At 43.4% G+C, this 144,179-nt stretch overlaps 2 protein-coding genes across 4 annotated transcripts; one reads left to right on the top strand and one right to left on the bottom strand.

Annotated features, from left to right (window-relative positions):
* Positions 1 to 18,805: 18,805 nt before the first annotated feature.
* Positions 18,806 to 35,735, top strand: LOC142748430 (uncharacterized). The gene is made up of 7 exons (XM_075855528.1): positions 18,806 to 19,131; positions 22,340 to 22,729; positions 24,349 to 24,480; positions 26,339 to 26,360; positions 33,193 to 33,239; positions 33,490 to 33,533; positions 35,456 to 35,735. The coding sequence occupies exons 1-7, from the start codon at positions 18,810 to 18,812 to the stop codon at positions 35,564 to 35,566; spliced, it is 1,068 nt and encodes a 355-aa protein (XP_075711643.1). The 5' UTR covers positions 18,806 to 18,809; the 3' UTR covers positions 35,567 to 35,735.
* Positions 35,736 to 39,142: 3,407 nt separating this feature from the next.
* LOC142748429 (protein turtle-like) lies at positions 39,143 to 123,707 on the bottom strand. 3 transcript variants are annotated; one of them, XM_075855525.1, is made up of 9 exons: positions 123,633 to 123,707; positions 84,136 to 84,531; positions 78,401 to 78,751; positions 72,670 to 73,035; positions 60,336 to 60,437; positions 41,835 to 41,862; positions 41,116 to 41,171; positions 40,978 to 41,024; positions 39,143 to 40,373 (listed from the first exon to the last, which is right to left on the bottom strand). In XM_075855525.1, exons 1-9 carry the CDS (start codon positions 123,673 to 123,675, stop codon positions 40,215 to 40,217), a joined length of 1,548 nt encoding a protein of 515 aa, XP_075711640.1. In that variant the 5' UTR covers positions 123,676 to 123,707; the 3' UTR covers positions 39,143 to 40,214. The 3 variants fall into 3 exon arrangements, with proteins under 3 accessions (XP_075711640.1, XP_075711641.1, XP_075711642.1); XM_075855526.1 differs by lacking the exon at positions 123,633 to 123,707 and adding an exon at positions 89,429 to 89,718; XM_075855527.1 differs by lacking the exons at positions 39,143 to 40,373; positions 40,978 to 41,024; positions 41,116 to 41,171; positions 41,835 to 41,862 and adding an exon at positions 60,087 to 60,226.
* Between the last annotated feature and the right edge of the window lie 20,472 nt (positions 123,708 to 144,179).

Genomic DNA, 144,179 nt, shown 5'->3' with positions numbered 1-144,179 from the left:
AATGCTTATTCATCCCCTTCATTCATTCATTCATTCATTCATTCATTCATTCACTTTTCCTTGAGTAGAGAAGGACAATGTAACCACCGGACCTGTTTCTCCATCTTTCTTCTGTGGAGAGTGGAAGACATGGCATTAGGAGGTTAGGCTTATCTAAAAAGTATCCCGTTTTACCGGGTCACATTGCGGTTGCCTTATCTGCTTATATTTTGTGGGTCCTTGATGCCACCCTGTTATTATAACTTGGTCCCGAGTCTTGGTGCACATGTTATATAGGGACTCTTCTTATAACCTCCATGCCTTCACATGCCACTGGATCTAATGATGACTTTCTGTGAAGAATCTATATACATTATTAAATATATTCCTATGTGTGGGAGTCAACGCACCACTGAAAAGAGCTTCACAGTCCATGTTCCGTTGGCTCACTGCAGATGTCACAGATCTTCCATGAAATGAAGTAAAACAGGCAAGACATGGAAAGTGAGGTCACCCACTGAGGAAGTCCAAAGACCATATGGAATGGACAACTACTGGTTGGTCTTTTCTGCTGCCGCATACAGGGTACATGAGCTGTACTCCTCTACAGGCCCGGATGATGTTTGCTGATACAGAAGCAACTAGTAATTTCTAGAATATCTCCATAATTTTTGTTCTGAACCACTTTTTTGATTCATCTTTGTCTTTCGACCCTTATACTAACCTAGTGACGCTCAACCTCAGCTTGTGTTTACTCCAGTACTATTTACACCATCAGCACTCTCATACACTGTCATCGAACTCCAACTTACTGATACTCACACTCATTCTCACTTTTCCACGAACATTCGGTCACACTCATACCCATGCAAACTCATACCAGCACTTAGGCCTCAGGCAAATGTCTTTATTATGGCTCTGTGTTCTACGGATCTGTAATATGGCACCCATAGAAATTAATAAGCCCATACTGTACCCCTATGTACATGAAGACAAAGTAGTTTTCCTCTCATGGATTCATATGATACATGTTCTATCACATCCTTTGAAGGTTTTCTCAACTAAAAGCATTGCTGCCGGGGAGAATATGGCGCATCACCAAGGCACAATATGGCAGCACATGGAGTGCCTGTGGCTCCGTAATACAGACTATTAATAGTAAAGACTCTGTATGTTGATGTGCGATGTTCATGCACACAGTTTTGTCCTTAGACCTTTCTCTCCCACTCATCCATGCGAGCTCATACTCATTCTCTCGCCCATTTATGCTTAGTCACAATCATATTACTGCATAAAAATTTTCCTTCCTCATTTCTAAGTATGATATTAGTTCTCACGTCATTCCTCAAGCATGATGATCCTTCTCTCCCTCTAATGTAGGCTATTCTCCCCAAATATTCCCCAAAATTGTTTTTGCTTCGTTCATACAAGTTTTGGTGCAATTTTCTTTTGTGACTTAGATCCGTAAGTAGAAGAGTATGACTTAAAGATTTCTGGTCTATTTTGGACCTTATTCTAGTCGCAGCTGAATAAAGGCTACCATTAAGATGATTTCATGATGTCCTGCTGCAGGGATTGCCCACTCGATCAGCTGTAATCTATGTGGGGAACCCAGCAGCAAGAGTTACATTTCCCTGCAGTGCCACCACAGGAGAAATTAAAGAGGCTCTGTCACCAGATTTTGCAACCCCTATCTGCTATTGCAGCAGATCGGCGCTGCAATGTAGATTACAGTAACGTTTTTATTTTTAAAAAACGAGCATTTTTGGCCAAGTTATGACCATTTTTGTATTTATGCAAATGAGGCTTGCAAAAGTACAACTGGGCGTGTTGAAAAGTAAAAGTACAACTGGGCGTGTATTATGTGCGTACATCGGGGCGTGTTTACTACTTTTACTAGCTGGGCGTTGTGTATAGAAGTGTCATCCACTTCTCTTCACAACGCCCAGCTTCTGGCAGTGCAGATCTGTGACGTCACTCACAGGTCCTGCATCGTGTCGGCACCAGAGGCTACAGTTGATTCTGCAGCAGCATCAGCATTTGCAGGTAAGTAGCTACATCGACTTACCTGCAAACGCCGATGCTGCTGCAGAATCATCTGTAGCCTCTGGTGCCGACACGATGCAGGACCTGTGAGTGACGTCACAGATCTGCACTGCCAGAAGCTGGGCGTTGTGAAGAGAAGTGGATGACACTTCTATACACAACGCCCAGCTAGTAAAAGTAGTAAACACGCCCCGATGTACGCACATAATACACGCCCAGTTGTACTTTTACTTTTCAACACGCCCAGTTGTACTTTTGCAAGCCTCATTTGCATAAATACGAAAATGGTCATAACTTGGCCAAAAATGCTCGTTTTTTAAAAATAAAAACGTTACTGTAATCTACATTGCAGCGCCGATCTGCTGCAATAGCAGATAGGGGTTGCAAAATCTGGTGACAGAGCCTCTTTAAGCATGACACAGTTCATATAAATCAATAGGCTGGACTTGTATTTATTGCTCCTCAAGAGCAATAGATCCTCTCTTTGTAGCCGCTCTCCAATCTGGATCATAGATGAAGGTCCAAAGTGGGAAACTCCCCCTCTATCAAATAACAATATTCTAAAAAAGCATTTCAACCCGTTAGTGACCGCCAATACGCCCTTTCACAGATGCCACTAACAGGCTTTATTCTGAATAAATCTGCGGCGCCAGGAGCAGTCAAAACTCCCTGTTCTCAGCTACAGAGCTGAAAGTAAAGAAGTTACACATATTTGGTATTGCCGCGCCCGTAACGACCCCAACTATAAAGCTATTATGTTATTTAACCGGCTCTGCGAACTCTGACAAAAATAAAATAAAAAATGATTCCAGAATTGCTGTTTTCTGTTCATCCTGCCTACAATTTTTTTTTTAAAAAGTGATCAAAAAGTCGCATGTACTCCAAAATAATACTGATAGAAACTACAAGTTGTCCCGCAAAAAAACAAGCCCTCATACAGCTGTATCGGCGGAATAATAAAAAAAGTTATGGCTCTTCAAATATGGAGACATAAAAACACATAATTATGAAAAAAAAGTGTTTTTACTATGTAAATTTAGTAAAACATAAGAAAATATATACATTTGGTATCATCGCAATCGTAACGACCTGCTGAATAAAGTTATTATGTTATTTATACCACACGGTAAACAGCGTAAATTAAAACCCACAAAAAAAGTTGTTTTTTTTTTTATTTTACGCCCCAAAAATTTTAATAAAAGTTAATCAATAAATGATATGTAGCCCAAAGTGGTGCTTTTACAAAATCCAACTCTTCCCACAAAAAAACAAGTCCTTATATAGCTTTGTCGACGCAAAAATAAAAAAGTTAGAGCTCTTGGAATGCGACGAGGGAAAAACTTAAAAAATAGTTTGGTCATCAAGGTTTAAAATAGGCTGGTCATTAAGGGGTTAAAATGGTTTTGTAAACCAGACAACCACTCCAAAGCACTACTCGATCACAGTTGTATGTTCCTGAAGGTGTTTAGACATTTATGGCATAGTCATAGCTTCTTTGGCTGAATGCGGCCACCACCACCCACTGCAGTTTGGGGACAGATGAACCCCATTTTTATGATAAGTGGAGGTGCCAGAGATGGAATATCGTATACCATTAATGTCTAATTTGTAGAAACAACCTTAGAGTTTCTCCTCCATGCAGCCCATAAACATGTTTCCTCCTGAATGCACACCATGTGGTATGCAACTTTCTGAACTTTCTAGCAGCTTCATTAATCCCAATGTGTAATTTTTTCCAGACGCCACCACCCAAGAAACTATGTTTATTCCTCATAGTTATGAAACTTCTACCGCTAAACCAGGAAGAAGTTGTAAAGCTCTGGATGACCAAGAGTTCTGGACTGCATGAAGTTTATTAGATAGAGCATAATTGTCCTCCATAGCGAGAGATGCTTTCTTTGTAGCTGCTTTCTAATCTGGGTAAAGGTGGAGGGTCACAACGGAAGTCTTCCCCTCCCTTAATGAAGAATATTCTAACAGAGTATTTGAGAATGGTTTTGTTAACTAGCCAACCACTTTAAAGCACTACTTGATCACACCTGTATGTTCTTAAAGGGGCTTAGACATTTATGGCATGTCCATAGTTTCTTAAGCTGGATGCGGACAGTGCCAACCACCTCAGTTTCCAGATGGCACTAATTTTCCCAATAGCTGGTGATGCCAGAGTTGGAATATATCATATATCATAATTGTCTATGGCAGAGAAACATCCTGAGAGTTTTTCCTCCTTGTTGCTCAGACATGTTTCCTCTGAATAGCACACCATGTGGGTAGACATAGTATTGCAAGTAAAAAAAATTATGTTTGACATGTCTATAATTTAGACCAGGGGTCTCAAACTCGGCAGGGTAAGTGGGCCGCATATAGAAAAAATGGGAAGTTGACGGGGCGCATTACTTTCAGATTTGAAACAACACAAAATTATTGTTAATAAATTACTTATTTGAACTACTATAACACTATGTTACTAAATTAATAATAATACTACATTACTATAAAATGAATACTACATTACTATAATAATACCGCTAGGTTTAAAATTTGAGATATTTCTCCACGTGCTTATTTCAACAATCCAGTTTTCCTGTTTAAGTGTCGCTAAATGCAGTCCGGCGGCTCAGTTGGCAGCATTTGGCAGACACACATGTCAAGATTGGGCAGCCCCTTTCTAGATAGTACCACTGTGCCCTCTGTAGATGCTGCCGCAGTGCCCTCTGTGTATGCTGCCGCAGTGCCCTCTGTAGATGCTGCCGCAGTGCCCTCCGTAGATGCTGCTGCAGTGCCTTCCGTAGATGCTTCCGCAGTGCCCTCCGTAGATGCTGCCGCAGTGCCCTCCGTAGATGCTGCCGCAGTGCCCTCCGTAGATGCTGCCGCAGTGCCCTCCGTAGATGCTGCCCCAGTGCCCTCCGTAGATGCTGCCACAGTGCCCTCCGTAGATGCTGCCACAGTGCCCTCCGTAGATGCTGCCACAGTGCCCTCCGTAGATGCTGCCCCAGTGCCCTCCGTAGATGCTGCCACAGTGCCCTCCGTAGATGCTGCCACAGTGCCCTCTGTAGATGCTGCCGCAGTGCCCTCCGTAGATGCTGCTGCAGTGCCTTCCGTAGATGCTGCAGCAGTGCCCTCCGTAGATGCTGCCGCAGTGCCCTCCGTAGATGCTGCCGCAGTGCCCTCCGTAGATGCTGCCCCAGTGCCCTCCGTAGATGCTGCCCCAGTGCCCTCCGTAGATGCTGCCACAGTGCCCTCCGTAGATGCTGCCACAGTGCCCTCTGTAGATGCTGCCACAGTGCCCTCCGCAGATGCTGCCACAGTGTCCTCCGCTCTGCTCGGGACTAATCTCTGGGGAAGACCTTGACACACTGTCCATATATGGACAGCGATGTCAGGGATTTCCACAGAGTCCCGGAGCAGAGCCGATACTAGCGCTCTGCATGGGACTCCGGCTCTGGGGAAGCCCCAGACATCGCTGTTCATATGTGGACACCGATGTCAGGGAATTCCAGAGTCTGCCACAGTGCCCTCCGTAGATGCTGCCACAGTGCCCTCCGTAGATGCTGCCACAGTGCCCTCCGTAGATGCTGCCACAGTGCCCTCCACAGATGCTGCCACAGTGCCCTCCGCTCTGCTCGGGACTCATCTCTGGGGAAGACCCTGACACACTGTCCATATATGGACAGCGATGTCAGGGATTTCCACAGAGTCCCGGAGCAGAGCCTGTACTAGAGCTCTGCACTGGACTCCGGCTCAGGGGAAGCCCCAGACATCGCGTGTCCAAACATGGACACCGATGTCAGGGAATTCCACAGAGTCCCGGAGCAGAGCCTGCACTAGCGCTCTGCTCGGGACTCCGCTCTGGGGAAGACCATGACACACTGGCCATATATGGACAGCGATTTCAGGGAATTCCACAGAGTCCCGGAGCAGAGCTTGTACTAGCGCTCTGCTCGGGACTCCACTCTAGGGAAGACCCTGACACACTGTCCATATATGGACAACGATGTCAGGGAATTCCACAGAGTCCCGGAGCAGAGCCTGTACTAGCGCTCTGCTCGGGACTCCGCTCTGGGGAAGACCCTGACACACTGTCCATATATGCACAGCGATGTCAGGCAATTGCACAGAGTTCCGGAGCAGAGCCGATACTAGCGCTCTGCACGGGACTCCGGCTCTGGGGAAGCCCCAGACATCGCTGTTCATATGTGGATAGCGATGTCAGGGAATTCCAGAGTCTAGCGGCTCTGTGTCGCGCGGGCCCCAGATGACAGCCCCAGGGGCCACATGCGTCCCGCGGGCCGCGTGCTTTAGATCCCTGATTTAGACGATAACCAATTACATGCTGCTGGCAAGACTGCAATATATTTCCTGCTAAGGGCAAAAAGAGCTTGACCTGAATTATGAATTAGAAACAAACCCTTTTGTACTTGGCCCATGAAATTAAAGGCATTGTGTATGATTAGAAACTACAGACTATTCTTTTCATAAATACCTCTATTCTTGTCCATGGTGAATGTGGTTCTATTTATGAAAAAATAATTTCATGCAACCCATTTAATAAATTGGCCCATTTATTGCTGGATTTCATCTATCGTACGTAGTTGATTTAGGTTCCTGAGATACTATAATTTTAAGTGTTTTCGTCTTTCAGAGTTGAACTTTTTCCTCCCTTTCAAAAAGAGGAACCATATGTAAACATCTTTAGGTTATTGTACATTTTAAGTTCCTCTTCCTCTTTTTCACTTTTGGAGAAGACTACAGGGAGTCATTCCTCACTATGTCCTGTGCACTGCTTCTCGGCTTAATATGGGGTAGGTAGCATACATTCTGTATCTTGACTCTGCCTTGTATGGCGTAAGTTGTGATATTGGGGTAGAGTATATAATTTACTTAGAGCTGTTTTCACCATCTAGGCTTGTACCACAGACAGCACAATATATATGGGTTAATGATGATTCATTTTTTTTGAGGGACCAGCATTTTTTTGTCATCACAACGTCACATTTTTGTGTTTTTATGTTGAATATTTAAATTATATTGTTTTCTGATATCACTAAATATTTGATTTTACTCCATAAGATAATGCATGTGGCGGCATATAAGTAACTCCATATTAAAGACCATTATAGGCTTCTTATTAGGTGCCGGGTTCTGCCAACCAGGACAGAAGGGTCTGGTGCTTGTTTCCATCTTTATGTCCTTTTCATGACTTTTGGGCCAATTCCCCATTCAAATTCTCTGGAGAGGAGGAGAACTTCATTTCACCACTTAGTATCAAAGAGGATTGGACTATGTCTATAAAAGCCTTATAGCAGCTGCATAGCCTTTCTCTACTGTTTGTGTGTCCCTTATCTTAATGTCAGATTATCAGTAAATGCTCTGATGATTCAGAAGAAATTATGGAGTCCATGATGGACCATCTTACCAGTAATGACCACAAATGATATTCCTGGATAGATCTTTCTGCTATTACTGGCTTTATGTGGACTGATACTTTTCTTTTATTTCATGATTTATTTCCTAATTGTAGGCATTCTATTTTATTTTTTTCCTCAACTTCCAACCAGCTGACTGTTGCTAATCTCTTAAAAAATGGCCTACATGTAATTCATCTTAACAATTTTGTCTCTCCGCCTTTCATCCGCAGTATACCCTTCAGCGCTTCAGGAGACATTAAACATTAGGCCACAGTTTCAATGGTAAACTCATTTGATTACAGGATGGTGGGCTGGGTGCAACCCTTACATACAAGCCGTCCGAACCACCAGGTGTGGATCTCATCGTGGCTGACTGAGTTTACCCTTGAAATACTGTTTTATGTCTCCTGAAGTGCCCGAGTGATATTCTACGAGGTAAATGACTCGAGACAAAATTATTAAGAAGAATTTCATGCGTGGCAATTGTTCGGAAATTGGCAAAGTCAGCTGTTTATAAATTGAGGGTGGGATACAAACATATATTTAGATTTACCGCTAGCTCTGCTCCATCAGCCTTGGATTCGTTTTCCAACCACATGCAGCAGGGCCGTCGCTAGCACCGAATCTTCGGGGCCCAAGTCTCTGATCTTTAACCCGGTGCCCTGGATCCCCAGGCGACTGCCGCTACGATTGTGGCGGGCCAGCGGTCGCGATTATGACAGGGGCATGGCACCCGCACCGCTGTTGAGATTTACTATAGTAACTGGGGCCTATGTCAGAAAATTACATGGGCCCCTGTTACTATAGTAGCCACACATACTTACCCTCCTTCCCGAGCGCAGGGGAAGTCCTGACGTCTTACCGCGTCATGGCTCTGCTGCTATGTTGTATCTGGCTGGTTATCAAAAATAGGGGGGACCCTACGTAGTTTTTTGTTTTTTTTTAATGGAATAAACGTCGTGCGGTCCCTCCATTTTTCATAACTAGCCAGATACAACACAACAGCCACTGTTTTTGGCCTTTCCCAGCCTAATAATACCAGCCTGTGGCCGCACCAGTGCCTGACCTACACTACAGATGGTTGGGTACTGGATCGTACCCGACTCTTCCCGGTACCACTGGTGGCGGTGGGTACCAGGGCAATAATGGGGGTTTGTGTTAGCCTCTGCACCGGGTAACATTAAGCCCCGCCTTAGTAATGGATGTTGTCATTCAGCCAGCGGCCATTTCTAAGGCGGTAGTAATAAAGTTTCAAAAATACAAAGACATAGAAAAAATATTTTATTGAAATTAAAAATAAACACACAACCCTCATTAACCATTTTATTGAAAATTAAAAAAAGCCGTCATCGAATTAGTTCTCAAATCCGATGTAGTCCAATGACCGAACCTGTAAAAAAACACACAAATATGCAAAAAAATTAGTAACACATAAAAAACCAAAAACAATTATTTTTACCTTTCCTGGGTCCAGCGCTAGAGCCGCAATGTCAGCGAGCTGGGCCTTATATATAATCCTATCATGAGTGATACTGTCTGATGAGCCACTGTATCTAATCCCATGATGTGTGATGCTGTCTGCTGAGCCACTGTATCTAATCTTATCCATAGCTAAAGAGTCAGAGTGCTATAGATATGCTGTCTCCTATACACATATGCACACACGCACACACATACAGGGGCACTGTATTTAAGTATCATGTGTGATACTGTCTGCTGGACCATGTATCTAAGCCTATCATGTGTGATACTGTCTGCTGGGGCACTGTATCTAAATCTATCATGTGTGATACTGTCTGCTGGGACAAGGAGGTTATGTGGGACTTCTTACAGGGGACTGCATGGTACTGTCTACAAGGGGGATGTATAGCAGGGGGTTGTGACACTATATACAGGGGGCATTGTGTGTGCCACTCTCTACAGGTGTCTTTGATTAAAGCCCCGAGACATAACTTTGCTTGGGGCCCCAGAAATGCCAAATTTGGAGGCTTAGTACAAGGATACTTACTGCTGGGCCTGTATCTAAGGCTAAATTCACACGAGTTTGACAGATTTACGTGTGTGTAAAAAATGCGCGTAAATCTGGTCGTGTGTGTTGCGTTTTGCATCGGTGTGCTTCGCATGTGGGATGTGTTTTTCACGCACTCGTAAGTTTTTCAGTGTAATTGATGCGTGAAAAACGGACAGCACACGGATGTCGTCTGTGTGCTGTCCGTGGTTTTCACGCATTCATTGACTTCAGTGCGCAGCTCGGCGCATGAAATACACCAATATAGGACATGCAGTGAGTTTCACGCAACGGACACTCGCTGTGTGAAAACTCACGCATGTGTGAATAGCCCTATTGAAATCAATGGATCCGTGTGCTGTGCGTTGTTCACTCCTCATAGTGATAACACTTCTTACAGGTAAATACTGACCAGCTGATAGATTCCTGTCATTTCAAGTTGAAGCAGAATTCGCACACCCTTAATCTGGACGGGCGAGCATCAGTGAGACGGTCGCAATCCCATTACAATACGTCTATATTTAATGAGAAAATTACATATTCTTGAAAATGAAGGACACTGTAAATTTTTGCCTACCAAATTATTTAGTCTTAGATAGTACTGCCTCCCCCTTTCTCCCTGTAAATAATGTAGGCACAGATAGTACTGCCTCCCCCTCCCTCCCTGTAAATTATGAAGGCACCTATAGTACTGCCTCCCCCTCTCCCCCTGTATATGATGTAGGCCCTGATAGTACTGTTTCCCCCTCTCTCCTTGTATATGATGTAGGTACAGATAGTACTGCCTCCCTGTGTCCCCCAGTAAATGATGTAGGCACATATAGTACTGCCTCCCCCTCTCTCCCTGTAAAGTATGTAGGCACAGATAGTACTGCCTCCCTCTCTCTTTCAGTAATTGATGTAGGCATGGATACATAATTATTTTGCGGATTTAGGAAGCTGAAAGATGACCTGTCAAAGGGTAATATAAATTAATATGATTTACTAATCATAAATAGCACTGTAGTTAGCCAAAAGACGGGAACTACCCTGAAGCTGCCTCACGCTTATTGGTCAGCATCAGAGGCAAGGAAGCTAGCTCCACCCCGTTGGCTAACTACAGCAAATTAGCATATAGGGAGCCAACAGGATAGTGGGTCATATCTCTGAAACAAGGGAGTCCAGGGGAAAAAAAACAGCGCTGGAATCAGGGAGACAGCGCTATTCAGGTTTGTTAACCAGTCCAACTTATATGACCTAGTGACAGGTCCTCTTTAAGAGTTTACTGCATACTGTTATACATTGAACTCAATTAAAACACAGCACCCAGTAAGCTCCCCCTAGTGATGACTGCAGGCAGCCAGAATTATAAAATGTCATGTTACAGTATGTCTATGCAAGGGATTCTGTATAAGAAATATGGAGCCCTGACCCCTATAAAGATATTTTAAGAAATTAATCAGGACAGCATTTTTAAAATTATATATCAAAATGTGAACATGCCCTGTAATACTGCTTCTGTATAAACCACTTGTGTGCACTGAATTCTATGTAAATTATTTCAATCTATTACTTAAAGATTATGAAAACCATTGCACAGATATATATATATATATATATATATATATATATATACATATTTTTTTTATTTTTTTATGATTGTTCATTTGCTTCCTGAATGTAAAATCGAGCAACTTTCTAAATAGTCTTCATAAAAAAATTCATACCATTTTGCTGCTTAAGGGTATGTGCACACGCAAACTCAAAAACGTCTGAAAATACGGAGCTGTTTTCAAGGGAAAACAGCTCCTGATTTTCAGATGTTTTTAAGCCACTCGCGTTTTTCGTTGCGCTTTTTACGGCCATTTTTTGGAGCTGTTTTCAATAGTCTATGAAAAACGACTCAACAAATGTCCCAAAAAGCGACCTGCACTTCTTTTTTGTGGCCGTTCTTTTTAAAAAATGGCACGCCGGAACAGAACGCCTTTTTTCCCATTGAAATCAATGGGCAGATGTTTGGAGGCGTTCTGCTTCCGATTTCTTTACTGTTTTGCTCGAAAAACGGCCGAAAATAAGCCGTGTGAACATACCCTTAGAGTCTGTGTAATTCCTGTATATAGCTGGCAGTGCTGCTGCTTCTGACATATATCCGACAACACACTGCTCCTGGATGTGACGACTCTCCTTGCTCTCCCCCTCTATTCTCTCAGTGTTAGAGATAGCAGAAGGGAGGTGGAGCTGGTACATGACAGATAAGAGGGGGGAATGCATGGCAGTATGAAAGTGAGGATAGGGAGGAGAGCACAACAGTCTGCAGGGGGAGGTGGGGAGAGATTAGTCAGGCTGTGAAGCACCCACGGCAGACTCTGCAGGGCGAGGGGGAAATCACACTCTCCTAAGCATCAGTGTCAGCACAAGGGAGAACAGATCCCTCATGGGCTGTAGATGAAAGATGCACAGGCAGACAGCAGCATCCTGGACACACATACCTCACATCCAGCATGTATCACTGGGGGGTACATACATATCCACATGAGAAAACTCTGAAGCCAGGGGCAGGTTATAAATTGCATATCAGGGGTCTGAGAATGAATAAAGGAATGACGATTGCAGCCTGAAACTTTTTTACTTTCAGGTAACCAATGACAAATGTACAAATATTTTTTTCCCATATCATAGATGTCCATACCCTATAACTAAAATGGAGGAACTAGCGATTATAGGTAGCCTCACAAACACTACTTTGTGCTTAGGTTACAGAATCTGTGCTTTGTTGCCCGTTTTCTGCACTAAGTAACACTGAACGTTTTGTTTTCGTGAGAAATCAGAGCTTGGTATCTTGCGGCTGTTGTCCTATGAAACATATCTGCTAAGATGGCAAAGTAGTAATTATTACAAAGTGGCTTAAAGTGCATGTTTACCTATAAACGCCATTTCAACTTACTTATAGAATTTATCTACACAATTTTCACCAGGGGTGGATTGGGCATTGGTTCCTCTGGGAAAAATCTTGATTGGCTGTTCGGGTCATGAGGTTGGGAAGGCCGTTTTTTGTATTTAGTGACTGCTGTTTCAGATGCAGTAGCATGCGGCTCTCTGCGGCATTGCTGAGCCTTCAGTTGTCACTGTTTCCCCGGTGGCCAGGTTGGGTGGAGGAGCCCAGCATCTGCGTAGCAGCAATTTGCCATCAGTTCTGATTGACGGGAAGCCAAGTCGATGGAGGGAAGGTATATCGGATCAGGAGATTGCATGTAAAATACAGGACCTTGCTGCGGATTGTGCTTAGTGGCCTGAGCAGTCGCCACCTCTGGAGCTCCTTGAAACTGGACAATCTTTCCCTTAGAGAATATTAGGGCAAGGTGAGGTGGTGCCAGTTAAGAGACAGATATTGAGAGGACATATCTTTACAAGCTTCTGATACAAAGAGAGTTCAGTAAATTAAATGGAATTTATGTGACTACTCTTGAAAGCATGGTTAAAATGGGCAAGCGTATCTGAGCGACTTTGAGAAGGGCGAAATTGTGATGTCTAGATGACTGGGGAGAGCAAATCCAAAATGACAGGACTTGTGGGGTGTTCCCGTTACGCAGTAGTTAGTACCGACAAAAAGTGTTCCAAGGAACGACATTCGGTGGACTGGTGACTGGGTGCCAAGGGTTCATTGATATGAGTGAGGAGCAAAGGCTAGCCCGTCTGCTCCAATCCCATAGAAGAGCTACTTTAGCACAAGTTGCTGAAAAAGTTACTGCTGGCTATGATAGAAAGGTGTCATAACAAACAGGGCATTGCAGCTTTCTGTATATAGATATTGTGCATAGCCGCAGAGTGCCCAAGCTGACCCCTGTCCACCACCAAAAGCACCTACATTGGGCACGTGAGCTTCAGAACTAGACAATGGAGCAATGAAAGAAAGACGTGGCCTGTTCAGATGAATGACATTTTTTCTTACATCATGTGGACGTCCGGGTGCATGTGTGTCGCTTACCTGGGAAAGAGATGGCACCAGGATGCATTATGGGAAGAAGATAAGCCGGCGGAAGCAGTGGGATTATCTGGGCAATGTTCTGCTGCCCAACCTTGGTCTTGGCCTACATGTGGGTATTTCTTTTACACGTACCACCTGCCTAAACATTGATACAAACCAGGTATACAACCTTCGTGGTAATGGTATTCCCTAATGGCAGTGCCCTCTTTCAGCAGGATAATGTGCCCACCATACTGCAAACATTGTTCAGTAGCGATCTGAGGAACATGACAAAAAGTTCACGGCATTGACTAGGTTTACAAATTCCCCAGATCTCAATCCGATCGATCATCTGTGGCATGTGCTGGAGAAACAAGTCCGATCTATGGAGGCCGCACCGTACAACTTACAGGACCTAAAGGATAAGTTGCTATCTTCTTGGTGGCGGATACCACAGAAACTTTCAGAGATTTTATCCATGCCTCAATGTGTCAGAGATGTTTTGACGATACAATGCGGACCTACACAAAATCAGATCGGGGATTTTATTGTTATGGCTAGACGGTGTATAACATTTTTCAGATTTAAACCATTTCAATCAAGTACTTCCTCTAATGTGTAATGTGGCTCAACACCTGTGATATTTGAATGTGGGCAGAAAGCTAAAACTGGTTGTTGATCTCGTTTCAAGAGCATTTTAAACTCAGTTCTGTTCCAAAACAGATGAATTCCCCTTTAACAATATTTGCGGCTTTATGGGATGTCCCATGACTAATTAATTCCATGTGATTAAGGTACAAATTTTGTTGCGGACTAAGTTCACAATATATCTTCATAGAGATCAGTGCTCTATTGTTCCTTCAGTATAGAGAGTGCCAAATCCCCTGCATCACCTTCAAACAGCCATAGGGTGACATGATAAAATACTGGGGAGCCCACTGTCTCCACTTGGGGGAGCTATAGAGCTTACTGAAGACAGATTATTCTTGACTTCATGGCTTTATAAAGCAAAGCAGGGAATTAGGAGCTCTGAAACCTGAAAACCGAGGTTTGACCCGATAAAGATATATGATGAAGTAAATAAGAAGGGGGCCTGACAGTGATAAAGGGTATTGAAATCTGATGACTAGAGACCACTGATAGACCAGGTGGTCAAGTAGCTTCTACTAGCAGCTCTATGACTTAGGCTAAGACTCCAATATGGTTGCATGATGGTCACAATAATATCATGCAACCTTAATGTTTTCCTATGGCTAAAGAAGTCACAGACTAACGTATCGGAATTCTTGCTTTTGTTGTCCAACTTTCCAATAGGGAAATATTGATGGCTGTGGTGACCCCTGCAGCTACTGTCGCATGACCAAAAGTGTCCATGGAGTCCTGGCCTTAGTACTGTCAGGTAACAATGGGAGGCCATATGGCTGATCATTCTATGGGACGCTCATTAACTGCATCACAAACCCAGGTGTTCACCTTAATAGATTCATAAAGGCCACTGACATGATCAACAGCTGTTCAGACCAAAGTACCAAAGGGGGGAAATATGTGGTGGGAGTTAGTTTTACAGTTATATGTCTGCTGATGTCTGACAAGGGTGTTTGTGTATCTCCGGAACTAGCAGATCTCCTGGGATGTTCACGTCTCTAGAGTTTACAAAAGTGATGCAAAAAACAAAAACACCCAGAAGACAACACCGACTTCTACTCTTGTCAGTCCATAGCAGGACATTGAGGTTACAGTGGGCACGGGTTCACTAAAACTGGACAATTGAAGCTTGAAGAAAAACATCTGGTCTGGTGGATGATGTTTTCCTCTGCACCATGGATGGTGCTATGCCTTGGCTTCATCCTGATGGTTTAATGTTTTCTTGGATATTTATTAGGTCGCTTGAAGAGTTTACTCATGAAGACAACCACTTTATATATGCTCTATTAGGGCACATAGACATCTAATTGAAGCTTGTCCACTACTACTCTGGCAGATCCAGCCCCTCATTATATTATATGGAGAGCCATTCTTTTATATGGTTGGCATGTAATACTAAATTTCTCCTGTAGTGGCCACTGTTGGGAAAATGTATGGATGTTCAATGAAACATCTTATTAATAGGGGACTAGTGAGGATTCTCAATAGGCAACCAGGCAATGTTGATCGCCGCGCCAGCTTTAATCAGAAAAGGAGTTGTTTTCATGAGATAACCCCCTTTAATAGTGAGGGTGTCATAGGGAGGGAGGGAATTTTTAATAAACATACTCTTAATAACTCTTGTTCTTCAAGAAATAAATAAATCATAATAATAAAAAAAATAGATACATCCCAAATAACTTCTTTAAGACCACATATCATTTGTAGGTACAAAACTCTGAGCTGATTAATATCTTAGTATACATTTATAGGGCTCGGAGCTTTGTTTTTCTGATAGAAGGCTCTAAATCCTCTGCAGAAACATAGAGAGCAATGGTAAAATCTCATCCTCCTGTAGCTGCCACTAGAGGTAGCTTAGGAGCTTACTGAATCCTATCAATTCATTGAACACCATAGTTAAGCAGTAAGCTCCTAAGCTCCACCTAGTGGTGACTGAAGGCAGCTAGAATATTGTCATTTACCGCTATGCAGAAGAAATGCAGCTCTCTATCAGAAAATGGAGCTTTAAGCCCTACAAAGATATACTACGAATTAAATCAACACCAAATTTTGAACCTAAAAATTACGTGGTCTTAAAAGGTGGATATTCACGTTAGGAATAACCAAAGGTATCCTTGGTCCTTCTTCTGCTTCTGGTATCCCTGAACAACGTGGTTTATGACTGGGTTGACCCATGACTCCAAGTAAATCATTGGTTCCCTTCATCTGTTGCCTACCTAAAGTTGTTGCTTATTAGCATTATTTGCATAAAGTAAAGGAACCCCTTCTCTTGTTGACAGGTAGAACTTTCTCCATCATTTTGATTACTAGACAGAGTTCTCATAGGTCCTGGTGTCCTTACGAACCTTGTTTTTGACAAACTTTTATTATTCTTTTAAAGGTCTTTTCCATGAATCTATGGCGCAATACTGTGTAGATCAACCGCGCAGAAGAGAGTCATTTACGGGAGAGTCCATCACAATTCCTTGCAATTTCACCTACCTGGAGACTGTACGCCCTGTGTCATCAGTGAATTTCATTGTGAAAGCGGCTCGTGAACATTTTTGTGGACAAGATGTAAATGAAATTTACAACGATTCCAAAAATGTCACATCCCCCCAATATACAGGAAGACTTTCTGTCAAGCTGGATCTAGAAACCAGGACCTCATCACTTACTATAAAGGATTTAAAGAGCGAGGATGAGCAGATGTACTGCTGTCGTCTTAGAATCGAACACTCTGATGGCAAACCTATTCTATGGCAGCACCCTGTGGGCACCAGTATAACGGTGAAAGGTAAGTTATGACATTGGGTGGTCAGGTCATGTGAAGAACATCAGAAATGTCCTTTAGTCACAGATTATTTTCTATAAAGACAACATCTAGTGGGTTATTCGATTTCCCTCTATGTGTCAAAATTGTAGATAAACCTGCTTCGATATCTGTGCCAAAATTATGATGTGCTTTAGGCAGTTTTTATGACAATCTTGACAGTTTTGAAATGCCCAATCTAATTTGAACATGCGCTACTTTTCTTGGTGCTTTAGTGTAAATGTCCACCAGCCTTGAGGTGGTGTACAGAAGAGAAATGTGTCTCATGTGCCTGGCCAGTTGCACAAAATTTATTATAACATGGACATCTCTTTGATAAATTTGTCAAAATTTGCACAATTTTCTGCCTCTTAAATCGATGTATCCTATCTCCCCAATGTTTGTCACTTGGATGGTACCACCATGGATGAGATTTCCTAAGAAAAGTGTGTGATGCCAAATATGACAGGGAAATAAATCCATAGAAAACAATATAAACAATTTAAGCGACTGCAAAAAAAAAAAAACGCAAATTGAGGCAAATATATATATATATATATATATATATATATATATATATATATATTTTTTTTTTTTTTTATATTCTTTTTATTTTTTTTTATTTTATCACAATTTCCAGTTGTATACATAATCAACAAGCAATAAATAATCCCACCCTTCCCATCCTCTAAGACCGGCCTAGTTTCAACTCCTTCAATTCCATTTTCCCCGCAATGTATTATTATTCTGATTCCCCATACTGTGATAATATAACTTTTCATATTTCATTATACTTTGTGGCAAATATATTTAAATGGTGATACATTTGGCACGGATATATGTACAGCAGTATCGCAAAATGTTTCACGCCTTTAATGAATTTGGCACATTTAAGGGCTCCTCTTAGCCACGCCACTTATATTTCCTCCTATTTCGTCTTATGAGCTATTTTAATAAAATGTGCTACATTTTTTCTGGTTTCTCCCCACTACCTTATAATTTTTTCACAGGTAAATTTGATATTTCAACTCTGGACCATTAGATAGATCAATGTTAAAGGGTTATTCCCAAAATCATAACACCCACCGATCGTGAGAACGGGGGTCCCGTACCCCCATTTCCTCCTCACTGCTCAACCGCAGTGAGGAGGACATCGAATGGAGTGGCTGTTAAGCATGTGCGTTGCCGCTCAACTTAAAGCTATGGGAGTGACGGTAACAGCCGAGTAAATCACTCGGCAGTTTCCGTCTTTCTCATAGACAGTGAGTGGAGCGGCGGACCATGTTCCACTACCGCTCCATTCAAGCTCCACCTCCCTGTGTGGGGTGCAGTGAGGATAATCAGGGTGATCAGGACCCAGTTCTCACAATCATTGGGGCCGCTAATGATCAGAAAATAATCATCTATCTTGTGGATAGGTGATAATTCATGGTTTTGGGAAAACCCCTTTAAGTTGTAGTCAAAATCTAAAAATGCATGAGACTTGACATGTCGCTATATTCCTTTGCAACTAATATTTTTGCATCTAACGTGAAAAATTTAGCAACTTTGCAAATAGTTTTGATTCAAAATCTCTTACTTTTTTAGGTCTACAGCCCCCATGCAGATCTATGTGTGTGCATGGCAACAGACTATAAACAAACCCTGTGTAGTCTGATCCTACAGTCACATTGTCATTCATCTTGCCTTTTTGCTATGCTACTAAATGTATTTGATCAAGAAGAAAGGGACAGAGGGAAGTATGGCTACAGGATCAGACTACATAAGTTTGGATTGTAGTCTGTTACCAAGGAGATACAAATGTCTGCATTGAAGCTGAATATTCAAAGCAATAGATTTTTTTTTAAAATCTAAAATGTTGCAAAGTTGCATGATTTTCTTAATCTACATGCATTGGGGCAATACAAATTAGTGTGAAAAGGTGTAAGATATGAGGATCGGTTCGTGATTTGTGTTCATGTTTTCTTTTACTGGTCAGGAGAGAAGGAGATGATTCTGGAGCAGGAATCTTTTATACTTGCCCTCCCTGGAGACATTGTTACCATCGTTGCTCGATTTTCAATAAAGAACCAGATTACGACCCCTAATGTGACTGTATGTAATGTATTCGTGGGGCCAGAGGACACCAGATGTGAAGATGAGATGTATCCAGTCCCATGCACACAGAGGATCAATGAAAACATTGTATTTATTAAAATTAATGACACTAATGACTCCCACAAAGGCTTCTACTGCTACTCTATAAATGTATCCATGGGCGGATCCAACTATACTGGGCGTACAAATAACGGAATTCAACTTCTCATTCTAGGTAAGTCCAATGGTCTTTGAACAATTTTTATTGGGCCATTCTGTATCGTTTTTGAAAAAAACCTAGTGATAATATTACTTACAATACCACCTATGTCCACAAGGTGTGCTATTAAGATGAGCCACTCAGAGAGTAAAGCACTATCAATAAGGCTCATGTAGTAGTAGTCTACAAATATTTTACCCATGCGGAAATAATAGGGAACATCTGAATTTCAGTGATACCCTTCTAAGACTTCTATATGACCCAAAAAGGCAGATAGAAAGGGGTTATTCTCATGGAACAATCCTTTAAATCAAAGTGGATCTGTCCTTTAAATATTTTTCATCGTACATGTACCCATATAGCAGAAGGTAACAAAATAATATATGTAATAGATCCAGTATAGTTGATGGTCTCTCGTCACCTATAGGTGGTACAATGTAGATATACAAAGCATTTTTATGGTACCATGGCCGCAGGTGACAACACTTTTAACTTTTAACGTCACACACAGTGCACACTATGCAGAGCATGAAATCCAGCCAATAACTGCTAAAATGAAATTGGGAGGAGGTAGAAATAATCTATAATTGCTGACAAACTAAAAAGCACGTGCCGATTTACGGTCTAGTAGCGTACCAATGAAGTACAGTAACAGCACAGTAGTACATGATCTATATTACTCTCCACTTGTACTACATGTACTGTATTGCTCTCCACCTGTACTACATGTCCTATACTGCTCTCCACCTGTACTACATGTAATATACTGCTCTCTACCTGTACTACATGTTATATACTGCTCTCCACCTGTACTACATGTACTATACTGCTCTCCACCTGTACTACATGTACTGTACTGCTCTCCACCTGTACTACATGTTCTGTACTGCTCTCCACCTGTACTATATGTACTGTACTGCTCTCTACCTGTACTACACTTACTGTACTGTACTGCCCTCCACCTGTACTACATGTCATATACTGCTCTCTACCTGTACTACATGTTCTATACTGCTCTCCACCCGTACTGTACTGCTATCCAGCTGTACTACATGTACTGTACTGCTCTCCACCTGTACTACATGTTCTGTACTGCTCTCCACCTGTACTACATGTAATGTACTGCTCTCTACCTGTACTACATGTACTATACTGCTCTCCACCTGTACTACATGTAATGTACTGCTCTCTACCTGTACTACAATTACTGTACTGCTCTCCACCTGTACTACATGTAATATACTGCTCTCTACCTGTACTACAATTACTGTACTGCTCTCCACCTATACTACATGTAATATACTGCTATCTACCTGTACTACATGTTCTATACTGCTCTCCACCCGTACTGTACTGCTATCCAGCTGTACTACATGTACTGTACTGCTCTCCACCTGTATTACATGTTCTGTACTGCTCTCCACCTGTACTATATGTACTGTACTGCTCTCTACCTGTACTACACTTACTGTACTGTACTGCCCTCCACCTGTACTACATGTCATATACTGCTCTCTACCTGTACTACATGTTCTATACTGCTCTCCACCCGTACTGTACTGCTATCCAGCTGTACTACATGTACTGTACTGCTCTCCACCTGTACTACATGTTCTGTACTGCTCTCCACCTGTACTACATGTAATGTACTGCTCTCTACCTGTACTACAAGTACTATACTGCTCTCCACCTGTACTACATGTAATGTACTGCTCTCTACCTGTACTACAATTACTGTACTGCTCTCCACCTGTACTACATGTAATATACTGCTGTCTACCTGTACTACATGTCCTGTACTGCTCTCTACCTGTACTAAAAGTTCTATACTGCTCTCTACCTGTACTACAAGTTCTATACTGCTCTTCACCTGTACTACATGTACTATACTGCTCCCCACCTGTACTGTACTGCTCTCCACCTGTACTACATGTACTGTACTGCTCTCCACCTGTACTACATGTAATGTACTGCTCTCTACCTGTACTACAAGTACTATACTGCTCTCCACCTGTACTACATGTAATGCTCTCTACCTGTACTACATGTTCTGTACTGCTCTCCACCTGTACTGCTCTCCACCTGTACTACATGTAATGTACTGCACTCTACCTGTACTACAAGTACTATACTGCTATCCAGCTGTACTACATGTACTGTACTGCTCTCCACCTGTACTACATGTTCTGTACTGCTCTCCACCTGTACTACATGTAATGTACTGCTCTCTACCTGTACTACAAGTACTATACTGCTCTCCACCTGTACTACATGTAATGTACTGCTCTCTACCTGTACTACAATTACTGTACTGCTCTCCACCTGTACTACATGTAATATACTGCTGTCTACCTGTACTACATGTCCTGTACTGCTCTCTACCTGTACTAAAAGTTCTATACTGCTCTCTACCTGTACTACAAGTTCTATACTGCTCTTCACCTGTAGTACATGTACTATACTGCTCCCCACCTGTACTGTACTGCTCTCCACCTGTACTACATGTACTGTACTGCTCTCCGCCTGTGCTACATGTTCTGTACTGCTCTCCACCTGTACTACATGTACTGTACTGCTCTCCACCTGTAATACATGTACTATATTGCTCTCCGCCTGTACTACATGTACTATACTGCTCTCCACCTGTACTACATGTACTATATTGCTTCCGCCTGTATTATATGGACTATATTGCTCTCGACCTGTACTACATGTACTGTACCGCTCTCTAGCTGTACTACATGTACTATTCTACTCTCTACCTATATTACATGTACTGTACTGCTCTTTACATGTATTACATGTACTATACTGCTCTCTACCTGTATTAAATGTACTGTACTGCTCTCTACCTGTACTACAGGTACTGTACCTCTCTCTCCCTAGAATTCATATACTGTACTGCTCTCTACTTGGACACCATGTACTATACTGCTCTCTACCTGTACTGCATGTCCTGTACTGCTATCCTCCTGTAATACCTATACTGTGCTGCTATCTACCTGAATGACATATAATGTTCTGGTCTCTAATTGTATACTAAGTTTACATTTTAACTATAGAACTAATTATTCGTTTTATTTAGATGTATGTTTGCATTTTTTTATTTTTTTTTCGGTTATATTGGTTATCCCAGCTTTATTTCAGCTTTGCCCAAATATTTTGTTTTTCCTATGCTAACCATGAATCCTTTTTCTATTAATGTTCTGTTTTTACTTTTAAGAGCCAGGTAAAGATTTGAAGATCAATCAACCAACTGAAGTTGAGTTCAGGAAACCTGTCATAATTAACTGCAGCTTCTCCATGCAAGATATGATAAGTGGATTTTCTATAGGAAACAATAGTGTTCTGTGGTCTCAGGTCTACTGGATGGTGGGGGAGCCAAGAGAGCACTTTGTTTATCATCCTGACCGGGACTATATACACCCAGAATATAAGGGAATGACTGAACTGATTGGTCAGTCTGATCTTCTCCTAGAGGACTTCCATGGTCCAGATAACACCACATTATACTGTCGTGTTGCAATAAGATTTTGTTTAGGTAACAACGACCCTCCAAATCCTATTACCACAATCCTAAAAGAAGGTCCAGGCACTCTACTCAGATTCTATGGTAAGCAAGTGTGCCCAATAGAAAATGTAGATGTAAAAAGCTAATCTACTTTCAAGTGTTAAAGTATATACACCTGCTAATTCTAGCTGCTAGGGTACAAGCAGTCTATATTGAACGTATATATTAAAAATAATAATGCACTAACCACTATTATAATTAAAAACATTTTTTTAGCCGGTCACAAGTGTCAAAATATTAACCACACTCCTAAAGAAAATGTCAATAGAATTAGTGTTCACACAAAACAGTAATTCAGATTAGCAGAAATCAAAATTATACTCAAGGAAATATACTGAAGAGGCATTATTATAGTAGTTATATTCTTGTATATATAGGAGCAGTATTATAGTAGTTATATTCTTGTATATAGGAGCAGTGTTATAGTAGTTATATTCTTGTATATAGGAGCAGTATTATAGTAGTTATATTCTTGTATATATAGGAGCAGTATTATAGTAGTTATATTCTTGTATATAGGGGGCAGTATTATAGTAGTTATATTCTTGTATATAGGGGGCAGTATTATAGTAGTTATATTCTTGCATATAGGGGCAGTATTATAGTAGTTATATTCTTGTATATAGAGGCAGTATTATAGCAGTTATATTCTTGTATATAGGGGCAGTATTATAGTAGTTATATTCTTGTATATAGGGGCAGTATTATAATAGTTATATTCTTGTATATAGGAGCAGTATTATAGTAGTTATATTCTTGTATATAGGAGCAGTATTATAGTAGTTATATTCTTGTATATAGGGGCAGTATTATAGTAGTTATATTCTTGTATATAGGAGCAGTATTATAGTAGTTATATTCTTGTATATAGGGGCAGTATTATAGTAGTTATATTCTTGTATATAGGGGGCAGTATTATAGTAGTTATATTCTTGTATATAGGGGGCAGTATTATAGTAGTTATATTCTTGTATATAGGGGGCAGTATTATGGTAGTTATATTCTTGTATATAGGGGCAGTATTATAGTAGTTATATTCTTGTATATAGGGGCAGTATTATAGTGGTTATATTCTTGTATATAGGGGCAGTATTATAGTAGTTATATTCTTGTATATAGGGGGCAGTATTATAGTAGTTATATTCTTGTATATAGGGGCAGTATTATAGTAGTTATATTCTTGTATATAGGAGCAGTATTATAGTAGTTATATTCTTGTATATCGGAGGCAGTATTATAGTAGTTATATTCTTGTATATAGGAGCAGTATTATAGTAGTTATATTCTTGTATATAGGAGGCAGTATTATAGTAGTTATATTCTTGTATATAGGAGCAGTATTATAGTAGTTATATTCTTGTATATAGGAGCAGTATTATAGTAGTTATATTCTTGTATATAGGAGCAGTATTATAGTAGTTATATTCTTGTATATAGGAGCAGTATTATAGTAGTTATATTCTTGTATATAGGGGCAGTATTATAGTAGTTATATTCTTGTATATAGGGGGCAGTATTATAGTAGTTATATTCTTATATATAGGAGGCAGTATTATAGTAGTTATATTCTTGTACATAGGGGCAGTTATTGTCTCAAATATTTAACTGAACCTTATAGTCACATATCTTATACTTCCTATAATGTACATTTTGCGTTGCAGATGTTATAAATCCCACAACAATCGCAGAACCATCAAACTCACGGGTGCAGATAATAGTTGCTGCTTCATGTGTTGGATGTGCTGTCCTCTTGTTCTTGGTTCTCCTTATCATCTGCTTAAAGACCAGAAAAGGTGAGGATATAAATCTTGACTATATGAACTTTGAACTTTGAATTACTGGAGATTTTCCATTAAGATCCAAAATCCTCATTAAACTGTGTTGAACATATGGTTATTATAGAAGCAATCCTCCAGATGTGACCTCTCCCATGTGGAGACTGATCTATTTGGATCACTTCCCCTCTTAAAGGACCTAGTGCGTCCATGAATTACATGTTGGCCATGTATTTTCTAGGCTGGCTTGTATTACTACATTTCTTCTACAGGAACCTGCAGTAATCAGCTGATTTCGAGCAGTTTTCTTCAGAGAAGTAGTCCTCCCCATGAGACAATCCCTTTAATACTAAATCAAGAGACAGAAAACAGCCTAGTTTAATTTCTACTAAGGTTCCTTACCCTCTTCTTACCTTTTTAGCTAAAGAGGCTCTGTCACCACATTATAAGTGCCCTGTCTCCTACATAAGGAGATTGGCGCTATAATGTAGGTGACAGCAGAGCTTTTTATTTAAAAAAAAACAATCTGTTTTCACCACTTTATTAGAGATTTTAGATTTATGCTAATGAGTTGCTTAATGCCCAAGTGGATGTATTTTTACTTTAGACCAAGTGGCCGTTGTACAGAGGAGTGTATGACGCTGACCAATCAGTGACCAATCAGCATCATGCTCTCCTCTCCATTCATTTACTCAGCGCATAGTGATCCTGCTAGATCCTGTGCTGTCTTATACTAACACATTAACAATACTGAAGTGTTTAGACAGTAAATAGACATTCCACGGGATGTCTATTCACAATCTTCGTTACTCTGTCTGTGGTAGTTACAGCCGAGGAAGCGTGATCTCGCGAGATCTCGCTGTAAATGACAGGTTACAACGAGATCACGCTTCCTCTGCTGTAACTACCATAGAAACAGTATCACTTAGAATGTGATGACAGAGCCTCTTAAATATCAATCTGGCCTTGAATTCTTGAATTATCTGAAACTGTTTGGTAGAAAACTTGCTCCCTGACAAGCCAATGTCCCCTAAATTGAATCTCTTAGACCCCCAACCAATGACATCCTGTTCCATGTCAGAAGATGTCTAAAAGGAAACCTTCACTTCAAATATGATTTCTCTTAGATTCTCAGGATGATTTTGGATACAGAAGGAATAGCCACACATCTTGGTTGTGAATACAGATGATGACATTTTTGAAAAATGTGGTGACTTAGATAAATGGGTGGTAGTGAAAGCTCAGATAGGCCTATCAGAGGATGATTAATTGTCGACTTAGAGACACCACAAGGCCCAATAAGGTCTATCATCTGCTCATGCTGACACCATATTACTTACATCGAACACTAATAGAAAAAGACATGCTCATGTCCTATGGAGCTGGAAGCTGATCCCTCAGAGTGACCTCTGGGAAACCGGTTGGACACTATGTTGTTGTGTATTAGGTATCAACTGACCAAAAATGAAACATCCACGGTACCAGGATGAAGTTAAGATACCATCTCCCCAGGTCCATTAGGGTTATGTCTTGGTGGTATATTAAAGACGGCATGTTAGCCTCAGCCTGGTACCTTAGATTTGAGATTTTCCTCTCAGCTGGTGTCTTGGTGGTAACTCTACATTAGTCTGTATGAGGGTCACCACACTGGTGCTAAGGACGGTTCTCCATCTGCTGAAGTCTAAAATGTTGATTTTAAAAATGAAACAGTGATTGGATGTCAACAATTATTTAATATTTTTTTGTGCCTGAACAAAACTGTTCAGAAACATTCAGCACAGTGATTATTACATTATGAAGCCATATTATTCTTAAAATACATCTTATTGTAATTCTTGTAATGTGTTAATGCGTTTCATTTTGTTTCCCTAAACAGATCAGAAGAGGAACAATTCTGGGTATCTATTTATCTATCTATCTATCTATCTATCTATCTATCTATCTATCTATCTATCTATCTATCTATCTATCTATCTATCTATCTATCTATCTATCTATCTATCTATCTATCTATCTATCTATCTAATCTCAAGATCAGTACAGATAAGTAGTGAAATGTATGTACACAGTGACTCCACCAGCAGAATAGTGAGTGCAGCTCTGGAGTATAATACAGGATGTAACTCAGGATCAGTACAGGACAAGTCATGAAATGCATGTACACAGTGACTCCACCAGCATAATAGTGAGTGCAGCTCTGGAGTATAATACAGGATGTAATGTCCATGACCGCGGACCGTCGTTCCGACTTACCCCTCAATGGCCACGGATTTGTGAGTGCTGGCCAGCATCTCCTTCCTAGGAGACGCCTGCACTCACTTCTGCTCAGTAGTGAGCAAGCTGAGCGTGAGCACCCATACCCAGCCTTGAATGGGCCAGCAGGCACACATGTAAAACGCCACCAATTAGCCCATGGTCACCCTGGACTATGAAAAGGGCTTTGCCCTTTCACTCCTTGCCTGAGCGTTGTGGTGTATACCTAAGTTAGTCTTAGCAAATGGTCCCTTAGTGTTATACTATTCCCATTGTTCACGTGCCCTGCTACCTGTATCCTGTATCCTGTATCCTGTATCCTGAGCCTCTTGTAGTGTTGGGCCACCTGTCAAGCCTCCTATCATTCGCTATGTGTGGCGTCATCTGCCTCCAAGTTTCATCTGTGCCTAAGCCTCTGCTACTGCCTGGACTATCAAAGGTACTCTTGTACAAGTACTTTGTAAAGACTGTTGTTTGGCCAGCGGCTTCTCCGCTATGGCGCTGTGGCCTAGTGGGTCCACATACCCACGGATCGTGACTGTACTCTCAGGCCCTGGACCCCGCTGGACAATCCAAGACATGACGACGTCACAAGTCGTGCAGGCATGACATCGGTCACGGCAGGACCAACTTCTCCAGGCGGTGAATGCCATTGCACATCGGCTGGATGCGCAAGTTGCAGTCGTCACAGCACCTGTTGCGGTTGCTCATGCTGTTTCTCCTGCTACACCTCCTCTCAGTTCCAGAGCCATCTCCTGATTCTCCCTGCCATTACCCCCTCGCTATGACGGAGACGCAAGTGCCTGCAGGGGAATCCACTTCAGATTGCATGCAAAGTCCTCCCTTTCTGACGACGGAAGGATCGATTTTATAATCTCTCTCCTTATTGGCAAGGCACTGGCATGGGCGAACCCCATTTGGGAACGTCAGGGACCAGAGACCCGTGACTTAATGTGTTTCTTACAGACTTTACGTACAATATGTTGAGGAACTTTCGAGAGTTTCTTCTGCTGCTTCATCTCTGCTGACCCTTGACCAGGGAGACTCCACCGTGGATGAGTACGCCATTAAGTTCCGCACCCTGGCAGCAGAACTGACCTGAAATGACGAGGCCTTAGTGGATGCATTCTGGCAGGACACAAGAAAATTGCGACAGCAATATGAAACAAAATTGTTTATACAAGTGCAAGAACGCCTGTGACTGCAAATTTATACAGCACACATTTAATGGCTACAACACACTGCAAACACTAATACCACCTAAGCCGCTAAATATAAATAAATATGCATTACTTATAAATCTACTTACAATAGGGAGGTTCTTAGTGCACATTTTGATAAAATTGTGTGAGCCCACCTGCCACGAAAAGGCAACCTCTATCAGGTGGGAACCTACGCTGCACATACACACAGAACTGGGACTAAGCCTACATATATCTGGGGATGGTAGGAACCAGCATTAAACTAATTAAAATCACCCAGGGCAGAATGGGAGGAGTGCAAGATCAAAAATGGAGGCAGTCACTAACCCCACACATATGAATCACATAAACGACGCAAAAGTTTGGCATTAGTGTTCTGTGTGCTGTATAAATTTGCAGTCACAGGCATTCTTGCACCTGTACACACTTTTTGTTTAATATTGTTGGAATGTGCTGTTCAAACTTTTGCTTAGTTTATGTGATTCATATATGTGGGGTTAGTGACTGCCTCCATTTTTTTGATTTTGCACTCCTCCCATTCTGCCCTGGGTGATTTTAATTAGTTTATTACTGGTTCCTACCATCCCCAGATATATGTAGGCTTAGTCCCAGTTCTGGGTGTATGTGCAGAGTAGGTTCCCACCTCATAGAGGTTGCCTTGTCGTGGCAGGTTGGCTCACACTATTTGATCAAAATATGCGCTAAGAACCTCCCAATTGTAAGTAGATTTAGCAGTAATGCATATTTATTTATATTTAGTGGCTTAGGTGGCATTAGTGTTCGCAGTGTGCTGTCGACATTTTCTTGTGTGCTGTATAAATTTGTAGTCACAGACGTTCTTTCACCTGTATACACGTTTTGTTTCATATTGTTGGAATGTGCAGTTCAAAATTTTGCGTCGTTTATGTGATACATTGTGGCAGGGACTGTCTTCTGAAATAAAAGACAAGTTTGCCGCTCGCGATCTGCCACCTACTCTGGATGGTCTCATTCTTCTACCCACCCTTAATTAACATGAGGATCCGGGAGCGATCCCAAGAGGTTCGCCGGGAGAGAAGATTCCCTAGACTGGCTCCTACTTTTCAGCAATCCCTATTGCCTTCACCAGTTGTTCCACCAGGGGAGCCTATGCAGGTGGACCGGCTTAAATTGTCAGCCCAGGAGAAACAACGCAGACACACTTTGGGACTTTGTCTGTATTGTGGCCTTGGAGGCCATGTTGTGCATTTGTGTCCCCAGAAGCAAAAAAACGCCATTGCCTAGGATTGGTTGGAGAGACAACCCTAGGCGGAACGGCGCTAAATATAAAATTCTCTTCTAAACTGTTCATTCCTGTGACCATAGCGTCCAGCGAGAATGCGCACTGGGTCTCTGCGTATCTGGACTCAGGGTCTGCGGCAAACTTCATCCAACAAGACCTTGTGGATTATCTCCAGTTGCCCACCGTTCCTCCGGAGATGTCTTTGGCTGTTGCCTCGGTGCATTGACTTCCTCTGTCCGATCCGATCGTGTCTGAGACCAAGCCACTGAAGTTCCAAGTTGGAGCCCCTCATACTGAACTGATTACCTTTCTTGTTTTGCCTAAAGCTGTCTATCCTGTTCTACTTGGTCTGCCTTTGCCCCAGTTACATTCCCTAGTTCTGGACAGGAATTCCAGAGAAGTCCTCCAATGGGGCTTCAAATGTCTCCACCACTGTTTGTTACAGATCCAGCCTGTCCAGCCTCGTCTGCCTCAGTCATTAGCAGGATTACCTCCTAATTTCTCTCAGTTTACAGACATCTTTAGCAAGAAGGAGGCTGAAATGCTTCCCCCACAACGGTCTTACGACTGTCCGATTGAACTGGTTCCAAATGCTTCTCCTCCCCATGGATGGGTATATCCTCTCTCCTTGCCAGAGACTCAGTCCATGTTGGCCTATATAAAGAAGAATCTGGAGAGGGGTTTCATACCATAATCCTCCTCCCGGCCGGGGCCGGGTTCTTCTTTGTTAAAAAAAAAAAAAAAAAGACGGATCTCTTCAACATTAAATTGACTACCGTGGTCTCAACCAGATCACAGTGAAGAACAAATACTCGTTGACACTAATTTCTGATCCATTTGACCCTATACGAGGAGCCAGGATTTTCTCTAAAATAGACTTGCGTGGGGTTTACAATTTGATCCGAATCGGTCAAGGTGATGAGTGGAAGATGGCATTCAACACTCGAGACGGGCACTACAAATACCTGGTGATGCCCTTTGGTCTGTGTAATGCTCCGGCGGCCTTCCAGAAATTAGTCAATGATATCTTCCGAGATCTCCTCTATGTCTGTGTTGTGATCTATCTCAGTGATATTTTGATCTTCTCTCCAGAACCGACGACTCATCGGAGGCATGTCCGTCAAGTTCTGCTGTGATTAAGAGAGAATTGTCTGTATGCCAAGCTGAAGAAGTGCATTTTTTAAAGTATTCTCTGCCCTTCCCGGGCTACATCATCTTGGATCAAGGTATCAAGATAGATCCTGAGAAAGTAAAGTCCGTCCTGGAATGGCCATGTCCTCAGGGCCTGCGGTCCATACAGTGTTTTTTGGGATTCACCAACTTCTACCTGCAGTTTATCCCAAACTATTCTTCACTGACGACTCCCATCTCTACCCTTACCAAGAAAGGTATGAATGCCACTGTGTGGACTCCGGAGGCAGAATCATTGTTTAATAGCCTTAAGAGTGCCTTCACTTCAGCGTCAATCCTCCATCTTCCTGACGTGTCTCGACAGTTCTCGTTGGAAGTGGATGCTATCTCTGTTGGTGCAGTTGCACTTCTGTTCAAGAGAAGTTTCAAAGGAAAGGCACTAGTATGTGGCTATTACTCTAGACTTTTTCCTCCCACAGAGCACAATTATTCTATTGGGGATCGGGAGATATTGGCCATCAAAATGGCTCTGGAGGAGTGGAGACATCTACTAGAGGGTGCAGCTCTCCACATCCTGATATACACCAAGCACAAGAATCTCAACTTTTTTTTTGTCGGCTAAAATGTGAGCGCCGATGCCCTGTCCAGGTCGTTTGAAACAGAAGACACTGTGTCGTCCCCTCAATGTATTATAGACCTGTCCTGCATTATTTCTGCTAATCCTGCAAGTTAGAGACATCCATCCGGGGAGAAATTTGGTGCGGTTGGCAGACAGGAGGAGAATCCTTCGCTGGGGAGACAGCTCCAAACTGGATGGGCACTCGGGTGTTCGTTAGACTCGAGATCTGATTGCTCGTCATTTATGGTGGCCCACGCTGTCCAAAGATATTGTGGACTTTGTCTTTTCCTGCACTGTGTGTGCTTTGCAACAAGGTTGCTCACTCCAAGCCTGACGGTCTGCTCCAACGTCTGTCTGTGCCCAACGCTCCCAGGCAGTATTAAGCAATGGGCTTTGTCACAAATCTTACCCCCTCAGCAGGATGCAATATTGTCTGGGTGGTGGTGGACCGGTTCTCGAAAATGGCACATTTTATTTCGCTAACCGGCCTACATTCTGCCCCTCGACTGGCTATTCTCTTCATCCAGCACATCTTCCGCTTGCATGCCTTGCTCCTTCATATCGTGTCTGATCTGGGGGTTCAGTTCACCTCGAAATTCTGTAGAGCCCTCTGTAAACTCCTAGATGTGAAATTGGACTTTTCCTCAGCCTACCATCCCCAGTCCAATGGCCATGTCGAGAGGATTACCCAAATTATGTTGAATTATCTTCGTCACTTCATCTTCATGCAGCATGATGACCGGTTACAGCTTCTTCCATCTGCCGAGTTCTCATACAACAACCACACAAGTGAGTTCCCTGCTTCCACACCGTTCTTCATTGTCTACTGCCAACATCCCAGGTACCCGCAGCTTTCGCTGCCTTTGGGGAATTTCTACAAATCTGGCAGCAGACCTGGTCCTCTATTCTGCTGGCAGTCAATCGCATGAGGCGGAAAACAGATACTAGGAGAGAGAGCCACCTCAGTTTCTCCCGGGTACCAAAGTCTGGCTGTCCTCATGGAATATCCGTTTGAAGGTGCCTTCATACAAATTTGCTCCTAGGTTACCTGGACCTTTTGAGATCCTGCAACAAATTAACCCTTTCTCTTATAAACTTTTGCTGCCTCCTACTCTCAAAATCCCTAATTCCTTTCATGTGTCACTTCTGAACCGCTACAGTAAGACTCCTAGTCCTGCATTTGCCCCCCAGTGGTTCTTCCAATGTGTTCGAAGTGAAGGAGATCCTGGACTACAAGAGAGTAGGAGGAAGGACTTTTTACTTAGTGGATTGGAAGGGGTTTGGTCCAGAGGAGAGGTCCTGGGAGCCAGAAGAGAACCTCAATGCCCCTACCCTCAATAATAAATTCCCCTCTCGTCAAGAAGAGGGGGCGTAAGAGGGGGGATACTGTAACATCCATGGCCGTGGATCGTTGTTCCGATTTACCCCTTGACGGCCACGGCCATGGACTTGTGAGTGCTGACCGGCATCTCCTTCATAGGAGACGCCAGCACTCATTTCCTCTCCGCTCTGCTGTGACCTATAGGCTGCGCACGTGCGCTCACGCTTGGCCTTAAAGGGCCAGCGCGCGCACAAGTAAAACGTTAACAATCAGCCCATGATCACCCTGGACTATAAAAAGGCTCTGCTCTTTCACTCCTTGCCTGAGCGTTGTTGTATATATCCATTTTAGTCTTAGCAATTGGTCCCTTAGTGTTATCCTGTTCCCGTGCCCTGCAGTCTGTGTCCTGTATCCCGTGCTGTGTTTGTTCCTGAGGCTCATCTAGTGTACGGCGGTACGGTCTAGTGGGTCCACATAGCCACGGACTGTGACACAGGATGTAACTCAGGAACAGTACAGGATAAGTAATGTCATGTACGTACACAGTTTTCCACCAGCAGAATACTGAATGCAGCTCTGGAGTATAATACAGGATATAACTCAGGATCAGTACAGGATAAGTAATGTAATGTATGTACACAGTGACTCCACCAGCAGAATAGTGAGTGCAGCTCTGGAGTATAATACAGGATATAACTCAGGATCAGTACAGGATAAGTAATGTAATGTATGTACACAGTGACTTCACCAGCAGAATAGTAAGTGCAGCTCTGGAGTTTAATACAGGATGTAATTTAAGATCAGCACAGAATCACACACAACACATTCTTATATTATGGAAATGTGATGAATGAGTAGTTTAGCACTGTAATAATACCACATCCTGCAGTATATTAACAGTTTGTGAAAGAAGTGAAGCGTAACACACATTTTTTTTTTCCAGAGAGACAGTTGTGGAGTCCATAGATGTTTTCGTGTACCAGAATTCAGGTGATAAATGATTAAAAAAAAATGTATTTTGAATGTTTGGAATGCCTCACGTTACTTGTTCTTGAAGGAGTTTAACAATTTTTGTTAATTAAAGTGTAAAGGGGCTTTACAAGAATTTTAACTGATGTCCTATCTAGAGATGCTGCACTGTAAAGGTGGCTGGTGAGCCCCATATATTGTATTTATTACCATGGAAATACACCAAGTATCTGCCTTTTTGTCATCTAAGAACAACATCTTTATATTTCAGCCTATGAAAACATAGAAAAGTTTCAAAACCAAGCTACAAAAACGGTAATGATTTCATAACATATTTTTTTTCCCTTCTTTTTTTTTTCTTTTTATTGTAGTCCCACTAGGAGTCTTTTGATCAAATATATAATGTTTTGGAATACTATACTTATTGCCTGTCGGTGTATCACCTCTGGCATGATCTAATAGGTAGACCTGGGACCTCTGTTGGGCCCCAGACTGATTGCTTTGCAGTGCACCAATGGTCTCACAGAGGAGCCGTCTCAATCTCCATTAGCCAAGCTCCTTAGATGCTGCGGTCACTATTGGCCATGACATCTAAGGGGTTAAAACGCCGGGATCAGAGCTTTATCCTGGCAGTTAAAGAGTAAGCCAAACAGAAAATCAGGGGTGAACTCCGACGGTGATTGAGGGGGCACATCTTCTGTGCCCGCATCATCACCCGGTCGTACTATTAGGTTAGGTGATGTAACAGTACGTCCATTTGTAGAACGGTGTTCATAGAGAATGGGAGACATTTGTGGCCGTATTTTATGGATAATTGGGGAATTGTCCCACATCAAGACGGACATTTTTTCTAGTTGAAAATTCAAAAAGCTTTATGTGTAAACAGGAAGTCGGCATGTTTTAAACTCCTGTAAGAGTCTGTTCACACTATAATTAGAGTCTGTTCCGTTTAATGCTTTTTTAAGGCAAAAATAGCGTAGTCTGCTGTTCTATTCTGAAGAATTTGTTCTAAATCAATGGGTTGCTTCATTACTGTCAAGCCTTAGTTACCAATGGAAGCTATAATGATGGTGTGAACGGAGTCTTATACAAATAGGTAATCTATGGAATAAATTGGTTATACAGATTCATTTTGGCGGGATTGTATTGTTTTTAGTGGTCTTTTTTATTTAAGAAGTAAAAATTTGTAAAACTAAAAAAGAGTTTTTGTTAAAAATATTTTTAGAAATGTAGGAATTCTTACATCGCTTGGGTTATTATGGTTATGAAATTGAATTAAGGAAAACAGCGCTGTTGTCCAGGAGCCATGCATGGTATTTAAAATAAACCTTATCACCCCTTGACGCCGCAGCCGTTTTTTTGTTTTTATTTGCTGCCTTCCAAGACCCATAACTTTTTGATTTTTTCCATCAATTTAGCGGTGTGAAGGCTTATTTTTTTTTGCGGAGAGGTTGTAGTTTCTAATGGCACGATTCAAAGTACCATATATTGTCCTGGGAAACTGAAAAAGAAAACTTTGTGTGGTGGTAAATAATGCTATATTTTAATGTTCAGCCCTTACAATACCAATTTTGTAAAAAATAAATAAATAATTAATTACATCGCTTTAGAGGAAAAATGGGAAAATGTTTTTCTTTTTGAACTTTGAATATTTTTGTTATTTTGTGAACACTACTAAAAACTTTAGTTAACTATTTTTAACATTTTTTTTTATTAGTCCCCCTAGGGGATTTGAACCAGTGATCATCAGATACATATGCATTGCAATATATTGTCATGTTTACAGGCTCCTACTAAGCACTGCCAGTAGCAGGACTTAACAGGCGCAGATGGAAGGCAGACCTGGGGGCCTTCAATAAGCCCCCGGGCTGCTGCCCCCCTCTTTCTAATGGCTTGGATACCGTGATCACTATTGACCGCGGTATCTAAGTAGTTAAACGGGCAGGATCAGAGTTATCTCTGTTCCTGGCTGTAAATGTGAGGTGTCGGGTGTAATACACAGCTGACACCCGCAGCATATTAAGCAGGCTCAGCCCGCTCCATATTTCAATCCCCGCACCAGGATGTACAGTACCGTCTTAGTGCGTCAAGGGATTATTTAAGTGGGTCACAGCCCCAATATCAAGCACAGCCGAAGGACAAGAGTGGTGCTGTTCCTGGAAGAAAAAAAAAACACAATCCAAGTGTCCAATCTTGGACCACACCTTTTAATTAGCATTTTTTTTTTTTTTTAACAGGATGAAAAGTTGGTATACGCTGTAGTGAAACACTCTGCAACTACAACCCCCCAAAAACCACACGTAACAGAGGACCCGGAGGTTGTTTATGCCGCTGTAAAAAAACAATGACATCTGAACATATCTTATAGGAGGGATTTATTTCCATTATGAAGTATTTTTTATAATACACAGTATATATAATTTTTTTTCTTAGTTGTATCTTCTTAAGCCACTCCCTTCGCTATTGACATTCATAAGAGATGGAGTGTATTAATTTATTATTATTTTTAATATATTAATGAGAGAAATTAGTCAAGATGACGTTTAAGTGTTTTGTTTTCTCTTTGTTACTTTTTTATATTAAAATGTTTTTTTTCTTCTTGTTATCTTGTTTAACAAAAATGATGCTTAAAGGGTTTATATCATTTTGCAATCATGTTTTTTTATTGCTTTAATGCATTTTCAAGTAAAAAGGGTCACAAACGGTGCTGGTATATAACTAAATAATACATATATATATATATAATAAATCCCCGATCAATAATCTCTTAAGCTCCCCCTGGTTGTTGCTGCAGGCAAAACTGGATGTTCACTTTTAGTACTTAGGTCAGTATTTCCCAACCTTATAACCATTGGTGAATCCCAACAATTTTTCTATTCCCAGGGAACCCCTACTCCCATTCCAACCACATAGCTTGGTGTAAAGGGAGATAAATCAACCAGGACCGCAGTTGCAGTGTGATCCAGTGTGTTTACCTACATGTGTATGAGTGTTAGAAAAGTTTTATTGTGGCAGTATTACCACTTGGACCCCCCACAATCATTACAACGGTGGTCCAAAATCCACCGTTCCTCCCACAGAGTTTAAATAGAGTGCCGCTCATAAGCTCTGCTGCCACCGCTCTATCCTATCTCCTGCTCAGCACAGTTGTGTTAGTGAGAAGGATATGGTCTTTCTAGACTGCACCTGTGTAAGGCTGTGGATGTGGTCTATCTAGACTAGACCTGGGTAAGGTCAGGGGCGGACATACCGCATGTGCAGCCGGTGCAGCTGCACAAGGGCCCCGCGTGGGAAGGGGGCCCGTTCAGTGGCGTAACTACCACAGTAGCAGCCGTAGCAGCTGCTACGGGGCCCGCGGCATGGGGGGGCCCGTGTCGCCCTGACAGGCACATTACATTTTATGTACCAGGCCTGGCGGCACGGGCCCCCTCATGCCTAGTAGCATCACAACACTAGGCATGAGGGGAGGGAGGGGGCGGGGGCCCGGTGATAGCCGCCACACTGCACTACCAATCGGGAGGGAGGGGGCGGGTGCCCGGGCCCGGTGATAGCCGCTACACTGCACTGCCAATCTGGCACAGATGAATAGGACAGGACGGCGATGCTGGTGGTAGGAGGAGCGCTCAGGCAGGGGAGAGGACAGGGGGCGGTGCGACGTAAGACTTCGGGCGGCTGGACAGTACAGTCAGGACTGCCGGAGAACTCATAGGATGAGCGGAGGACAGACACAGGACGAGTGGAGGACGTGCAGACTGCAGAGGACAGGTAGATGAAGTTAAAAAGTTCATGTCAGAAGGGAGAAGTTTTTATGTAGAAAAATCTGCCTCATAATTCCTTCCGGAATTTTGAGGCATATTTTGACCTGCCGGTAGAACACTTCCCGCGTTTTTCATTGCGTTTTTTTGTGGCGTTTTTCGGCCATCGGGCCGTGGGCAGGGAAACGCAGCAAAAAACGCATTTTCTGCCTGCCATTGTTGTCAATGGGAAGTCAGAGACAGAAACGCCCGAAGAAAGGGCATTGCGCTTCTTTTTCCCGCATGCGGTTTTTACTGCTCGCAGGAAAAATTTCATGGATTTCAATGGGAGGCACTTTCTGACGTTTTTCGCGAAAAAAACCTCAGTGTGAACTCCCCCTAACACAGGGGCGTAACTACTGCTATAGCAGCCGTAGCGGCTGCTACGGGGCCGCGGCATGAGGGGGCCCGCGTCACCTGCCGGCACGGGCCCCCACCTTGGCCGGAATCTCCGCTAGCTGCCGCTATGGCTGCTACAGCGCGATGCCACGGAACACTACGGCAGAGCAGGGAGTATCTCCCCGCTCTGCCATTAAACATAAGACATGTATCCCCTATCCACAGGATAGGGGATACGTGTGTGATCGCTGGCATTGATAGGGAGAACGGGGGACCGAAAGTCCCCTGAAGTTCTCCATCACAAACCTCGGACTTCCGGGGTCTGTGTCGGCAGCTCCGTAGAAATGAATGGAGCGCCGGTCACACTTGAGCTGCGCAGACACCGGAAGTCAGAGGTGAGTGATGGAGAACTTCGGGGGACTTTCGGTCCCCCGCTCTCCCTATCAATGCCAGCGATCACACATGTATCCCCTATCCTGTGGATAGGGGATACATGTCTTTTGTCTTTTCACACTGTAGGTCGCATTTTTTTGAGTGATTGGGGGTGTATGGCGTTCCCTACAGGGGGGGGGGCTGTATAGCGTTCCCTACAGGGGGGGGCTGTAAGGCGTTCCCTACAGGGGGGGCTGTATAGCGTTCCCTACAGGGGGGGCTGTATAGCGTTCCCTACAGGGGGGTCTGTATGGCGTTCCCTAAAGGGGGGTCTGTATGGCGTTCCCTACAGGGGGGGGCTGTATGACTTTCCCTACAGACCCCCCCTGTAGGGAACGCCATACAGAACCCCTGTAGATAACGCCATACAGACCCCACTGTAGATAACGCCATAAAGTCCCCCCTGTAGATAACACCATACAGCCCCCTGTAGATAACGCCATACAGCCCCCCTGTAGATAACGCCATACAGCCCCCTCTGTAGATAGCGCCATACAGTCCCCCCTGTAGATAGCGCCATACAGTCCCCCCTGTAGATAGCGCCATACAGTCCCCCCTGTAGATAGCGCCATACAGTCCCCCCTGTAGATAGCGCCATACAGTCCCCCCTGTAGATAGCGCCATACAGACCCCCCTGTAGATAGCGCCATACAGACCCCTCTGTAGATAGCGCCATACAGTCCCCCCTGTAGATAACGCCATACAGCCCCCTCTGTTGATAGCGCCATACAGTCCCCCCTGTAGATAACGCCATACAGCCCCCTCTGTAGATATCTTGAGATTCAGTCCTGCTTGATAGGTAACAGTGCAGTAAGCTAAGCATGATAAGATCATCTAAATTATTGCATCTCAGTTGCATGAGTGCTTTGTGTTATATTCAATGATTCAATTTAACCTAAGTCTCTAAATGTGGGCAAAGAAAATAAAAAAACTATACTCACCTCCTCCCTCGCCTCCGTTCACCCGCCGCAGCCCCCATCCTCCTGTCTCGGTCTGTGTTACAAGTGTACAAGGCTGCACTGGTGACGCGCTGCCGATGGCACGTGACCGCTGCTGCCAATAACTCCTCATTGGTGTGCTGCTGAGGACAGTAGTTCCACAGCAAATCGCTGTTGAGGGCATTGATTGGCTGCAGCGGTCATGTGCCATCGACCGCGCGTCACCACAGCAGCTTTGTAAACACAGAAAGGGATAGGGGCTGCGGAGGGGGAACGGAGGCGCCGGAGGAGGTGAGTATAGGTTTTTCATTTTCTTTGCCCACATTTAGGGACTTAGTTTAGATAAGAATTTAACCCGGAAAAAAATGTGTTACTTGTGTTCTAAACTGGTAATAAAATGTACAATATAAATCTTCCTTCATAATTTTTATTAGTAAGGTTTATTTTTATATGCATATATATGTTTAGGTAACTTTGTCGGTATTGGGGGGGGGGGCGGGGGGGCCCTGGCACATTATCTGCACAGGGGCCTTTTGCAGTCTGTGTCCGCCACTGGGTAAGGTTGTGGGTGTGGTGCATCTAGACTGGACCTGGGTAAGGCTGAGGACGTGGTGCATCTATACTCGACCTGGGTAAGGTTGTGGATATGTAAATCTAGACATTTGATACTGTGCCACATAAAAGGTTGGTAAATAAAATGAAAATGTTGGGATTGGGGGAAAATATGTGTAACTGGGTTAATAACTGGCTCAGTGATTTGGGGAAGCGGGAAATGAAGTTTAATGTGGATAAATGTAAGTTTATGCACTCAAGCAGAAGAAACAAATTCTACAATTATGTATCAAATAGCATATAAGATCATGGGATGCATGGAAAGAGGCCGAGATTCTTATGACAAGACCATAGTTTTGCCTCTATACAAATCACTAGTCAGACCACATATGGAATATTGTGTACAATTTTGGGCACCTGTATATAAGAAGGACATGGCTGAACTAGGATGGGTGCAAAGTAGGGCAACCAAGTTAATTAAGGGAATGGGTAGATTGCAGTGCCAAGAAAGTTTATCAAACGTGGGGCTATTCAGTTTAGAAAAAAGACGACTTAGGAGCGATCTAATTACAATGTACAGATATATAATACTGTAGGACAGTACAGAGATCTTTCTAATGACCTTTTTAAGCCTAGGCCTGTAACAAGGACAAGGGAGCATCTGCCACAGGGTGTTGTGATGGTTGTGATGGTTGATTCATTGGGCAAGTTCAAGAAGGGCCTTGATGACTTTCTTGAAAAATATAATATTACAAGTTTTAAGCACTCGATTCTGAAGATGTGACATTAATCCCGAGATTTTTTCTAATTCCCACATTTGAAGTAGTGGAGGAGTTTTTCCCATAACGAGGCAATTGGCATCCAACCTCTTGGGTTTTTTGCCTTCTTCTGAATTGATGGACCTGTGTCTTTTTTCAACTTTATCAACTTTGTGAATGTAACTATTTAACGGTTGAATAAATATCTTGAGGAGCACTAGCGGGCTTGACAGCAGCATAGAGGACCTGGGAGTCATTGTCTAGCCTACTTCCTTTATTCCCATTGCTTGTCTTTGGATGCAAGGAGGTCACATTTACATGTGCATAGAGAATTCCAGGATCCTACAAAAAGAAGAGGAAGAATGATGATTAACTTGAAAATGTATAGGTACTGCGCTTCCTAACACAAACAAAAAAACAGCATGCAACGGTTGGGATTGCTAAAGCCAATGACTATACACATGCAAGTCGCCAGAAAAACACAGATTAGGATAACTGATCATATCGCAACTCCATGGTACGAATACCATGGAATATGGTGACATTACTTACATAGGTGATTTATTCATTTGGCAATTCGACATTTTTAGAACCCTAAAAGTTAATCTGGCCTAAAGTGCAACTTGATCCACAGTCAGACAACATCAATAGATTTATGGCACATTGTGTCATATGACACCACATCACAATAGGCCCTCCTTAAGCCAAATTAGTTTTTGCATGACAGAAGCACAATGGGTGCAAAACATTTATGTTAGGGCTCTGCATAAAACTTCTATGTTTCCCAATGGGAAAGTTGGCCATAGAAGTGAGATAATCGTTGAACAAACCCTTGTTTGGCCCAAAATCCACCATAATCTAGCAAAAGTCTTCACCTCCTGCAAATTATGATCAAGAGAAAACAAAATGAACGTTTCCAATTGCCGGCCTTGTTTGTAAGTCTCACCTCTTGAGCCATTGGAGAGCCCTCGCTGGTGGCCCTTGGTAGTTGCACTAGAGAAAAAGGAAAACATAAAGTATAAAATTCTTATAATGTGGCACAAGAAACGTCTTAACACCGGCATATGGCCAAACTCATTTTTACCAGAGGGGTTCTCGTCTTTTAATGCAATTCCCGAGGTCAAATAATTGACATCTTCCCTAAAAAAAACAAAAGGAAGCAGCTTCAGACAACTGTAAACAACCACATTTTCTCGGTAAAGGCTTTTCTCCTATCTAGTTTCTATTGTGTTGGTTGCTTGGCTGCTCTTTAGCTTTGTTCTGACTCCAGTTTAGCTGCATTGTCTATTGGAGTCTAAAGTAGTCTAAAATCCATCACTTGTCTTATCAGAGGCTCAGACTTCTATTCCAACCGTCCCCCATGCGTAACACTGTAGCTCTTCTTGTTCTTATTGGCTACTGTGCATAAGCACAACCCCAGCACCAGCTCAGCAGGAATTCAGTGCATGGAGAGCTGATTTCAATTATAGTAAAGGACGAAGTCATTAAAAAAGGGGGCAAACAACAAACCATGTAAACTGCTAATAGAAACCACTATTGTGTCTTTCACATGTGATGAAGTGATAAAGTTTCTGCCGCTAATCATGGTAAAACCATGTGAATTGTATTAGGACGTCTTATTATTTGCCCTGGTTGTGATGTAGTAGAGGTTCTGCTGTGTGCTCTGCTACTACCACAACATAAGAATAATGTCTTATTAAAGAATTATTGTAGAATTTTCGTTTAGATCGTGTGTCTGTTTATGTATAATTTAACGGGAGACTAAGAATAAAATATATCCATATATTTTTTTAAATGACTTACCTTCCACTACGTTTCTGGCAAATGATACCTAAAAAAAAAAAAGATTTGAGTCGTTTAGTAATAGTTTTACTGACGATTTAAAAATTCAGAACAATAATAGAAACCTAGACTCTGTGTCTCCTTTAGGGGAAGGAAAGACGTATAGCCTCTATGTATCCATATCAATTGGTTCTGATCTGTCTCCCTGCAGGAGGAGGAGTAGACTCATAGCTCTCTTCTATATATATCACCCTGCAGGAGGAGGAGTAGACTCATAGCTCTCTTCTATATATATCACCCTGCAGGAGGAGGAGTAGTCTCATAGCTCTCTTCTATATGTATCACCCTGCAGGAAGAGGAGTAGACTCATAGCTCTCTTCTATATGTATCACCCTGCAGGAGGAGGAGTGGACTCATAGCTCTCTTCTATATATATCACCCTGCAGGAGGAGGAATAGACTCATAGCTCTACTATATATATATATCACCCTGCAGGAGGAGGAATAGACTCATAGCTCTCTTCTATATATATATCACCCTGCAGGAGGAGGAGTAGATTCATAGCTCTCTTCTATATGTATCACCCTGCAGGAGGAGGAGTAGACTCATAGCCCTCTTCTATATGTATCACCCTGCAGGAGGAGGAGTAGACTCATAGCTCTCTTCTATATATATCACCCTGAAGGAGGAGGAGTAGACTCATAGCTCTCTTCTATATATATCACCCTGCAGGAGGAGGAGTAGACTCATAGCTATCTTCTATATGTATCACACTGCAGGAGGAGGAGTAGACTCATAGCTCTCTTCTATATGTATCACCCTGCAGGAGGACGAGTAGACTCATAGCCCTCTTCTATATGTATCACCCTGCAGGAGGAGGAGTAGACTCATAGCCCTCTTCTATATGTATCACCCTGCAGGAGGAGGAGTAGACTCATAGCTCTCTTCTATATATATCACCCTGCAGGAGGAGGAGTGGACTCATAGCTATCTTCTATATGTATCACACTGCAGGAGGAGGAGTAGACTCATAGCTCTCTTCTATATGTATCATCCTGCAGGAGGACGAGTAGACTCATAGCCCTCTTCTATATGTATCACCCTGCAGGAGGAGGAGTAGACTCATAGCCCTCTTCTATATGTATCACCCTGCAGGAGGAGGAGTAGACTCATAGACCTCTTCTATATGTATCACCCTGCAGGAGGAGGAGTAGACTCATAGCTATCTTCTGTTTGTATCACCCTGCAGGAGGAGGAGTAGACTCGTAGCTCTCTTCTATATGTATCACCCTGCAGGAGGAGGAGTAGACTAATAGCTCTCTTCTATATATGTATCACCCTGCAGGAGGAGGAGTAGTCTCATAGCTCTCTTCTATCTGTATCACCCTGCAGGAGGAGGAGTAGTCTCATAGCTCTCTTCTATATATATATATCATCCTGCAGGAGGAGGAGTAGACTCATAGCTCTCTTCTGTATATATCACCCTGCAGGAGGAGGAGTAGTCTCATAGCTCTCTTCTATATATATATCACCCTGCAGGAGGAGGAGTAGTCTCATAGCTCTCTTCTATATATATATATATATATATATATATATATATATATATATCACCATGCAGGAGGAGGAGTAGTCTCATAGCTCTCTTCTATATGTATCGCCCTGCAGGAGGAGGAATAGACTCATAGCTCTCTTCTATATATATCACCCTGCAGGAGGAGGAGTGGACTCATAGATCTCTTCTATATATATCACCCTGCAGGAGGAGGAGTAGACTCATAGCTCTCTTCTATAAATATATCACCCTGCAGGAGGAGAAATAGACTCATAGCTCTCTTCTATATATATCACCCTGCAGGAGGAGGAGTAGTCTCATAGCTCTCTTCTATATATATCACCCTGCAGGAGGAGGAGTAGACTCAAAGCTCTCTTCTATATGTATCACCCTGCAGGAGGAGGAGTAGTCTCATAGCTCTCTTCTATATGTTTCATCCTGCAGGAGGAGGAGTAGACTCATAGCTCTCTTCTATATATATATCACCCTGCAGGAGGAGGAGTAGTCTCATAGCTCTCTTCTATATATATTACCCTGCAGGAGGAGGAGTAGACTCATAGCTCTCTTCTATATGTATCACCCTGCAGGAGGAGGAGTAGACTCATAGCTCTCTTCTATATATATATCACCATGCAGGAGGAGGAGTATTCTCATAGCTCTCTTCTATATGTATCACCCTGCAGGAGGAGGAGTGGACTCATAGCTCTCTTCTATATGTATCACCCTGCAGGAGGAGGAGTAGACTCATAGCTCTCTTCTATATGTATCACCCTGCAGGAGGAGGAGTAGACTCATAGCTCTCTTCTATATATATAACCCTGCAGGAGGAGGAGTAGACTCATAGCTCTCTTCTATATGTATCTCCCTGCAGGAGGAGGAGTAGTCTCATAGCTCTCTTCTATATGTATAACCCTGCAGGAGGAGGAGTAGTCTCATAGCTCTCTTCTATATATATCACCCTGCAGGAGGAGGAGTAGTCTCATAGCTCTCTTCTATATGTATCACCCTGCAGGAGGAGGAGTAGACTCATAGCTCTCTTCTATATATATCACCCTGCAGGAGAAGGAGTAGACTCATAGCTCTCTTCTATATGTATCACTCTGCAGGAGGAGGAGTAGACTCATAGCTCTCTTCTATATGTATAACCCTGCAGGAGGAGGAGTAGACTCATAGCTCTCTTCTATATGTATCTCCCTGCAGGAGGAGGAGTAGTCTCATAGCTCTCTTCTATATATATCATCCTGCAGGAGGAGGAGTAGACTCATAGCTCTCTTCTATATGTATCACCCTGCAGGAGGAGGAGTAGACTCATAGCTCTCTTCTATATATATAACCCTGCAGGAGGAGGAGTAGACTCATAGCTCTCTTCTATATGTATCTCCCTGCAGGAGGAGGAGTAGTCTCATAGCTCTCTTCTATATGTATAACCCTGCATGAGGAGGAGTAGTCTCATAGCTCTCTTCTATATATATCACCCTGCAGGAGGAGGAGTAGTCTCATAGCTCTCTTCTATATGTATCACCCTGCAGGAGGAGGAGTAGACTCATAGCTCTCTTCTATATATATCACCCTGCAGGAGGAGGGGTAGACTCATAGCTATCTTCTGTTTGTATCACCCTGCAGGAGGAGGAGTAGACTCATAGCTCTCTTCTATATATATCACCCTGAAGGAGGAGGAGTAGACTCATAGCTCTCTTCTATATATATCACCCTGCAGGAGGAGGAGTAGTCTCATAGCTCTCTACTATAAGTATCACCCTGCAGGAGGAGAAGTAGACTCAAAGCTCTCTTCTATATGTATCACCCTGCAGGAGGAGGAGTAGTCTCATAGCTCTCTTTTATATATATCACCCTGCAGTAGGAGGAGTAGTCTCATAGCTCTCTACTATATGTATCACCCTGCAGGAGGAGAAGTAGACTCATAGCTCTCTTCTATATGTATCTCCCTGCAGGAGGAGGAGTAGTCTCATAGCTCTCTTCTATATATATCACCCTGCAGGAGGAGGAGTAGACTCATAGCTCTCTTCTATATATATATCACCCTGCAGGAGGAGGAGTAGACTCATAGCTCTCTTCTATATGTAACACCCTGCAGGAGGAGGAGTAGTCTCATAGCTCTCTTCTATATATATCACCCTGCAGGAGGAGGAGTAGACTCATAGCTCTCTTCTATATATATCACCCTGCAGGAGGAGGAGTAGTCTCATAGCTCTCTACTATATGTATCACCCTGCAGGAGTAGAAGTAGACTCATAGCTCTCTTCTATATGTATCTCCCTGCAGGAGGAGGAGTAGTCTCATAGCTCTCTTCTATATGTATCACCCTGCAGGAGGAGGAGTAGACTCATAGCTCTCTTCTATATGTATCACCCTGCAGGAGGAGGAGTAGACTCATAGCTCTCTTCTATATATATATCACCATGCAGGAGGAGGAGTATTCTCATAGCTCTCTTCTATATGTATCACCCTGCAGGAGGAGGAGTGGACTCATAGCTCTCTTCTATATGTATCACCCTGCAGGAGGAGGAGTAGACTCATAGCTCTCTTCTATATGTATCACCCTGCAGGAGGAGGAGTAGACTCATAGCTCTCTTCTATATATATAACCCTGCAGGAGGAGGAGTAGACTCATAGCTCTCTTCTATATGTATCTCCCTGCAGGAGGAGGAGTAGTCTCATAGCTCTCTTCTATATGTATAACCCTGCAGGAGGAGGAGTAGTCTCATAGCTCTCTTCTATATATATCACCCTGCAGGAGGAGGAGTAGTCTCATAGCTCTCTTCTATATGTATCACCCTGCAGGAGGAGGAGTAGACTCATAGCTCTCTTCTATATATATCACCCTGCAGGAGGAGGAGTAGACTCATAGCTCTCTTCTATATGTATCACTCTGCAGGAGGAGGAGTAGACTCATAGCTCTCTTCTATATGTATAACCCTGCAGGAGGAGGAGTAGACTCATAGCCCTCTTCTATATGTATCACCCTGCAGGAGGAGGAGTAGACTCATAGCCCTCTTCTATATGTATCACCCTGCAGGAGGAGGAGTAGTCTCATAGCTCTCTTCTATATATATATATCACCCTGCAGGAGGAGGAGTAGACTCAAAGCCCTCTTCTATATGTATCACCCTGCAGGAGGAGGAGTAGACTCATAGGCCTCTTCTATATGTATCACCCTGCAGGAGGAGGGGTAGACTCATAGCTATCTTCTGTTTGTATCACCCTGCAGGAGGAGGAGTAGACTCATAGCTCTCTTCTATATATATCACCCTGAAGGAGGAGGAGTAGACTCATAGCTCTCTTCTATATATATCACCCTGCAGGAGGAGGAGTAGTCTCATAGCTCTCTACTATAAGTATCACCCTGCAGGAGGAGAAGTAGACTCAAAGCTCTCTTCTATATGTATCACCCTGCAGGAGGAGGAGTAGTCTCATAGCTCTCTTTTATATATATCACCCTGCAGTAGGAGGAGTAGTCTCATAGCTCTCTACTATATGTATCACCCTGCAGGAGGAGAAGTAGACTCATAGCTCTCTTCTATATGTATCTCCCTGCAGGAGGAGGAGTAGTCTCATAGCTCTCTTCTATATATATCACCCTGCAGGAGGAGGAGTAGACTCATAGCTCTCTTCTATATATATATCACCCTGCAGGAGGAGGAGTAGACTCATAGCTCTCTTCTATATGTATCACCCTGCAGGAGGAGGAGTAGTCTCATAGCTCTCTTCTATATATATCACCCTGCAGGAGGAGGAGTAGACTCATAGCTCTCTTCTATATGTATCACCCTGCAGGAGGAGGAGTAGTCTCATAGCTCTCTTCTATATATATCACCCTGCAGGAGGAGGAGTAGACTCATAGCTCTCTTCTATATATATATCACCCTGCAGGAGGAGGAGTAGACTCATAGCTCTCTTCTATATGTATCACCCTGCAGGAGGAGGAGTAGACTCATAGCTCTCTTCTATATATATATCACCATGCAGGAGGAGGAGTATTCTCATAGCTCTCTTCTATATGTATCACCCTGCAGGAGGAGGAGTGGACTCATAGCTCTCTTCTATATGTATCACCCTGCAGGAGGAGGAGTAGACTCATAGCTCTCTTCTATATGTATCACCCTGCAGGAGGAGGAGTAGACTCATAGCTCTCTTCTATATATATAACCCTGCAGGAGGAGGAGTAGACTCATAGCTCTCTTCTATATGTATCTCCCTGCAGGAGGAGGAGTAGTCTCATAGCTCTCTTCTATATGTATAACCCTGCAGGAGGAGGAGTAGTCTCATAGCTCTCTTCTATATATATCACCCTGCAGGAGGAGGAGTAGTCTCATAGCTCTCTTCTATATGTATCACCCTGCAGGAGGAGGAGTAGACTCATAGCTCTCTTCTATATATATCACCCTGCAGGAGGAGGAGTAGACTCATAGCTCTCTTCTATATGTATCACCCTGCAGGAGGAGGAGTAGACTCATAGCTCTCTTCTATATATATAACCCTGCAGGAGGAGGAGTAGACTCATAGCTCTCTTCTATATGTATCTCCCTGCAGGAGGAGGAGTAGTCTCATAGCTCTCTTCTATATGTATAACCCTGCAGGAGGAGGAGTAGTCTCATAGCTCTCTTCTATATATATCACCCTGCAGGAGGAGGAGTAGTCTCATAGCTCTCTTCTATATGTATCACCCTGCAGGAGGAGGAGTAGACTCATAGCTCTCTTCTATATATATCACCCTGCAGGAGGAGGAGTAGACTCATAGCTCTCTTCTATATGTATCACTCTGCAGGAGGAGGAGTAGACTCATAGCTCTCTTCTATATGTATAACCCTGCAGGAGGAGGAGTAGACTCATAGCCCTCTTCTATATGTATCACCCTGCAGGAGGAGGAGTAGACTCATAGCCCTCTTCTATATGTATCACCCTGCAGGAGGAGGAGTAGTCTCATAGCTCTCTTCTATATATATATATCACCCTGCAGGAGGAGGAGTAGACTCAAAGCCCTCTTCTATATGTATCACCGTGCAGGAGGAGGAGTAGACTCATAGGCCTCTTCTATATGTATCACCCTGCAGGAGGAGGGGTAGACTCATAGCTATCTTCTGTTTGTATCACCCTGCAGGAGGAGGAGTAGACTCATAGCTCTCTTCTATATATATCACCCTGAAGGAGGAGGAGTAGACTCATAGCTCTCTTCTATATATATCACCCTGCAGGAGGAGGAGTAGTCTCATAGCTCTCTACTATAAGTATCACCCTGCAGGAGGAGAAGTAGACTCAAAGCTCTCTTCTATATGTATCACCCTGCAGGAGGAGGAGTAGTCTCATAGCTCTCTTTTATATATATCACCCTGCAGTAGGAGGAGTAGTCTCATAGCTCTCTACTATATGTATCACCCTGCAGGAGGAGAAGTAGACTCATAGCTCTCTTCTATATGTATCTCCCTGCAGGAGGAGGAGTAGTCTCATAGCTCTCTTCTATATATATCACCCTGCAGGAGGAGGAGTAGACTCATAGCTCTCTTCTATATATATATCACCCTGCAGGAGGAGGAGTAGACTCATAGCTCTCTTCTATATGTATCACCCTGCAGGAGGAGGAGTAGTCTCATAGCTCTCATCTATATATATCACCCTGCAGGAGGAGGAGTAGACTCATAGCTCTCTTCTATATGTATCACCCTGCAGGAGGAGGAGTAGTCTCATAGCTCTCTTCTATATATATCACCCTGCAGGAGGAGGAGTAGACTCATAGCTCTCTTCTATATATATATCACCCTGCAGGAGGAGGAGTAGACTCATAGCTCTCTTCTATATGTATCACCCTGCAGGAGGAGGAGTAGACTCATAGCTCTCTTCTATATATATATCACCATGCAGGAGGAGGAGTATTCTCATAGCTCTCTTCTATATGTATCACCCTGCAGGAGGAGGAGTGGACTCATAGCTCTCTTCTATATGTATCACCCTGCAGGAGGAGGAGTAGACTCATAGCTCTCTTCTATATGTATCACCCTGCAGGAGGAGGAGTAGACTCATAGCTCTCTTCTATATATATAACCCTGCAGGAGGAGGAGTAGACTCATAGCTCTCTTCTATATGTATCTCCCTGCAGGAGGAGGAGTAGTCTCATAGCTCTCTTCTATATGTATAACCCTGCAGGAGGAGGAGTAGTCTCATAGCTCTCTTCTATATATATCACCCTGCAGGAGGAGGAGTAGTCTCATAGCTCTCTTCTATATGTATCACCCTGCAGGAGGAGGAGTAGACTCATAGCTCTCTTCTATATATATCACCCTGCAGGAGGAGGAGTAGACTCTAGGCTCTCTTCTATATGTATCACTCTGCAGGAGGAGGAGTAGACTCATAGCTCTCTTCTATATGTATAACCCTGCAGGAGGAGGAGTAGACTCATAGCCCTCTTCTATATGTATCACCCTGCAGGAGGAGGAGTAGTCTCATAGCTCTCTTCTATATATATATATCACCCTGCAGGAGGAGGAGTAGACTCAAAGCCCTCTTCTATATGTATCACCCTGCAGGAGGAGGAGTAGACTCATAGGCCTCTTCTATATGTATCACCCTGCAGGAGGAGGGGTAGACTCATAGCTATCTTCTGTTTGTATCACCCTGCAGGAGGAGGAGTAGACTCATAGCTCTCTTCTATATATATCACCCTGAAGGAGGAGGAGTAGACTCATAGCTCTCTTCTATATATATCACCCTGCAGGAGGAGGAGTAGTCTCATAGCTCTCTACTATAAGTATCACCCTGCAGGAGGAGAAGTAGACTCAAAGCTCTCTTCTATATGTATCACCCTGCAGGAGGAGGAGTAGTCTCATAGCTCTCTTTTATATATATCACCCTGCAGTAGGAGGAGTAGTCTCATAGCTCTCTACTATATGTATCACCCTGCAGGAGGAGAAGTAGACTCATAGCTCTCTTCTATATGTATCTCCCTGCAGGAGGAGGAGTAGTCTCATAGCTCTCTTCTATATATATATCACCCTGCAGGAGGAGGAGTAGACTCATAGCTCTCTTCTATATATATATCACCCTGCAGGAGGAGGAGTAGACTCATAGCTCTCTTCTATATGTATCACCCTGCAGGAGGAGGAGTAGTCTCATAGCTCTCTTCTATATATATCACCCTGCAGGAGGAGGAGTAGACTCATAGCTCTCTTCTATATGTATCACCCTGCAGGAGGAGGAGTAGACTCATAGCTCTCTTCTATATATATCACCCTGCAGGAGGAGGAGTAGTCTCATAGCTCTCTACTATATGTATCACCCTGCAGGAGTAGAAGTAGACTCATAGCTCTCTTCTATATGTATCACTCTGCAGGAGGAGGAGTAGACTCATAGCTCTCTTCTATATATATATTACCCTGCAGGAGGAGGAGTAGACTCATAGCTCTCTTCTATATATATCACCCTGCAGGAGGAGGAGTAGACTCATAGCTCTCTTCTATATGTATCACTCTGCAGGAGGAGGAGTAGACTCATAGCCCTCTTCTATATGTATCACCCTGCAGGAGGAGGAGTAGACTCATAGCCCTCTTCTATATGTATCACCCTGCAGGAGGAGGAGTAGTCTCATAGCTCTCTTCTATATATATATATCACCCTGCAGGAGGAGGAGTAGACTCAAAGCCCTCTTCTATATGTATCACCCTGCAGGAGGAGGAGTAGACTCATAGGCCTCTTCTATATGTATCACCCTGCAGGAGGAGGGGTAGACTCATAGCTCTCTTCTATATGTATCTCCCTGCAGGAGGAGGAGTAGTCTCATAGCTCTCTTCTATATATATCACCCTGCAGGAGGAGGAGTAGTCTCATATCTCTCTTCTATATGTATCACCCTGCAGGAGGAGGAGTAGACTCATAGCTCTCTTCTATATATCTCACCCTGCAGGAGGAGGAGTAGACTTATAGCTCTCTTCTATATGTATCACTCTGCAGGAGGAGGAGTAGACTCATAGCTCTCTTCTATATGTATAACCCTGCAGGAGGAGGAGTAGACTCATAGCCCTCTTCTATATGTATCACCCTGCAGGAGGAGGAGTAGACTCATAGCCCTCTTCTATATGTATCACCCTGCAGGAGGAGGAGTAGTCTCATAGCTCTCTTCTATATATATATATCACCCTGCAGGAGGAGGAGTAGACTCAAAGCCCTCTTCTATATGTATCACCCTGCAGGAGGAGGAGTAGACTCATAGGCCTCTTCTATATGTATCACCCTGCAGGAGGAGGGGTAGACTCATAGCTATCTTCTGTTTGTATCACCCTGCAGGAGGAGGAGTAGACTCATAGCTCTCTTCTATATATATCACCCTGAAGGAGGAGGAGTAGACTCATAGCTCTCTTCTATATATATCACCCTGCAGGAGGAGGAGTAGTCTCATAGCTCTCTACTATAAGTATCACCCTGCAGGAGGAGAAGTAGACTCAAAGCTCTCTTCTATATGTATCACCCTGCAGGACGAGGAGTAGTCTCATAGCTCTCTTTTATATATATCACCCTGCAGTAGGAGGAGTAGTCTCATAGCTCTCTACTATATGTATCACCCTGCAGGAGGAGAAGTAGACTCATAGCTCTCTTCTATATGTATCTCCCTGCAGGAGGAGGAGTAGTCTCATAGCTCTCTTCTATATATATCACCCTGCAGGAGGAGGAGTAGACTCATAGCTCTCTTCTATATATATATCACCCGGCAGGAGGAGGAGTAGACTCATAGCTCTCTTCTATATGTATCACCCTGCAGGAGGAGGAGTAGTCTCATAGCTCTCTTCTATATATATCACCCTGCAGGAGGAGGAGTAGACTCATAGCTCTCTTCTATATGTATCACCCTGCAGGAGGAGGAGTAGTCTCATAGCTCTCTTCTATATATATCACCCTGCAGGAGGAGGAGTAGACTCATAGCTCTCTTCTATATATATCACCCTGCAGGAGGAGGAGTAGTCTCATAGCTCTCTACTATATGTATCACCCTGCAGGAGTAGAAGTAGACTCATAGCTCTCTTCTATATGTATCTCCCTGCAGGAGGAGGAGTAGTCTCATAGCTCTCTTCTATATGTATCACCCTGCAGGAGGAGGAGTAGACTCATAGCTCTCTTCTATATATATATATCACCATGCAGGAGGAGGAGTAGACTCATAGCTCTCTTCTATATATATCACCCTGCAGGAGGAGGAGTAGACTCATAGCTCTCTTCTATATGTATCACTCTGCAGGAGGAGGAGTAGACTCATAGCTCTCTTCTATATATATATCACCCTGCAGGAGGAGGAGTAGACTCATAGCTCTCTTCTATATATATCACCCTGCAGGAGGAGGAGTAGACTCATAGCTCTCTTCTATATGTATCACTCTGCAGGAGGAGGAGTAGACTCATAGCCCTCTTCTATATGTATCACCCTGCAGGAGGAGGAGTAGACTCATAGCCCTCTTCTATATGTATCACCCTGCAGGAGGAGGAGTAGTCTCATAGCTCTCTTCTATATATATATATCACCCTGCAGGAGGAGGAGTAGACTCAAAGCCCTCTTCTATATGTATCACCCTGCAGGAGGAGGAGTAGACTCATAGGCCTCTTCTATATGTATCACCCTGCAGGAGGAGGGGTAGACTCATAGCTATCTTCTGTTTGTATCACCCTGCAGGAGGAGGAGTAGACTCATAGCTCTCTTCTATATATATATATCACCCTGAAGGAGGAGGAGTAGACTCATAGCTCTCTTCTATATATATATCACCCTGCAGGAGGAGGAGGAGTCTCATAGCTCTCTACTATAAGTATCACCCTGCAGGAGGAGAAGTAGACTCAAAGCTCTCTTCCATATGTATCACCCTGCAGGAGGAGGAGTAGTCTCATAGCTCTCTTTTATATATATCACCCTGCAGTAGGAGGAGTAGTCTCATAGCTCTCTACTATATGTATCACCCTGCAGGAGGAGAAGTAGACTCATAGCTCTCTTCTATATGTATCTCCCTGCAGGAGGAGGAGTAGTCTCATAGCTCTCTTTTATATATATCACCCTGCAGTAGGAGGAGTAGTCTCATAGCTCTCTACTATATGTATCACCCTGCAGGAGGAGAAGTAGACTCATAGCTCTCTTCTATATATATCACCCTGCAGGAGGAGGAGTAGACTCATAGCTCTCTTCTATATATATATCACCCTGCAGGAGGAGGAGTAGACTCATAGCTCTCTTCTATATGTATCACCCTGCAGGAGGAGGAGTAGTCTCATAGCTCTCTTCTATATGTATCACCCTGCAGGAGGAGGAGTAGTCTCATAGCTCTCTTCTATATATATCACCCTGCAGGAGGAGGAGTAGACTCATAGCTCTCTTCTATATATATCACCCTGCAGGAGGAGGAGTAGTCTCATAGCTCTCTACTATATGTATCACCCTGCAGGAGTAGAAGTAGACTCATAGCTCTCTTCTATATGTATCTCCCTGCAGGAGGAGGAGTAGTCTCATAGCTCTCTTCTATATGTATCACCCTGCAGGAGGAGTAGACTCATAGCTCTCTTCTATATATATATATCACCATGCAGGAGGAGGAGTAGTCTCATAGCTCTCTTCTATATGTATCACCCTGCAGGAGGAGGAGTAGTCTCATAGCTCTCTTCTATATGTATCACCCTGCAGGAGGAGGAGTAGACTCATAGCTCTCTTCTATATATATATCACCATGCAGGAGGAGGAGGAGTCTCATAGCTCTCTTCTATATGTATCACCCTGCAGGAGGAGGAGTGGACTCATAGCTCTCTTCTATATGTATCACCCTGCAGGAGGAGGAGTAGACTCATAGCTCTCTTCTATATGTATCACCCTGCAGGAGGAGGAGTAGACTCATAGCTCTCTTCTATATATATAACCCTGCAGGAGGAGGAGTAGACTCATAGCTCTCTTCTTTATGTATCTCCCTGCAGGAGGAGGAGTAGTCTCATAGCTCTCTTCTATATGTATAACCCTGCAGGAGGAGGAGTAGTCTCATAGCTCTCTTCTATATGTATAACCCTGCAGGAGGAGGAGTAGACTCATAGCTCTCTTCTATATATATATATATATATATATATATATATCACCCTGCAGGAGGAGGAGTAGACTCATAGCCCTCTTCTATATGTATCACCCTGCAGGAGGAGGAGTAGACTCATAGCCCTCTTCTATATGTATCACCCTGCAGGAGGAGGAGTAGACTCATAGCTATCTTCTGTTTGTATCACCCTGCAGGAGGAGGAGTAGACTCATAGCTCTCTTATATATATATCACCCTGCAGGAGGAGGAGTAGACTCATAGCTCTCTTCTATATATATATCACCCTGCAGGAGGAGGAGTAGTCTCATAGCTCTCTTCTATATATATCACCCTGCAGGAGGAGGAGTAGACTCATAGCTCTCTTCTATATATATCACCCTGCAGGAGGAGGAGTAGACTCATAGCTCTCTTCTATATATATCACCCTGCAGGAGGAGGAGTAGTCTCAAAGCTCTCTTCTATATATATATATATATATATATATATATCATCCTGCAGGAGGAGGAGTAGACTCATAGCTCTCTTCTGTATATATCACCCTGCAGGAGGAGGAGTAGTCTCATAGCTCTCTTCTATATATATATATATCACCCTGCAGGAGGAGGAGTAGTCTCATAGCTCTCTTCTATATATATATATATATATATATATATATATATCACCGTGCAGGAGGAGGAGTAGTCTCATAGCTCTCTTCTATATGTATCGCCCTGCAGGAGGAGGAATAGACTCATAGCTCTCTTCTATATATATCACCCTGCAGAAGGAGGAGTAGACTCATAGCTCTCTTCTATATGTATCACCCTGCAGGAGGAGGAGTAGACTCATAGCTCTCTTCTATATGTATCACCCTGCAGGAGGAGGAGTAGTCTCATAGCTCTCTTCTACATATATCACCCTGCAGGAGGAGGAGTAGTCTCATAGCTCTCTTCTATATGTATCATCCTGCAGGAGGAGGAGTAGACTCATAGCTCTCTTCTATATATATATCACCCTGCAGGAGGAGAAATAGACTCATAGCTCTCTTCTATATATAGCACCCTGCAGGAGGAGGAGTAGTCTCATAGCTCTCTTCTATATATATCACCCTGCAGGAGGAGGAGTAGACTCATAGCTCTCTTCTACATGTATCACCCTGCAGGAGGAGGAGTAGACTCATAGCTCTCTTCTATATATATATATATATCACCATGCAGGAGGAGGAGTATTCTCATAGCTCTCTTCTATATGTATCACCCTGCAGGAGGAGGAGTGGACTCATAGCTCTCTTCTATATGTATCACCCTGCAGGAGGAGGAGTAGACTCATAGCTCTCTTCTATATGTATCACCCTGCAGGAGGAGGAGTAGACTCATAGCTCTCTTCTATATATATAACCCTGCAGGAGGAAGAGTAGACTCATAGCTCTCTTCTATATGTATCTCCCTGCAGGAGGAGGAGTAGTCTCACAGCTCTCTTCTATATGTATAACCCTGCAGGAGGAGGAGTAGTCTCATAGCTCTCTTCTATATATATATCACCCTGCAGGAGGAGGAGTAGTCTCATAGCTCTCTTCTATATGTATCACCCTGCAGGAGGAGGAGTAGACTCATAGCTCTCTTCTATATGTATCACCCTGCAGGAGGAGGAGTAGACTCATAGCTCTCTTCTATATGTATCACTCTGCAGGAGGAGGAGTAGACTCATAGCTCTCTTCTATATGTATAACCCTGCAGTAGGAGGAGTAGACTCAAAGCCCTCTTCTATATGTATCACCCTGCAGGAGGAGGAGTAGTCTCATAGCTCTCTTCTATATATATATATCACCCTGCAGGAGGAGGAGTAGACTCAAAGCCCTCTTCTATATGTATCACCCTGCAGGAGGAGGAGTAGACTCATAGGCCTCTTCTATATGTATCACCCTGCAGGAGGAGGAGTAGACTCATAGCTATCTTCTGTTTGTATCACCCTGCAGGAAGAGGAGTAGACTCATAGCTCTCTTCTATATATATCACCCTGAAGGAGGAGGAGTAGACTCATAGCTCTCTTCTATATATATCACCCTGCAGGAGGAGAAGTAGACTCAAAGCTCTCTTCTATATGTATCACCCTGCAGGAGGAGGAGTAGTCTCATAGCTCTCTTCTATATGTATCACCCTGCAGGAGGAGGAGTAGACTCATAGCTCTCTTTTATATATATCACCCTGCAGTAGGAGGAGTAGTCTCATAGCTCTCTACTATATGTATCACCTTGCAGGAGGAGAAGTAGACTCATAGCTCTCTTCTATATGTATCTCCCTGCAGGAGGAGGAGTAGACTCATAGCTCTCTTCTATATATATCACCCTGCAGGAGTAGGAGTAGTCTCATAGCTCTCTACTATAAGTATCACCCTGCAGGAGGAGAAGTAGACTCAAAGCTCTCTTCTATATATATCACCCTGCAGGAGGAGGAGTAGACTCATAGCTCTCTTCTATATATATCACCCTGCAGGAGGAGGAGTAGTCTCAAAGCTCTCTTCTATATATATATATATATATATATATATATCATCCTGCAGGAGGAGGAGTAGACTCATAGCTCTCTTCTGTATATATCACCCTGCAGGAGGAGGAGTAGTCTCATAGCTCTCTTCTATATATATATATATCACCCTGCAGGAGGAGGAGTAGTCTCATAGCTCTCTTCTATATATATATATATATATATATATATATATATATATATATCACCATGCAGGAGGAGGAGTAGTCTCATAGCTCTCTTCTATATGTATCGCCCTGCAGGAGGAGGAATAGACTCATAGCTCTCTTCTATATATATCACCCTGCAGGAGGAGGAGTAGACTCATAGCTCTCTTCTATATGTATCACCCTGCAGGAGGAGGAGTAGTCTCATAGCTCTCTACTATAAGTATCACCCTGCAGAAGGAGAAGTAGACTCAAAGCTCTCTTCTATATATATCACCCTGCAGGAGGAGGAGTAGTCTCATAGCTCTCTTCTGTATGTATCACCCTGCAGGAGGAGGAGTAGTCTCATAGCTCTCTTCTATATGTATCACCCTGCAGGAGGAGGAGTAGTCTCATAGCTCTCTTTTATATATATCACCCTGCAGTAGGAGGAGTAGTCTCATAGCTCTCTACTATATGTATCACCCTGCAGGAGGAGAAGTAGACTCATAGCTCTCTTCTATATGTATCTCCCTGCAGGAGGAGGAGTAGTCTCATAGCTCTCTTCTATATATATCACCCTGCAGGAGGAGGAGTAGACTCATAGCTCTCTTCTATATATATATCACCTTGCAGGAGGAGAAGTAGACTCATAGCTCTCTTCTATATGTATCACCCTGCAGGAGGAGGAGTAGTCTCATAGCTCTCTTCTATATGTATCACCCTGCAGGAGGAGGAGTAGTCTCATAGCTCTCTTCTATATATATCACCCTGCAGGAGGAGGAGTAGACTCATAGCTCTCTTCTATATGTATCACTCAGTAGGAGGAGGAGTAGTCTCATATCTCTCTTCTATATGTATCACACTGCAGGAGGAGGAGTAGACTCATAGCTCTCTTCTATATATATCTCCCTGCAACAGGAGGAGTAGACTCATAGCTCTCTTCTATATATATCACCCTGCAGGAGGAGGAGTAGACTCATAGCTCTCTTCTATATATATCACCCTGCAGGAGGAGGAGTAGTCTCATAGCTCTCTTCTATATGTATCACCCTGCAGGAGGAGGAGTAGACTCATAGCTCTCTTCTATATATATCACCCTGCAGGAGGAGGAGCAGTCTCATAGCTCTCTCCTATATGTATCACCCTGTAGGAGGATGAGTAGTCTCATAGCTCTCTTCTATATGTATCACCCTGCAGGAGGACGAGTAGTCTCATAGCTCTCTTCTATATATATCACCCTGCAGGAGGAGGAGTAGACTCATAGCTCTCTTCTATATGTATCACCCTGCAGGAGGAGGAGTAGACTCATAGCTCTCTTCTATATATATCACCCTGCAGGAGGAGGAGTAGACTCGTAGCTCTCTTCTATATATATCACCCTGCAGGAGGAGGAGTAGTCTCATAGCTCTCTTCTATATGTATCACCCTGCAGGAGGAGGAGTAGTCTCATAGCTCTCTTCTATATATATCACCCTGCAGGAGGAGGAGTAGACTCATAGCTCTCTTCTATATGTATCACACTGCAGGAGGAGGAGTAGTCTCATAGCTCTCTTCTATATATATATCACCCTGCAGGAGGAGGAGTAGACTCATAGCTCTCTTCTATATATATCACCCTGCAGGAGGAGGAGTAGACTCGTAGCTCTCTTCTATATATATCACCCTGCAGGAGGAGGAGTAGTCTCATAGCTCTCTTCTATATATATCACCCTGCAGGAGGAGGAGTAGACTCATAGCTCTCTTCTATATGTATCACACTGCAGGAGGAGGAGTAGACTCATAGCTCTCTTCTATATATATCACCCTGCAGGAGGAGGAGTAGACTCGTAGCTCTCTTCTATATATATCACCCTGCAGGAGGAGGAGTAGTCTCATAGCTCTCTTCTACATGTATCACCCTGCAGGAGGAGGAGTAGTCTCATAGCTCTCTTCTATATATATCACCCTGCAGGAGGAGGAGTAGTCTCATAGCTCTCTTCTATATGTATCACACTGCAGGAGGAGGAGTAGTCTCATAGCTCTCTTCTATATGTATCACCCTGCAGGAGGAGGAGTAGTCTCATAGCTCTCTTCTATATATATCACCCTGCAGGAGGAGGAGTAGACTCATAGCTCTCTTCTGTATATATCACCTTGCAGGAGGAGGAGTAGACTCATAGCTCTCTTCTATATGTATCACCCTGCAGGAGGAGGAGTAGTCTCATAGCTCTCTTCTATATGTATCACCCTGCAGGAGGAGGAGTAGACTCATAGCTCTCTTCTATATGTATCACCCTGCAGGAGGAGGAGTAGACTCATAGCTCTCTTCTATATATATTACCCTGCAGGAGGAGGAGTAGACTCATAGCTCTCTTCTATATGTATGTATCACCCTGCAGGAGGAGGAGTAGTCTCATAGCTCTCTTCTATATGTATCACCCTGCAGGTGGCAGGGCAGTCTCATAGCTTCATCCTTTATATGTGATTATCTTTCAAAATCCAAATGAATAATACCTTAGAGGGCTTGAGACATTGGCCGAAACCTTTATATTTCCCCTTTTATTCCCCTTCGATCCGCCTGTTTCGTGCTCATTTATAAGCAGACAGATAAATTGCAGTAAATGTTCCATATATTTTTTAAGTTTCATGCCTCATTTTCCTTAGAGCGGCAGACTCTCCTGGTCTTATTTTACATGCTTTTTAAATATTCAGAAAGCTTCTGCTTTGCCTCGATGGAAGATTCTTGTTTGTTCCTGTTGTAAAAATCCCTCTTAGGCCGGATTCACACTAGCGTTTGGTCCGTGATATACGGCCCGTATATCGGCAGCATTTCCAGGACCGAACACACTGCAGGGAGTCGGGTTCCTAGCATTATAGTTATCTATGATGCTAGGAGTCCCTGCCTCGCTACGGGAAGACTGTCTCGTACTGTAATTATGTTTTCAGTAGTTCCGCGGAGAGGCAAGGACACCTAGCGTCATACATAACTATGATGCTAGGAGCCCGGCTCCCGGCAGTGTTTTCGGTCCGGGAAATGCGGCAGTCATGTGGACTGTATATCACGGACCAAACACGCTCGTGTGAATCCGGCCTTAGTGAATATGAAAAATTAGGAAACAAAGAGGATGTCTACTGAAGATCTACACAGCCTCCAGGAGAAGACCAGAAGGACCTGCTAGTAAAGAAGATTTTTTTAGGTATAAGACAGATTTACAATCAACTGTAAGATTTGCTTGCTTGCAAAATGTATCTGAAATAGGAGGTACACTTTTAATTTCTCTTACCTTTTTTCTTTAAGATGATGACTACAGCACATAAAATAATGAGAGCAGCAAAAACAGCGGCTAAGATGTATACCCATGTATTATTACCAGGATCATCAGTTTCTAAAAAAGATCAATTAGATCATGGTAGACATTAGCACTGAATATTATAACTTCCTGCAAATTAACAGTGATGCAATTAAGCAAAGTCACAGTTTACCCCAACTATGCAATCCAATACAGCAAGTCATTACGTTACTTGTACTGTTCCAGAGTTACATCCTGTATTATACTCCAGAGCTGCACTCACTATTCTGCTGGTGGAGTCACTGTACATACATTACATTACTTATCCTGTACTGATCCTGAGTTACATCCTGTATTATACTCCAGAGCTGCACTCACTATTCTGCTGGTGGAGTCACTGTACATACATTACATTACTTATCCTGTACTGATCCTGAGTTACATCCTGTATCTCTTTATTTTATATAAATTTACAAAACATAAACTGAAAAACAAATACATAACTAATTCCATATAACCAAAAAGTCACAACCAAATTCTTATAAACAAATTTTCTTATATACATTTCTGTATATGAGAAGAGAAAACCATACCAGACCCGGCCACATACACCCCACTCTTATATACTTACATCTACACTTCATCCGAAACTAAACAATAACTAGAATATATACAAACATCATATAAACGTAATCAAAAGTACCAACAGAAAATCCCCCGACCCGCGTCAACCAAGGGCCTAAAGAAACAACATAATAATGATAACAAATAAAATAATAATAATAACAAAAACAATCCAAAATATAATAATACTAATCCCAATTTTTTTTTTTTTTTTTTTTTTAAACACACTATACACATCCTGACTTTCCCTAACCTTACCCTTCTTACCTAAACTCCACCACCCCAGCCAGCATCTCGCCTCATGTCCTCTCACGTCCGCATAGTCCAGATGCTGGCCCCCACCACCACACCCAACACCCCAGCCCAGCCCCCCGCCCCATGTCCTCCCATGTCCGCATAGTCCGGGGCTGGGTCAGGCAAACCCCCCCCCCACCCGACCCCCTCCCAACCTATCTATTAACCCACTTAAGTCTATCCCTATTCTAACAACATTTCTACAATATAATACAATACACATCACCAACTTGTCCAAAATACCAAACCATATACAAAATACACCGTACCCGAAAGCACCAAGTTCGGTCGCTTGTAAACCTTTTTCCTGCCATTTCAATCCTAAACAAAACAAAAATCTTCCAGTGCTTACCTAGCCCATCACCAGATAGAGAGAAGGTAAAGCCCCCCCAGCTCCCCCCCAGAGGCCAAGGTACCACGTCCACCGCTGCACCCTCCCTATCGCTTGCCCTATCTCCTTACCCTATTACTAGCCCTTTCTTGACCCTATTGAAAGCTGACCCTATGCTGACCCTCACCTTTCCCTTATTCCGAGCCCTATCTCTATAATTTTTTGGTGCCTCAGCGGAACGCAGACCCCCACCTCCAGTTGAGCACCGGTGACGACCACCCCTCCCTCATGAAGGCAGACACATTAAGGCACCCAAAAGGAAAAGCCCCTCCAGAGACGAGAGGCTTTGGATGCTCCCAATCTGCCGACCTCCAAAGAATGCACCTTCACCAGGTCACCCATGATATTGCTAACAACCTCATCCACTAGGAGGATTTTCTTCTGGGTAGAAACTAGACATCGTGCATTCCACATAAAGTGCCTGACCACTATACTGACTAGAAACAAGGTGCAATGGTCCCTACCACCGAGGTCTCCGAACACTCCATAGGCCCACCCAGCATAGGAGAGGCTGGTTAGGCCTGGCCAACCAATGGAGGCTCCCACCCTTTTGTATACCTCTGTATTGAAAGGGCAATGAAGCAGGAAATGCTCCATGCTTTCCAGCACTCCGCCACACTCCTCCCGGGGGCAATCCCGATCATCAGAGCTTCTGCACTTTAGATTGTCCCTCACATACAGTCTCCCATGGAAGCAACGCCAAGCCAGATCCCAAAACTTCTGGGGAATCCTCGCTGAATTTAAAAGTTTTAATCCCACCCCGAGGTCACTACTTGGGCAGTCTTTGAGCGCCAGGGGCTTCTGGAAGTGGGTCATCAGGACCCTCTTGTCAAGAAATTTTCTCGACATGGTCCTGATCTCCCACACCTCCAGACCCCACCGGCGAACAATCTTCAGCGCCAGGGTGGCATAAGCCGGGAGATGTCCGTGAGGTGTACGCAGGTCTTTCACTTGCCCTCCTCTCTCCCATTCCTGGAAGAAAGGCCGAAACCACCCCCTGCAGGAGGATATCCACCAAGGAGCCCTCTCTTGCCAGAGGTTTGCCAGGTTGATCTTAACAAAGGTGTTCACTAGGAACACCACCGGGTTAACCATACCTAACCCGCCTAGTGTCCTTGGTAGGTAAGTAACCTCCCTCTTGATTAGGTTGAGCCTGTTCCCCCATAACAGCTGGAAGAACAGGCTATAGACCCGAGTCCAGAGAGGTTCTGGCAAGATGCACACACTGCCCAGGTAAAGCAACATGGGCACCAGGTAGGCCTTGGCCAAGTGAACCCTTTCCCTCAGGGTTAAGGACCAACCCTTCCATTGGTCGACCTTCTGGGCAACTAGATTCAGCCTATCCTCCCAGTTCTTCTTGGGGTAATCACCCGGGCCAAATTCGACTCCTAAGATCTTAGCAGACCCCTGAGGCTCTGGAAGGGTGTCCGGGAGATCAAAACCAGGATCTCCTCCTCCCAGCCAGAGACTTTTGCACTTATCCCGGTTGATCTTGGACCCAGATGCCAATGAGTAACGCTCCACTTCCGACATCACCCACTCTGCTTCCCCTCTCGAGGAGACAAAAATGGAGACGTCGTCTGCGTACGCAACCACCCTCTGAGTGGCCTCCGGCCCCTCCAGGCCGGCCCTGACTCCCGCCAATGGCCCACGATCGATCCTTTTAAGAAAAGGATCAATTGCGAACGCATATAGCAAAGGGCTCAAGGGACAACCCTGGCGGACACCAGACCCAACCTCAAAGGGGGTTCCAACCCAACCGTTCACCAGCGCAAAAGTCTCAGCCCCAGTGTATAAGGTCTGTAGCCAATTGACAAACCCCCCCGGTAGGCCGTACCTCAGAAGGACCGACCAGAGGTACTCGTGGTCCACCCGGTCAAAAGCCTTGGCCTGGTCCAAGGACAGGATGTACCCCTCCCACCGACCAGAATTTCCCTGCTCCACTGCCTCTCTGACACTGAGGACAGCACTAAATGTGCTGCGGCCTGGAACAGAGCAATGCTGGACCGGCGAAAGGAGCCGGGATGCAAACTTCACCAGCCGATTAAACAGCACCTTTGCGAGAACCTTTCTGTCCGTATTGAGCAGCGCTATGGGACGCCAATTCTCAATACGGGTCGAGTCTTTACCCTTCGATAAAACGATCAAGGCCGACCTCCTCATTGACATTGGCAAAGTACCCGAGGAAAGGCACTCATTAAACACCTCAGTCAAGAGGGGAACTAGGGTTCCTTTAAAAGTCTTATAAAACTCGGATGTTAAGCCATCCGGCCCTGGCGATTTTTTGAGGGCAAGCCCATCAATCGCCAATCCCACTTCCTCTTCCTTGATCGAGTCTATCAAAACACCGAGAGAGGGGTCTACCCCTGGCTCAGGGATGGTTTCAGCCAGGAAAGCCGACATCTCGTCTCGGTTTGGATCTTGCTTCCCCAAGAGGTGCGAGTAGAAGGATCTGACGACCTCCAAGATCCCTGATTTGGATCTCTTCAGAGATCCTGTACTATCAATCAGTCCTGTCACAACCTTACGACTCACTGACATCTTACAGTTCCTGTAGGGGTCGGGCGAGCGGTACCTCCCGAAATCCCTCTCAAGAACTAAAGATGTGTGCCTATCATACTGACACCTCCTGAGCAAAGCTTTCACCACGGAGATCTCCTCCCTACTACCCCCGGTTGAGACCAGATGTTCGAGTTTCCTCCTCAGTTCCTGATATAGGCGGTACCTACTCATGGACCTGAGGCTCGAGAGCCTGCGGAAAAATCCTGCCACCCGGACTTTAAACAACTCCCACCACTCAGACTTAGTACCACTGAGATCCAACAAAGGTACCTGGCTCTGAAGAAAATCCTCAAAGTCCTGTCTTATCTCCGCTTCTTCCAAGAGAGTAGAATTCAGCCTCCATATACCTCTTCCCATCTGGAGGGACTCTGCAATGTTCAAAGAGAAAATAATCATACAGTGATCGGAGAACTCCACCTCAACAACGGACACTGGTGAAGAGATGGCTTCCTCCTTCAAAAAAAACCTGTCTATCCTAGACCTACAACTACCTCTACGATAGGTGAAACCCGAGTGGCCTGGGGTATGCCTGATGTGGATATCCACCAGGCGAGCATCGCTAACTATATTTTTTAATGCTACACTATCATAGGTCAATTTTTTATCTCCGGAACCTCCTCTATCTCGGGGCCTCACGACAGTATTGAAGTCCCCTCCAAAGATAACTTGTCGACCTGTAAAAAGGAAAGGCTTAATCCTCATGAAGAGACTTTTACGGTCCCATTTGCTCTGGGGTCCGTATATATTGATTAGTCTTAATTCCTGTCCCCTCATGAGGACATCTAAGATCAAGCACCTCCCCATTTCTAACTCAATCATCCGTCGGCATGTTACCGGTGCGGTGAAAAGGACCGCCACTCCGCTATAGGGCTCAGCCGCAAGAGACCAGTAGGAGGGCCCGCGTCGCCACTCCCTCCTAGATTTAACGACGTCTGCCAAAAGTGACAGCCTGGTCTCCTGCAAAAACAAAATGTCGGCTTCAACTCGGCCAAGAAAATCAAAGGCTGCAAATCTCGCCCTATCTGACTTAATGCTGGCAACGTTAATTGATGCCAGCGTCAACGGAGTGGGTGCCGCCATCATGGATGTTTGAGTTAGACGGCTTTCTTCTTCCCACCCCCCCCTCTATCTGATGAGGACCCCCCTTCTTTGCCTCGCTTCTTGCAAACTGAGGAGTCCATACTCACCACCCTATTCCCATCTTCATCCCCAAGTTCCGGGTCAACCTCCCCCTCTGGGGGCAACGGCCCCTGCAGCAGGGGAGGCTCAACGACTCTGGGGTGCCCTACCATGCCCTCCCTCTTAGTATGGGAGGCTGGAACGTCCACAAGAGCATGGTATCGATCAGTAGAGCGCACCAGGGGGGTACAGGATTTACCTTCCTGGGCCAGGGCGGGGCCAGATGTATTTGGCCCTTGGGTTTTGCCCGGTGTCCCTTTTGCTGTAGGCTGAGTCCTCTCTTCCTCTCCCACACTTTCATAGTGGGAGGACTGAGAGTCCTCAGCCCTCTGCTCCCTTTGGATCCTCCTCATCTCCTCGTTCAATTCGGCCTCCCCAGGGGCATCAGCTTCAGGGGGGTCATCCAGATCCGAATCAGAGGTCGTCCCAGTTTCCTGGAGCGCCCTCTGAATCCTCTCCTTCCTTCGCTTCTCCGCCCTTCTCTGGCGAGAAGGGGGACCCTTCTTTGCATTCTTCCCTTGCCCCTGTGCCCCATCGTCCCTGCCCGCACCCTCACCCACGGAGGCCTCCCTCCTCTCATCCTCTGCAGGTTTGGAACAAGCATTGACAACAGAGCGAGGACACCGACTGAACGGGTGACCTAAGTCACCACACAGGTTGCAGCGAATCCGGTCACACGATGCGGCTAGATGACCAATCCCCCCACAATGAGCACACTTCTGCACCTTGCAGCCTGCACTCAAATGTGAGGGGTCGCCACACCGGTGACACAACTTCGGCTGCCCCTGGTAGAAGACAAGGATTCGATCTCTTCCCAGGAAAGCAGACGATGGTATGTGGGACACCGTCTGTCCCAGACGCTTTAGTTTAACCATGAACGTCCAGGCCCCTGACCAGATGCCAAACTCATCCATGTTCTTCCGTGGCATCTCTACTACCTCTCCGTACCTTCCCAACCAGGTCATGATATCAATACAAGAGAGTGACTCATTACGGGTAAGAACGGTCACTCTCTTGGGACCACTTTGGCGAGAAATTGCTTGTGCAGCAAAGTCTCGCCAGCCAGGCTCGTCCTTCATCAGCTCGTAGTTCCCCCAGAAGACCTCAAGGCCCCCTAGGTGAACAAAGCTGATGTCAAACTCGACCGAGCCATGAGGATGTATCAAGGCAAAGATGTCACTCGCCTTGAAGCCCATCCCCAGCAGCAGCTCCACCACCCTCTTTCTGGGAGGGCACGCATCATTGCCACGCCACCGGAGACGGACCACATTCCTCCTGGCTACAGCCTGCCCGGCTGTTGGGAGCGACCACTGATCTCCTCGTTGCTCTCGGAAGGCATTTAGACCATATCTGTCTATCCAGAAAGACAGGTCCTTCTGCACTCCCCCTATGGTTAGGGTTTGCTTTCCCTCTCTTAAAGCGTCCAAGAGACGTTGTTGCAAGTTACCGTCCCCGGACCTTGAGGATGAAGATGGGTGGGCCCGCTGTCCCCCCGCTGCCACACCAGCATAAGACCTGCCGGATGTCACAGCAAGAGGAGCGCCAGGCCCATTGCCCCTGGTTGATACCCCATCCCCACCACCCACCACCTCACCACCTACAGACACAGCACTCAACACCCCATTACCAGCAGACACTCCAGCAACTTTATTTACAGACACCTGCATACCCCCAGCAGTTCCCACATCCTCAGCCGCAACTTTTTTATTTAACCCACCAGGTCCCCCTGCAGTCATCCTTCTGGCCAGGCCTGGTTCTATGTTCTGTATTTTTGCTGTACATTTTGTGTGGGTAGACACTGCTTCAGTCTCCGCATCATCAGGCACCTTTGCAGGGACGCCACCAGATGTTATAAGCGGTGTCCCCGCTGTGCCCTCCGCCTCATTAACCTCCATCTTTTCTATGTGCGGAACATTTTTGGGAAAGGGGCCACCGCCGCCCCCGACGCCAGCAGCCCCCTTCTCGCCTACACCACTTTTCAGTGATGCGGACGAAGGAGCCACTGATGTCACTGGAGCCGCCTCCGGCGCCGGACCACTCCCCCCTCCCACAGAGGAGTGGCCAACAGAGCCGGAGCCCCCTCTGTGACCGCCCTTGTCCGGAACGTCTGACGGCTTTACTGCGACACCGACAGACTTCCGGCTTTCAGACACCACATCCGGTTTCTGGTTTACCCGTTCTCCAGACCGCTGACTCGCATCAGAGACCAGTTTCCCGGGCTCGCCATTAACCGGACACGGGGACACACCCCCTGGCGTCACCAGGCCACCAGTACCGCCCCCTTTGCAGGGGTTGGCGTCCGGCGCCATTTTGACCACCACGTGTTCTAATGCCGGACCCGTAACACTCTCCCCGCATTCCCGCTCCAGCCCCACTGCAGAGGCTTGAGCTGGGGGTCTTGCGGGACCTGCGCCCTGATCCTGACTTGCATCTGGCTCAGAGCACAGGAAGGATCTTGCTGTATACACCAGTTTAAATGAACCTTCAGCAGATTTTTTTTCCTTTGTCTTTTTTTTCTTCTTAAATTTTTTTTTCTTTTGCTTTTCCTCCTCTGCGGGTAACTCTGCACCGAAACAAAATCCCTGGAAGGATACCGGCGACTCCACGTTACGGATCTGTGTAAGTAATCCTGGAGGCCGCTCACTGTCAGTATCAAAACTCTCCTGATTTCTCCCAGCTGTGAGTCCACCCTCCTCCTCCTCACTGCTCCTGGGTGCATCAGAATCTGAGCCTTCTCTGGACTTTGCATTCTCATGCTCCATTTTCTCCCCCACAATTTCCTTTGTTGTGTCTGGGGCTCTGCTGTCTTCCTCCACACATTCTATTTTTATAGGTTCTGCCATCTCGGCAAACCTCTCTTCATTTTTTAATTTTTCACCAAACACCCCTCCGCCTGCCAAAATCTCCTCACGTCTCTCTTCTACTTCTTTTATTTCCTCCAACAAGGATTTCACATTTAAAAGGTATCGGGACCTCTTACCTCCTGAGGCTTTTGCAGCTCTTCCTCTGGCGACCGCCAAGTCCGCACGGAGCCGTTGCAGCGACTTCCTGAGGTCCCGATACTCCTCCAACCGCATAGCCAGATGGGAGCTGAAGTTCTCCACCGTCTCTCCGGTCCTCAGCTGTCCCCAATCCTCCACACGACCGTCATCCAAATGTCCGGACGGCGCTGGTCCTTCTCCAGATGACAACACCTCGATCACCCTGCCGGACCGCGTCTCCATACCCTTATCCAGGGTTCCAGCGTCAGGGGGAGCAAGGACAGCCTTGCCCCGAGATGATCTCCTCACCCCCGCGACTGTTTGCATATTCCCAGCCAGCTGGGATGACCCTCTACCCCCCGCTGGCATGCTCCGGGAGGTAGAGGTCTGAGGCTCCATCCTAGGATGGAACCCCCCTCAGGGTACTTTCCAAGCCCAGGCAGATGGTATGAGGCCTGGGCAGATAGAATAAGGAAAGTCCCTGGATCCAAGGCCTGCACGGTAGTCTCAGCAGCTCTCTCCACACGTCCTACTCCACCCACTCCAGAGCTGCACTGACTATTCTGCTCGTGGAGTCCCTGTGCATACATTACATTACTTACCCTGTATTGATCCTGAGTTGCATCCTATATTATACTCCAGAGCTGCACTCACTATTCTGCTCGTGGAGTCCCTGTGCATACATTACATTACTTACCCTGTATTGATCCTGAGTTGCATCCTATATTATACTCCAGAGCTGAACTCACTATTCTGCTGGTGGAGTTACAGTGTACATACTTTACATTACTTATCCTGTACTGATCTTGAGTTACATCCTGTATTATACTCCAGAGCTGCACTCAGTATTCTGCTGTTGGAGTCCCTGTACATACATTACATTACTTATCCTGTACTGATCCTGAGTTATATCATGTATTATACTCCAGAGCTGCACTCACTATTCTGCTTGTTGGAGTCACTGTGTACATACATTACATTACTTATCCTGTACTGATCCTGAGTTATATACTGTATTATACTCCAGAGCTGCACTCACTATTCTGCTGGTAGAGTCACTGTGTACATATATTACTTATTCTGTACTGATCCTGCATTACAAGCTGTATTTTACTCCAGAGCTGCACTCACTATTCTGCTCTTTTGTCACTAAAAACAGTCAGCAAGTTTTTTGTCATACAATTCCCTATTAACTTAGCTTTCTCCAGAGATACATCTTATTGGGGGTGCAGAAGTTGCAATGGTACTCTTGCTCCAGGGCATAAAATGTCCCAATGGTTCCTCTGCCGTCCCGCTTCCATAAACTGTACAATAAGTGTTACATGGGGATTGGTAGGGGGTGCTGAGCATATATTTCACATTCGCGCCTAAGACCTTTGAGTAATGCCTCTTCTACTTCTCTTCTTGAGGCTATAAGATTGGCAAGAGCAAGTATAAAGTTTACTTTACTTTACTATAAGGCAGCCATCATCCATGTAAGACTATAGAAGAGCAAATGTGCAAAAATGTGTCTGCCGCCCATTGACATTTCTATATTTAGCAGGGGTCTGTGTTTTAGCCTTTATTTTCTTTTATGGGAGAACTACGGTACTGAAATAGGAAAATCTCTGGTCAAAGATTTGTGGAAAAGGCAAATATTCTAAATTACCTTTATCTCTTCTTAAATGGAGAAATTCGGAAAAAAGATGCTCCTTGGAACGGGCGCTCTGGCGTGAGTGGTTCACCAATTCCACATAGTCGTGGGTTTGAATCAAAGATTTTATTTTTTACTTAAGATGATGTTTTGTAATAAATTTTACCTGCCTGACGAAGACCTCGGTGCGAGGTTGAAACGCGTTACAGTACAGTCTTTTATTATTTTTAATCTGTATTTGAAATAAAATCTTTGATTCAAACCCACGACTACGTGGAATTAGTGAACCACTCACGCCAGAACGCCCGTTCCAAGGAGCATCTTGTTTCCGAATTTCTCCATTCAAAATGACCACGAGGAAGAGGTTTCCTGAGATGGATCCACTCGCCGCGGTTTAGCTCCAGAGGCAAGCACAGTGTGAACAAGACCGAAGGGGTACAAGGACCTCATAAACTACAAAGTTAAGTTGTGCTAACGACTCTGCACAACCTAATCAGATGAGCCTCGCCACAGACATCAGCATACAATTGAATTTCATACCCTATCTATACGTTAGCACCTTAGAGGAGCGCCGTTTCTCTCTTTTTTTTTTGTCCTTTTTCATCTCTTCTTGTCATCATTGTGATATGCAGGCTAAATACATTTTCGGGTATGATGACAAGTAAATTCATGGTTATTTTTGTTTAACCCCTTAATCTTCATGCATACGGCTGTATCATGGCTCCATATTAGGGCTTGCCATATCGATGAGTCCTAATAAACCTCTATATGCCTCGATTTTCATTCCATGCTCCATTGATACCATCCTACTGAGCTAATCTCCCCAAAAAGCCGGTTGTTTATACATATAACCTGTATAGTATCGGGTGATCAGTACGGGCTATGGGTATGGAAGGGTTTGGATTGGCAACGTTTTTAATTTATATATTTTTTACTGTTTGGTTATTTTTTTACATAATCATAGTGTCCTTTAAGTTGTTGTACAAGTTTAGTGAAATACTGTTGTCTCAAGAGAGTAGACACCCCGAGTACCATGGTATGGTGCCTCCATACAGCACTGTCTTCCTCCATAGAAGCAAGGCTTTTATGTAGAGAATACCTCCCTAATGTGCCGTGCCATGTGATGGAACATACCATGATGTGAGATGCACAGATGTAAGGTATGGGCCCAGAATTTCTATGGCTACCATGTTAAAGGGGTATTCCGGGACTTTGATATTGATGGCTTATCTTTAGGATGGGCCATTAATATCAGATTGGTTTGGGTACAACTCCCGGCTACACCATCGGTAAGCTAATTGAAGGTTGTGCCAAGTAAATTATAAATTTAAATTTATTAATATTAATTTATAGATTATAAATTTATTAATATAATAAATTATATTGATGGCCTATTCTATGGATAGATCATCAATATCTAAGTCCCGGAAAACCCCTCTACGGTGTAATATGGTCGTGTACATGAGTTCTCAGGCCCTAAATATACAGCTCTTGCATAGAGACATAGTATGGCCATGTGAATAAAGCCTTGACTATAAAACTAGTAGGGGCTACAGTAAGTGTACCCCTTGTGCAGGCCATGGGGATTACTGGAGGGTTAGTCGACTGCTGAATGGGCACCATTTCTAATCATTAGCATATGTGACACTTTATGTGTTTTGCAAGCTTACAACATAAAAGGGTTCTCTGCTTTGAACCATACCTAGTTTTCAAGGGTAGCTAAACGTTTAACAAACTTCTGACATGTCATAGTGACATGTCAGAAGTTTGATTGGTGGGGGTCCGAGCACTGAGACCCCCACCTATCACTAAAACAAAGCAGTTAAAGCGCTCTTGTGAGCACTCAGCCTCTTCGTTTATGTTCGGCTTTTTCCTGGAAATTAATGTATCGGAGTACGGGCTCAATAGAAAGTCTATGAGCCCATACTCCGATACATCAGCTTTCCCTAAAAAGACAAACAGAAAAGAAGCGGCTCAGCGCTTATACGAGCGCTTCAGCTGCTTAGTTTCAGCGATTGGTGGGGGTCTCGATGTTCAGACCTCCGCCAATAAAGACTTCTGACATGTTACTATGACATGTCAGAAGTTTGTTAAAAGTTTAGCTACACTTTAAGAAGGGTCTCTTGACTATAAGAGGATCACAAAGTGTCCTCTGCTCGGACCCCTAGTGATCAACTGTAAACGGTTGGGAAACCTGACAGTATGTGTTCAATTTCCCTGCAGTGCCACCACAGTGTAAATTAAGAATTACACAATGCCCATTAAATCAATGATCCACTCTGGCTAAAAGATAAAGATCCTCAACAGAGGACTTCTCTATTAATTCAGACATCCCTAATAGGGTATATGAACATGGGTTTTCTAAGCTAGACAACCCCTTTAAGTGGGCAGGTAGGTAGAACGAAAAGCAACCTCAAGTTTAAAACATCCGAAAGATGGGATTTTCTCGAAGACCATGGGTCATAGTGATATGCTACTTTTCATTTAGACACGACGAAGGAAAGATGTTTGGGCTAGTGTATAGAAAACTTAAAAAAAACACAGTGAATCTGCTAAGTTTTGCTGTGGACATATAGCAAACGTGGATCTTAATTTATTGGCAACTATAACAAAGGACAGATAACGCAAATGGTATTTCTTAATGATGGGTCTCATTGGACTTACCTTTTACCTGTAGTTTGGTCCCACTTCCATACTGAAGGGTTGAGATGGTTTTGTTATTACCGATACAGTTCTTGACTATCACAAAGCAGTAATATGTTGAATTATCAGTATCTTTAACCCCCTTTATATGTAGATCAGCCCGTCCTCTCAGCTCTGTCCTTCCTCTGTAGTTGGAGTCAACCAACTCTATGAAGGGGTGATAGGCATAAGGACCACGTGGGCTGTCCACTCTCCAGAAAACGTCAATCCACAGAGGAACAATGTCTGGTTGGTTTGTGAATGAGCAGTTGAGAGTAGCAGAGCCGTCTATGTCAGGTGAGGTTGTCTCTGGTTGTAGAACTTTGACCGTCAGATCCCTGGATTCTGCTAATAGATGAAATATAAAGGAAATGTCTCATAATTGTAATTGTAGTTTCATTAATTGTACTTCAGTCTGTCGAAGTAAGAAAATAAACATATTGTAGCTATTACTTTTATTTTTATAGGCAGCCATTTCAGAGTCACATACTTCTATCCTGTATTCTCTATATAGACAATACAGCTAGTGTAATGATGGGGGTAGGTAAACAGACAAGTGAGCCCTAATCTACCCGCCACTCAGTCCCTGCCTACTTGCAACGACCCGCCCTAGGCGATGGGGTACAACTGGGCGACGGTCCCTACGCTCAATAAGTGCATGACAGACAAACAGACAAGGGTACACAGAAGCAAAGGGAAATGGGGCAGTTGCCCACGGCAACACCGTGAGCAATAAGAGTAGTGAACGAGCCGAGTCAAACCAGGAGTGTACGAGGTACGAAACGCAGAGCAGGAGAGTAGTGAACAAGCCGAATCAAACCAGGAGTGTACGAGGTACCAAACGCAGAGCAGGAGAGTAGTCAGTAAGCCAGGGTCAATATGAAGCAGGGTCAAATAGTTCAAGAAGCTGCAGCAGGGCCAGGAAACCAAACGAGAAGAATCACAAGCAAGGAGGAACAGGAAAGGCAGGTATAAATAGACAGAGGGCGGGAGCTAGCTCCGTCTGGCCAGGCTGTGATAGGCTCTCCCACTCCTAAGCCTGCCATCCTGAGTGGTGGAAGATGGAGTCAGTCTCACAGACATAGAAGCAGGTGCAGACTGATTACCTATGGGCGTTGACACAGAAGCTGTGCCTGGCACATCCTTTACAGTACCCCCCCCCTTTTATGAGGGGCCACCGGACCCTTTCTAGGTGGACCTGGTTTATTGGGGAAACGAAGGTGGAACCTTCTGACCAATACCCCAGCGTGAACATCCCGGGCGGGTACCCAAATCCTCTCCTCAGGCCCGTATCCTCTCCAATGGACCAGGTACTGGAGAGAGCCTTGGACCATCTTGCTGTCCACAATCTTGGCCACCTCGAATTCTACCCCCTCAGGGGTGAGAACGGGGACAGGAGGTTTCCTCGAGGGAGCCAAGGACGGGGAGCAGCGTTTAAGGAGGTAGGCATGAAACACGTTGTGTACTCGAAAAGATGGGGGCAACTCCAGTCGGAAGGAGACAGGATTGAGGACTTCAATGACCTTGTACGGCCCAATAAACCGGGGAGCAAACTTCTTGGACGGGACTTTAAGGCGCAAGTTCTTTGACGATAGCCACACCAGATCCCCGACCATAGACAAGGGGTTAGCAGAACGTCTTCTATCTGCCTGAGGTATTTGTATGCTCTGGGATGCCTCTAGGTTCTTCTGAACCTGGGCCCAGACTGTGCACAGTTCCCGATGAACGACCTCTACCTCGGGATTGTTGGAACTACCAGGTGAAACGGAGGAGAACCGTGGATTAAACCCAAAATTACAGAAAAAGGGGGAGACCCCTGACGAGTTACTGACCCGGTTATTAAGGGAAAATTTGGCGAGGGGAATGAATGAGACCCAATCATATTGACAGTCAGAGATAAAACACCTTAAATATTGTTCTAGAGACTGATTAGTCCTCTCAGTTTGGCCATTAGTTTCAGGATGGAAGGCAGAGGAGAAGGACAGATCGATCTCCAACTTTTACAAGAAGGCTCTCCAAAACAATGAAACAAATTGTACCCCTCTGTCAGAAACAATATTGACAGGGACCCCATGGAGACGCAGGATGTGTTTGACAAACAAGGTAGCTAACGTCTTAGCATTGGGTAGTTTCTTGAGGGGCACAAAGTGGCACATCTTACTGAAGCGGTCTACTACAACCCACACGACCGACTTGCCTTGAGATGGAGGCAAATCGGTGATAAAATCCATGGAGATATGGGTCCAAGGTCTCTGGGGAATGGGCAAAGAACGTAGTAAGCCTGCTGGTAGGGACCTGGGAGTCTTGAACCTAGCACAAGCCTCACAAGCGGCGACGTAGGCGTTAACGTCTTTAGGCAACCCAGGCCACCAATAGTTTCTGGCAATGAGGTGCTTGGTACCCAGGATGCCTGGATGACCAGATAGTGCGGAGTCATGATTTTCCCTAAGTACCCTTAGCCGGAATTGCAGGGGAACAAACAGCTTGTTCTCAGGAAGGTTCCCGGGAGCTGAACCTTGATCAGCCGCAATTTCAGAGACTAAATCAGAATCAATAGAGGAAATGATTATACCTGGAGGCAAAATACAAGCAGGATCTTCCTCCGAAGGAGGGCTGGCCATCAAGCTAGGCGACAGTGCATCAGCCTTAATATTTTTAGACCCAGCCCTATAGGTAACCAAAAAGTTGAATATGGTAAAAAATAACGCCCATCGAGTTTCTCTCGGGTTTAGCCTCCGGGCAGATTCTAGGAAAACCAGATTCTTGTGGTCGGTAAGGACCGTTACCTGGTGCCTAGCCCCCAACAGGAAGTGGCGCCACTTTTCAAATGCCCATTTAATGGCTAAGAGTTTGCGGTTGCCAATATCATAGTTACCCTCAGTGGGCGAAAACTTCCTGGAGAAGTAGGCACAGGGACGGAGATGGGTGAGGGACCTGGTACCCTGGGACAAAACAGCCCCCACTCCCACCTCGGACGCTTCAACCTCCACGATAAATGGCTCCATTTGGTTGGGCTGAACCAGCACCGGGGCCTAGATAAAGCACTTCTTAAGGACCTCAAAAGCCTGGACAGCCTCAGGAGGCCAGTGGAGGAGATCAGCACCTTTGCGAGTGAGATCCGTAAGAGGCTTAGCGATGACCGAGAAGTTAGCAATAAATCTCCTGTAATAATTAGCGAACCCCAGGAAGCACTGTAACGCCTTCAGGGAGGCAGGTTGGACCCATTCCGCCACAGCCTGGACCTTGGCGGGGTCCATGCGGAATTCATGAGGAGTGAGGATTTGACCCAAAAATGGTATCTCCTGCACCCCAAACACACATTTTTCGGTCTTCGCAAACAGTTTGTTTTCGCGAAGGACCTGGAGCACCTTCCTGACATGCTCAATGTGGGAGGACCAGTCCTTGGAAAACACAAGTATGTCATCAAGGTACACTACAAGAAATACCCACAGGTAATCTCTTAAAATCTCATTTATGAAATTCTGGAAGACCGCGGGAGCATTACACAACCCAAAGGGCATGACGAGGTATTCGAAATGACCTTCGGGCGTGTTAAACGCAGTCTTCCACTCATCCCCCTCTTTGATGCGGATAAGGTTATACGCCCCCCGTAGATCAAACCATTGGGCCCCCTGAACCTGATTAAAGAGATCAGGAATCAAAGGAAGGGGATACTGGTTCCTTACAGTGACCTTATTCAAGTTACGGTAGTCAATGCATGGCCTAAGACCACCATTCTTCTTCCCTACGAAGAAGAAGCCAGCACCTACTGTAGAAGTAGAGGGTTGAATGTAACCCTTGGCCAGGCATTCCTGGATATACTCTCTCATGGCTTCACGTTCGGGACAAGAGAGATTAAATATCCTACCCTTAGGGAGCTTAGCTCCTGGTACCAAATCGATAGCACAATCGTATTCTCTATGAGGAGGTAACACTTCGGAGGGCTCCTTAGAGAAAACATCAGCAAAGTCCTGAACAAACTCAGGTAGCGTGTTCACCTCCTCAGGGGGAGAAATAGAATTAAAAGAAAAACATGATGTCAAGCATTCATTACCCCATTTGGTAAGATCCCCAGTATGCCAGTCAAACGTGGGATTATGCAACTGCAACCAGGGAAGGCCTAAAACCAAATCGGACGATAATCCCTGCATCAACAGTACAGAGCACTGCTCCAAATGCATGGAGCCAACAAGGAGTTTAAAAACAGGGGTATGCTGTGTAAAATAACCATTAGCAAGGGGAGTTGAGTCGATACCCATTACCGGGACAGGTTTAGGCAAATCAATCAAAGGCATAGCTAGAGACATAGCAAATTCCACAGACATGATATTAGCAGAAGACCCTGAATCCACGAAGGCACTGCCGGTAGCAGACCTACCACCAAAAGAGACCTGAAAGGGAAGCAAGATTTTATTACGTTTCATAGTTACGGGAAATACTTGTGCGCCCAAGTGACCTCCCCGATGATCACTTAGGCGCGGAAGTTTTCCGGCTGCTTATTCTTACGCCTAGGACAGTTGTTCACTTGATGCTTGTCATCGCCACAATAGAAGCAGAGACCATTCTTCCTGCAGAACTCTCTACGTTGTTGGGGGGACACGGAGGCCCCGAGTTGCATAGGTACCTCCGAGTCTTCCGTGGAAGAACGAAGCAATGGAACCTTGGGAGGCATCATGGGGGAGTCAGAGGAGAAAACACAAAAACGTTCAAGTTGTCGTTCCCTGAGACGTCGGTCAAGTCGTACCGCTAAAGCCATAACCTGGTCTAGGGAGTCAGAAGAGGGATAGCTAACTAGCAGGTCTTTCAGTGCGTTCGACAGACCCAACCTAAACTGGCACCTTAAGGCAGGGTCATTCCACCGAGAAGCTACGCACCACTTCCTAAAGTCAGAACAATACTCCTCAACAGGTCTCTTACCCTGACGTAAGGTCACCAGCTGACTCTCGGCAAAGGCAGGTATAAATAGACAGAGGGCGGGAGCTAGCTCCGTCTGGCCAGGCTGTGATAGGCTCTCCCACTCCTAAGCCTGCCATCCTGAGTGGTGGAAGATGGAGTCAGTCTCACAGACATAGAAGCAGGTGCAGACTGATTACCTATGGGCATTGACACAGAAGCTGTGCCTGGCAGATCCTTTACAGCTAGGTTGTGTGTTCTCTATGGCAGGTGTAATATATTAATTAAAAGAGAAATGTCACATATTATTACAGTCTCCAGGAAGTGATGGGTTACAGCCCCTCCCCCAGAGAGTGGCAGGGGAGCTGCATACAGAGCCTTATCAGTGTATAGTGTATTTTGTTATTATTCTGCCTTATCTAAACCTCCAGCAGTTAAATAGAGCTGTCATTAAATCCCCCGCCTTCTATTGATAAAAAGTATTATAACTCTGCTCATGCTGTTCCAGACTATTCAGCAAAGTTTACAGCTGAGCTACAGGAGATGTCATCTTATTATGTGTGCTCTAGTGGCTATCGTGAAAACTGCAGTAGTTCAAGATTTGGATTGCAAAATACAATTTAAAAAAAAGGTGATCCAATCCTTACACAGTGTATGTAAAGTTCTGACCTCAGCTTCAATGGTTGGGTACTTGTGTCATTCATATTTCATATCAGTGTTTGTTATTCATTTTATTCTGTAGATTATGTTGACATAAAGAATAAAACACCATATGGTCCACAATTAATACATTATTATTGCGCAAAACGGGTCATCTTACCCACAAGTACAACCTCTGTGCCATGTATGGGTGATGCTACGGAATAGTTTCTTAGATTCATCCTGACTTTGCAGCAATATTGCTTGTTGTCCTCTGATGTCACGTCCTTTATTCTTAATGAGAGATCCTGAGGAAAATTCACCACTGACCATTGTCCTTTATTCTGTGACTTGTTCCCCTCGTTCCACATCTCAAATATGACATTATGCTCAGAACACAGATCACTGCTTCCCACAGTCCAGGTGACTTCATCTATACGAGATGGATCTTTATAATGAACTAAACATGGTATAGTGATATCTTCTCCAATTATAGCGGGAACCACATCCGTCTGTTCTACTGAAAACTCATCTACAAGAAACAGGAAATAAAGACACATAATAAAACTAAGACTTCACTCCTCCTGCAGGGTGATATATATAGAAGAGAGCTATGAGTCTACTCCTCCTCCTGCAGGGTGATACTTATAGAAGAGAGCTATGAGACTCCTCCTCCTGCAGGGTGATATATATAGAAGAGAGCTATGAGACTACTCCTCCTCCTGCAGGGTGATATATATAGAAGAGAGCTATGAGTCTACTCCTCCTCCTGCAGGGTGATACATATAGAAGAGAGCTATGAGACTACTCCTCCTCCTGCAGGGTGATACATATAGAAGAGAGCTATGAGACTACTCCTCCTCCTGCAGGGTGATATATATAGAAGAGAGCTATGAGTCTACTCCTCCTCCTGCAGGGTGATACATATAGAAGAGAGCTATGAGTCTACTCCTACTCCTGCAGGGTGATATATATAGAAGTGAGCTATGAGACTACTACTCCTCCTGCAGGGTGATACATATAGAAGAGATATATGAGACTACTCCTCCTCCTGCAGGGTGATACATATAGAAGAGAGCTATGAGACTACTCCTCCTCCTGCAGGGTGATACTTATAGAAGAGAGCTATGAGACTCCTCCTCCTGCAGGGTGATATATATAGAAGAGAGCTATGAGACTACTCCTCCTCCTGCAGGGTGATACATATAGAAGAGAGCTATGAGTCTACTCCTCCTCCTGCAGGGTGATATATATAGAAGAGAGCTATGAGTCTACTCCTCCTCCTGCAGGGTGATATATATAGAAGAGAGCTATGAGTCTACTCCTCCTCCTGCAGGGTGATGCATATAGAAGAGAGTTATGAGTCTACTCCTCCTGCTGCAGGGTGATACAGATAAAAGAGAGCTATGAGTCTACTCCTCCTCCTGCAGGGTGATACATATAGAAGAGAGCTATGAGTCTACTCCTCCTCCTGCAGCGTGATACATATAGAAGAGAGCTATGAGACTACTCCTCCTCCTGCAGGGTGATACATACAGAAGAGAGCTATGAGACTACTCCTCCTCTTGCAGGGTGATACATATAGAAGAGAGCTATGAGACTCCTCCTCCTCCTGCATGGTAATACATATAGAAGAGAGCTATGAGTCTACTCCTCCTCCTGCAGGGTGATATATATAGAAGAGAGCTATGAGTCTACTCCTCCTCCTGCAGGGTGATATATATAAAAGAGAGCTATGAGACTGCTCCTCCACCTGCAGGGTGATACATATAGAAGAAAGCTATGAGACTACTCCTCCTCCTGCAGGGTGATACATATAGAAGACAGCTATGAGACTACTCCTCCTCCTGCAGGGTGATACATATAGAAGAGAGCTATGAGACTACTCCTCCTCCTGCAGGGTGATATATATATATATATAGAAGAGAGCAATGAGACTACTCCTCCTCCTGCAGGGTGATATATATAGAAGATAGCTATGAGACTACTCCTCCTCCTGCAGGGTGATATATATAGAAGAGAGCTATGAGTCTACTCCTCCTCCTGCAGGGTGATATATATAGAAGAGAGCTATGAGTCTACTCCTCCTCCTGCAGGGTGATATATATACAAGAGAGCTATGAGTCTACTCCTCCTCCTGCAGGGTGATATATATAGAAGAGAGCTATGAGACTACTCCTCCTCCTGCAGGGTGATATATATAGAGAGCTATGAGACTACTCCTCCTCCGCAGGGTGATATATATAGAAGAGAGCTATGTGTCTACTCCTCCTCCTGCAGGGTGATACATATATAGAAGAGAGCTATGAGACTACTCCTCCTCCTGCAGGGTGATATATATATAGAAGAGAGCTATGAGACTACTCCTCCTCCTGCAGGGTGATATATATAGAAGAGAGCTATGAGACTACTCCTCCTCCTGCAGGGTGATCTATATAGAAGAGAGCTATGAGTCTACTCCTCCTCCTGCAGGGTGATATATATAGAAGAGAGCTATGAGACTACTCCTCCTCCTGCAGGGTGATATATATATAGTAGAGAGCTATGAGTCTACTCCTCCTCCTGCAGGGTGATATATATAGAAGAGAGCTATGAGTCTACTCCTCCTCCTGCAGGGTGATATATATAGAAGAGAGCTATGAGGCTACTCCTCCTCTTGCAGGGTGATACATATAGAAGAGAGCTATGAGACTACTCCTCCTCCTGCAGGGTGATATATATAGAAGAGAGCTATGAGTCTACTCCTCCTCCTGCAGGGTGATATATATAGAAGAGAGCTATGAGATTACTCCTCCTCCTGCAGGGTGATACATATAGAAGAGAGCTATGAGTCTACCTCTCCTCCTGCAGGGTGATATATATAGAAGAGAGCTATGAGTCTACTCCTCCTCCTGCAGGGTGATACATTTAGAAGAGAGCTATGAGACTACTCCTCCTCCTGCAGGGTGATATATATAGAAGAGAGCTATGAGTCTACTCCTCCTCCTGCAGGGTGATATATATAGAAGAGAGCTATGAGTCTACTCCTCCTCCTGCAGGGTGATATATATAGAAGAGAGCTATGAGTCTACTCCTCCTCCTGCAGGGTGACACAGAGAGAAGAGAGCTATGAGTCTACTCCTCCTCCTGCAGCGTGATATATATATAGAAGAGAGCTATGAGTCTACTCCTCCTCCTTCAGGGTGATACATATAGAAGAGAGCTATGAGACTACTCCTCCTCCTGCAGGGTGATATATGTAGAAGAGAGCTATGAGTCTACTCCTCCTCCTGCAGGGTGATATATATAGAAGAGAGCTATGAGTCTACTCCTCCTCCTGCAGGGTGATATATATAGAAGAGAGCTATGAGTCTACTCCTCCTCCTGCAGGGTGATATATATAGAAGAGAGCTATGAGTCTACTCCTCCTCCTGCAGGGTGATACATATAGAAGAGAGCTATGAGACTACTCCTCCTCCTCCTGCAGGGTGATATATATAGAAGAGAGCTATGAGTCTACTCCTCCTCCTGCAGGGTGATATATATAGAAGAGAGCTATGAGTCTACTCCTCCTCCTGCAGGGTGATACATATAGTAGAGAGCTATGAGACTACTCTTCCTCCTGCAGGGTGATACATATAGAAGAGAGCTATGAGGCTACTCCTCCTCTTGCAGGGTGATACATATAGAAGAGAGCTATGAGACTACTCCTCCTCCTGCAGGGTGATATATGTAGAAGAGAGCTATGAGTCTACTCCTCCTCCTGCAGGGTGATATATATAGAAGAGAGCTATGAGTCTACTCCTCCTCCTGCAGGGTGATATATATAGAAGAGAGCTATGAGTCTACTCCTCCTCCTGCAGGGTGATACATATAGAAGAGAGCTATGAGTCTACTCCTCCTCCTGCAGGGTGATACATATAGAAGAGAGCTATGAGTCTACTCCTCCTCCTGCAGGGTGATATATATAGAAGAGAGCTATGAGTCTACTCCTCCTCCTGCAGGGTGATATATATAGAAGAGAGCTATGAGTCTACTCCTCCTCCTGCAGGGTGATATATATATAGAAGAGAGCTATGAGTCTACTCCTCCTCCTGCAGGGTGATATATATAGAAGAGAGCTATGAGTCTACTCCTCCTCCTGCAGGGTGATATATAAAGAAGAGAGCTATGAGACTACTCCTCCTCTTGCAGGGTGATATATATAGAAGAGAGCTATGAGTCTACTCCTCCTCCTGCATGGTGATATATATAGAAGAGAGCTATGAGATTACTCCTCCTCCTGCAGGGTGATACATATAGAAGAGAGCTATGAGTCTACCTCTCCTCCTGCAGGGTGATATATATAGAAGAGAGCTATGAGTCTACTCCTCCTCCTGCAGGGTGATACATTTAGAAGAGAGCTATGAGACTACTCCTCCTCCTGCAGGGTGATATATATAGAAGAGAGCTATGAGTCTACTCCTCCTCCTGCAGGGTGATATATATAGAAGAGAGCTATGAGTCTACTCCTCCTCCTCCAGGCTGATATATATAGAAGAGAGCTATGAGTCTACTCCTCGTCCTGCAGGGTGACACAGATAGAAGAGAGCTATGAGTCTACTCCTCCTCCTGCAGGGTGATATATATATAGAAGAGAGCTATGAGTCTACTCCTCCTCCTGCAGGGTGATATATATAGAAGAGAGCTATGAGTCTACTCCTCCTCCTGCAGGGTGATATATATAGAAGAGAGCTATGAGTCTACTCCTCCTCCTGCAGGGTGATATATATAGAAGAGAGCTATGAGTCTACTCCTCCTCCTGCAGGGTGATACATATAGAAGAGAGCTATGAGTCTACTCCTCCTCCTGCAGGGTTATATATATAGAAGAGAGCTATGAGTCTACTCCTCCTCCTGCAGGGTGATATATATAGAAGAGAGCTATGAGTCTACTCCTCCTCCTGCAGGGTGATACATATAGAAGAGAGCTATGAGACTACTCCTCCTCCTGCAGGGTGATACATATAGAAGAGAGCTATGAGACTACTCCTCCTCCTGCAGGGTGATACATATAGAAGAGAGCTATGAGACTACTCCTCCTCCTGCAGGGTGAAATATATATTAGAGAGCTATGAGTCTACTCCTCCTCCTGCAGGGTGATACAGATAGAAGAGAGCTATGAGTCTACTCCTCCTCCTGCAGGGTGATATATATAGAAGAGAGCTATGAGTCTACTCCTCCTCCTGCAGGGTGATACATATAGAAGAGAGCTATGAGTCTACTCCTCCTCCTGCAGGGTGATACATATAGAAGAGAGCTATGAGTCTACTCCTCCTCCTGCAGGGTGATACATATAGAAGAGAGCTATGAGTCTACTCCTCCTCTTGCAGGGTGATATATATAGAAGAGAGCTATGAGTCTACTACTCCTCCTGCAGGGTGATATATATAGAAGAGAGCTATGAGATTACTCCTCCTCCTGCAGGGTGATACATATAGAAGAGAGCTATGAGTCTACTCCTCCTCCTGCAGGGTGATACATATAGAAGAGAGCTATGAGACTACTCCTCCTCCTGCAGGGTGATAAATATAGAAGAGGGCTATGAGACTACTCCTCCTCCTGCAGGGTGATATATATAGAAGAGAGCTATGAGTCTACTCCTCCTCCTGCAGGGTGATACATATAGAAGAGAGCTATGAGACTACTACTCCTCCTGCAGGGTGATAAATATAGAAGACAGCTATGAGTCTACTCCTCCTCCTGCAGGGTGATATATATAGAAGAGAGCTATGAGATTACTCCTCCTCCTGCAGGGTGATACATATAGAAGAGAGCTATGAGTCTACTCCTCCTCCTGCAGGGTGATACATACAGAAGAGAGCTATGAGACTACTCCTCCTCCTGCAGGGTGACACAGGAAATCAAATAGAATAAACATAAAAGTAATGTACTGTACCTTTAAATTGCATGTATGTTCCGTGACGATTCTGCCAGGCTTCTTTGAATTTAGACCCTTTGTATATTTCAACTCTACAGCAGAACATGGGACGATCCGACCTCCTCAGATTATTGATTGTAATAGTTGCTGTTCTATCTCTATTGGGATCTCCCACCGCTGAGATTCTTCCCTGATAGTTGGTATGTGTCCAGCGTCCTGTGTGATTATATATGATTTCACCATTTCCACAACGATCCATCCCTCCTCGTCTCCAGGACACTCTCACCTCTACAGGTCCGTCCTTCTGCTCTGGATAGGTGAAGTTACATGAAATAGTCACGGACCCCTTCTCTTCTACATTGATGGCGCCTCGTTGCACTGTACAGTATGGTTTATCTCTGTCACTACAGCTTCCTGGAAGAACAAACACCTCATTAAAGGAAATGTGTCACTTTTTTTTTTAGTACTGTTTAAGTTTTAGGAATATAATGGAAATTAATACATATTTGTTCTGCAGGGGGATGACATCAGTAATAGCATCTGTGTAGCTTGTCTCTGCACGACACATACAGAGATGTAAGAACCCTTCTCCTATGCTGGTGCTGAATCAGCTGTAAACTGCTCACACACTACGTCATGTGTAGTTCACAGTGTATATATAGTCAGAGGCAGCTAGACGACATTACTTTGTAGCCTGGAATCTCTCCTTCTACACCAGAAAACTAAATACACGTTCTCCAACCAGAAGCATCATCATAGACAGGGGCGTAGCTAAAGGCTCATGGGCCCGGGTGCAATCATTCAGCTTGGGCCCCCCTACCCCTCCCCTACACCATCATCATCAGACCCCTGTGCGCGCCTATGCCCAGACGCCTTGCCCAACAGCCCCCACAGTATAATGCCCCCACACAGTATAATGCCCCATAACTGCCCCATACAGTATAATGCCCCCCATAACAGCCCCATACCGTATAATGCTCCCCATATCAGTTCCCACAGTATAATGCCACACATAGCTGACCCCATACAGTATAGTGCCCCCATATCAGCCCTCATACAGTATTATGCCCCCCATATCAGCTCCCCATACAGTATATTGCCCCCATATCAGCTCCCCATACAGTATAATTCCCCCCATTAGCTTCCCATACAGTATAATGCCCCCCATATGAGCTCCCCATACAGTTTAATGCCCCTCCATATCAGCTCCCCATACAGTATAATGCCCCCCATATCAGTCCCCCCATACAATATTATTCCCCCATATCAGACCCATGCAGTATAATGCCCCCCATCTTCTCAGCCCCCATGCCATATCAGCCCCCCATGCAGTATAATGCCCCCCCACCATATCAGCCCCCATACAGTATAATGCCCCCATATGTGCATAATAGAAAAAGAGCATAATTACTTACCTATCCCCGTTCCCACGTCGGGTGGAGGATCCTTCACCTCCTCCGGTATGTGCTATGAGTGACTCGGCACTGACAGGCGCGATGATGCCACTACATCCTGCCTGCCTGCGTCGATCCGCTCAGGGCACGGTGAATGCTGGATCAAGGAGACATCAACTCCTTGCTCCAGCATTGAATGGAACTGGGACCTTGGTGAGTGACTCGCGACCCCCTGGAGGTCTTCACACGACCCCCTAGGGGCACGCGTCCCACAGTGTGTAATGTATTGTGTTGTATTGTGCAATTTGCAGTGGAGAGAGGAGGGGGGATTGTAATTTAACGCCCCCCCCCCTCTCCACCGCAAACTGCACAATACAACCCAATACATTACAAGGCAACACATTACATTACAACAACACAATACATTGTATTACAATACAGACTCTGCAGCTCACCTGGAGTCCTCCGCACCTGCTCTTCCACTGCACTGGCTGGAGGACGTGCCACGTGACAACACGGTCACATGGTACACAAAGTCAACTTGTACGAAGTCACCTTTTGACGGATATTCCTTTAAGACAGCCAGACTTTGGTACCTGGAAAATACAGAGGTGGCTCTATTCTTCTTGTATCCGCCTTTCGCTTCATGCAATTGACTGCCAGCAGAATAGAGGACCGGGTTTGCTGCCAGATCTGTAGAAAGTCCCCGAATGCAGAGTCAACTGCGGGCACCTGAGAGGTAGCTGAAACAAGAAGAGGAAATTGTGGATGTTGGCCGTAGACAATGAAGAATGGTGTAGAAGCAGTGGACTCACTTGTGTGGTTGTTGTATGAGAAGCTTTACCCAGTCACCATGCTGAATGGAGATGAAGTGTCTTAAATAATTCTCCATGATTTGATTAATCCTCTTGACTTGGTCATTGGACTAGGGATGGTAGGCTGAGGAAAATTCCAACTTCACATCTAGGAGTTTACAGCTCTGCAGAATTTTGAGGTAAACTGAACCCCCCGATCAGACACGATATGAAGCGGCAAGCCATGTAAACGGAAGATATGCTGGATGAAGAGCTTTGCCAGTTGAGGAGCAGAAGGTAGTCCGGCCAGCAGGATAAAATGTGCGATCCGGTCCACCACCACCCAGACCGTATTGCATCCTGCTGAGGAAGGAAGGTCTGTGACAAAGTCCATTGCTATATGCTGCCAGGAAGTGTTGGGTACAGGGAGAGGCTGGAGCAGGCCGGCAGGCTTGGAGTGATCAACTTTGTTGGAAGCACACACAGTGCGACAAAGTCAGCAACATCATAGGACAGCGTGGGCCACCAGAAATGATGAGCAGTCAGATCTAGAGTCTTACATACACCCGCGTGCCCAGTCAGTTTGGAGCTGTGTCCACAGCGAAGGATTCTCCTCCTGTCTGCCAACCGCACAAACGTCCTCCCCGGAGGGATGTCTCTAACTTGCAAACTGTTAGCAGAAATAATGCAGGACGGGTCTATGATACATTGAGGGGACTCCACAGTGTGCTCTGTTCCAAATTACCTAGATAGGGCATCGGCCCTAACATTTTTGTCAGCGGGGGTAGTGGAGCACAAATTGGAACCAAGCGAAGAACACCGACCACCTGACTTGGTGAAGGTTGAACCGTTGAGCTGACTGGAGATATGTCAGGATCTTGTGGTCGGTGTATATCAGGATGGGGTGGGCTGCGCCCTCTAGCAGATGTTTCCACTCTTTCAGAGCCACTTTGATGGCCAGTAACTCCTGATCCCCAATAGAGTAATGGAGGATTGAGGCTAAGTTAAAGGCATTCTTGAGGCTATTAAATGCAGATTCTGCCTTTGGAGTCCACACCATAGCATTCACACCATTCTTGGTAAGGGTAAAGAAGGTAGAGGGAGCCATCAATGATGAGAAGTTTGGGATGAACTGCTGGTAGAAGTTGGCGAATCCCAAAAAACGCAGTATGGACCGCAGGCTTTGAGGATGTGGCCATTTCAGGACGGACTTTACTTTCTCAGTATCCATCTTGAAACCTTGGTCCGAGATGATGTAGCCCAGGAAGGGCAGAGAGTTTTTTCAAAGACACACTTCTCCAGCTTGGCATACAGACGATTCTCCCTTAAACACAGTAGAACTTGACGAACATGCCTCCGATGAGTCGTCGGATCGGGAGAGAAAATCAGAATATCATCGAGATCGACCACAAAACAGACATAGAGAAGATCTCGGAAGATATCATTGACAAATTCCTGGAAGACCGCGGGAGCGTTACACAGACCGAAGGGCATCACCTATGGTTGTCTCTCCAACAAATCCTAGGCATTGGAGTTTTTTTGGCTTCTGAGGGCACAAACGCACAACATGGCCTCCGAAGCCGCAATATAGGCAAAGTCCCAAAGTGCGTCTGCAGTGTTTCTCCTGGGCAGACAGTTTGAGCCGGTCCACCTGCATAGGCTCCTTTGGTGGAACAACTGGTGAGGGCAACAGGGATTGCTGGAAGGTAGGAGCCAGCTTAGGGAATCTTCTCTCCCGACGAACCTCTTGGGATCGCTCCTGGATCCTCATGTCAATCCGGATGGCTAGAAGAATGAGGTCATCCAGGGTAGGTGGCAGATCACGAGCAGCAAGCTCGTCTTTAATGTTAGAAGACAGTCCCTGCCAGAATGTAGCCACCAAGGCATTGTTGTTCCAGGACATACTCACCCACGGAGGTTATCACTGGCAAAGGATCAGAAGCAATGCAGTTGCTGAGGAGACTCGTCCAGGTTCCCCAAATACTGTGTGAAAAGTCTGTAGGAAACACTGGAAGTCACAGGTGTCCACTCCCTGACTTTCCCAGATAGGAGTCGCCCATGCTAGGGCCTTGCCAGTAAGGAGTGAAACTATAAATGTGATCCTTGCGCCATCAGAAGAAAATTCTATGACATATAGACTGAAGGGCCGTTGACGCTACAACCAGCAGGGAACAAGAGCCAGGCCAATTCTGCAGCAACTGTTTTACACTTTGCTTGCCTTCGCTAAGTTTTCATATTAACTCCCTCTGTTGGCCAACAGTGGGACACATAAAAGATTATTATTAAATTTTTCATATTTCGTGACAAGTAAAATAACAAAAATATTTTACAAAAATGTATAAAAAAATGAAGACATTTATTTCATTTTTAAATATAAAAATAATAATGATTGGGTGACATTCTCTTTAATGTACCGCTGTGCATCATGGCCTCCAATGAATACTCCACTATTCTCCCACAAGACAAAAAGATCTTGGTAGACCAACCGGCTTCCTAGGAAACTAGTCCTAGTCTATGTATGTCAGGGATAGAGAAATGACATTTTAAGCTCCACCGGGAACAGGGACTGATGTGAATGATTACAGAATATGTCAGCAGTGGGTGTCAGCTCTCTAATCTTGGCTGTTTAATCCCTTAAATAATATGTGAGAATGAAAAAAACATAAGTCCATCCAGTGTACTATGAATGTCAATCAGGGCCATACCTAAAGGCTCATGGGCCTGGTACAAAAGTACTTCTTGGCTCCCCCCCAAACTTTTCTGTTGGCCGATGGCCTGCAGCTTTTAGCTGCATTGCTGGGTCTCCTAAGTGAACCCACAATTCAGCACTAGCAGCCAGTAGCGTCACTAAGGTCCTAACCCCTTAAGCACGCAGCCTTGTTTTGGCCTTAAGGCTCAGAGCTAGAGATGAGCGAACCGGGACAACCGAACCCGGTTTCGGTCCGAACTTCCGGTAAAGTTCGGTTCGCAGCGAATCCGAACTTCACCGGGTTCGGCCGAACCCGTTTTGACCGAACCCGGTCAAAAACATTATACAAATCGGCAGCCACTTATCTCTATCAATCACTGATAGAGAAAAGAGGCTGCTGATTAAAAATAAAATAAAAAGCATTTCATACGTACCCGGTCGTTGTCTTGGTGACGAGTCCCTCTTCTTCCTCCAGTCCGACCTTTTCCGACGCGGCAGCCTGTGATTGGCTGCAGAGGCCTCTGCAGCCTGTGATTGGCTGCAGAGCCCGCGGCAGCCTGTGATTGGCTGCAGCGCTCACATGGGCTGCATCGTCATCAAGGAATGTCGGGCCGGATGTCGAGAGGGACGCGTCACCAAGGCAACGGCCAGGAGACCGGACTGGAGGAAACAGAAAGTTCTCGGTAAGTATGAACGTCTTTTTTTTTACAGGTACTGTGATCGGTAGTCACTGTCCAGGGTACTGAAACAGTTACTGCCGATCAGTTAACTCTTTCAACACCCTGGACAGTGACTATTTAGGGTATGTGCACACACACTAATTACGTCCGTAAATGACGGACGTATTTCGGCCGCAAGTACCGGACCGAACACAGTGCAGGGAGCCGGGCTCCTAGCATCATAGTTATGTACGATGCTAGGAGTCCCTGCCTCTCTGCAGGACAACTGTCCCGTACTGTAATCATGTTTTCAGTACGGGACAGTAGTTCCACGGAGAGGCAGGGACTCCTAGCATCGTACATAAATATGATGCTAGGAGCCCGGCTCCCTGCAGGGTGTTCGGTCCGGTACTTGCGGCCGAAATACGTCCGTCAATTACGGACGTAATTAGTGTGTGTGCACATACCCTTACTGACGTCGCCTAGCAACGCTGCCGTAATGACGGGTGCACACATGTAGCCACCCGTCATTACGGGGCCTCATGCACACGACCATTAAAACACCCGTTATCACGGGTTGTAATTACGACCCGAAATAGCGGGCCCATAGACTTCTGTTAGCCACGGGTACCTTCCCGTTTTCTCACGGGAAGGTGCCCGTGCCGTTAAAAAGATAGAACATGTTCTATTTTTTTATTTTACGGGCCGTGCTCGTAATTACGACTCGTAACTACGAGCACGGCCGGCCGGCCACGGGCAGCCGGCCGCTTTTGTGAACCGTGCTGTCATTATAATTATAGCAGCACGGCCCGTAAAATAGAAAAATAGAACATGTTCTATTTTTTTAACGGCACGGGCACCTTCCCGTGAGAATACGGAAAGGTACCCGTGGGTAACAGAAGTCTATGAGCCCGTTATTGCGGGTCGTAATTACGACCCGCAATAACAGGTGTTTTTACGGTCGTGTGCATGATGGGAGCACGGCTCGGAAAAACGAACGGCTGCCCGTGCTCATCTCCTGAAATACTCTGTGCTGCCTTAAACTCTGTGGACAGGTCAGGATCCTGTTTCTTTTAAATGCTGCTAGGGAACCCGCTCGATCCACTATATAAGGCTACGCTACAGTGCAGCATTTAAAAGAAACAGGATCCTGACCTGTCCACAGAGTTTAAGGCAGCACAGAGTATTTCAGGAGATGAGCGTGCAGATTCAGTGCTGTTGTGAACTCTGCTCTTACCATTACGTAGCTCTCAGTCTGTTATCTCTCCTCCACTCCTGTCCTCAAGAACACCTTCACATGATTGGCAAGTCACCACGTAATGGTAAGAGCAGAGTTCACAGCAGCACAGAGTATTTCAGGAGATGAGCGTGCGGATCTTGTGCGTGGTGGTGACTTGCCAATCATGTGAACGTGTTATAGAGGACAGGAGTGGAGGAGATGTAACAGACTGAGCTACGTAATGGTAAGAACAGAGTTCACAGCAGCACAGAGTATTTCAGGAGAGGAGCGTGCAGATTCAGTGCTGCTGTGAACTCTGCTCTTACCATTACGTAGCTCAGTCTGTTACCTCTCCTCCACTCCTGTCCTCAATAACACCTTCACATGATTGGCAAGTCACCACCCCGCACAAGATCCGCACGCTCATCTCCTGAAATACTCTGTGCTGCTGTGAACTCTGCTCTTACCATTACGTGGTGACTTGCCAATCATGTGAAGGTGTTCTGGAGGACAGGAGTGGAGGAGAGGTAACAGACTGAGAGCTACGTAATGGTAAGAGCAGAGTTCGCAGCAGCACTGAATCTGCACGCTCATCTCCTGAAATACTCTGTGCTGCCTTAAACTCTATGGACAGGTCAGGATCCTGTTTCTTTTAAATGCTGCACTGTAGCGCAGCCTTATATAGTGGATCGAGCGGGTTCCCCAGCAGCATTTAAAAGAAACCGTGTTTGTGTATGTGTGTGTTTGTGTATATATGTGTGTTTGGGTATGTGACTTTGTCTGTTTTTGTTTTTATATGTGTGTTTGTGTATATATGGGTGTGTTTGTGTATATGTGTTTTGTGTATATGTTTGTGTATATATGGGTGTATTTGTGTATATGTTTGTGTGTAGATGTTTGTGTGTGTTTTTGTATGTGTGTATATGGGTGTGTGTTTGTGTATATGTGTTTGTGTATATGTGTGTTTGGGTATGTGTGTTTTTGTTTGTATATGTGTTTGTGTATATGTGTTCGTGTATGTGTGTATAACTGTGTGTGTGCGTGTGTTTGGATATGTGTGTTTTTGTTTGTATATGTGTGAGTTCGTGTATATGTGTGTGTTTGTCTGTTTATGTGTGTGTGTATATCTTGTTGTGTTTGTGTATATATGTGTGTGTCTGTGTATGGTTGTTTGTTTGTGTGTGCGTGTATATATGTGTGTAGGTGAGTAGAAGTATTGGTATTGTTCACATTGATAACTGTTTTTTTTTATGTTGTTGCAGATTTTGATGTACCGATTGGACTACATCTTCGATTCGTTGGACTACTGCGTAGATCTGCGTTTTTTCAAATTTTAATAAAATGGTTAACGAGGGTTTTGTTGGGGATTTCTTATTTCAATAAAAAAGAATTGTCTTTGTGTTTTTTTTTTCAAACTTTATTAGTGCCTAGATAATGGCAGTTGGCTGATTGACAGCGTCCATTATTAAGGGGGTACTTAGTGTTAGCCGGTGCAGAGGCTAGCACTAACCACCCATTATTACCCCGGTACCCACCACCACCAGGGGTGCCGGGAAGAGCTTGGTACGATCCAGTACCCGACCATCTGTTGTGATGGTCGGGTACTGGGGCGGCCGTAGGCTGGTATTATGAGGCTGGGAAGGGCCCAAATCAGTGGACCTTCCCACCCTTGTAATGCTAGGCTGCTGCTGCTGTGTTGTATCGGGCTGGTTATAAAAATGGGGGGGGACCCCCACGTCGTTTTTTTTTTGGAATTTAACAAATTTAGCAATAGACGGGTCCCCCACATTTTTAATAACCAGCCATATACAAGGCCGCAGCAGTCTGGCATTACATGGGTGGGAAGGGCCACTGGTTTTATCCATTCCCAGGCTAATAACACTGTGTTGTATGTGGCTGGTTATGATAAATTGGGTGGAACCCCATGTCTTTTTAAAAAAAAAAATGTAAATAAATAAATAATTTAAAAAAATGACGTGGGGTCCCCCCCACTTTTATAACCAGCCAGATACAACACAGCAGCAGCAGCCTAGCATTACAAGGGTGGGAAGGTCCACTGTTTTTGGCCCTTCCCAGCCTCATAATACCAGCCTGCGGCCGCCCCAGGGCCCGACCATCACAACAGATGGTCGGGTACTGGATCGTACCTGGCTCTTCCCGGCACCCCTGGTGGTTTTGGGTACCGGGGTAATAATGGTGGTTAGTGTTAGCCTCTGCACCGGCTAACACTAAGCCTCGCATTAGTAATGGATGTTGTCACTCAGACAGCGGCCATTACTAAAGTGGTAATAATAAAATTTGAAAAGAAAAAGACAAAGATATAGATAAAATATTTTATTGAAATAAAGCACCCCCAACACAACCCTCATTAACCATTTTATTGTAGAAAAAAAAAACGTCATCTAAGTAGTCCTCGAAACCGACGTAGTCCAAACACCAAACCTGTAAAAAAAAATAATTATGAAATAAAACATGTCGTAGGCTTAGATTCAGTTTAATGTGTGATACTGACTGTTATACCATGTATAGAAGCCTGCCGTGAAGTTGACTTAGATACAGGGCGCCAGCAGACAGTATCATACATGGCCATACATACATATATACAAATATACATACATACATATATACAAACATACATACATATATACAAGCATGCACATATATACATGCAAATATACATACATGCAAACATACACACATATATACATGCAAACTATCATACATACATGCATACACACACACATGAAAACATACATACATACAAACAAACAAACATGCAAAGATACATATATACAAGCATGCACAAATATACATGCAAACATAAATACATGCAAACATAATTACATACATGCACATATATATAAACATACATGCAAACATACATGCAAAAATAAAAACATGCAAACATACATACATGCACATATATACATACATACATGACAACATACATACAAACATACATGACAACATACATACATACATGCAAACATACATACATACATGCAAACATACATACATGCAAACATAGATACACACATGCAAACATATATACATGCAAATATACATACAAACATGCACATGTATACATACATGCCAACATACATGCAAACATACATGCACATATATACATACATACATGACAACATACATACATGCAAATATACATACATACACACATGCACATATATACATACATGCACATATATACATACATGACAACATACATACATACATGACAACATACATACATATATATATATATATACACACATGCAAATATACATACAAACATGCATACATACATGCAAACATACATTCATGCAAACACACATACATGCAAACATACATACATACAAATATACATACACACATGCACATATATACATACATGACAACATACATACATACATGACAACATACATGCAAAAATACATACATGCAAACATACATACATACATGCAAATATATACATGCAAATATACATACAAACATGCACATATATACATACATGCCAACATACATGCACAGATATACATACATACATACATGACAACATACATACATGCCAACATACATACATGCCAACATACATACATACATACATACATACATACATACATACATGCCAACATACATACATGCCCCAAAAAAATAATAATACGTTCATACTTACTTTCCTCCTGTCCGGCCTCCAGCGATGACGTTTCATTCATGTCGCCGCTGCAGCCTGTGATTGGCTGCAGAGGCGGTCACGTGGGATGAAGCGTCATCCTGACGTGCGTGACCGCCACTACAGCCTGTGATTGGCTGCAGCGGCGAAAGGGATGAAACGTCATCGCTGGAGGCCGGACAGGAGGAAAGTAAGTACGAACGTATAATTTTTATTTTTTTATTACATTTATGGTATTTTCCGCGCGCCGAGCATGTACTGTGAAGGTTGCTGAAAGAGTTAGTGCAGCCCATTAACTCTATCAGCACCCTGGACAGTAGCATGCTCGGCGCACGTAAGTGACAGGTTCGGTCAGAACTAGTTCGGTCCGAACCGAACTTTTTTGTGAAATTCGGCGAACTAGCCGAACCGAACTTTTGATAAGTTCGCTCATCTCTACTCAGAGCCCATTTTTGAAATCTGACATATTTCACTTTATGTGGTAATAATAACGTCAGAATTCTTTAATCTATCCAAGCAATTCTGTGATTGTTTTCTCGTGACACATTGGGCTTTATGTTGGTAGTGAAATTTCTTCGATATATTTAGTGTTTATTTGTGACAAATTGCAAAATTTAGAGAAAATTTTGAAAAAATAGAATTTTTCTAAATTTCAATGCATCTCCTTGTAAAACAGATGGTTATGCCACCAAAAATAGTTACTAGTTCACATTTCCCATATGTCTACTTTAGATTGGCATCATTTTTTGAACATTCTTTTATTTTTCTTGGACGTTACGAGGCTTAGAACATAAACAGCAATTTCTCATATTTTTAAGAAAATTTCAAAAGCCATATTTAAGGTACCTGTTCGGTTCTGAAGTGGCTTTGAGGGGCCTATGTATTAGAAACCCCCATAAAACACCCCATTTTAAAAACGTAACCCCTCAAAGAATTCACAACAGCATTTAGAAAGTTTTTTTAACCCTTTATGCATTTCACAGGAATTAAAGCAAAGTGGAGGTGAAATTTGCAAATTTCATTTTCCTGGCTGAATTTCAAACTTTTTTTTTTTTTTCTGTAACACAGAAGGTTTTACCAGAGAAACACTACTAAATATGTATTGTCCAGATTCTGCAGTTTTTAGAAATGTCCCACATGTGGCTCTAGTGCGCTCGTGGACTAAAACACAAGCCCTAGAAGCAAAGAAGCACCTAGTGCATTTTGGGGCCTCTTTTTTTATTAGAATATATTTTAGGCAGCATGCCAGGTTTGAAGAGGTGTTGAGGTGCCAAAACAGTAGGAATTCCCCAAAAGTGATCCCCATTTTGGAAACTACACCCCTCAAGGAATTCATTTATGGTTGTTGTTACCATTTTGATCACACATTTTTTACACAGCACGTATTTGAATTGGGCTGTGAAATTAAAAAAATGAAATTTCTTCCAATAAAATGTAATTTTTCATCAAAATTTCTTATTTTCACAGGGAATAAAACACCCCATTTTGTTGCCCAATTTCTCCTGAGTGCAGTAATACCCCATTTGTGGCTATAAACTGCCGTTTGGGCCCATGGGAGGCCTCAGAAGGGAAGGAGCGCTATGTGTTCATTGGAATCCAGATTTTGCTGGATTCGTTTTCGGGTGCTATGTCGCATTTGCAGAACCCCAGAGGTATCAAAGCAATGGAAACCCACCAGAAGTGAACCCAGTATGGAAACTACACCCCTTAAGGAATTCATTTATTGGTGTTGTGATCATTTAGGCCCCACAGTTTTTTCACAGAATGTATTTGAATTGGGCTGGTAATTAAAGAAAATGAAATTATTTTCAATAAGATGTCGTTTTGGCTCAAAATTTCTTATTTTCACAAGGAATAAAATACCCCATTTTCTTGCCCAATTTATCCTGAGTGCGGCAATACCTGATTTGTGGTGATAAACTGCCGTTTTGGCCAATGAGAGGGCTCAGAAGGAAAGGAGTGCTATGTGTTCTTAGGAGTCCAGATCTTGCTGGATTGGTTTTCGGGTGCCATGTCGCATTAGCAGAGCCCCAGAGAAATCAAAGCAATGGAAACCCACCAAAAGTGACCCCATTTTGGAAACTACACCCCTCAAGGAATTCATTTATGGGTGTTGTGACCATTTAGACACCAACATTTTTTCACAGAATATATTTGAATTGGCTTGTGAATTAAAAAAAAAGTAATTTTTTTCCAATAAGATGTAGTTTTAGCTCAAAATTTCTTATTTTCACAAGAAATAAAATAACCCATTTTGTTGCCCAATTTGTCCTGAGTGCGGCAATACCCCATATGTGGTGATAAACTGCTGTTTGTTCCCATGGGAGGGCTCAGAAGGAAGGGACCACCAGTTGGCCTACTGGGGATTTTCTGGTGCGAAGTCATGTATGCAGAAGCCCCTGAGGTACCAGTACAGTTGAAACCCCCGAGAAGTGACCCCGTTTTAAAAACGACACCACGTAAGGCATTCATTTAGAGGTGTAGTGAGCATTTTTACCGGAGACATACACCCCATAAACTGTAATGTGGGTTCTCCCGGGTATGGCAATACCCTACATGTGGCTGTTATCAGCTGCCTGGGCACACGGCACCCTCAGAAGGGAATGATGAGGGGGATAAGCTGTGCGGAGTTCATCAGGGTAAGTAAAACTGGGGTAAATTAAAAATCAAGGGATGTATGATAAATTTTAAAACAGTTTCATACAGAGCCTTAGTTTTTCAGGACACGTGTCACATTGATATATTGTGTCCTCCCTTATCCCCCTTTTATAGTAGACTTTGCCCCTCTTTTGACTTTTTCCCTTCATGCCAGTTTGGGGAACTTCTCCTGGAAAGTGTTGCCCTTGTACGATGTGTGTGGCCTCATTTCCAGAAGTACTGGGTGCCCCCCTTCGTGGTCCCTAAAAATTAGTTCCTTGATAACCACCTCTTGAATTTCCAGGAAAGTTCCCCTCTGGCCTGTACATCGACGTAGCACGTACGCATTGTACGATGCCATCGGTATGATGTGCACGGCCAGCTTCTTATACCACACCGCATGACACTGTAGGGCTTCAGGACTTGATCTGACAAGTCCACCCCTCCCATGTACCTATTGTAGTCCAGGATGCAGTCTGGTTTGGGGGTCTCTGTACTGGTACCTCGTACAAGTACATGGGTACTGGTGTGGCCATGTATTGTTGTCAATATAAGGACATCTCTGTTGTCCTTGTACTTGACACAATATGTTTCTGCTAGAACTGGTGGGGGGTTCGCATCGGGGGTATTCGTCCCCCAGAAAGGTATATTATTTGAAAGACTTCATAGGATGTTATCCCTTTGAAGTGGTCTTCTGGTGGTTGGAGCCATCTGCAGAGGTGAGCGGTGCCTCCGAGCTGGTTTACTGCTGGAGGTAAATAGTTGGTGGTGGTGGTTTGCAGATGGCTAACTCAAGGTTAAAAAACCGGGAAAAATGGTTTCAAGGACTTCCCCTGCTTTAATTGGTGTTAACCCCTTTCCGCACCTTGACGTAACTGCACGTCGATGTGTGCATTAAGTTTGCGCACCTAGACGTCCAGTTACGTCAGTGCTTTGACAGTTAACCGCCGCGCGGCGCTACATCGCAGCGGCGGTTAACTGTGCAGGGTGTCTGCCCTGCATTCCCCGTTGCCGATCAGCGGCCCATCGCCGCTGATTTCGGCAGTTAACCCCTTAATTGCGGCGTCCGATTTTGATCGCCACAATTAAGGTGTTTAGCGCCGATCGGCAGCCCCCACGTGAAATAACGGCAAATAACGGAAATAATACCCATGGCAACCGGACGCCAGACAATGGCTTCCGGGCTGCCATGTACAGAAGCCTATGAGGACCAGCTGGAGTGTGGTCGTCGTAGGCTTCCTGTCAGTGTGACTGTTACGTCACAATGACAGTTGGAATGCATTACACTACGTGTGTAGTGTAATGTATTCCAGCAGCGATCAGAGCTGCAAGTCTAAGTGTCCCCTAGTGGGACAAGTGAAAAAAGTAAAAAAAAGAATAAAAATGTTTTAAAAAAAGTGTCAAAATAAAAGTTAGAAGTGACATAAACATGAACTGCTTTTTTTTCCTATAATAAGTCTTTTATCATAGGAAAAAAATGAACACGTAAAAAAAAAGTACACATATTTGGTATCACCGCGTTCGTAACGACCCCAACTATAAAACTATAATATTATTTTTCCCGCACGGTGAACACTGCAAAAAAATAAATGAAAAACAATGCCAGAAACACTATTTTTTGGTCACCACCCCTCCCAAAATATACAATAAAAAGAGATCAAAAAGTCATGTACGCCAAAATTGGTACCATACAAACTACATCCCATCCCGCAAAAAACAAGCCCTTACACAGCTTTTTTAACTGAAAAATAAAAAGTTATGGTTCCCAGAATACGGTGACACAAAAAATAATTTATTTTCTAAATAAGTTATTTTATAGCGCAAACGCTGCAAAACATAAAAAACGTATATACATATGGTATCGCCGTAATCGTACCAACCCGCAGAATGAAATATAATGGTCATTTATAGCCCAGGGTAAACGGCGTAAAAAATAAATAAAAATCATTGTCAGAATTGATGGTTTTTGGTCACCTTGCTTGCAGAAAAATGGAATAAAAAGTGATCAACAAAATCGCATGTACCCCAAAATGGTACCAATGAAAATTACAGATTGTCCCGCAACAAATAAGCCCTCACACGGCTCCGGTGATGAAAAAATAAAAAAAGTTCCGGCTCCCAGATTATGGCGATGCAAAATGTGCAGTGTTCCAAAAGCGGATAAGATCGGGCGCCATTTATAAATGCGACACTGGCCACATATCTGCGGATTATTATTTATTTACCCCATTATTATGCCCCTGATGTACTCTGCCCAGCGTACATATGCCCCCACATTATAAACTGAAATACCAGCAAAACGGCAGAGCTACTACCAAGCAAAATCTGCGCTCCAAAAGCCAAATGGCGCTCCCTCCCTTCTGAGTCCTACAGCGTGCCCAAACAGCAGATTACGTCCACAGATATGGCAAAGCCATACCCGGGAGAACCCGGTTAATATTTTATGAGGTGTTTGTGGCACAAAATGGGCACAACATATAGTGCACTAAAATGGCACATCAATGGAAAATTTTAATTTTCACTCCGCACCATCCGCTGCGCATTAAACCCTTCGCGCATCATAACTTAATAGCATGTCGTGGTGTGGGGGGTGATGTGTGGAGCGTCTCACGCGCTGAGCCCGCGCCATATGCTGCGGGTGTCAGCTGTGTATTACAGCTAATACCCGGGACTAACGGACAGAAACAGCGATCGCGCTGTTACACGAGCCTGTAAAAATGGCAATATACTGCAATACATTAGTATTGCAGTGTATTCTACCAGTGATCTAATAATCTATGGTTCAAGTCTCCTAGGGGGGACTAATAAAATATGTAAAAACAAAAGTAAATATTTATTATTAGTGGGAAAAAATGAAATAAATATTTAAAGTCCAAAAAGAAACCCTTTTCACATTTTTTCTCTAAAGTAATGTATAAAAATAAAAAAAATACACAAAATTGGTATCGCTGCGTCCATAAAAGTCCAAGCTATTACAATATACCATTATTGTACTCGCACGGTGAACGCCGTGAAAAATAAAGAATTTAAAACATCAAAATCACAGTTTTTTGGTCACCTTGGCTCTACCAAAAAATGTAATAAAAAGTGCTCAAAAAGTCTTATGTACCAAGAAATCGTACCAATAAAAACTACAGCTCGTCCCGCAAAAAATAAGCCCTCACACCACTCTATTGACGGAAAAATAAAAAGTTATGGCTCTCAGAAAGTGGGGAGGAAAAAAGAAAAAGAAGAAGCAAAACATGAATCAGTCCGGAAAGGGTTAATTACTTTCTAATGAAAAAACATTTATGACCACATGTGGGGTATTGCCATACATGGGAGAAATTGCTTTACAAATGTTGGGGTGCATTTTCTCCTTTCTCCTTTGTGAAATTTAAAAAATTCAACATTTTAGTGGAAATAATGTTGATATTAATTTTCACGGCCTAATTCTAATAAATTCTGAAAAAGACGTGTGGGGTCTAAATGCTAAATATACCCCTAGATAGACTCTTTAAGTGGTGTAGTTTCCCAAATGGGGTTACTTTTGGGGGGCTTCCACTGTTTCGGTCTCTCAGGGGCTTTGCGAATTCGACATGACACCCAAAAACTATTCCAGCTAAATTTGGGCTCCAAAAGCCAAATAGTGTTTCTTCCCTTCTAAGTGCCGGTGTGGGTCCAAAACAGCACTTTATTACCACATACGTATTTATTACCACATTTACGTAATCGGGAGAAATTGTTTTACAAATGTTGGGGTGCTTTTTCTCCTTTATTCCTTGTAAAAAATAAAAATGTCAGACTTCTTACAAAAAAAAAGTAGATTTTTACCTTTACAGACTAAATCCAATGACTTCAGCAAAACGACTGTTTGGTCAAAATGCTAACTTTACCCCTAAAAAAATTCCTTGAGGAGTGTAGTTTCCAAAATGGGGTCACTTTTGGGGGGTTTCCACTATTTTGGTTCCTCCAGTGCATTGCAAACGCAACACGGCACTGAAAACTATTCCAGCAAAAGCAGAAATCCAAAATCCAAATGGTGCTCCTTCTCTTCTGAGGCCTGCTGTAAGTCCAAACAGCAGTTTATTACCACATATGGGGTTGTTATGGCAGGAAGGAGGTGAAGGGAACAAGTGAGCCCTAATCTACCCACCGCCCTGTCCCTGCCTACTTGCAACGGCCCGCCCTAGGCGACGGGGTACAACTTGGCGGCGGTCCCTACGCTGACTAAGTGCAAGGGGATACAAACAGGGAACAAGCAAGGGAAGGGGCAGTAGCCCACGGAACACCGTGAGGAAACGGAGTGGTGAACGAGCCAGTCAGGATCAGGATGTAGTGGAGTATACAAACGCAGAGCACGGAGCAGGAAGCAAGCCAGGGGCAGAGCGAAGCAGGATAAGCGGGAACTAAAGCAAGGCAGAAGCACGGCAGAAGCAGGCTGGAGCAAGGCAGCAGTGGGGCCAGGAATCCAAGAAGAATAACAAGCAATGAGGAAGAGAAAACGGCAGGTATAAATGGACAGGGGGCGGAGCTAACTCCGACTGACCAGGCCGCGATAGGCTCTCCCACTCCTGAGCCTGCCACCCTGATTGGTGGGAGCCGGTATCAGTCTAAGAGGTCTGGCCTCAGGTGTCGACTGATTAACCCTGGGAGTATCCACAGACGTAGTGCCTGGCAGATCCTTTACAGGGGTATTGCCATAATCGGAAGAAATTGCTTTACATATGTTGGGGTGTTTTTTCTACTTTATTCCTTGTAAAAATTAAACATTTCTTCGTTTTTTCACAAAAAAAGTAGATTTTCATCTTCACGTACTAATTCAAATAAATTTAGCAAAAAAACTGTGAGTTCAAAACGCTAACTATACCCATAGATAAATTCCTTGAGGAATGTAGTTTCCAAAATTGCATCACTTTTCGGGGGTCTTTACTGTTTTGGTACCACAAGACCTATTCAAACCTGACATGGTGCCTAAAATATATTCTAAAAAAAGGAGGCCCCAAAATCCACTAGGTGCTCCTTTGCTTCGGAGGCCGGTGTTTCAGTCCATTATCACACTAGGACCACATGTGGGATATTTCTAAAAACTGCAGAATCTGGGCAATAAATATTGAGCTGCATTTCTTGCATAAAACCTTCTGTGGTACAGAAAAAATTTATTACATTTGAATTTTCGAAAAAAAAAAAAATGAAATTTGTAAATTTCACCTCTACTTTGCTTTAATTCCTGTGAAACCCCTAAAGGGTTAAAACACTTTCTGAATGCTGTTTTGAATACTTTGAGGGGTGCAGTTTTCATAATGGGCTGATTTATGGGGACTTTCTAATATATAGGGCCCTCAAAGCCATTTCAGAACTGAACTGATCCCTGAAAAAATAGCCTTTTGAAATTTTCTTGAAAATGTGTGAAATTGTTGCTAAAGTTCTAAGCCTTGTAACGTCCTAGAAAAATAAAAGAATGTTCAAAAAACGATGCAAACATAAAGTAGACATATGGGAAATATAAAATAGTAAGCATTTTGTGTGGTATTACTGTCTGTTTTACAAGTAGATGCATTTAAATTTAGAAAAATGCTAATTTTTGCTAATTTTCTCTAAATCTTGGTGTTTTTTTACAAATAAACATTGAATTTATCGACCAAATTTGTTCCCTAACATAAAGTACAATATGTCGCGATATGTTCAATATGTTCAATATGTTCAATATGTCTCAGAATAACTTGGATAGGTAAATGCATTCCGGAGTTATTACCACATAAAGTGACACGTTAGATTTGAAGGCCAAAACAGGCTCAGTCCTGAAGGTGTTAATGTTTTTTGTTATTATTGATACTGACGCATGTTGGGTCATGTGAATTATAGGAGGAATTCTTTGGTTGAATTTCTCGTACTTATCCGAATTTTTCGGATTAAATTGAATTTTTTCTAACCAATGTAAATTAATAAACGGCTGCTGTGGCCATTTCACATCCAACCTCGGTTGTCACGTGTCTTTCTTAGGTGGGGTGTGAGAAAAAACTAGAATAAAAGGGTTCAGCAGCACACGACTCTACCTAGGCAGGTCATGTAAGAAGAAAATATTGCCTCATTGTTATTTTTTTTTTAGGTTCCAGTTCAGTTCTAAAGTTGCTTTGAGGAGCCTATATATTAGACACCCCTATCAAACACCCCATTTAGTATTCATAACAGCATTTAGAAGGTTTATTAACCCTTTTTGTGTTTCACAGGAATTTAGAGCAAAGTAGAGGTGAAATTTGATTAATTTAATTTAATTTATTAGGCACAGCGTCCAGTTTGAAGGGGTCTTGTGGTGGCAAAACAGTGTAACCCCCCCAAAAGTGACCCTATTTTGGAAACTAGACCCCTTGAGGAATCCATTGTAGTTTTCTTGGGGTGCATGCGGCTTTTTGATCAGTTTTTATTCTATTTTTAGGTGGCGTGGTGACTAAAAAACAGCAATTCTACTATTGTTTTTTTATTCTATTTTTTTTACAGCGTTCACCGTGCGCTATAAATGACATATTCACTTTATTCTACGGGGCGATACGATTACGGCGATACCAGATGTTTATAGTTTTTTTTATGTCTTATGGCGTTTGCACAATAAAATCGTTTTTATAAAAAATCATTCACTTTTTGTGTTGCCTTATTCTAAGAGCCAGAACTTTTTATTTTTCCATCAATAAAGCCGTGCAAGGACTTATTTTTTGCGTAACGAACTGTAGTTTCAATCAGAACCATTTTTAGGTACATGCGACTTTTTGATCTCTTTTTATTCCATTTTTTGGGAGGTGAAGTGACCAAACAATTGTGATTCTGGTACGGTTTATTATTATTTTCTTTTATGGCATTCACCGCGCGGTATAAATAGCAACATCATTTTTTAGATCAGGCCGTTATGGACGCGGCAATACCAATTATATATAGTTTATTTGTTTCTTTATTTCTTTATTTATTTATTTTTATTAATAATAAAGGGCTGATCAGGGAAAAAACTGGATTTTTACTTTTATCACTTTTAAAACTTTTATTTTCTTATTTTTACACAACTTTTTTTTACTTTTTTACACTTTTTTACTTTGTTCCACTAGGGGACTTAAGGGCAGGAGGTCCTTATCGCAATTCTAATACACTGCACTACATGTGTAGTGCAGTGTATTAGAGCTGTCAGCTATTCGCCGACAGCAAGCATAGTGGGTCCTGACTTTGTCAGGACCCACTAGGCTTCCGTAGATGGCGTAGCCGGAGTCCATTGTTAGGACTATGGTTGTCATAGTAGCTATCGCCGCTGCTATCATGTAGTGGGCCGTCGATTGTGGCTTAACCCCTAAGAAGCCGCGATCACTATTGAACGCGGTTTCTAAGGGGTTAATTGGTGGGGACCTCCGTGATCGGTCCCTGCACACTGAGCTGTGATAGCCTGCTGTCGGAAAAAGCAGTTATCACAGCTTAAACACGCGCCGGGGAAAAATGGTGCTGTGTTAACTCAGGTCAGTACTATTACTGAGCTGAGCGCGAACGATGTGCTCAGCGCGACGTAATAGTACTGAGTTGAGCGGGAAGGGGTTAAAACGTCAGGGGAAATAGCCCAAATACATATGTCCTCCCATTAGATACAGTGGCTCAGCAGACTTTATCACATATGACAGGCTAAGATATAGTCAAAATCGGGGATTTTGCAAACACCCTCTCTTTTATATTATATAGAGTGAGTAATGAGAACCACAAGGGTGTATACCACCAGTATTGTACAACTATTAATCAGGGAAAGGGAAGAAAGGGATAAAGATTGTGGTTCAGTTGAAAAAGTAGAAATAATAAAATAATAAACTTTATTAGCAAATTTTATTAAAAATTGTATATAAATTGTTACAATTGTCCAATGTAGGTCAGATTTAAATTATAGTGCAGATGACCCCCTATCCTACACTATAAAGGACACAATTTGCCTAATAAATGATTGACTATCAAAATGTTACTATCATGCAGTGGCAATGTTGCACCAGCTACCCAATAACACCACGATTGGGAATGTCAGTATAAATTACAAGGGTAGACAGTGTATATATAAGGATATCACCTAATTAATAATTTGCTTGGCGATTCCCACTCAAAATATATTGGATTGCCTGTGTTCCTGTTCCCATATAATAAAGTTGAATTTTATAAATATATTAATTGCTCTGAGATGAGCTGTATGGGAGCCTGATGACAGCGGTACAGTAGCCCGTGTTCCGAGTGCTCTGTGTTACATGCTCTTAGTGTTGAGTGCTTGCTGCCAAATGATAGACACTGAATCAGTGTCTTAACGTCCTCACCGCCGGAGACGGGAGAGACGGCAGGCAGCAGCACGATGAGGTAATCGGGCTGGACGGATTATGTGTGCTGCCGATATGACTCAGAGAGCGCTGTCAAGTGAGATCACCTGGCAGCGTCTGCTGAGACGGTGTATCACGCTAACACCGCTCACCCAGCTGGTAGCAACGGTCGCGTGTGAAAATGAATTGCGGGCATTATCTATTGGAATGTCAATTGCAGACAGTAATGGATAGAAAAGTGGACCTGTTACATTGGATTAAAAGGCTAAACACCAGACGCGGGTCAAAGCTTGCTGACATTGCTGGCCTGCTGCCAGCTTGCTGACATTGCGGCTCCAGCGCTGGAGCCAGGAAAGGTAAGTATAAGAAATGTTTTGCTTTTTTATGTGTTTGAGTTTTTTCACAGGTTCGGATGTTGGACTACTTCGGATTTGAGGACTACTAAGATGACAGCATTTTTTTTTATTCTCAATAAAATGGTTAACGAGGATTGTGTGTTTTTTTTTATTTAAAGAGGCTCTGTCACCAGTTTATAACCGCCCTATCTCCTACCTAATATAATAAACTACACGGGCCCCTGCAACTTTTTATATATATGGTGGGGAGGGGCGGCCGGCCCCCTGGCTTTGGGGCCTGGTCGCAACTGCGACTGCTGCGACCCCTATAGTTACGCCACTCCTGTCCATGGCATCTAAACGGTAAGACAGATGGATGTGCTCCCTCTATCACCGTACTGATGGATTGCTATGGCAGCGGGGGCCTAACAATGGCCCCTTAGTACTCCCATAAGGACAGGCTGCAGTGGAAATCCGCAGCAGACATTGTTACTATAGCTTTTTAGTTAAGTAAGTGCAGACGTTGAGGAAAACAACTGTGGGGAAAGTATTAAGCAAAGAGAGCCTGTGCGGGCTCTCTTTGCGTAATACTTTTCAGATATACTCAGGAAATACCGAATTTTCCTTGCACTGCCTGTCTGTGATATAGGGAAAGCCTGTCTACAAAAAAGAATCACACTACCCCACCCAGTGAGAGAGCTCCGAAATACGTTGGCACAACTTTACCAAACTATGATATCTATTAATTCGGAAAATAGTTTGCGGTGCGGAATTTACTTTTGCACAGTCTGTTGCGAAGAAGCAGCTGATTTTCACTGCAGATTTCAACTGAAATCTGCAGCAAAAGCGCTGCAAAATCCACCATGTCTGGATGAACCCTCAAATATGTACATTTTGCTGCAGAGCCACAGCAAATTTGCCGCGCATTTGCAGCAAAATCCATTGTGGAAAATTTCCACTACGTCTTAACGTGCCCCAATACTGAATTATAGTCTGGACCCCTGGTGGGACTAAAAAAAAATTGGCATAAATAAATCAATAAATATCCTTGCCAGAATTGCTGTTTCTTGTTCATCCTGCCTCCGAAAAAATTGAATAAAAAGCTATCAAGCAGTTGCATGTACCCAAAATGTCAAAACATCTGCAAAAAACAATCCCTCACCAAGCTCCGTTGACAAATAAAAAAGAGCTATGGATCTGTATGGTGACAGAAAAAGTGTTTTTATTAAGTAAAACAGAAAAAAAACTACATACATTTGGTATCATTGTAATCATATCGACACACAGAATAAAGTTAACATACCATACAAAGAACGCCCTAAAAGAAACTCACACAAAAATAGTGGGATTGCTGGTTTTTTTCTTCCATTCCCCTTAAAAAAAGAATACATTTTTTCAATACACTATATGTATCCCAAATTGGTGCCATTTAAAAATACAACACGTTCCACAAAAAAACAAGCCCTATGTCGACAAATATTAAAACGTTGGCTCCTAAAACTCTCGGATGAAAAATGGTGACCCAAACTCATTTTTATGCCCACCAGTTTCTCGACCCAAAACCTCACGCAATCATTTGCTAGACCCCATATGTGGACCCCACGTAGATGCAGATGATGATGTTTTGGGGCCTTGTGCTGCATATAGGGCTAATGAATGAGCCATAGTTTAGGCATTACTAGATCGCGGATATTTTGTACAACACCCCCAAATACTGCATGGCCATGCCCCAGACACGGCCATGGGTTAAATAATGATAATGCACAGTGCTCACCCCAGATGACTCCCACATATTTAAAATCGATCCAGATAATTTAGGCGTCCTGATGCATTTAAAAAAAAGGCTTAATTACTGCCAACACCTGCCCAGTAAGAGATCAAGGTATGGAATTAAAATGTACAAGCTGTGTGAGAGTACATCAGTGTTTACGAAGGGAAGGACTATAGGATTGAACCCCTAGAATGCCCACCCTTCCATTCTGGGAGTTCCTGGGAACATAGTGTGGGATTTGGTGTACCAGGGTTACCGCCTCTACATGGATAACTTCTTTACTATCATCTCACACATTAAGTGTGTCACTTCCAGAAATACTGCGCCATGCGGCACCATGTGCAAAATCCAGAGAGGCCATCCTCCAATGCGCCGCGACAACAAGTTGTTGGTCAAGTATAAAAACAAGAAGGACGTCCTTATATTAACCAGCATACAGGGTAAAATCAGAACCCCTGTCCAAAGTACAACTACAGTGACCCCCAAGTCAGATTGCATCCTGGATTATAATTGGTAGAAGTTCATCTCTTGGATCCAATGCTGAATCCATATAGTACTATGCAGAAAAGAAAGGTGTAGTACAAAACGTTGGCCATGCACATCATATAGATGGCATTGCGTAACGCTTAGGTTCTATCACGATGTTCCGACCAGATGGGAATATTTCTACAGATTCAGAAGATGGTTATCAAGGCCCTAATATGTGGGAACAAGGAAGGAAAGGGCCTTCGTTTTTCCGGTAGCTAGGCCTCCCGTGTTTTACCAGGGCAACACCTTCCCAGAAAAGTTTCCCAAACTGCATAGAATGGATTTACTTGCCTATTGGTCTCTCCTTCTGGTCATATGCATGTATGGATATGTAGATGGCCTGACATAAGTTTGTTGTCATGTTACATTGTTGTTTTATTCTTATTTGTTTTTTATTGATGTGTATTGCTACATGTATATTCTAAAATATATGCAACGTTTCATAATTTATTTCCCTTATGAAATTCTTGCCAGATCCAACCATAAGACCCCATGCAGCTGACCGTAAAAAATCTCCGTAATTACGGACCCACCCGGTTCTATTGGCCGCGGACACCTTTCCGTATCGATACAGATAGGTGTCTGTGCCGAAAAACTGTACCGCAAAAGATAGAACATGTTCTATCTTTTGCGTTTTACGGGCCATGCTCCCATACTTTGTATGGGAAAACGGTCCGAAAATGCGGGCTGCGGCCCTCAGCTGTCGACAGCCAACCGTGCCCGCAATCGCGGGCCGTAATTATGGGCATGGCCATGTGCATGAGACCTAACTGGACTTCTCTGCTATGTAATACAGGTAGTAATGAAGTTAATGCCTTGTTTTGAATAACACTGGCACAATATATATATAGTTACATAGTTACATAGTTACATAGTTAGTACGGCTGAAAAAAGACACATGTCCATCAAGTTCAACCAAGGGAAGGGAAAAGGGAAGGAAACATTTCTACACATAGGAGCTAATATTTTTTTGTTCTAGGAAATTATCTAACCCTTTTTTAAAGCCATCTACTGTCCCTGCTGTGACCAGCTCCTGCGGTAGGCTATTCCATAGATTCACAGTTCTCACGGTAAAGAAGCCTTGTCGCCTCTGCAGCTTGAACCTTTTTTTCTCCAGACGGAGGGAGTGCCCCCTTGTTTTTTAAGGGGGTTTTACAAGGAACAGGATTTCACCATATTTTTTGTATGTACCATTAATATATTTATATAAGTTAATCATGTCCCCCCTTAGTCGTCTTTTTTCAAGGCTAAATAGGTTTAATTCTTTCAATCTTTCCTCATAACTAAAATTCTCCATGCCCCTAATTAGCTTCGTTGCTCTTCTTTGTATTTTTTCCAACTCCAGGGCATCCTTTCTATGAACTGGAGCCCAGAACTGAACTTTATATTCTAGATGAGGCCTCACTAATGCTTTGTAAAGTGGTAATATTACATCCCTGTCCCGCGAGTCCATGCCTCTTTTAATACACGACAATATCCTGCTGGCCTTTGAAGCAGCTGATTGACACTGCATGCTGTTATTGAGTTTATGATTTACAAGTACACCCAGATCCTTCTCAACAAGTGACTCCCCCAGTGTAGCTCCCCCTAGGACATATGATGCATGCAGGTTGTTGGTACCCAGATGCATAACTTTACATTTATCTACATTAAACTTCATCTGCCAAGTGGACGCCCAAACACTTAGTTTGTTTAAATCTGCCTGCAATTCATGAACATCTTCCATAGACTGAACTATATTGCATAGCTTGGTGTCATCTGCAAAAATAGAAATAGTGCTATTAATCCCATCCTCTATATCATTAATAAATAAGTTGAATAATAGTGGTCCCAGCACTGAACCCTGGGGTACACCACTTATAACTGGGGACCATTCAGAGAAGGAATCATTGACCACAACCCTCTGGATACGGTCCTTGAACCAATTCTCAATCCAATTACAAACTATATTTTCGAAACCTATAGTCCTTAATTTACCCATTAGGCGTCTATGGGGGACAGTGTCAAATGGCTTTGCAAAGTCCAAAAACACTAAATCCACAGCGGCCCCTCTGTCTAGACTTCTGCTCACCTCTTCATAAAAACAGATTAGGTTAGTTTGACAACTTCTGTCCTTAGTAAAACCGTGCTGGCTGTCACTTATAATGCTATTTATTGTCACATAATCCTGTATATAGTCCCTCAATAGCCCCTCAAACATTTTCCCCACGATGGATGTTAAGCTTACTGGTCTATAATTACCCGGGGAAGACCTAGAGCCCTTTTTGAAAATAGGCACCACATTTGCCCTGCGCCAGTCCCTTGGCACTATACCAGTCACTAGAGATTCTCTGAATATTATGAAAAGGGGGACAGAAATAACTGAACTAAGCTCTTTAAGAATTCTAGGGTGTAACCCATCTGGTCCCGGGGCCTTGTGCACATTTATTTTATTTAATTTAGCTTGGACCATCTCTACATTCATCCAATTCAGTATATCAACTGATATATTAACAGCACTGGCACCGGCTACATCAGCTGCTCTTTCTTCTGTTGTATATACAGAGCTAAAGAACCCATTTAGTAACTCTGCCTTCTCTTGATCCCCTGTGATCAACTCCCCATTACCATTATCTAGGGGTCCTACATGTTCAGACCTTGGCTTTTTATCATTTATATACTTGAAGAATTTTTTGGGATTTGTTTTACTATCCTTGGCCACCTGCCTTTCATTTTGTATTTTTGCTAATTTTATTACATTTTTACAGATTTTATTAAGCTCTTTATATTTTACAAAGGCTACAGCTGTACCCTCAGATTTGTATTTTTTAAATGCCCTTTTTTTGTCATGTATTGCCCCTTTCACAGAAGGTGTAAGCCATGTGGGGTTTAATTTGAGTCGTTTATACTTGTTACCTATAGGAATAAATTTTGCACTATAATAACTCAAAGTAGATTTGAAAATCTCCCATTTATCATTTGTTCCATTATTTGACATTAGTTCTTCCCAGTCTATATCCTGAATTGCAGCCCTCATCCTGGGGAAATTGGCTTTCTTAAAATTAAATGTTTTTGCGTTTGTTTTTTACAGTATAGGTAAAATGTAACTATATTATGATCACTGTTACCGAGGTTTTCACGAACATTGACATTCCCAACAAGATCTGCATTATTAGAAATTACCAGATCCAACAGAGCTTCACCTCTAGTCGGGTCTTCCACAAACTGGCCCATAAAATTTTCCTGCAACAGGTTGAGGAAATGTCTCCCCTTTGCAGTTGAAGTGAACCATGACACCAATTAATATCCCGGAAATTAAAATCTCCCATTATCACTACAGTACCCGCCTGTGCAGCCCGCTCCATCTGTTTATATAGCTGAACATCCATCTCCTCAGTTATATTGGGGGGTCTATAGATTACACCAAAAGTAATTTTTTTCAGTGTTTACCTCCCTTTCTAGTTCCACCCACAAGGTTTCAACCTCCTCACAGTATTCACCCACTATTGTCTCTTTCACACTCGCCTTCATATCACTTCTCACATACAGACATACACCACCGCCTTTCCTATTTGTCCTGTCTTTCCGAAAAAGTGTAAAACCCTGTAGATTTACAGCCCAGTCATGTGAAGAGTCCAGCCATGTTTCAGCAACACCAACTATATCTATATTTTCTTCCAGTATCAAGGCCTCCAGCTCCCCCATTTTGCTTGCTAGACTTCTGGCATTTGTGAACATACACTTTAACTTGCCTGTCAGTTTTTCACTTTTATTATCAGAAATGTGATTTGACATTAATCGGGCCTTTTTATTTACACTGATGTTTTGTAACGAAAGGATCTCCTTATCTTGTTGTCTAGTCCTCTCCCCACATTCTGTTTCTCCCCCCACCAATATAGTCTGACCCCTCTCTAACCTGGCTACCCCTTTTTTTTCTACATTGACCTCCCTCCTCAGCCCTAGTTTAAATACTCCGCCACCCCAGCTAGAATTCTCTCCCCCAGCACAGCGGACCCCCTTCCATTTAGGTGCAAATCATCTGCAGAATACAGATTGTACCCCAATGTAAAGTCAGCCCAGTGCTCTAGGAACCCAAATCCTTCTCCTCTACACCAAGACTTCAGCCATGCATTTAACTCCCTGAGCTCCCGCTGTCTTTCCTGTGATGCGCATGGCACAGGCAGTATTCCTGAGAATACAACCTTGGAGGTCCTTCCCTTCAGCTTGTAGCCTAGTTCTTTAAAATTATTCTTAAGGCTCCTCCACCTACCATTTATTCTGTCGTTGTTACCGACATGGACCACGACAGCTGGATCATCACCAGCCCCTCGCAGCAATTTGTCCACCCGTTCCACCACATGCCGAACCCTGGCACCAGGGAGACAGCAAACCATTCGGTTGAGGTGGTCTTGGCGACAAATTATTCTATCCGTCTTCCTGATTATAGAATCCCCTACGACCATCAATTGTCTTGGCTTACCTGCATTACCATCCCGCCGACTACTAGCTGGGCTGTTCTCCCGGCTGTTAGGGAGATCAGTATCCACTAGGGCTGCCATTTCTGAGACTGACACCCTCGCATTATCACCCAACTTGGCAATTTTGCCTGGAATGTCAGAAACCGGATCGGCCTTCCTTTTCTTTGACCCCTTTCTACTGCCCCTAACTACATTAACCCAGCTACTTACCTGTTCTTAAACTATTGTATACAACAAAATGTTCAATAAAAAGTTATTGATTTAATTATTATTATTTTTTACAGGGACACAAGGTGGGCATAACATATTGGACACTAAAATAGTATATCTATAAGGTATTGTCGTACTCGGAAGAAATGTAGTTGTTTATTCTCTTATTATTATATGAAAAATTGTTACTAACTACATATTTTTGGGAAGAAAATTATTTTCTTTTTCACGGGTCAATTCTAAAAAAATTCTGTAAAACACCAGTCGGATCTTTATGCCAATTTTATCCCTAAAATAATGCCTTGAGGGGTTTAGTTTGCAAAATGGGGTCACTTCTCTAAAAGGCAAATGACACTCCTTTCCTACTGAGCCCTGCCGTGTGTACAAACAGCAGTTTGCGACCACATATGGGACATGAGCATACTTGGGAGAAATTACTTAACATATTGTGGGGAGTTTTTTCTCCTATATACTCTATGAAAATAAAACATTTGAACTAAAACTACGTATTTTGGGAAAAAGTCATTTTTTTAATTTCACGGAACAATTATAATAGATTTTATAAAACATCTGTGGGGTCAAAATGCTCAATACAACCCTAGTCGAATGCCTTGAAGGGTGTAGTTTAAAAAATGGGGTATTTTTGTGTTTTTTTTATGGGTTGGTACCTGAAGGCCTCTGCAAAAGTGAAATAGTGTTTGAAAAACACTGTGTTTGAGTCAAGTAGCAAACTGGGGCCACATACTGTATGGAATATTTCTAAAAACGACAGAACCTAGAAAATACATATTAAGTTGTGTTTCTCTGTTAACACCTGCTAAGTTACAGAAAAAAAAATAGATTACGGCCTCCTCCACACGGGTCAGTAATTTGCGTCAGCATTTGAAGCTACAGCCAGGAGTGAAACACACACAGAAAATGTATCAGCTGGAGGCGATATCTGTTCGGTCTTCCGTCGCTCTGGTGAATGACCAGCGGGAGGAACTGATGTCACAGCATAATCTCGCGAGATCACGCTGTGTTTGCAGTAAAAGAAGCTGGACTGGAATGAAGAGAAGTGTATGACGCTGATTGGTCAGCGTCATTCACTTTTCTATACAACGCCCACTTGGTGAACAGAAAAAAACGCCCAGTTGGGCATTTAGAAAAATTTTGCATAAATCGAAAAATGTTCATAACTTAATCAATAATAAACATTTTTAAAAAAAAACAGTAGTTATCCACATCAAAGTGCCTATTATATTAGGTAGGAGATAGGGAAGTTATAGGTTGGTGACAGAGCCTCTTTAAAAAATAATGCCTACATAATGAGGAAATATGAAATTATTAACTTAAATTTTGTTGTTTTTCACAAACAAACATAGAATGTATTGACCTAAATTTACCACTAACATAAAGTAAAATGTGTCACTAAAAAACAATCTCAAAATCGCTTGGATGAGTAAAAAGCATTAAAAAAATATTTCTACATAGTGTGGATCTCTTTCTTTTACAGCATGGCTGTCAGGTGACCCAGCGGGTGGCATCAGAAGGAATTGCCTGACAGGAAGACCTGCTGACGGCAAAGAACAAGAGTCAGGACACATCAGCCCTGGGACAACCCCTGGAATTTACCTGAGGTAGGCCGCAACGTGTATTAGCCCCAGCCTAGTTACCAGATCTACCTGATCTATTGGATCTGCTGTGGTCTGACCTGTCTCTTCCTCTGCATCCACCATCACGATGATTCTGCTCGGCCCCTCCAGCAGTCAGTACTCAGCTCCTCAGCAGTAATGCGCTAGAGATTCTGAGTGGCGCTCGAGGTCCAGCCGGCACGCCGCTAGTATTCGCTCCCTTAAAAGTGTAATTGACCTGACCAGCTCTTCTGGACCTTCCCCGCTGCTGCAGATGAACAGCACAGATGAACAGAGGCTTTTGGGATGGCTGTGAGTAGAGGGGTATGGTCTGCAGCAGAAGGGGCAAACAGCACAGCATGCAGGTGATGTGGGAGTTGTTAACCCCTGGGAGGCTGTGTCGAGAGGTGGGTGGCTCTGTGGTCACCGCTTCTCTTCTAACTGTTTCGATTAGCAGAAGGACTGCTGCTAATCAATGATTTATGTTATCTCTGTGTTTGGGCGTTGCTAAACAATGTCTTTGGTCTAAGTCTGGATTTGGTCATCATTCAGTTTTGCCTGGTTAAATAGGGTGAAGTACTTTTGTTGGGCTTATATATATACTTCAGGCCTGGATTACTCAGGTGCTGGTTATACTGTGTCTGGCATGTGCTAAACTCTGTCCAGATTCACTCTTGTCTATGTGTTTGTTTGTATTGTGGGACCAGTTGGTCCTCTTAGAGATCTGGTAGTTCCACTAATTTGTTTAGCTTTCCTGTGTGTTTGGTCTGCTGCCAAGCTGTTGTTTTACCCTGCTGTCAGATGATATTCAGATAGGATCAGTGAGTGCTGTTAATTATTGTTCACTGTCCATTCATCTGTTTACTGCTTGCATGCTATTCATCTGTCATCCACTCCATTCATGCATCGTCTCCATCTTCTACTACCTTCAGTATTCAGTTCACTTATCAACTGGTAACTTAATTTTGCCTTGTGTTTTCTGTCAGTCTTGGTCTGAGCTTCACCCATGTGATAGTGATTGTCTGGTATTGCGGTCCTGAGCACCACCAGCAGCCTTAACCAATGTGCCTTAACCAGCCAGTGCTGACAGCTGAAAATTTTCTTCAGTGGTGACCCCTCCTATCCTTTCACGCTTCCTGGGGGTCAGCGTGGGGAAAGTTCTGCCATGGAAGGTCCCAGAGTTGATAATGATTGAAATTGTTAGTCTTTTGACCTGTCTGTTTTCTGTTTTGTTTGGTCCGGGATGAACGGTATCAGAAAAAGCACAATACATCGCACTAATGCCTGTCGCTGTCCAGATCACCGCAGAAGATGCCATAGGAGGAGAGAGCGATATCATACCTCTTCTTTGTCCTCCAGTGGATCACCCCTCCCTACATTGTCCTCTTATTCTAAGCATGTTTCAATGGGGTCATTGAACAGATAGGAACAGAGAAGGCATCAGGAGAGCCAGCGCCGGTCGTTGGCATGCAGCCTTTCCCATGCTACTTCCCCAACCTGCCCATCAAGTGTGGAGTAGTCAGTGGTTCCAGCAGCACAAGATGTGATGGAGGCACCCTCAGGAGTCACGGGTACACCTGCTCTCAGTGAGTTCACATGTGTCAATGTGTGGTTAAATAAAGATGTTCTGTCCAGAGAGGACTTAGTAACGGTTTTAAAAGATTTGTGGCTAGTTTAGATGAAAAAAAAAATGGTACTATTGCTCCCTCAATTCCTCCATGAGGAGCGCAGCTTCTGTCTGTGGGAGATGTTCATTAATCACGGTTGACCTTTAGGGTATGTTCACACGCTGAGCCAAAAACATCTGAAAATACGGAGCTGTTTTCAAGGGAAAACAGCACCTGATTTTCAGACGTTTTTTTGAGCAAGTCGTTCTTGCTGCGTTCTTCACACCGTTTTCACTGCGTTTTTTCGGAGATTTTTGGAGCTGTTTTCAATAGAGTCTATGAGAAAACGGCTCCAAAAACGTCCTAAGAAGTGTCCTGCACTTCTTTTGATGAGGCTGTATTTTTACGCGTCGTCTTTTGACAGCGACGCATAAAATGACAGGTCGTCGGCACAGTACATCGGCAAACCCATTATGTCTGAAAATAGGTTGTGTGAACCCAGCCTTAGAGATTCTTGTTTTTTGGAGTTGCTCCCTTAGGCATTCAATTGTCTAATGAGATTGAAGAAAATATTTGGAAACAGGAATTTGTTGACATCTGTCCTTTGATCTAGTTGAATCACGTAACAGGCAATAAAGAGCGTAAGTTTGAAAGAGGCTCCGATAAAAAAGTAAAAGTAGCTAAATCTTTTGATAATTTGCTCCAGGGGTTTGTAACCCTGGCACACAAAATTTCATAGCGTTCCCCTGAGAAGTAAGCAGAGTTATTCATGTATTTTTACACGATTTTGACAGCTAGCGAATGCAGCAGCATCCTGGACTCACAGACCTAACATACAGCAGGTATTACTGGGGGGAAAAAAGTCTGAAACTAGGAGCTAATTTTAAACTGCATACCAGGGAGTCTGAAAATAAGTAAAGGAATACAAATTGAAGCCTGAAACTTAGTGCAACTTTTATAACTCCAGGTAACTACTAGCATATGTAAAAATAATTTTCCCCATGTCAAAGTTGTCCATAGCCTTTTTCTCTAACCCTATTTTATCTAATTTTCCATCTAATACTAAGAAATTTACAGCATAAAGAAATCTTATATATGTCTCTTCAGAGATCAACCATGTCTCCCTTCTTCTCCACCTACTCAGAAGCCTGTGTCTGGCTGTAAGACATATGACTGCAGCAGGAGCCTTTCCTCCGTATGCCCTGTGTAGTGTCCATGGCCGCGGACTGTTGGGATTACTCACCCCCCGGTTGCCGCAGCCATGGATCTGTGAACGCTGGCTCGCATCTCCTTCCCAGGATACACCAGCGCTCACTTCTGCTTCGGTCCGCTGTGTCCCGTAGGGTGCGCGCGCATGCTCGTGCCCAGCCTTAAAGGCCAGCACGCGCACATTGGAATCATCATCATCAATTAGCCCATAATTCCCCTGGACAATAAGAAGGGCTGTGCCCCTTTGTCATTGCCTGAACTTTGTTGGAATTCCCATGTCAATGTTGCAAATGGTCCCTTAGTGTTATCCTGTTCCCCTTTGTTTCCCATGTCCTGCTACCTGTATCTTGTATCCCGTGCTGTGTCCTTGTTCCTGAGCCTGTTAGTGTTGGAGTCTTGTCCTACTGCACCTGCTGTCATGTGCCACGTCCAGTGTCATTTGGCACGTCCAGTGTCATCTACCACATCCAGTGTTATCCGCCATGTCTGGCGCAACCTGCTGCACCTGCTGTCATCTGCCTCATCTGGCATAACCTGCTGCACCCACCTCCATCCTTGCTAAAGCCTCGGTGACTGTCTGGACTATTCAGGTACCCAAGACCGGGACTTTGTATTGATTGGGTGCTCTGTTGTTTGGCCAGCTGCCTTCCCGCTACGGCGGTGTGGCCTAGTGGTTCCACATGCCCACAAGAGGGAGTGTAATTCCTACAACAGTAGTGATAATTTGAAGTATCTCCACTCAATATTGCTAAAAGGGGTTGTACAGCTTCAGAAACACATTGTCGCTTTCTTCCAAAAACAGCACCACATCTGTCCATAGGTTGTGTGTAGTATTGCAGCTCAGCAATATTCAAGTGAATAGGGCTGAGCTGCAATGCTACACTCAACCTGTGGACAGGAGTAGTGATCTTTTTGGAAGAAACCTGCCATGTTTTTCTGTACAACCCCTTTAATAATCAAACAAGACAACCATAAACGGAAATAAGAACTTTCCTCCAGCTCACACCAACAGATTTTTTGCTTCTTGCAGTCAGGTGCCTTAAGGTGCGCCTAGGTGAAATTCCCATCTTGCCTAATGGATGGTATACTTCTGCATACATAAAAATACCCCACAGGAAAACGCTAAGGTTACCTGATAACTCCAGGCCCTGAGAATAGTGGCAAAGTAATACTGGTAAATGTGGGGCCCCTGTGTGTATCAGACATAGGATCTAACAATGACATGGAGCGCAAAAAGTCCAAATGTAGGAGAGATCTACACAACCATTAACTAACTCGCTTTCCTCTACTGATCTATCAATAATTTATGTTACCACTAAACTACCAATAATTTTCTCACATGCCCCCACTGATCTACCAATTATGAACCCCACCCAGGGCTGCACTGTCCATAAGGCGAGATGAGATTTTTGCCTCAGGCGGCAGCCTGCTGCTGCTCTGAGCGGGCGATAGCACCACTGAAACAGACGCTACCCCCTCCTTTACCATAATTATACTTGCGTCAATAGGATGCAGTTAAAATAACATGTATAAGCGCTGAATGGCTCTGTGTCCTGCCATTCAGCATCTTTCAATGACGCAATCGGCGCAATTACGCCATCGCGCCGCTATCGTCATTGAAAGGCGCTGATTGCCAGGGCAGAATGACTTGCCCTGCCAATAAGCGACTTTCAACTACACTAATTGGCAGGGCAGAATAGCTTGCCCTAACAATCAGAGCCTTTCAACTACACAAGCTGCACAATGACGTCATCAGGCCACTTGGGTAGCCTAGCCCCAGCAGACCTGCTCGGAAGAGAGCAGGCATGCATTGCCAGAAGATGGCATGGAAACGGGATTAGGTGAGTATGTAAAGGGTTTCTTTCCTCTTAAAATTGTGAGTGGCATTATCTACAGGGTAGCTCTATCAAAAGGGGGCACTATCAAAAAGGGCGGCTATATGTGGGGCACAATCTACAGGGGGGCTATATGTGGGGCACTATCTACATGGCTGGCTATATGTAAGGCACTTTCTACAGGGGAGCTGTATGTGGAGCACAATCTACAGGGGGGCCATATGTGGGGCGCTATCTATACGGGGCTATATGTGTGGCACTACCTACAGGGGGCTGTATGTGGTGCACTATCTACAGGGGCTACTATCTACAGGGGGACCTATGTAGGACACTATCTACAGGGGGCACAATGGGGTTCACTATCTACAGGGGGCACTGTGTGTGTGTGTGTGTGTGTGTGTGTATAAGTGTGTGTGTGTGTGTGTGTGTGCGTGTGTGTGTGTGTGTATGAGTGTGTGTGTGTGTGCGTGTGTGCGTGTGTGTGTGTGTGTGTGTGTGTGTGTGTGTGTGTGTGTGACACAGTGTATGGTGTTATTATAATCAGGGACACAGTGTATAGCGCTATCATTAATTAGGGGCATAGTGTGTGGCACCGTGATATTTTTATCTTCATTAATAGGTACAGACATATTTGAAAAGTGGGAAGCTGAAAACATCTGAGCGGCAAACTGCAGAATTGAGCTGTGGCCGGGAGAAGTAATCATAGAGGTCTGGACCGGATGGAGAAGAAAGGAGAAAAATAACAACTAGTATCTAAGAAGACATCATCAGTGATGCACTGAATGTAAATGTTTCTACCTCTAATCAGTGCTGTAGTCACTGATGATTGGTGGTATGTTTTGTTACCATTGTTCGGACCATGCTGGGAGTTGTACTTTTACACTGTACAATCCTATACGGCAGGGGTTGCACTAAATTGAGCTGTATTTGTACTGGTACTGTATTTATGTGCTGAGCTTGGTTGTGTTGCTGTATTTCTGTTATGAGCTTGGTTCTAGTGCTGTATTTATGCACTGAGCTTGGTTATGGATCTGTATTTATGTCCTGAGCTTGGTTCTGGTACTGTATTTATGTAATGAGCTTGATTCTGGTGCTATATATATATATATATATACGTACTGAGATTGGTTCTGAAGCTGTATATGTGTACTGAGCTTGGTTATGGTACTGTATTTATGTACTGAGCTTGGTTCTGGATCTGTATATATGTACTGAGCTTGGTTCTGGAGCTGTATATATGTACTGAGCTTGGTTCTGGTGCTGTATTTATGTACTGGGTTTGGTTCTGGTTCTATATATATGTACTGAGCTTCGTTCTGGTGCTGTATATATGTCAGAGTTTGGTTCTGATGCTGTAATTATGTAGGATATATTCATAATAATAAAATTGCAGGACAGATGGTATTGTTGCAATTCATTGTATATTTAATGGAAACCTGTCTGGTAGTTTTAACCCCTTGAAATGCCGCTATGCCATAATACATGACCTGACAATATTTCTAAACATTCCCCTGTATATTATTTCAGATGCAGCAACATCTATAAAATCAACTTTGAATGCAGCGCACACTATGCTAATTACTCATTAAAGGGTCATGGGGCTGTGCCGCTATCCTGAAGAGTCACATAGTCCAGCCTCCAACCCCACCTTTCCATGCTTGATTGACATCCCCCTGGTTGATATACATCACTACCAGTCTCCTCCAACCTTTTCAGATGTGCCATTGCCATGTACTACTTGGGCACACACCATACAGCGAGGTGTACTCTGCCCGGCTTCATTGCTGCACCACGCATGCTAGGGGAGTACAAGGCAATGGCGCATCCGCAAGAGTTGGAGGAAGCTGCTAGTGATGTAGAACAGCCAGGGGATGTCAATCAAGATCTGGGGGTGCCATTTCAATTTTCACATCAGGCAGCAGAAAAGCTAGAATGGTCCTGCCCCCCCGCCCCCACTGATCTACCAATAATTAGTCCCATCTGTCCCCTCTGATTTACCAATAATTAACCCCAGTTGCCCTCACTGACATTAATTAACCCTGCCTGCCTCCACTGATCTGACAATAATAAACCCCACCCGCACATTTTAATCTCCCACTAATTAACCCCATCTGCCTCCACTGATTTACCAATTATCAACCCCTTTCATTCACTGATGTATCATTAAATCAAATTTCCAACTTTTTTTTTTTTTGCTAACAATGAACAGCCCACCATTCTGCACTAATATTAACCCACATTCCTCCACAAAAAAACAAGATTTACCACTTAACATCTGGAATATGATATTCTTTAAAGGGAATGTGTCGCGAATTAAACCTTTTTTTTTAAGTGTCGTTACTTATTTCTATTATATTTTTTACGTTTTTTGCTGTATTTTTTTTTTCTTCCATATGGTGGAAAGTATTAAAAATTTAATAATAATTTGACATGTTTTCCTATGTTGGCCACCAGGAGGAGCACTTCCCAGAATTGCAGCAAGGTGAATAAGGCAAAGCAACCTGACTCACAGCTTCCGTAAATGTGGGAGGGAATCTCATCCCCCCTCCTACAAGCCAGGAAAATGTGTCTACAAATTGCTAAGCAGTGTCATTTTGGGTGTGATTCTGCAGCTGGCAGAAGTTATTGGACACACCAAAAGGCTAAGGGTATGTTCACACGCTTACTAAACAAAGGGAAACCAGCTCCTGATTTTCAGCCATTTTTTAATCAAACTCGCGTTTTTTAACGGCTGTTTTTGGAGCTGTTTTTCTATAAAGTCAAGGAAAAAAGGCTCCAAAAACGTCCCAAGAAGTGACGTGCACTTCATTTTGGCGGGCGTCTTTTTACGTACCGTTTTTGGAAAACGACCACGTAAAAAACTCCCCTGTCGGAACAGAACGCCGTATTTCCCATTGAAACCAATGGGCAGATGCTTGTAGGCGTTCTGCTTCCGATTTTTCAGCTGAAAACATTGCGTGTGAACATACCCTTAGAATGATGAAAGTGAAGTGAATGACTTTTCAGTTGACCAGTTCACACGCCGTGTATTTGTCATGTTTTTTTTTTTGCACATTTTACGTGCCAAAAACCACATTAAAAAAACGCTTGATTACACTTGATTTTGCGTGTTTGGGGGGATTTGTGTGTGTGGGTGGGGGGTGCTCGCCGCTGATTCTTCAAAACAGCTGATAAGCAGCTATGAAGTATCAGCGGCGCCCGTGCACACTCTGCTCTGACACACACACACGCGCACGGGAAAAAGTCTTAAAGGGGTCGTCCAGGAAAAAATGGTGCCGCACCTGTCCTCAGGTCGTGTGTGGTATTACAGCTCTGTCCTATTCACTTACTGCAATACCAGACACAACCTGAGGACAGGGGCGGCGCTGTGTCTCCAATCCGGCTACTCCTTCTGTCCTGAGATGACCCGATGTGTCAGAGCCACCCACCGCCATCACTGCAGACAGAACCACACAACTACGGCATGAGGGCAGGGCTTGTCCTGAGTGCACTGTCTCTTGTTATGGACCCAAGGTAAACACATGGCTAATGTTTTTAATTTACTGTGTATTGTCTGCACCTGTAAACATTTATTATTATGTACACTAATCAGCACTTATATTGTTAAGCACATGGTGGTCCCAATTGTTGTGAGGATTACTATGTGCCTTTTGACACGTGTTTTTATACTCATATATTTCCTTTGAAAAATTATGACTGTATTTTAGTCGATTTTTAGATTTCATGTTAATCACTTGCTAATGAGATCAATTGTCTGGTCTCCATATATTGCACATGTTTTTACACTGACTGTATGCTTGAAAAAGGCTCCATGTAAAGTGCCGAAACGTCGCACAAGGGCTAATAAAAAGCCATTTTTTCACTACTAATTGGTGTGCTGTCTCTTATTGGACGACTAGATAGATAGATAGATAGATAGATAGATAGATAGATAGATAGATAGATAGATAGAGCAATGTCCATATAATACCACCCCTAAAAATCGAAAGGGTGGTTCCTCGGCAACCCATTTGACACTGATTCCATTTGTATATATGTATATGCTTCTTATTTTAAACCTACATAAGTGTCCCATGTAATACACTGTCCCAATGTTCTAATTTTTACTGTATTTTCTTAATATAAAAGCTGCCTCTACATTGAGAACGTTCTTTCTTATTAATCAGAGCGAAGGGCTGAGATGAACATCAGGATAATTTACCCATCAATCTCCCTAAATTGTGATTGTATTGTGTGGGGGCTGCGAAAAAAGCCAAACTCAAGTCCAAAGCTTTTTTCTAAATGAGCTAGGTTTAAAAAAAGATTTCCAGATTTTTACGTCCACTATTTCTCACATTAAACAGTCTCAGTTATATTTATACATACACTATATATAAGATAGGTATGGCATCAAGACAAGGTCCAACAAGTACTTAATTCAATAGTAACGTGGATTACTTCTTTCCATGAGTACACAGAGATGGAAGAACATTCAAATTCCAAATGATCAAAAAGAAACGATGCCAGTAAGCTGCTTGAAAGGCCCACTAACAATAAGAAACATCATACTGTAACATAACGTATAGGACGAACCATCTGTATAACTGACCTTGGATGATGAAGAACAGCAGGAGGAGAATTGTAGATATCATGACTGATAAATTAAACTGGTGACTGTCTTCGATCTTGCTACTGTACTTCTCATTGTTTTAACAAAATACAAGTCATTTCCTGGATATCACAATCTGTGGTTGAAAAGGTCTGTTCAATAGTTCTTCTTTTTAAGATCTGAAAATGTGAGTACACTGGCATTTATCGAGAGAAAGTATTTTTAGCTTTTTACTTATTTTTCAGTAAACACTTAGCCGTGTCTAAAGATGATAACAATGTATCTGATAGAACATATTCTGGAGAATATACATACAATTAGCTTTGGCCACTAAGTCATGTTCTGTTAATCATTTTTGTTTTCATCAGTGGCAAGAGGGCCTCATAACAAAGATGAAATTGGGTCTTATATTATGGTGTCACGCAGGACAGAAGGGTCTGTTTACCCCTTTATGCCCTAACATGATGCCTGGCTTATTTCCCAACCCTTGGTTTGCTATTAATGCAGTTCATCTGTATAGGTACTATCCACCTAAAAACAAAGGAAAGGAGACCAACAATTGTTAAGCGCCCTATCTCCGAGGAACTCATAACAGCTGCAAGGGCTGACATTAGGGTGTGTATGCCCTTTCAATATCTACTTGAATGGTTGGAAATCTGTCACCAGTCAGTATTTGAGCCTACACGGATAGCCAGTTGAGGGTAGGGTGGAGCAGAAATAATAGTGACCAGGTCAGGTTGTGTATTGGCAATGTGCTAAGTCTCTTTGAAATGGGTTTTCAAGCCACGCTTAAAACTGGGAATTTTAGGAGTAAGTCTACTGGTCCGGGACCGTAACTTCTACAGAATGGGTGCAGCAGGGGGAAGTCCTGCAGACAGGAGTGAGAGGATATAATAAGGGAAGATGAGAGTCATAGGTTACTGGATAAACAAAGAGCACGAGTAGGTTGGTAAACAGAGATGAGGTGGAGATGTATGATGGTGCAGCATTGTGGGGAGCTTTGTAGAATAGGAGAATTTTGCATTGAATTCTGCAAGAAACAGACTGCCAGTGTAGTGAATGGCAGAGAGCAGTGGCGTTAGTATAACCGCTAGATATAGAGATTACTTTGTCCACTGCTTTCATGATGGATTGATATTAAATAATCTATTTAGTGGAATACCAGTTAGTAGTGAGTTACAGCAGTTTAGATAAGAAAGAATTAGGGCCTGGGTCTGAAGACCTCATAATCATAATTATATTATCATATTCTTTATTTATATAGCACCACATATTCTGCAGCATTTCACAATTCAGAGGGTATATGTGAAAATAAATCAGATATTACAAATGAATTAATAAATCCAAGAACAGGGATGAGGGCCCTGCTCGGAAGAGCTTTCAATCTGTAAAGAAATAGGGAATGACACAAGAGGTTAAACCGCTATCTTTTATACACATGGGGTGGTACACATAAAGCTACATGAGCCGCTCACCAGACTTGTCTGTGTATGACAGACATGAAGTGCATTAGGGCGCAAGGAGTGTGAGCGATACTGCTGAAGGTAGGGATCGGGTATTGGGGAATAATGATGAGAAAAGAACAGAAGTAATTTATGAAATGTGGTAGGCTTGCCTAAAGAGATGTGTTTTCAGGGCGTGCGCAAAGTTTCGGATGTTGGGAATTAATCTGATTGTCTGGGGTAGCGCATTCCAGAGGACTGGTGCATAACAAAAAAAGTCTTGGAGACGGGAGTGGGAGGTTCGGATTATGGAGGATGTTAATCTTGGATTACTGGCAGAACCTATATGAGGGTGGAGATGTAAGAAGGTGCAGCACTGTGGAGAACCAGAAAATGATACACTGACTGAGCAGTTGAAGAGGTAGGAAGAAAACCAGTAGAGAGGAGTGTCCTTAAGGCCAGTGGAGTGGAGCATATTGAGTAGGAGATGGCGGTCTACAGTTTCAAACGCTGTAGAGAGATCCAGAAGAATCAGTAAAGAGGAGTTGCCATTAGATTTAACCTTCAGGAGATCATTTAAGAGTTTAGTAAGGGCAGTCTTTGTAGAGTGTAGAGTGCGGAAACCAGATTGTAAGGGGTCAAGAAGAAAACTAGCAGAGAGAGAGAGCGGATTAGGCGAGTACACCAAGCGTTCCAGGAGTTTAGAGATGAACAAGAGATTAGACACTGGTCGATAGTAGGACGGGTCAAGAGATTTCTTTTATCAGTAATGTTATAATGGCATGTTTAAAAGAGGGGGGAAAGATTCCAGAGAAAACAAATAGGGGAAATATTTTAGTTAAGTGAGTAGTGGCAGCCGGGGAGAAGGATTAAATGAGAGAATAAGATCACTAATGCAAGTAGTAGGATGAGAAGAAGAGAGGAGTCTAGAGACTTCTTCTCTTCTTGGGCCAAAAGTTGAAAGTGAAGAAGAGGAAGAGCAGGAGGTGAGAGGATTGATACTACTAGGGGACTGGGAGATGATATCATGTTGGATGTTGTCAATTTTAGCTTTGAAATAAGTGACCAGGTAGTAAGTAGGGAGTAAAAATTAGTGTGGAGATCAGAATACTGAAGTAGGCTCGTTTGGCATGGTGGAGGGCAGACTTATATGTTTTGAGAATGAATTTGTAATAGAGGTCGTCTACTGACATATGTGATTTTCTCCAGAGACAATCAGTACACTTTGAGCACCACGGAAGAAAATGGGTTTGAAACGTGTGCCAAGGTTACTGCCATTTGCCTCGGACGATTTTGAGTGTGGGGGGTTCTGCTTCGTTCAGGGCACTTTTGAGTGTTTTATTGTTATGTTTGGCGGCCAGATTGGGACAGGAGAGGGAAAGGATAGTCTACAGTGAAGATGGTAGACTGTGTATAAGTTGGCATGTAGATTTCTATATGTATGATGGGTAAGTATATCCTGAAAAGGCTTAGAATTTTTGGTAGTAAAGGAGAGAAGGTTGTGGTTAGAGAGCGGGAGAGGAGAGTTAATGAATTCAAGAGAAGACCAGATCAAGTGAATGTCCATCTTCATGTGTAGGAGAATTAGTAAGTTGTGAAAGGCAGACGGAGGAGGTTAAATAAAGAAACGGTGGGGCAGATGTGGAAGTTGGGTTGTCAATGGGGACGTTAAAGTCAACCATCAAGAGAAGTGGCTATTTTTACAGAAAAGAAAATGAGGAAGCCAGGCAACAAAGTCATGCAGGAACTGATGAGGTGAGTCAGTGGGGTGGTAGACAATCGCCACTCGCAGGAAGAATGGATGGAAGAGTCAGAGAATATGGACTCAAAGGAGGGGGATATCAGTGAGGGTACCAGGGAAATTAACTTAAAAGTGTAGTGTGGGGAAAGAAGTATACTTACTCCTCCACCCTGCCTGTTCTCAGGTGTGAGGTATATATACTCCTCCACCCTGCCTCTTCTCAGGTCTGGGGTATGTCTACTCCTCCATCCTGCCTGTTCTCATGTCTGGGTTATGTCTTCTCCTCTACCCTGCCTGTTCTTAGGTCTGGGGTATGTCTACTCCTCCACCCTGTCTGTTCTTAGGTCTTGGGGCTTGAGAGAAGTGGAGACACCATAAGATAGAGCAGCAGGGGAAGCAGTGTCAGACGGTGAAGCCATGTTTCTGTAAGAGCCAGGAGGTTGAGAAAGTTAGAAAGAAAAAAGTCATGAATAAAAGTGAGTTTGCCACACGGACCAAGAGTTCAAGAGTGTACAATTAAAAGAGACAGGAGAAGTCATGCAACGGATGTTAACCCCTTCCCGCTCCTTGACGTACTATTACGTCATGGCAGCTGTATCGTTCGCGCTCCATGCCGTAATAGTACGTCTCGGGAGTAACGGCCGTTTCGGCCGTCCTCCCGACACATACAGGAGCTGTGACGCTGCTGTCTTGTTCAGCAGCTGTCACAGCTCCTACAGCGGGGACCGATCGCTGTGTCCCCGCTGATTAACCCCTTAAAAGCCGCGTTCTATAGAGATCGCGGCTTTTTAGGGGTTAAGCTGCCATCGCCGGCCTGCTACGCGATAGCGGCCGGCGATGGTGACTATGGCAACCGGACACCAAACAATGGCGTCCGGCTATGCCATAGACGGAAGCCTAGTGGGTCCTGACAACGTCAGGACCCACTATGCTTGCTGTCAGTGAGTAGCTGACAGTTCTAATACACTGCACTACGCATGTAGTGCAGTGTATTAGAATAGCGATCAGAGCCTCCTGCCCTCATCTCCCCTAGTGGGACAAAGTAATAAAGTAAAAAAAAAGTTAAAAAAAGATGTGTAAAAATAAGAAAATAAAAGATTTAAAAGTAATAAAAGTAAAAATCCCCCTTTTTCCCTTATCAGTCCTTTATTATTAATAAAAATATATAAACAAACAAATAAACTATACATAATTGGTATCGCCGCGTCCGTAACGGCCTGAACTACAAAATTATTTCATTATTTATCCCGCACGGTGAACGCCGTAAAATAAAATAATAATAAACCGAACCACAATCACAATTCTTTGGTCACTTCACCTCCCAAAAAATGGAATAAAAAGAGATCAAAAAGTCGCATGTACCTAAAAATGGTACTGATCGAAACTACAGTTCGTTACGCAAAAAAATAAGTCCTCGCACGGCTTTATTGATTGAAAAATAAAAACGTTCTGGCTCTTAGAATAAGGTAACACAAAAAGTGAATGATTGTTTACAAAACGTATTTTATTGTGCAAACGCCATAAGACATAAAAAAAAACTTTAAACATCTGGTATCGCCGTAATCGTATCGCCCCGCAGAGCAAAGTGAATATGTCACTTATGGCGCATGGTGAACGCTGTAAAAAAAAACGAAAAAAAAAACAATCGTACAATTGCTGTTTTTTAGTCACCACGCCACCTAAAAATAGAATAAAAACTGATCAAAAAGCCGCATGCACCCCAAGAAAACTACAATGGATTCCTCAAGGGGTCTAGTTTCCAAATTGGGGTCACTTTTGGGGGGTTCCCAATGTTTTGGCACCACAAGACCTCTTCAAACCGGACATGGTGCCTAATAAAAAGGAGGGCTCAAAATCCACTAGGTGCTCCTTTGCTTCTGAGGCCGGTGCTTCAGTCCATTACCGCACTAGGGCCACATGTGGGATATTTCTCTAAACTGCAGAATCTGGGCAATACGTATTAATTTGCGTTTCTCTGATAAATCCTTTTGTGTTATAAAAAAATGGTATAAAGAGGATTTTCTGACAAAAAAAAAATTTAAATTTCACCTCTACTTTGCTCTAAATTTTTGTGACACACCTAAAGGGTTCATAAACTTTCTAAATGCTGTTGTGAATACTTTGAGGGGTTTAGTTTCTAAAATGGGGTATTTGATAGGGGTTTCTAATATATGGGCCCCTCAAAGCAACTTCAGAACTGAACTGGAACCTAAAAAAATAAATAAATGAGGCAATACTTCGCTTCTTACATTATACTGATAATAAGCCGTGCCCACCCCGAGATGACCCCAGTTTTGACCGTTTGTATAAACGGAGACCCCTATTAGACCGTTCCAGTGCCCGGTTTTCCCAAGCATACACCCCAGAGAAGTGTATTTCTATTGATGAGTACCTGGTACATTTTAAAGGGAGGGTTCAATTCCGCGAGTACCTGCCGGGTAAGAGGGCAAGGTATGGCGTGAAGATGTATAAGCTATGTGAGAGTGCATCAGGGTATACCTACAGGTTTAGGATATATGAAGGAAAGGCCACCCCCAAACCAGACTGCATCCTGGACTACAATAGGTACATGGGAGGTGTGGACTTGTAAGATCAAGTCCTGAAGCCCTACAGCGCCATGCGGTGTGGTATAAGAAGCTGGCCGGGCACATCATACAGATGGCATTGTACAATGCGTACATGCTACGTCGATGTGCAGGCCAGACGGGAACTTTCCTGGAATTTCAAGAGGTGATCAAGAACCTAATCTTTAGGGACCAAGAAGGGGGGGCACCCAGTACTTCTGGAAGCGAGCCCACACGCATCGTACCAGGGCAACACTTTCCTGGAGAAGTTCCCCAAACTGGCAAGAAGGGAAAAAGTCAAAAGAGGTGCAAAGTCTGCTATAAGAGGGAGATAATGGATGACACAATATATCAATGTGACACGTGTCCCGAATAACCAGAGCTCTGTATGAAAGTGTTTTAAAATTTATCATACATCCCTTGGTTTATAATTTACCCCAATTTTACTTACCCTGATGCACTCCGCACAGCTTATCCCCCCTCGTCTTTCCCCTCTGAGCCCTGCTGTGTGCCCAGGCAGCTGATTACAGCCACATGTAGGGTATTGCCATACCCGGGAGAACCCACATTACAGTTTATGGGGTGTAGGTCTCCGGTCAAAATGCTCACTACACCTCTATATGAATGCCTTAAGGGTGTAGTTTTTAAAACGGGGTCACTTCTTGCGGGTTTCAACTGTACTGGTACCTCAGGGGCTTCTGCATACATGACTTCGCACAAGAAAATCCCCAGTAGGCCAAATGGTGGTCCTTTCCTTCTGAGCCCTCCCATGGGCCCAAACGGCAGTTTATCACAACAAATGGGGTATTGCGGCCTTCAGAACAAATTGTGCAACAGAATGGGGTATTTTGTTTCTTGTGAAAATAAGAAATGTTCAGCCAAAACTACATATTATTTGAAAAAAATAATTTTGTTTTCATTCCCAGCCCAATTCAAATAAGTTCTGTGAAAAAACTATGGGGTCAAAATGGTCACAACACCCATAAATGAATTCCTTGAGGGGTGTAGTTTCCAAAATGGTGTCATTTGTGGTGGGTTTCTATTGCTTTGATACCTCTGGGGCTCTGCAAATGCGACATGGCACCCGAAAACCAATCCAGCAAAATCTGTACTCCAAAGAACACACAGCGCTCCTTTCCTTCTGAGCCCTCCCATGGGCCCAAACGGCAGTTTATCACCACAAATGGGGTATTGCTGCACTCGGGACAAATTGGGCAACAAAATGGAGTATTTTATTTCTTGTGAAAATAAGAATTTTTGAGCTAAAATGACATATTATTGGAAAAAATATATATTTTTTTAATTCCCAGCCCAATTCAAATAAGTTCTGTGAAGAAACTATGGAGTCTAAATGGTCACATTACCCATAAATGAATTCCTTGAGGGGTGTAGTTTCCAAAATGGGGTCACTTCTGGTGGGTTTCCATTGCTTTGATACCTCTGGGGCTCTGCAAATGCGACATGGCACCCGAAAACCAAACCAGCAAAATCTGTACTCCAAAGAACACACAGCGCCCCTTCCCTTCTGAGGCCTCCCATGGGCCCAAACGGCAGTTTATTGCCACAAATGGGGTATTGATGCACTCAGGAGAAATTGAGCAACAAAATTGAGTATTTTGTTCCCTGTGAAAATAAGCAATTTTGGTAAAAAATTACATCTTATTGGAAAAAATGTCATTTTTTTAATGTCACAGCCCAATTGAAATAGGTGCTGTGAAAAAACTGTGTGGTCAAAATGATAACAACAACCATAAATGAATTCCTTGAGGGGTGTAGTTTCCAAAATGGGGTCACTTCTGGCGGGTTTCCATTGCTTTGATACCTCTGAGGCTCTGCAAATGCGACATGGCACCCGAAAACCAATCCAACAAAATCTGGACTCCAACAAACATATAGCGCTCCTTTCCTTCTGAGCCCTCCCATGGGCCCAAACGGCAGTTTATCACCACAAATGGGGTATTGCCACACTAAGGACAAATTGGGCAACAAAATGGGGTATTTTGTTCCCTGTGAAAATAAGAAATTTTGATCACAAATGACATTTTATTGGAAAAAAATACATTTTTTTCATTTCAGAGCCCAATTCAAATACGTGCTGTGAAAAAACTGTGCGGTCAAAATGGTAACAACAACACTAAATGAATTCCTTGAGGGGTGTAGTTTCCAAAATGGGGTCACTATTGGGGGATTCCTACTGTTTTGACACCTCAACACCTCTTCAAACCTGGCATGCTGCCTAAAATATATTCTAATAAAAAAGAGGACTCAAAATGCACTAGGTGCTTCTTTGCTTCTAGGGCTTGTGTTTTAGTACACGAGCGCAGTAGGGCCACATGTGGGACATTTTTAAAAACTGCAGAATCTGGACAATACATATTTAGTTGTGTTTCTCTGGTAAAACCTTCTCTGTTACAGAAAAAAAAATGAATAAAATTGAAATTCAGCAAGAAAAATGAAATTTGCAAATTTCACCTCCACTTTGCTTTAATTCCTGTGAAATGCCTGAAGGGTTAAAAAACTTTCTAACTACTGTTTTGAATACTTTGAGGGGTCTAGTTTTTAAAATGGGGTGTTTTATCAGGGTTTCTAATACATAGGCCCCACAAAGCCACTTCAGAACTCAAGAGGTACCTTAAAAAAAAGGCTTTTGAAATTTTCTTAAAAATATGAGAAATTGCTGTTTATGTTCTAAGCCTTGTAACGTCCAAGAAAAATAAAAGAATGTTCAAAAAACGATGCCAATCTAAAGTAGACATATTGGAAATGTGAACTAGTAACTATTTTGGGTGGTATAACCGTCTGTTTTACAAGCAGATGCATTTAAATTCTGAAAAATGCCATTTTTTCAAAATTTTCTCTACATTTTGCAATTTTTCACCAATAAACACTGAATATATCGACCAAATTTTACCACGAACATGAAGCCCAATGTGTCACGAGAAAACAATCTCAGAATCGCTTGGGTAGGTTTAAGCATTCCGACGTTATTACCACATAAAGTGAAATATGTCAGATTTGAAAAATGGGCTCTGAGCCTTAAAGGAACAGTGTCATCACAAAAAAAAATTCATATGTTCAAGATGTTAGTGCTTTATTAAAAACGTTTATACTTATTTGTGTGTTTGTGTTTTACTTTTTCTTATTTTTACACATTTTCTTCCCTATGGGGGCTGCCATTTTTTGTTCCATTTCTGTGTGTGTCGATTAACGACACATACAGACATGGAATACGGCAGCCACAGTCCCATAGGGACTGCGAACGGCTACCGTCCCATTCACTTGTGTGTACGGCGTCTGTGTGGGAACTGCGCATGCGCCGCTCCCACACAGTCCAATTTGAAATTGGCGCCGTCCGGCGCCATTTTCCTGTGGACCGGAAGTCGCGGCCGGACAGTAATATTACTACTTCCGGTCGCGGCTTCCGGACTTGTGCACTTGGACCAGCGGCAGCAGACGGAGCGGACGGGCCGGAGGGAGCCGCGGCGGCAGGAGCAGGTAAGAGATTTCTATGTATGTTCGTGTTTGTGTGTGTTTACTACTGTATGTAAACCTACTACACTGTGTGTTAGCTCAAAAAATGGCGACACACAGTGTAGGAGGTTACACCGTTCAAACCCCTCGTTTATCCCGGCACTAGCCAGGATAAAGGAGGGGGGGATGCTGAGAGCTCACTAGAGCGAGGGCTTTTTACCCAATTTTGCAGCAGAAAAGCTATGTGGTTGCTTTACCACATTCTTTTGGGAATGGCTCCATCTAGTGACCAGAAATGGTAAATACTATAAATTTGAATCCAATTGAATCCAATTTATAATATTTCCTGACTCGTGAAAAAAATAAAAAAAATTTGAACAATGTTTAATCACCCACACACTAAATGTTTAATTAAAAAAAAAAAACATGTTTTTCTGGCAACACATTGCCTTTAAGGCCAAAACTAGGCTGCGTCCTTAAGGGGTTAAGGAAATTCACAGGGCTTCTATGTGTGGCAGGTAAATGATTAATCTTAGCAGTAGTAGAGGGTGAACCAGGGTAAGGGGAGATGTTCCCGGCAGGTAAAACAGGAGAATGGAGTAAGGCCACAGATGGTTCAGTGATTTATGAGAGTGACATTTGTGTTGAGCAGTGGGATGAAATGCTTTAAGGTGATTCAGGAAAGTGAATAGTGCATGGGAGCTGTACATGGGTGATGGAAGGAGAGAGGGACTGATGTGGATAGAATCCTGCAAAGCCATGGATAAGTGTTAGATTGGGAAGAAAACAACAGCTACAATGAAGACAGAATCAGTGAACATGGTGAATATTCTTGGCTAAATGCAGATTTAGAATAAATTTACCATATAGTTGAGCTGTAGCCATGTTTGTTGGAATACTGTAGCTCAAATAATCATACCCGTCTGTTGACCAGTTTTACTGCAGCAACACTTTCACCACACGACACTTAGACAAAATGACATTCCCTCATGTCAAGACCTGAGTAATCTGAGACAGACTGGTTGCTAGAAACACAAAAAAATAGACTGGTTGCTAGGAACACACTGCATGATTAACCCCTAGACGCACCAGGACGCAACTGGACGTCCCTGCTGCCAGTGTCTTAGCACACAAGGATGTACAGTTACTGAGTTTTTCCCGGTGCACACTGTCGGCGACAGTGTGCACCGGGAACCGGGAGGTCAGCTGTCGCCGACAGCTGACACTCCACTCTTGCCGACCAGCGGTCCTTTGTCGCTGGTTTCGGCGAATTAACCCCTTAAATTCGGCGATCGGGTGCAATCGCCCGAATTCTGGGGGTTTCTAACATATCGGCAGAACCCGGTCCGAAATCGCGGGGTTTGCCGATAGTTACTATGACAAACGGAAGCCAAAAAATGGCTTCCGTGTCTGCCATGGACGGAAGCCCATCAGGACCAACCTTCGGCTGGTCCTGATAGGCTTCCTGTCAGAGTGTCAGGAAGTCACTGTGTCGTTCCTGATGCACACTGTCGGCGACAAGGTGTGCATCGGGAACTTGGAGATCAGCTGTCCCCGACAGCTGACACTCCAGTGTTGCCGATCAGTGGCTCATCGCCGCTGATTTCGGCAATTAACCCGTTACATGCGGGGCTCGATTGCGATCTCCGCATGTAGGGGGTTTGTAGCACATCAGCAGCCCCCATGCAATCGTGGGGGCTGCTGATGCTTGTGATGGCACCCGGGGGCCAGAAAATGGCCCCCAAGTCTACCATGTATGTCAGCCTATGAGGATCAGCCTCTGCTGATCCTCGTAGACCAACTGTCAGAGTGACTGTGACGTCACACTGACAGTTGGAATATGTTACACTACCTAGGTAGTGTAATGTATTCTAGCAGCGATCAGAGCTGCAGGTCAAAAAATGAAAGTGGAAAAAGAAAAAGAAAAGTTAATAAACAAAAAAAGAAAGTGTCAAAAGTAAAAAAATGTTAATAAAAATGTTTTATAAAAGTGTAAAAATAAGTTTTTGTTTTCCTATAATAAGTCATTTATTATAGGGAAAAAATGAAAACGTTAAAAAAAGTACACATATTTGGTATCACCGTGTTCGTAACGACCCAAACTATGAAACTATAATGTTCATTTTTCCACACGGTGAACGCCGCAAACAAAATAAACGGAAAACTATGTCAGCATCGCTATTTCTTGGTCACCACCCCTCCCAAGATATAGAATAAAAAGTGATCAAAAAGTCGCACTTACCCAAAAATAGTACCAATAAAAACTAAAACCCGTCCCGCAAAAAACGAGGCCTCCCACAGCTTTTTTGACGAAAAAATAAAAAAGTTACGGCTCAGAATAGCGTGTCCCAGAAAATAAATTATTTTATAGAAACGTAATTTTATTGTGCAAACGCTGCAAAACTTAAAAAAAAACTATACACATATGGTATCGGCGTAATCGTACCGACCGGCAGAACAAATTAAAGCGTAATTTATTGCGTACGGTGATCGCTGTAATAAATAAAGAATTGAAAGCGCCAAAATCTTTGTTTTTTGGTCACCTTAGCTCTAAAAAAGATCCTGTGGGGTCAAAATGCTCACTATACCCCTAGAAAAATTCCTTGAGGGGTGTAATTTCCAAAATGGTGTCACTTTTGGGGGGTTTACACTGTTTTGGTCCCTCCGGGGCGTTGCAAACCCGACATGGCACTGAAAACCAATCCAGCAAAATCTGCGCTCCAAAATCCAAAAGGCGCTCCTTCCCTCCTGAGCCTTGCTGTGGGTCCAAACATCAGTTTACTACCACATATGGGGTATTGCCGCAATCGGGAGAAATTGCTTTACAAATTTTGGGGTGCTTTTTCTCCTTTATTCCTTGTAAAAATGAAAAAATTCTATGTTTCCACCGAAAAATAGGTGATTTTCATCTTCACAGACTAATTCCACTAAATTCTGCAAAAAAACTGTGGGGTCATAATGCTAACTATACCCCTAGAAAAATGCCTTGAGGGGTGTAGTTTCCAAAATAGGGTCACTTTTGGGGGGTTTCGACTGTTTAGGTACCACAAGACCTCTTCAAACCTGACATGGTGCCTAAAATATATTCCTAAAAAATGGAGGCCCCAAAATCCACTACCTGCTCCTTTGCTTCTGCGGCCGGTGTTTCAGTCCATTAGGACACTAGGGTCACATGCGGGATATTTCTAAAATCTGCAGAATCTGGGCAATAAATATAGAGTTGCGTTTCTCTGGTAAAACCTTCTGTGTTACAGATTTTTTTTTTATTACAAATGAATTGCGGCAAAAAAAATGAAATTTATACATTTCACCTCTACTTTGCCTTAATTCCTGTGAAACGCCTAAAGGGTTAAAATACTTTCTGAATGTGGTTTTGAATACTTTGAGGGGTGCAGTTTTCAAAATGGGGTGATTTATGGAGACTTTCTAATATATAAGGCATTGAAAGCCACTTCAGAACTGAACTGGTCCCTGAAAAAATGGCCTATTGACATTTTCTTGAAAATATGAGAAAAATAAAAGTACGTGAAAAAAAATTATGCAAACATAAGGTAGACATATGGGGGATGTTAACTAGTAATTATTGTGTGTGGTATTACTATCTGTTTTACAAGCAAACACATTTAAATTTAGAAAAATGGTAATTTTTGCAAATTTTTGCTAAAATTTGACGTTTTTCACAAATAAATATTGAATTTATTGACCAAATTTTTTCACTAACATGAAGTACAATATGTCATGAGAAAACAATCTCAGAATCGCTTGGATAGGCAAAAGCGTTCCGGAGTTATTACCACATAAAGTGACACATGTCAGATTTGAAAAATCGGCTGTGCCACAAGGCCAAAACAGGCTGCGTCCTAAAGGGGTTAAAAAAAAACAACTGGTTGTTAGGTAGTGTATGCCTGGGATCTAGAAAGACTTAGCTTTTCAATGCTATATTGACAGTGACAATCACAAGTTGTGGTAACATTTAATTTTTTTTCAAAAAACATAAGTCCCTGAGATGTCTTCTTCTATTCGGCCATTTCTTAATTATTTTTATTTCCGAGAAAGATAAAAACAATCATTATCATCAGGACTCATCATCCAAACTTGCCTAATAATTTACATATTACCCATATAAAAGTCTGTTCTTATTTTTTTTTCCATGTGTTGACATTTTAAGAATTCTCTGTACATGAAATATTACAAAATCAGATTGTTTTTTTCCCGTGAAATCTTGCAAGAGAGGAAGTGAGAGGACTGCTCAGCAGAAAATATGGTTCTGGTAAATGAGCAGCATGAAGAAGTGAAGAAAAATAAAATAGTAGAAAAAGTAAAGAAAAAAATAATATAGGAGAGACTAAGGATGCGTGAGACAGGGGAATGCGTGACCCAAGATGTTTTACCGGGCATCAAGATGCTGACTAAGTCCACCATCAGGCCCTCCAGGCTTTAGAAGTTCTCCAGAGCAGTAGACACCACAGTCAGCAGGTGACTTTTCTGAATCCTTAAGTTTCTTTAAGAGCATGTCCAAAAACCACCACCAGAACTTTCACCTAGAGGTTCTCCAAAGACGATGACTGCCGGTTTGAACAGCAATGTTACGGTACTCAACGGGAAGTGGATCCTTTTATCAGAATTGGTTTGACTCTGGCTAAACTGAAGTGCAGAGCCGTAGTCTAATCCTAGTTCTACGCTCGAGAACCCCTGCAAAGGGTTATGGTCCTCCCATCGGTGGTATTCGCACTGTATGAACGTAGGAGCAAAACCAGAAGACGGGCCAGGGGTTGAAACCAGGAGGCAGTACTGCAAGTACTATACGACAGTTCTCTAGGAGCAAGACAAAGGCAAAATCCAGATGTAAGGCTAGGGTCAAGGTCAGGGTCAAGGTCAAATACAAGTGCTCTGGTTAGACTGAAAGTACCTTAATTTTACAGGGAAGGATACCCAGGCAGAGTTTGTCTTTTAAAGTTGCTGCTGAGTGACATCATCAAAGCTAGAACTACTATTCAGAGAGACAGTAGCCGCAATCAGGAGCGTGGTGTTGGACAGGGGCGAGGTGAGTAACAAGCGACTTGAGGATTTGCGAAGAACTAACAGAAAGACTGTCTTCCTGCTGAACTTCATCTATCGAGAACATGGATATTTATGTGGTACTGTATATAATATACATTGTGGTAAACTCTCCACAGCTTACTTATTAAGTTAGTTTTTACCTAAATAAAGAACTGAAACATTTTAGCCTCAAGATATTATCTCCAGGAAATGACGTCATTCTACTGTTAAAAAGAAAAACTGCTGAATGAATCAAGTCCTTTCCATACAATTCTCATTCTCACGTGGTTCTGCTCAAGAATAGAAATAGAATATCTAGAGGCAAAACTATATTTTTAATAGTGTACAGGAAAATGTATATACAGATGTAGTGGATCTGAGTTTGTTTTGAAATTTACATAGGACTACCGGTAAGTACTAGAATTATGTTTAGTCGGTCACCATAATGCATAATGCTCTGCTAAATCTTTCATAGCGTCTTACTCTTAAAGTTGTGTTCCCCTATTAAAGGGGTTGTCCTAAGAAATTGATAGCCTATCCTCAGGATAGGCCATCAATATCTGATCGTGGGGGGTCCGAATCCCGGCACACCTGCCAATCAGCTGCTTGTACGAGCGCTGCTTCCAATTCATTATTGCCATTGCTCGTGCTGTGAATTGCCGACACACTTGTAGTGCCGGTTCACAGTTTTATAGCCTTCCCCTATTCACTTTACGACGATTTAACAGTAAGGAAAAAAGTGGAAGCAGCACTCATACGAGTGTTGCGGCTCCTTCAAAACAGCTGATCGGCGGGGACCTCCACCGATCATAGTTGGGCCTCCACTGATCAGATTTGATGGCCTATCCTGAGGATAGGCCACTCATTTATTTTGGCTGAACAACCCCTTTAAGTATTTATGCCGCATAGTTGTGGGTCCTTCCTCTGCCTAAACCTATGGAGATTGTGGCAGTTGCGAAATGCCGATTTGAAACAATCTCATTAGGTCAGTTACATCCTCTTTCTTGTGTAAATTTATAAAAATGAAATGCTGTGTTATGTGTTGGGAAAGATGATACTACAAAAAATACCACTGAAACACAAAACTGAACCTCAAAACTTCAAAAATTCAAAAACTTATGGCTCTTAAAATGTGGTGAGGCAAAAATATAAAAAATATGTGGTGTTTCCTGAAGATCAAAATTAGCCAAGACCTTAAAGGGGTTTTCTGTTTATATATATATATATATATATATATATATATATATATATATATATATATATATATATATATATATATATATATGTATAAAAAAAAAGCTAAATCACGGTATAAACGAAAAACTCTAAAATTTTCTCATTTTAAAAATATTAGTTTGCTGTCAGTGAATGAGAAAACTCTTGTTTACATTCAGAGGCGGCAAACCCTGTACATGTCTAGTCCTGCTCTCGGCTCAGGAGTGGATACAATTTTATCCTGTCTAGGCAAAAGAGGCCCAAATCTATCTGTTAGTTTGCTACAATGTATCATTTTAGAGTCCAATATTGCCTAGACTTGATACAATTGTATTCATTGCTCAGCTGAGAGCAGGACTGGGCATACCGGGCTTGCAGCATGTGATTGTAAACAAGAATGTTCTCGTTCACTGAAAGAAAACTAATTTCTTGATGAGGAATTTTAGACCTTTTCAATTATGCGGTGATTAAGATTTCTATGCATAAAATCGGAAAACCCCTTTAAGGTTAAAGTCATCTCTGGCTCATACATTATACTTGGATTCCAAGGTCTAGTGCTGATGGTTTAATAGACTTGTATGTTGAAGTCATTTGCACTTGTGGGTGTGAAAAAGATTAACAGAGAATTGTACAGAAAAAAAACAAGAAGGAAATGTTGTAAGAATTTCATGTATCATGAGGCAGAAAATGACCGAGGTCTAGTTGAAACAGAAGAATTCTATTCTGGTCCCTAGACGGCCGTGCTAACAAAAAAGGAACTTTATATCAGGTTGTACACCATCACCTAATTAATCATGAGATTCTACCTCAAGAGAATGTTTTACAGCAATGGTGCCCAATTGGTAGTGAGGGCAGAGCTGGATTTAGAGTGTGGAAAACTGGGCAATTCTTAGGGTACCCCAAATGATGAGGGGAAGCCCAAGAACAGCCTAAAACCGCCCAGGATTATTTTGTTGAGTATGGCTTATCTGGACAATGATGGCAGTAGTATGGGGCAGTATTACAGTTGCATTGTATGGCGGCATCCACGTTCCACCTTTTATACGTACAAACCACCCTTAAATAGCAGAGACCTATTTGCCATAAAGTGGATTTTTATTATACCTACATATTAAAAAAATGACATTGCATATCTATAGGAAAAAAAAAAAACGGATATCTTATAAGCTTTTTTAATGTGGTTCCACCTACTCAAATTTAACACACATAAAAAGTCATTGTTAAAAGGGAATTCTCACAATCCAAAATATGAATCAATGTCCCCTATTTATAAAATAAATTATTTTTGAAAATACATTACATTTTCCAAAAAGCATATATCTTCTGAAATTACTCCCCCAATGTGCCCCTGGTATTTGTATTGTATTGTTTTACTGGTTACGTCCGCCTGTAGTTCTTCCTCCCCAGGTTGAGCATGCGCACTGAGACTCAATATCTTATTATAGTGGGTCCTCTCTCCCTGTGCAGTTAGCTGGCGCATACACAGTATAGACTTTCTCACCACACACTGTGCTTGCCGAAGCTCATTCGATTCTTGGCACCCAGTGCGCATACTCAACTTTGTATACAGCTATAGCCGAGTGTGCGGTGAAGAAAAACCACTTTAATTACCCATCTGTACATTTTAGAAAAATGACGGAAGCTGGAAGGAGACGCAGGGAGCGAATGAAAAGTGTTGTTTCCCAGTAGCAAGTGGCGATCACGTGTGGACCAAAGAACAAACAGGATTAAAAAACATATAGGGCAAAGCCCCACATGGCGGAATTGCTCTTGAATTCCGCTGCGGACACTCCGCAGCGTTAATCCGCAGCGGAGCCGTTTCTCGATTGCCTTCCACTTCTTTTTAGTAGGCTTCGTTTAGACGAGGCTGAAAGTTCCGCTGCGGAGCATAGGCTGCGGTGCGGAATTTGGTGTCCGCAGCATGCTAGGGCTGTTGCGGACCAGTGGCGGACTGGTTGCGGACTCATGGCGGAAGTTCTCCATTGACTTCAATGGAGATTCTAAATTCTGCAATGAAGTCCGCAGCTGTCATGCACATGTTATGTGTGCTGCGGATGCGTCTTGCTTTTTGGACATGACATTTTTTCATTCTGGCTGGACCTATGTATTTCTAGGTCTACAGCCAGACTGAGGAAGTCAATGGGGCTCCCGTAATTACGGGAGCGTTGCTAGGAGACGTCAGTAAATAGTCACTGTCCAGGGTGCTGAAAGAGTTAAGCGATCGGCAGTAACTGTTTCTGCACCCTGGACAGTGACTACCGATCCCAATATACAGCAACCTGTAAAAAAAATAGAAGTTCATACTTACCGAGAACTCCCTGCTTCTGTCTCCAGTCCGGCTTCCCAGGATGACGTTTCAGTCTAAGTGACGGCTGCAGCCAATCACAGGCTGCAGCGGTCACATGGACTGCCGCGTCATCCAGGGAGGTAAGGCTGGATGCCGAAAGAGGGACGCATCACCAAGACAATGGCCGGTAAGTATGAAATTCGTTTACTTTCACTAGGGAAAGTGCTGTCCCTTCTCTCTATCCTGCACTGATAGAGAGAAGGGAAGCACTTTTACCGCAGTACGCAGCAGCTAGTCCGCATCAATTTACTGCACATTTTGGGCAGATCCGCCGCAGAATCTGCAACGCAGATTCTGTGCGGCATTGATGCAGACAGCTGCGGAGGAAAACCGCCACGTGGGGCAGTGCCCTTAAGGAGATCGAATAGTAAATATGTTGTGAGTAGTTAGGAAGGTAGTAGGATTTTGAAAAAAAAAAATTTGATTCTGGTCCAACCCCTTAAAGTCTAAACCGCTAACAAAAATGAGGAGCAAACAATGAAGTATGGACATACAAGCTGTCGAAGAATTGTATCTAAGTACTACCAGAGTGTGGGGACCACCCACCACCGTCCCTCCTGCAGTGTAGGTAAAAATTATCCTGAACTGGAAATAACTGTCTCAATGGATAAAAACCAAACCGATACACCCCCTGGTATAAAAAGGTCTGATACCGTGTTCAGCAGTTGAAAAGGTTTAGGGCATGTTCACACGGCCGAAAAATCGGAAGCAGAACGCCTCCAAACATCTGCCCATTGATTTCAATGGGAAAACGGTGTTCTGTTCTGAAAGGAGCGTTTTTCGCTGCATTTTTTACGCGTAAAAAAATGGCCGCGAAAAAGAAGGGCAGGTCACTTCTTGCGACGTTTTTGGAGACGTTTTTCATTGACTATATCGAAAAAAGCTCCAAAAACGGCAGCGAAAAACGCAGCGAAATTCGCCAGTGGCTTAAAAAACGTGTGAAAATCAGGAGCTGTTTTCTCATGAAAACAGATCCGTATTTTGAGACGTTTTTGACTCTGCGTGTGAACATGCCCTTAAAGGTATTATGACTGCAATCATTTTATTTGTTTTTTTCAGATTGAGAGCAAATAAAACTCTGAGGCATAGGTTTAGACAAGTCTGACGTTGACAGTGCCAATTCTTATAATCCCTTTCCATGTTCAATGGAGGTATATACAGCTAGATAGAGCTTTGAATGATAAAAGTTTTGCATATTATGAATTGATTTTTTGAGCATCGGCCCTTATTTTTCATTATTTCATTGTTAATGAACCTCCTGCACCTCATTGCAACCTCACTCCAGGGAATATCCAAGACTTCTCCCATGCTGCACCTATACTCTGAAAATGGGCCAAAAAGTAATTATTTTGGGTATACATCTAGTACCAGAGACACTGGTAGGCCTTCCATTACATTTTCTCCTGTTCTGTAAAACATTCCGGTTTTCATAGTATAAATTTCATATAGTTACCCCCTCCCTGCCTGCAAGCCCTCTGTAAATGTTCACAAACTTTATAGAAAATGTATCTTCTGCAGTAACTGTAACAGTAAGGAGAGGAGAGGAATGGGGAAGGAGGGGGGATGATTCTGCAGTCTTTATACCGTAGCCTGTGTGTACAACTTAATAATAACTTGCTAGTGTGAACAGGCCTTAATGCCGCCATGTACTGTACAAAAAAAATAATTATTTAGGATAATGCCCTCTACTGCAACTATTGAGTTGTCATCCGTCACCCATAGACTCCTAGGTTAAAAAAAGAAAAGTTTACTTATTTTTACTGGATATCGCGAGATTGTTTTGAATTGGTATCATGACAAATTGTATAACTTAACGCAATTCAAGAAAAAGATAAGCGTGCACATATCTGTATTTCACTATAATGGGTCATAGCCTGCTGGTATCGCTATCTATGTTTAATGTTCTGGGTGGTCCCATCCTATGATCGTAACTAACCCTGGTGATCGGAGAGCCTTAAATGTGTTACACAAGTTTTTTTTGTTTTTTTTTTTAAAGAATTTTTTAAAAAAAATACCTGATTTCCACGTAGTGCTTATCACTGATGTCCAATGTACTGATGTGAGAGCTGAGAGGGCACACATGATCAGAAAACCATATGTCACTAATCGGGGGAGTGTACAATGCCAACAGGGTCACAGGACTAGTTTTCAGAGCAGCGAAATGGAGCATAAGGCTGGGTTCACACGTGGCGGAATTTCACTTAAATTCCGCTGCGGACACTCCGCAGCGTTAATCCGCAGCGGAGCCGTTTCTACATTGACTTCCACTTCTATTTAGAAGTGTTCGTTTAGACGATGCGTAACATTCCGCTGCGGAGCATAGGCTGCGGAGCGGAATTTGGTGTCCGCAGCATGCTCCGTCTGTTGCGGAGCAGTGGCGGACTCATGGCGGAATTTCTCCATTGACTTCAATGGAGATTCTAAGTTCCGCAATGAAGTCCGCAGCTGTCATGCACATGTTATGTGTGCTGCGGATGCGTCTTGCTTTTTTGCCATGACATTTCTTCATTCTGGCTGGACCTATGTATTTCTAGGTCTACAGCCAGACTGAGGAAGTCAATGGGGCTCCCGTAATGACGGGAGCGTTGCTAGGAGACGTCTGTAAATAGTCACTGTCCAGGGTGCTGAAAGAGTTAAGCGATCGGCAGTAACTGTTTCTGCACCCTGGATAGTGACTACCGATCCCAATATACAGCAACCTGTAAAAAAAATATAAGTTCATACTTA

Source organism: Rhinoderma darwinii, chromosome 3 (assembly GCF_050947455.1).
Source record: "Rhinoderma darwinii isolate aRhiDar2 chromosome 3, aRhiDar2.hap1, whole genome shotgun sequence".
Lineage (NCBI taxonomy): Eukaryota > Metazoa > Chordata > Amphibia > Anura > Rhinodermatidae > Rhinoderma > Rhinoderma darwinii.
This window is presented reverse-complemented; position numbering and strand designations above follow the sequence as displayed.

Coding starts and splice junctions, on each gene's coding strand:
- LOC142748430 (XM_075855528.1), top strand. CDS start 18,810: ATGATTCTGGAGCAGGAATCTTTTATACTTGCCCTCCCTGGAGACATT. Junction 19,132..22,339: donor AATTCAACTTCTCATTCTAG/GTAAGTCCAATG, acceptor TTTACTTTTAAG/AGCCAGGTAAAGATTTGAAG. Junction 26,361..33,192: donor CAGAAGAGGAACAATTCTGG/GTATCTATTTAT, acceptor TTTTTTTTCCAG/AGAGACAGTTGTGGAGTCCA.
- LOC142748429 (XM_075855525.1), bottom strand. CDS start 123,675: ATGATATCTACAATTCTCCTCCTGCTGTTCTTCATCATCCAAG. Junction 78,752..84,135: donor AACATACATGCAATTTAAAG/GTACAGTACATT, acceptor TGTTTCTTGTAG/ATGAGTTTTCAGTAGAACAG. Junction 41,025..41,115: donor AAAAGACGAGAACCCCTCTG/GTAAAAATGAGT, acceptor CTTTTTCTCTAG/TGCAACTACCAAGGGCCACC.